Genomic DNA, 144,179 nt, shown 5'->3' on the forward strand with positions numbered 1-144,179 from the left:
ACTGTCAGCAATATCAATTTTTTGAAACCCAAGGCTTCACAATATTTCAATTTGGATATCCCTAAACTGACATGTATTAAAACCAATAGTCAAGTTAGACAATTCCTTTTTGTATAGATTTATAGGTTTAAAACTTCACTGCTCCAACTTACGAAGCTTAAAACCTGTTTTCCCACTTTATCCATTTACTATTTGAATAGATTGATGTCCAGCTCTCAGTACCTCACATCTCAGCCTGCCAAGTTCTCTTAGAGATTTCAGTCTCTGTTAATGTGTATATTTCCATTATGCCTTCACCTTAGAAAAAAAAAACAACCACAAAGACAGTGAAATCCCCAAAAGACAGTTACTTTTCTTTGACTCTACTTAAACATACCTCACTTATTTAATATGATAAACATTTTCTGACACAAGGCATGACAGCTCTTCAATTTTGGCAATTTGCTATTCGACTGCACTTTTAAAATTTTCTTTGTAACGTAACACCATTAATGACAACTTTAGAGATGAAGTTAGATTTTCTCTGGAAGGATCCATACTAGAGATGTCTAGAAACTATTATATTCACCTCAAGCCCCCTAAAATGTAGAAAATTAAAAAGAAAGTTTTGATTTTTTCCTTGAATTACACAAAATATTCCTCATAAAAGGAGAGGAACATGACCAGTATGCTGACAGCAATATTTCTGGCAATAAATTTGTTCTATTAATTATCTGAAGTTTCTGATCAACCTACAAAATTTAATTACATGCTTTATTAATCACTAGTATGTGAAATGTTGTCAAAGCATCAGAACATAAAAACAATTAGTAACTTCTCATGGTGCAATAGTCAATACAACATAGTTTTATTTCTTCTCATTTTAGGAGATATATACCTGAATTTGATGTTTGAAAGCAGATTCCCTTGTTCTTGTTATGTAATTCATAGTTAACCAGAATCTTTGGAAAATACTGCCTAAAGTCTTGAAATACCAGCTACATTGTTCAGTCTGTTGTCCAATTTTCAAATAAAATCCTTCAAATTTTGCAAGCAGTGCAGCATTTTTCACTGTTTCATTATGAAATAATTCAGCAGGCTAATTACTATTCAGAGATTTCACAACTAACATGTGCCTTATTGGCATTCAGTCACAAGCAGTCTGAACAGCTAACATAAGGAGTATCTTCCCTCATACTTTCTGCTTCAATACTCAGCTAAACCTATAACTTTCCACATTTCACTATGAGAATCATTCTGCCCCATTTTTGATTTAGCTTTCTACATATTTTCTGCTCTAAGCTACTAAAGCAAATATGTTAGAACTCATGATTGTTTCCTTTTTCTCTTGACTTCATATACAGTAAGTTTAGTACCTTTGTAAACAAGGATGTTTACATGCTCTCCATGGCAAGGTTCACCACCTCCAAGTTCACTGGTATTCTTACAGGGTCTTGCACAGAGCACAGATTTATGAGTCACTGACAGCAAACAGGCCTGGAATAAGGACTCAGCTTTAAGGACTCCCTTGTACAGGGCACTCTATTATTTTTATCTCATTTATAAAGTTACAGTTGCTAAACAGGTGCATATAATATTTCAAGTGGGCAAGGAAATACACATTGGCTATATGTCCATTGACTATACATTGATTAATTATGATGATATTCAGGTACTCCTATATTAAATAGTGGTCACACAGTATCCATGATACCAAGACATGAACCTGAATTAGCCATTATGTGGATCACTAACTTCTCATAGAATAGCCCTGCCATCTGACCTCTACATAACTTTGGGGTTTTGCTAAAATGAAATTCAGTGAAGATGCCATGCAATAATTTTCTTTTTTCTTTTGTTCACCAGTAGCATTATCTTAGGGATTAGTATTTTCTATTCCTCATGCATAATCTGACAGTCTTGCAATAGCTAAAAGACAGGTTTCATTAATTTTGAAAATTACTCATAATTGTATTTCATTTGTTGATTAAAAAAACCAAAATCAATAAACCTCTGAGCATGGGATAAAGACAATAACTGAAGCTGGTGTCCCTTGGTAATGTAAAGCTCTATGACTCTCAGGGTTTTTTTTCTGTAAATATTCTAAATAATTTTATTTTAAAATATCCTTTTTGTCACAAATAATAAAGTCATTGTTGCATATGAACAGAATGGTTAAATGACTTAAAATAAGAGAACATTTCAATCACATATACTCATTTCTAGTGGGGATTAACTTAAAAAGCAATCTTTCCCTGGTTTTATTAATTGCAAATTAGGCCTTTAACTGAGATAAAAGAGTTGGATGCATGCCATGAAGTCGAAACAGCATAGTTAGAAACAAAAAAGGACTTACAAACTTTTTGTCGCATGAAGACATTGGTGTTGCCATTCATTCTTACTTACAGTTAGTTGCTGGATTCATGTAAAGAAAACGATCCACATTAGGGTCATTGTACTGTGGGAAACACTGTTAAAGTAAGCAGTTTAAACTTGCATCCTGGCTTTTTTGAAATCAAATGGCTTTTCCGACTATAGGTCAGATGCTCTTCAGATCCCATTACGCATACTGAGAACATTAGCAAAGTTCTGACCAAGATTACCCTGTGGGGAACTGGACCTGTGTAAAATAATTCCTTCAGGATAACAAAGGCAGAGCTATCTGCCTGCTCCAACAGTAATTTTTTTCCAATATTCTAGATCAGAAATCCAAGCACAAGAAATGCTAAAACTCACTTGTGCAGTATACAAAAATTCAAAATATTTACATGGTGAGTGGCAGGACAATTTCAAATTTAAGAGAATTCAATATAATTTACAAGCAAAAATTAACCGGCGAATTATTATAACATTTCAAGTCAGTATTTGTCAAGCGTATTTTGACTTAGGTGTTGAACTTCAATGCAGCTATATATTTCAGAAATATTTTTTTTAATAACAGTGGAAAAGTTAACCAACAAAGATTTTTGCCAACAGTAAAAAGTGTCTTCTTGACAAAAACTACTTTGTAGTTAAATTAGCTATTTAACAGTTAGTTTTTTATCAACATAAACAAAAAATCCATGCTACTGCAAACACTCTACACTATTAACCAACAGCTAATCTTTAACACTTCTGAACAACCATGTCTTGTTCCTTCAGAGGTGAACCAATTCACTTACCTGAGTATGAAATGAGTATGAGCAGGTGACATGCTGCAGACTTATTTTTGTAATTGTCTATGAGACAAAACCTTTCAGAAAGGAAAATGTTGAAAACTTTAAACCTTAAGGGTAGATTGGACTGTCATATTATTCAAAGTTGATGTCAAAAGACAGAATTTTTCCCTGTTTCTTGGTATCAAGATAATACAAGGTTTTTTACTGTCTTAAAATCAGGGATTTAGATGCCTTGGCTCTTAAGGTTTGGTATTATATGACTAGGTATCAGCAGTGGGTTGAACTTGGCTGTCTGCCAGCTGCCCACCAAGCAGCTCTAACACTCCATCAGTGGGATAAGAAGAAAAAAATACAATAAAAAGCTCATGGATTGTGATAAGGACAGGGAGATACCGTCATGGACAAAGCAGTCTCGACTTGGGGAAATTAATTTATTGCAATTCAGAGCAGGATAATGAGAAATAAGAGCAAAACTAATGGGTTGAGTTGACCCTGGCTGGGCAACAGGTGCCCATCAAAGATACTTTCTCACTCCCCCTCCTCAGCTGGACAGGGGACAGAAAATATAATGAAATATATATATATATATGTATGTATGTATAAAAATATAATGTAGGTTATGTATAAAAATATAATGTAGGTTGAGATAAGGACAGGGAGAGATCACTCAATAACCATCATGGGCAAAACAGATTCAACTTGGGGAAATTAGTTTAATTTATTATCAATAAAATAAGAGTAGGATAATAAGAAATAAACCCAAATGTTAAAAAGCACCTTCCACCCACCTCTCCTTTCTTCCTGGGTTAACTTTACTCCCAATTTTCTCTACCTTATCCCCCAGAGTGGTACAGGAGACAGGGAATGGGGGTTATGGTCACTTCGTCACATGTTGTTTCTACCACTCCTTCCTCCTCAGGGAGAGGACTCCTCATACTCTTCCCCTGCTCCAGTGTAGGAACCTCCCACAGAAAACAGTCCTTCACAAACTCCTCCAACATGTGTCCTTCCCATGGGGTGCAGTCCTTCAGGAATAGACTGCTTCAGTGTGGGTCCTCTGTGGGGTCACAAGTCCTACCAGCAAGCATACTGCAGCATGGGCTCCTCTCCCTCCACAGATCCACAGGTGCTGCCAGGAGCCTGCTCCAGCATGGGCTTCCGACAAAATCACAGCCTCCTTTGTCCACATCCACCAGCTCCAGCATGGTGCTCTCCATGGGCTGCAGGGCACAACCTGTCTCACCATGGTCTTCACCATGGGCTACAGAGGAATCTCTGCTCTGGTGCCAAGACCACCTCCTCCTCCTCCTCCTTCTTCACTGACCTTGGTGTATGCAGAGTTATTTCTCACTTGTCTCTCCCAGCTGCTGTGCAGCAGTTTTTCCCCATCTTGATGAATGTATTATCACAGAGGTGTTACCAAATGTCACTGACTGGCTCAGCCTTGGCTAGCAGCAGGTCCATTTTGAGGCCAGATGGAACTTGCTCTGTCCGACAAAGGGGTAACTTTTGGTGTTTTATTACAGGAGCCACCCCTGCAGCCTCCCTGTCACCAAAATCTTGCCACGGAAATCCAGTACTGTATCGCATAATTTGGTGTGCCCTGTTGGATACCTTGAGAGTGGCTTCCTGTTAGTGACAGTGGAATAGTGCCTGCGCTGTAATCCATAAAATCAGAGAAAAAAAGAGGTGAAAGTAATGCCTAATGAGGTGTTACAGTGGACTATGAGGTTATTCTGTCTTTACTGCTACTCTTTTCTTATGATTAGCCAAGTATTAGTGGTTAATTACCATCCTTAAAATTAATTTCTTACCTGGTTAAAAAAAACCATTTTAGTAACATCAATCACTGCTTCCTAAAAGTATTAAAAGCTTGCTCAGATTATGATAATAAATAACTATTCACCTCAGAAACAAGCATTTCTTCTAGAATCTTGAAGAAGAAACAGCATTTTTAATATCAGGCAGACAGAACTTAGTCTTAAATAAGAAATCAAATTAAAAATAGATTACAACATTTTCTTTTTTTCTCTGTACTTTGTAGGCTACAACACTTGTTTTTCTATGTCCTTATATTGTGGGATGATTTTCTTAATGCCACAGATGCTAATCATGCATCTCTTTTCTGTTCCCAATGCAGACACTGCAAATTGCAATAAACCATTAACAAAAAGACTGTGTTAAGTGGTTACAATAAATCATCTTAAGACCTGTTTGCCACTTTTGTTCTTCATTTTTCATTAGGTCTTTTGAAGCTTAAAGTACAATCTTCTGCAAGTGAAATTTGCCTTTTGTTGAATTTTCTTTTGTGAAAGTGTACAAGGTCAGATTGTCTGGAAACGTTAAACTGTGCTATAGCTGAATTGACTATTTTTTGAAGATGGATGGAAATCATAGACTTTATGCACTGATTAACTTCTCTTTTGCCTAGATATGGAATATGAGTGGAAATTCTGATTCACTGTATCTGTACTTTATCATTAGATAAGAATGTAAAATAGGATCTTTTGAGTTTTCTCTGTTAAGAGCTGAACGGTGTTATAAAGTGATGAGTGTACTGCATTTTTTTCATGGACAAATTGGTAATGTAATTCCTCTTCTGGAGAAGTTTAAAGCAATCTCTTGCAGTACAAGACATTTAGTGTGCAGTGATTCTCACTGTGTACCAAACACATATGAAGGACATACCGATAGTACAGATATGACAGTACAATACTTTTTCTGAATATAATTGGATTTTCAGTCAGTCCATTGCTTTCAGCTGTGAGAAGAGCTAGAAAGTGCAACAATAGTGACATGTCACTTGTAAGGCTAAGCAAAACAGGAGTATGACAAAAGTGGGAATTGCTGCATGTTTAGTTTTTTTCTTATTTTCAAGAATATTAGAGACAAAAGCAAACAAACTACCTGTTCAGATATTTTATGTAAGATGTTCAAGTTCATTGGAAGAAAATCTCTGGCACATTTACTTCAGAGAGTGGTGATTTTGAACAAACATAATAAATGGTTTTCTTTGTGTACTGGTTTCTCAGGCTTGTTCTAGATGAAGATGAAATCTACATGTAGTCAAAGTATGACTCTATAGAGATTACCATTTTAATGTCTTCAGTTATTTATGTTGTAGAATAAGACTTTTCTCATGAGGAAGGCTTGCTTTGCCTATATATGTTATGTTTCTCTTCTTCACTCCTTGTAGAGACTAGGATCACTAAAAATAAATATCTAAGAAAAAAAATAATTAAAAAAAACCCAAACAAAACATACTGTGTAGATTGGTCAGGGGAAAAAATATAATAACCCCCCCACACACACACAATTAACATTAATCACCTGATGACACTTTGTAAGTTTCAACAATGTACAGGGAACATTTTGGATTATAACCATTTTACTCCATAAAGTAATCTAAGATTTTCGTGATGAAGAAAAACTGCTATTCTGCTGCAAGAAATAGTGAATGGAATGTTTTGCAGTTCAGGAATCCTACCTTATTTTTGAAACTGGAAAAAATTCAGAAGCAAAAAAAATAATTTTTTGCTTTCTTATACTCCGAGAAATTAGGTCATAGTTATATTCACTTTGAAGAAGACAGGTTTTGGTCATCATAAATACTTGAAAACCCCTCCTTTGTAACTCCCTGATTTTTCAAAAGAACTTTAGTTTTCAGTTACTTTGCAAAGATCTGAGAGGTAAAGACAAAACTCTAGGTCATAGATGTTAAAAATTCTAATTAAATATTTTTCTCCGATAAGAATAGTCAGTTAGTTTCCTACAGCTATGGAAAAATGTTGGAGAACTGTAATGAACCAAACATTTAAAATGGGAAATTAACACACCTGCTCTCCATACAGATATATCCTGTTCCATGGTGGTTTTAATGTGTATTTCACTGTTAACAGCTAACACATTTTCTCATATCTGTTAAACAGTCATTACAAATACCTGAAGACACATGAGGAGCTGACTGAGACCTTATTGGGTCAGAATTAAAGGGAAGGCAGGAACAGGTGACATAGTGGGAGTCTGCTACAGGCCACCCAACCATGAAGACTGAGTTGATGAGACCCTCCATAGACAAATAGGAGCAGCCTCCTGTCCACAAGCCTTGGTCCTTATGGGGGACTTCAACCACCTGATATCTGTTGGAGGGACAACATAAAAGGGCATAGGCAATCTGGGAGGGTTCTGGAATGCGTTGATGATGACTTCCTTCTCAAAGTGATAGAGGTGACAATGAGGAGAAATGACTATGCTGGTCCTTGTTCTCACCAACAAGGAGGGGCTGGTGGGGAATGTGGAGTTCAAGGGCAGCCTTGGCTTCAGGGACCATGAAATGGTAGAGTTCAAGATCTTAGAGCAGCAAGGAGGTCCAACAGCCAGATCATTACCCTGGACTTCAGGAGAGCTGACTTTGGCCTTTTCAGTTTCTGCTTGACAGAGTACAAGTGGATAGAGCCCTGGAGGGAAGAGGGGCCCAAGAAAGCTGGTTGACATTCAAATACCACCTTCTCCAAGCTCAGGAGTGATGTATCCCAACAAAATGGCAAAAATGCCAAGAGGCCTGCAAAGATAAGCAAGGACAGGTAGCCTGGGAGGAATACAGAGAAACTGAGCAGCCAGAGATTAGGTTAGAAAAGCTGAAGCCCTGAGAGAATTAAAGTTGGCCAGGGATGTCAGGGGCAACAAGAAAAACTTTTATAGGTACATCGGTGATAAAACAAAGACTAAGGAAAATGTGGGCCCTCTCCAGAAGGAAAAGGAAGACCTGATTACCTGGGACATGTAGAAGACTGAGGTACTCAATGACTTTTTACCTCAGTCTTCAGCAGCAAGTACTTCAGCCACACCACTCAAGTCACAAAGGGCAAAGACAGAGACTGGGAGAATGAAGAACCACCCACTGTAGGAGAAGGTGAAGTTCGAGAGCATTTAAGGAACATGAAGGTGCACAAGTCCATGGGACCTGATGAGATGGTCGTGAGGGAACTGGTGGGTGAAGTAGCTAAGACATTATCTGCTGTACTTGAGAAGAAGGAAGACCCAGGGAACTACAGACCAGTCAGTGTCACCTCTGTGTCTGGCAAGATCATGGAGCAGAACCTCCTGGAAACTATGCTAAGGCACAAGGGAAATGAGGATGTGATTGGTGACAGCTAACATGGCTTCAGTAAGGGCAATTGTGCCTGACAAATCTGGTGGCCTTCTACAATGAATTTACAGTTTTCGTGGATAAGGGAAGAGTAACTGATGTCACCTACCTGGACTTGTGCAGAGCATTTGACACTGTCCTGCACTACATCCTTGTCTTTAAACTGGAGAGACATGGTTTTGATGGATGGACCACTGAGTGGATAAGGAATTGGCTGGATGGTTGCATTCAAATTATTGCCATCAACAGCTCAATGTCCAAGTGGAAACCAGTGATGAGTGGCGTTCCTCAGGGGTTGGTGCTGGGATGGGTGCAGTTTAACATCTTTGTCCATGACTTGGACAGTGGGATTGAGTGCACGCACAGCAAGTTTGCCAATGACACTAAGCTCTGTGGTGCAGACAACAGGCTGGAGGAAAAGGATCCCCCAGAGGGACCTTTACAGGCTTGAGAGGTGGGCCTGTGCAAACCTTTTAAAGTTCAGCAAGGCCAAGTGCAAGGTACTGCATGTGGCTTGGGACAATCCCAAGCACAAATCCAGTCTGGGCAGAGAATGGACTGATAACAGCTCTGAACAGAAAGTCTAGGGGTTGCTGTTGGATGAAAATCTTAACATGGCCCAGCAAGGTGTGTTTGCAGCCCAGAAAGCCAACCGAATCCTGGGCTGCATCAAAAGTAGCATAGTCAGCTGGTTGAGGGAGGTGATTCTCTATCTCTATTCTGCTTTGGTGAAACCCCACCTGGAGTACCGCATTCAGCTCTGGAGCACCCACCATAAAAGGGACATGGACCTGTAGGAGCAAGCCCAGAGGAGGGCCACGAAGATGCTCAGAGGGCTGGAGCACCTCTCCTATGAAAAAAGGTTGAGAGAGTTGAGGTTGTTCAGCCTGGAGAAGAGAGGGTTCCAAGGAGACCTTATAGCAGTCTTCCAGTGTCTAAAGGGGGCTAACAAGAAAGCTGGAGAGGGACTTTTCACAAGAGCATGTAGTGATAGGACAAGGGGTAATGGCTTTAAAGTGAAAGAAGGTAGATTTAGATTACATATTAGGAAGAAATTTGTCATGTTTAGGGTGGCAGGACAGCAGAACCAGTTTCCCAGAGAAGTTATGAATGTCCCATCCCTGGAAGTGTTCAAGGTCAGGTCGGATGTGACTTTGAGCAACCTGGTCTAGTGGGAGGTGTCATTGCCCATGGCAGGGGGGTTGGAACTAGGTGGTCTTTAAGGTCCCTTCCAACCCAAACCATTCTGTGATTTAGTCAGTGAATATATGTCTGTATATCATACATTTTTACATGGGTGCAAATACATTCATAACAACATTCATAAACACATCGTGTAAACTGATGTAAAACTGTTCATAGTTACAGCATTACAGCCACCTAATCAGTAATAACTGAGATAATTGTACTTTTTCTTTATATTTCATCAGTTATCCAAGGAACTGACCAGAAGAGATTTCAAACGGCTGGTCTGAAAAACACTTTGTGTTCCATTCTCAGTGTTTTACAGTCATTAAGTAGCTGCTTTTCCATTAGTGTCCTTTCTAACTTTAATTCTAACACAAACTAGAAAATATGAAAAGATTGAGTTTAAAGAAAGAAAAATGGTCAATTTAGCACCAGGCTTTGGAATTGCAAACACTATTGGAACTAGCTTTTTTGTGACTTAGCAGATCATTTTTATTAAAAAGAAAACAACAGCAGCTCTTTGACCAGCTAGTTCTCCCAGGCCTCTTCCCAACATAAAGGAAGTGATATGGAGAGATCTGCCTGGTTAAAAAAAAAAAAAAAAAAAAAAGGAACAAAAAAACCTCCCAAAATCCCCCACCAAAACCCCCTCAAACATACACCATATTTCTATTGTGTTGCTTTTCTCTGGTTCAGCAGGATCTATACCTCATCTCTGTTAAAGCTATCAAAGCTATTTAGCATTTCGTTTGGGTCATGAGTATATGGCAATGCACTGATTACTTAATCTCTTCAGTCGTTTTCTTTAGATATGTCATGTCATCTGGTCCTTGGATTGCACTGTAGCCAATTCTGTTTGAGATCTGATCAAAAAACGATTATTGAATGTGAAACTAATGTTTGGCAGTTCTCTGTCTTTTTCTGACAAATTGGTTAGACAAATAACTGAAGACCTACTTGGAGACACATCAAGAAGGAACATTTTCTATACCACAGTCTGGAGCTTTTTCACTTTTAAAATTGTACATAATAAGACACTGAGAATGCTTTTCATGTAATGCTGTAATGGGACAGCATCAATCAAATCTTAGTCTCACCCTTCCAATCCCATACACTTGCAATAGACCTGGAACTAAGCATCCGTTAACAAAGTATTGCAACTAAGATTTTTTAAAATTATTTTTTTTGGTGCTTGTCCTGTTCAGATTCCACAGGAGTAGATAAGGAACTTCCCTGGTAAAGATGCCTTACCTACATAAAGATTATATATTCACTTTTAGGACTAGTCCACTCTCTCCATTTAGAAAGCAGGATATCAAAACTGATAATTTTCCTTTGTAAGCGAGATGAACTAACCAGAATCATTATATATTACACATAGATCAGAAACCTCTTACTGTGGTAACGTTCAGCTTATGAAGATTTCAGACTTTATGAAAATCTTCATGAAAGTACTAAGCACATTTTTTAATTAAACTACAGTAGGAGAAAGGAGGAAAAAAATAGATTCCTATATGTCTTTTGTGAGAAACGAAATTTGTCTCATAAATTCCAAACAGTTTCAGGTGTCTGCAAAGGGTGCTAGGTCAGCAAGAAATCCGAGAAAAAGAAAATAATTCCACAGAAAAGCTGATTTATTTATTTATTTATTTATTTATTTATTTATTCATTCATTTTTCCTTCACAGAGGTCTGAACCTTTTAAGTCTCATTGGAGGACTCCAAGACTCAGGTGATCTCAGATGATATGGTGGTCCATAAAATGTTTTTTTTTCCTGAGTTCTGATAATTAGTTCTAAATTCAATGACTGGATTAGGGAAGAGATAGAGAAGAGCTCAGGAATGATTGATGATGATACATACCAGAATTTTAAAAGATAGTAACCTGGGAATCTTTTGGTTTTGTCCTATATTAGAAAGACTTCCTATCTTTTCAATCTCTTTTTCAGACCCATCTGGAAAATTGCACATACTAAATCTATGGACTTGCTGGTTTTGCTGTTTGATTATCCTTTTTAGACTATCATTTAGTTGTTCTTTATTTGGTGTGTCAAATATATTGGTTAGTGTTTGTTTATTTTTCGATTTGGGTTTACTTGGGTTTAATTTGTTAAATTAAATTATTTTGTTGGATTTTTTTAATACTATTTTGGCTTCTTTTTGCTTCCAGTAGCCTTCATTGAAATGCTGTGTCTAGTATTTACATGCTTAAAGGAATTTAATTTTAAAAAAAACAACCCTACATTTATTTAAGATTATAGAAATTTGAAACATTGTATTTGCTTTCACAATTTACCTAAAAAATGTGATTAATCTTATTTGATATCAGTAAAGAAGTCATTATTAGAATATTAATAGGACATTAAGTAAACAGAATATATACATAGTGATGTTTCTTTCTCTCCACTATATTGTTCCTTGTCTTTTTCTCTTTATGCTAGTCAATCTATGATTCTCATTTTCAGCAGTGCAGCCTTTTCAGAAGAAAATCTGAACCCAGAGACCTCTAATACTCCCAGTGTAATCTTAAAAATCCAAGCTTTCAAACATGAATCATTCAAAGCCATTAGCAATTATGACTTCTAGTCTGGAGAAAGCAGGATCAAGTTCAGTAACGTTTAAAAAATACTGGACATCACAAGTCTATGCTTGGCCAACTTGACAGCCTTCTATAATGAAATGACTAGCTCAGTGATGAAGCAGTGAGCGCTAGATGCTGCTGATCTTGACTTTAACACTGCTTTTGAGATTATGTTCAACCATCTAATGTTGGATCCCAAGGTGCGAAAGGAGGAGGTTTTTGCAACGAATCACCTGGCATCTTCGGTGGGACAAGTGCAGTGCACATAGTGAATCATGGCCCTCTCAGCCCAGACTGCACAAGACTGAAGATTTTGGGCATGAAATAAGGTTATGTATTATATAGCTTAGGATACATGGTGAGGAAATGTGTAGCATCTTAGGATGTAAGCTTTGCTAGGATGATACCAAAAAACCATGTAGAGGCGTAGATGGCCAACCAAATTCAGGTGTGATTCACTTACCTGCAATGTTTCTCTTCTTGGAAACTTTACACAGAACCACACTGTTCTTTTTTGTTCTGGAGGAACTTTGTTGTTTCTTCCTATGAGAGTGCCTGGAAACAAACTGATGGTTATGTGATAATGATAATCCTAGCACAGAGCTAAGTTAGGTATCACTAACATATATGAAAGTGAATATATCATACGTTTTTGATTCATCTGACTTTTTCAGAAGTCAAATTCAGCCACTCCTCTCAGTTTAGTGTCATCTGCAAACTTGCGGAGGGTCATCATCTAGATCATTAATAAAGATTATTCAGGTATTTATATACATTAATGAGACCCCCCTCCTCCAAGCCTTCTCTTCTCTAGGTTAAACAGTAACAACACCCTCAGCCTTCCCTTAATCATCTTTGTGACTCCAGGTGTGGCTTCACTAGTGCTAAGCAGAGAGCCTTATAGGCCAAATTAGTGTACTAGCATCTTGGATTTTAAAGTGAGAACAAGGAGCCAAGTCTTGCCTGCTGAAATTGTTGCTACTGAAACCCAAACCCATCTGAATCAAACAGCAATTCAAGCACTGCCTACAGTTAAGTCAATTACATTTGCAAGATACCTCAAATTTGCCCTTGAAGTCTTACATGTACCATACCTTAGGTGTCCAAGCATTCCTAGATCTGCCATTTTCAAGATTAAAATCACTTGTCTTCCTTTGAGAGGCTGACCATGACTCCACTTGGGACACATAGGTTGTTGTGAATACTGGTGGCCTGGGATTCAGCAATATGGGAGTAGCAGCTAATTTTTCTGTAATAGAGTGGTGATTTGAACTGACTCTAGACCTGTGTCTGTTCATCTAAATTTATGAATCTTCCATTTCTGTTTCCACGGTAATCCACTTCCAATAACTGACATAATGGGTGCTACAAGTCAACTCTTTTAAGTCAGGAGTTCAGAATGTTTTAAGGCATTGGTGGTAACGTGTAAAAGAGGAGTAAAAGCCTTCTCAACTGAATGAGGGAATGGTAGAAAGCAACATTGCTTTTGTGCCAAAAATCAAATTTGCATACAGGAAAACAAAAATGAAAAAAACATATATTTATATTTGCTGATACATGATCTAACAATGATTTAAATGGAACTGGAGTAAGAATGTAAAAAATGTTTTGTGAAACCATTGAAAGTTCACATATAATCTTTGATGCCACTTTTCCTGTCATATTAAAGAATGACAAAGTGCTTTAGATATCATCCAAAGAAAACCTAACTACTGTTCCTGTAAAATCACACAGACACAAAACCAAACCTGAAAATTAAATTGAATTGTCTGAGCCAGTTAGAGTCTTTGGATATTAGATAGCTTTTGACCTGTAATTATGCACTATTTCAGTTATTCACTTCTCTGAAGTCTCTGACAGCTACAGAAAATCATGTTATTTCTCTAGACACTTTATCTCTTCTTTGGAATGTAAGGGAGGACAAGTCTCTGTTAGAAAATTCTGTAGGTCCCTAAGTAAATTATGGAAGAGGTGTTATTTATTAAGTTCTAAAATTTTTCATCTCTTTGATTTTATATCTATTCTTAAGTATAATTCTAAGCCCTATAAAACTAACTTGGAATTATATTTTAGTTAGTTTACATTTTGTTGTTTTGAATTGGTATGTATATGTTAGATATTTATATGTATTATATATAAAATATATATTTGTATATATATATATATATATATAAAGTTTGATTACTTAAGAAAACCTGGAATGTGAAAATCTTGAAATACCTAGTGATGTTATTTGGCAACCAAAATCACAGATCTACGTAATCATTACAGTTTTTAATTGTCAGTTGTACTAAAGACATGCAAACTTCTCTGTTCAGTTTAATCTCTTCTAACTGGCTGTGATGGTTTGACCCCAGACAGAAGCCAAGTTTCCACTTAGCAGGATGGTGGAAAAAACAGGAGGAGCAAAAGCTGAAAGCTTATCAGTTGGGATTAAACAAGTAAGGTGAAGCAAAGCTGTATGTGCAAGCAAAGCAAAGCAAAAAGAGGAATTTTCACTACTCCCTGTTGGCAGCCAGACATTTAGCTACTTACTGGAAAGCAGCGTCTCAGCACACATAATGGTTACTTGGGAAGACAAATGCTATAATTATAAATATCCCCCTTCCTCCTTCTTTCTCTGAGTTTTTATTGCTGAGGATGACATCATATGGTGTGAATTATCCCTTTGGTCAGCTTGGGTCAGCTGTCCCAGCTGCGTCTTCCCAGCTTCTTGTGCACCTAGCCTAGTTTCTGGGGAGGGGCATGTGAGAAAAAAGAGAACACCTCCATGCTGTGCCAGCACTGTTTGGCAGTAGCAAAACCACTGGTGTGTTATCAATGCTGTTTTGGTCACAAATCCAACTCTGTATTAGTTTAGTCCAACATTTTTATTAATACACACTGTGTTTGGATAACTTGCACTTCAGGGCAAGTTTATGATTGATTAGGAAAACACATGGTGCCCAAAATATGACGTACAGTTTAAAAAAATGTCAAATACATTCCAGGCATTGAAAGGGATATTCTTATTTGCAAGACAACTTAATTATGAAACTGAAGGATATGTCTCCTTATTTTCTTCAAGAACACATCACTTGCTCTTTTTTTCCACAGATCTCCACCTTTTTAGGAACTTTGCTGGTAACTTACATGCCTTGATAGTCACAGGGACTCTGTGTGATACAGGGACCACAGCAAAAGCTACTAGTTGAGAAACAGCTTTCATAGTTTAGACAATGCTGTTAGTGGTCAAGTTGTTAATCTGTAAAGGAGTAGTCTCTACTGCAGAACTGGTATTGTGCCAACACTAATCAGCTTAAACAAAATGTGTATGTCCAATATGAAATTTGAAAGTACCTAAGGAATAGAAAGTAAACAGTTCAGAGTAGAAAATAAGAGCCAAAATAGCACAGCAGTTCATGTATTGATGACTGGTTATTTGCAAAGCTGAAATGGGATATCACTTGAGTCCTGATAGAGCTACAAACTGTAGTTTTATGTATAATAAACACCTATCATCAAGTTAAGAGAGGGATATGAGCTTTGATGAAAGACATTCAGGACTTAGGAAGCTCCCCAAACATTTTTTCAACCCTAGATTCTAGTGTCTAATACTTAGAACATTACAAAATTGAAAGTAAAAGGTATGGAAATACCAGGAATTATTCCTACAGCTAAGCCCATGTTAAGACTACATTTACAATTTTTTCACTTCTAATCTTGTGTTTCCCACTGTTATCTAATTATTGACCTTCCCTCTGGTTAAATTACCCTTTTTATTTCTCATTAAGACTGTCTGGCTTTGAACAACAAGATGCGTCTAGATGAAAATAACACAGAAAAACACTGACTCACAGCTATGATCAAAATCAAATCCTGTTTTTGAGGAATATTAAAGGATGCATCTCAGGATGAATTTAGAACAACCCAGGTCTGCTATCTGTTTCTTGGCAGGGTGAAAAGATGTTGATCACACATCTCCTTTTTGTAAAGAACTTCCCTAATTTCCTTAATTTGTCTCATAATAAAGGGTAAACTGAGCCAATTTATAAGCCCTTTACAGAGTAGCATAATTTGATTAATGGATTATGGAGCAGCATAATCTGATTACATCTTTTTGAGTAAAAAATGCAGGTTTTAAAATATCTTCCCAGGTAGACAAATAGTTTGGGTGATCAGGGCTCAGGATGTGGTACTCAAAACTATTTGCAACATTAGAACTTCAAATTTTTCATGAAAACCCCTCAAAATAGCTTGCTTAATTTTACACAGGAGGCAAGAATAGAAAAAAAGATATTTAGCCCGGTCTACTCATCCTCAGTACCTAAGCACTGAGTTACCCTTTAGTCTCCCATGAATATATGTATGTAAATGAATGTCAGTTAGTTGCACCATTAGCAGATATCTTGAATTTGGCTCACTTAGTTGGACTACTGAAGCATATGTCTAGAAATATTTTCATCAGCTTTACTCACACATGCCACTGATTTCTTCAGAGTCTACAACCATGTCACATAGCTTCTGGGTATGTTGATTTATTCATTTTTGTTAAAGTTTTATCCATGTGTCTACTGGCATTGCACCCAGAAGTAAAAATGCTTTTCTAGAAATGCCCGTCCTAGCTTACTGTTCTATAAAAACATATTAAATAATCACAACAGCTGCATTTCATGACTGTTATAACAACTAATTAATTATAGTTCATAGACTAATTTCTTCAAAGTGATGATTTCTCTTATGTACTGTTCATTAAGGACTCCCCAAGAAACAGGTAATTATTTCAGTTAAAAAAGGTAAAACCTTACTTGAAATTATAATAAATTATGAGTTTTGTTTAGTAAATACTAATACAATTTGTACAGTATGTAACATTTGGGAAAGCAACTAAACTGCAAACGCAACTCAGAGTTTGGTCTTCACTAATATTCTTTATTAGTATGCTAAGACTTTAAAAACATTATATCCATGTTTTACATTAATAATATGAACTATTTACACAAGGGATTGAATAAGCATTTACTTATCTATGGTTCAGACAAGATAAAGGAGCAGAGCAATTAATAAAGTGCTTTATCCTATTACTTAATAATACACTGCATGTTGCAAAGAGGAATCCCTTTGTCATAATAAAAGTCCTGAAGAATGTCTTAAGGTACAAAGATGCAAACTGGATGAATACATTTAAGGTTGAAACAAGAAAACAGTTTCGAGTAATTTCTGTGGTAAAATTCTAGAATAATCTTAATGTCAGGTAGTAACAAGTATAGGACTTCAGTATACCTATGAAAGGGATTACTAACATGATACAGCAGGGGACTGGGACCCCCTCCAAGTTCTGTACTTATATGGGTGATGCTCCTGTTTCAAATATATCCTCTGCAGTACCTTTGAGAACATGAGCTTGTTAGTTTTAGAGCTAGTACAAAGATGAGAAATGGACAAATCAATGCAATGTTAGAACCTCTCAGTGTTTCAATTACAAAAATAATAATAATAATTAAAACAACCCCAAATGTTGAAAACTTGTTCCGGGAATAGGATTAACTTCTGACTGCCCCCTACAACTCATCTAGCAAACTGAGGAGAAATGAGGGATAGATTCATAAACTGCTCCAAGGGAGAACAACTAATTTTTCAGATTCAGTTCCTTTGACTAGGTATGCATTTTGGGGGTGGGGTGGGGTGGTGCACGAATAAGTAAATAAAAAGGACTTAATGTCATCTTTCTCAATTGCTCTTATCCATTCAATCAAATCCTTTAACAGCTGCTACCCACTCCCATTATGTTCTTTCTAGCTTTGTTTGTTCGAAAGGTAGCAAACCAAGTTTTCTTGTCATTATCTGTGGTTAGTTGATTAAGGTGCTTTTCTAGAATTAGGAGGTATGAGTCAAATTCTGTTAGGCTGGGTAGAGTTCAGAACACTTTGGCTTGAAATCTATGCAAATGCAAATACCTGCTTCCACCTCTGCAGTCCTTTGCATTTGGCTGTCTGTGATAACCTAATTCATATTAAAGCTTTGAGTGAGAGAAAAGCTATCATCTCCATAACAGTTCCTCAGCATGTGTTAAAAAGCAGGTGGCATTTTGCTTCCTGTGTATTCGTTGTAGCAGTAGTAAAACCTTGATTATGTTTTGCTGAGAAAGAAGAAATAATACTGTCCCAGCTATGTTACTGTGGTGTTGCAGCAAGCTGTAGTTGCTTAGGATGCCGGGACCTCTCGTTCCAGCACAAAATGCAATACTCACCTTTAAAAGGGAAGTACTGCTGTTTAAATACTAGATATTAAGGCATTATTTAAAGCATTCCTGATAATATGGTATGGGTTTACACTCAGTTGTGTTTGAAGGTAAGCAACTGACAAAACTTTAACTTGGAATATTAAGTATTTTCTGTACAACTCTTTTACTGCAGTTTTAGATATATGAATATTAATCACTTGATGTCATATTTTTGGTTGCAGTATGTTGCTTTTTCTCTGTCAAAATGAAACATACTTTTAGTGGATTTGTTAATATCTGAAAGCAAAAAATGATAACAGAAAAACGAAAGTAATTTAACTTATTTCTAAGCAGTCATATGGTTTCAGTTTAATTTTTCTTCTGATTTCAACACACAGACAAACTGCTGTCACCAAGTGCCAAACTGCCTGATCATGGGGCTGACTAGCTGTTACATTTTTTGTCTGTCATGGTAGGCATCTTCTTGCATCGACTTCAGATGTCAGCAACAATGAAAGCCCTTGCTTTTTCTGGAACTATAAAGTTGGAAACGACCATCTGCTCAGCCTTCTGTTATCTGAATTCTTCCCTAGAAATAGCTTTCAAGAATATATTAAGAACTGCAAAGAAAGAGATAATGCGTAAGATGTTGGTAATATAATTTTAACTCTTTCCTTTCACTTCATGAGGCATATCTTTGACAGACACTGAAACAACGAAAACTAGAAGGAAATTTGTGTACATCACAATAATTTGGTTGATAGCATTGAGTTATTTAGCACTGCAATTCTTTACCTTATAAAGGTTTTTGGTATAATTTTTAAAGTTATCAGGATGATATTTCCAATATTTAATATTCTTTTGGTTATCTGTTCATATAAAAAAGTTTGGAAAGTGTGTATTCAGCAGTAATTTGTGACAGAATAAGGGATCTAGTACTAGAACACCCCCAACATATCAACAGACCAAACATAGTTGGTGTAGAGTTTAATTTGGAATAAGGAATGAGTACAGTTTTTTTTCATGAAAATTACTGTGCATAAAGGATTTTCTTCCCTTTCCTAGAAGAGGATCCTCTCTAGAGCTGCTTAATGCTGAGCTCATATACAGTTTTTTACTCACACTTGGGCTGTATGCCCAGTTACCTGATTCAGCAATGACAACATAACACTGAAGTTATCTACACATGTATAGAACACTGAGTTCCCAAATGTGGGTGATGCCAAATATGAAGTTAACTTTGAAAGCCAGCAAATCCCTTCCTTTTTTACTATTATTGCAATAAACATAACGGCAACTCTATTTTAATGTTTGTATGTATACAGATAGAAATCTGACAGATAGCTTATTTGAAAGGGTTCTCATCCATGAAAAATTAAGTCAGTCAGAACATCCATATTGTCTTGAGTGAATTTTGAGTCAGGATTTCCCTTCATTAGCCCTTCACTGCTTGAGAAGCATGAAATAACATAGAACTACTGGGTTTCTCAATATGGTCTTAGTGCAATGGTTTCTAACACTGACAAATTTTGGCCCATTTCCTTTCTTATGAAAGCTATTCTTATTTGGAAAAAAGAAAAAAGTGTAATTACATTTTCCATAGAACAGAATGAATTTGAAATGCAGTGTCACAACTTCACAATTAATCTTGTAACATTATGTTCATGTGATGGATGCTTTCAAAACATCATACAGCTCAATGTTATTTGGAGCATCTATTGTTCTCCTTTGTTTTTCAAACCCGAACAAGAAAACTGGAAAGGTTTCCATAGTTTGTTTCAGTAACAAGACAGATGTGACTGTTGGTGTGCCAGCACAGTCTTATTCTCATCTGATGACAGAATATTAAAAGCTATAATTAAGAAAAAAGCACTTGGTATTCAGTGTTTGGTTTTTCTTACATTATTTTAATACAACTTTACAAAGCAAAGCCTGAAAACTTTACTAAAGAAATTACACAATAGGTTGTATTGCTGATATTGTCATTTGTTGAAAGTAATCACTACTTCCTTTCCTGACTAAAGTAATAAATCAGTTCAGTAACTTGAAAAATGAAGACTTCTGATTAATTTTAATTCTAGCATTAACATCTTTCTGAGAAAAAACACCCACAGAAAGATTTCAATTATTTTCAATACCTGAAGCAGTATGAGCCTTGAGGAGTGAAGTTGAGTGCTTTACTTCAGAAAGGAGCAGATCTTCAGTTTAAAAATACACTCTAGTAATAATTATCTAAATATAATATAATTCATATAATTTAATTATTAATAAATTATTATTAATACATCAACGATAATGGTAATGATAATTGTATAAGCTGCCTAGAACACAACAGTCTCCCTTCTTCCTAATTCTCTAGTCTCAGATTCACCAAATGGCACCCAGACAAAACTTTCCCAGAATATTTTGAAACCTAAACACTTGGAATTCCTGCTAGTTTCTCTACAGTACAGCAAAGTAAGTATGGGAATCAGATTCCTAACTAATTGCTTTAACCACTGGGCTACACAGGGTGAAGAATAACCTTTTAACATTTTTAAATCTTTTATAAGAGGTCAAGCCCACTGTGACCTGATGGAAGCAAAACCTCTATGTGGCTCTTGAAGTTTAAATCTATACTCTAGGCACTTTGTTGCATGCTTGGGCATCTGCAGCCTTACTGGCAGTCACTGAAGAAAACATCTGTCTCTGCTGACTTCTGTGGACGATTGCTCCACTGATTCCATACAGATGCAATATAGATTACAGTAAGGTTCTTCCAAAAAGGACTTATTTTCCTTATGCAGCTGCATTACTTTTTCTGCTTCTCTTTGGCTGGAATTCTCAGCTTCCATAGTCAATACCCTCCTCCGAAGTTTAGTTCACCTAATCTTTCCTGTGGTGTCATACTCCTTCTTTTTCCTTCTCGAGTTGGAAAACAAAAAAATAAATATCTTCTCAATGAGAATAGAAGTTGTATTTCCATTGCTGTGTAAATTGTTTTACGTTGTTATGCTGGGAAGCAGCTGTAGTATCTACCTTGTTGTATCAAAACTATGTTTTGCTTCAAGGAACTATGAAATTCTCTTTCCTCTCTATGGTAGTTATTGGGTATTCTTCAGTGAGGAATGCATAATTTACTGAACTTTCCTTTTTACCTCAGGTTGTACATTCAAATATGCAAAAATATTAAACAGATGTTATATGTAGAGGGTTTTTTTCTGGCTGTAGACAGACCAGACATAAAAGAAATCAGACACTCTTGAATGTGATAGATATAAGGTGACGAATTTTCAACCTCTTTCTCTCAGATAAACTCAAGAGATGTTCACAGAATATGTAACATTTCAGATACGGCTATTGCCCACTTTAAGTTATTTAAAGAATAGTTAAATAAAAGTGTCAAGATAAGTGCAATGCATGGTTAATTCTGGTCACCAGGATGCATTTTCTAGGATAAATCTTATTATTTTTTACCGGTTCTTTATATCATAACATTTCAAATAACTAGTTTTTGTCATTAACAACTTCAAATACCTCAAAGATTAAGTAAGTTACAATTGTTATAGCTATGGATCAGCAAACCTAATGGTATAGAAAAGCATGCATGTCTTCCTAAAATTCCCAAAAGAGCAGTGAGATTAAAACAGGTCCATTGTTTGTTCCAGGAGGCATCAAGTATATCTAATGTTAGACATTCAAAAGTCTCAATTTGTTATCAAAGCAGACTGATTTCAGATAGTGTACTTCTCGCTACCATGTTTGTTTTCTCATGGCTGGTTAAATAGCTAGCAACCAAATCAATTCATTCCTCTTTGTCATATCATCATCTTTAGTCATTCGATGAATGTATACCACTCTCAACCTCCCTCGTCTTCTGCTGATCAGTTACATGCTAAGGAAAGATTTCAAAAACTTGACAAAAATGGTGTAGAGAAGTAACACACATTTCAGTATATGAAGGAGTAAATAATCTCTTGTAGGAACTGACTATCTCTACACATTTAGTACACTTTTAATTAAGTAGTAATAATGATTATCTTCTCAAATAAAACAATGACTGCAGCGGGTTGTTACCATCATCTTATCTGCTTTAATTATCTCAGTGCCTCACTCTTATCTTTTCCTGACACTGACATATCATTCTTGAGCTCTGAATATCAACAAAAATGTTATGCTTCTTTATACTGTTCTCTTAGCCACAGCAGCTGTTTCTGTTTCCTCAGCGATACGTATCTTTATATTCCAAAATGAATGAAACATTTATGAAGTTTCTTTCTGGCCTCTGGGATAGTTGAAATTAATAGCTCCTGTTTAATTTTCAGTGAAACACATTATCCTGGTGTCATGAATTGTACTAAAATCATAGAAGTACCAACAAGCAAATAATCTCTGCATTCCTGATAATAGTAGATTAATTTTCCATGCTAATTTCATGCCCTACTTGGAAAAGGAAGTAATAACTTTGTATGCATTTCAGGTTATTGTTGTTCTGCATTGTCCTCTAAATGGTGCGATTGTGATTTTCTGTATCCATTTAAATACTGCTAGATGTCAAAACTACTTCATAATAAAAATAATGTTCATTATTTTTCTTTAAATTCAAACTCCAAACTGTCCCCAAATGCTGTAAAATTTATTAGATTAAGTTGGTCCTAGACTTTGCTTTGACTTAAATGAGATGTCCATTTTATTTTTAGACTGCATAACAATCATTTTACTTTAAAATATACTACAAAATATTTAGCTACAAAGTATTTTATTGCATAATTGCCTTTAAAACTTAAGAGGGGAAATTTTAAATCAGAAAATTAATGACATTACTTGATATTCTTGTGATTTTCCTTTTTAAATTTTATGTTTAAATTTATTATTATTATTATTTAATTCTTATTATTTAAACACAATCGTAAAGAATTTTCTGTTTCACTGAAACAGTTTCAAAGTAAATATTTTGAGTTATGACAACTTCCTGTATACAATTGTGGGCATATAAATTAAGCTAAACTAAACAAAACTCTAGCAATCTGAAGTCTGCCCTGTCTGGCCTCCATCTCCAGAGACCTTTAGTTTTCTTTTTCTCTTTAAGGACATCATGTTTGATTGAATGGGCCCAAAGTTGTTCTGTTCAGAAATAGTTGGGCTGTGTTGGCTGTCAGCCCAGGAGATGATGGCTAATTTACCCAGGAAACACTGGAAGGCCAGCTGGGGAATGTTAATATTAGCAGCCAATGAAAACTGTAGAAAATCAGCTCTTTATAGTGCAGAAGAGAAACTCAATATGAACAGAAGACAGTAAAGAAAGAAACTGTTGTTCTAGGGAGAAACTGCATGCTTCTCCAGTCATCACTCCCATTTCATTGTTTTAAGTTAGTAAATGAAAAAAAAAACCCAACCCACAACCAACCAAACCAACCTAACCCCTATTTTCTTTCTGCAAAAAAAAATATCTTAAATTATAGAAGCCCACCTGTCAAGTAAATCCATGTGATGCAATATTCTGAATGTCAAGTCTCAGATCAAGAAATTTCAGATGAAAGATGGAATAGAAACCCATAACATGTTGAACAGTAAAAATGCCATCAACAATGCCTTCTGCACCCTGACTCCAAACCTGCCGTATGTAAGCTTTGTAATGCAGGATTCGACAATGTCAAATGAGCAAAAGTTCAATTCTGAAGAATACAACTATTTTGTGATGGTTACTGTCATATTTTTTCTTAATAGATAATCCTTTAGGTTTCTTTAATTTAGCAGTGTCAGGACGACAACTTACTTCTGTTTCCACTGCTGATATTATGTCAGATATGTCACTGAGTCAGTACTCTTAGTGATATCACTTGCAGAAACATCAGAATGAATTACATAATCAGTACCACTCCAGGTGAGCATTCACCCATAGACAAGAATATTAGGTATTTACTTTGTGTGCAGGGTTTAGTTGGTTTATTAACTTGCTTTAAGATTTAGTAGGAGATCAGTGACTTAGGGGATAATTCATATAAAAACAGCTTTAAGGGTACAGGTTTCCCTTGCCTGTGGGGAGACTGAGAAAAAAATGATGATTATATGCAAGCTTTTAATTACTTTTAAGAAGGTATATGCCAGCATGATACATGCTGTGAGAAAAGTCATGTGATGATTGTTACATTTATGAAACAAACCCAATTACTACTACATACTAAACCAGAGTTCAGACAATTTCACTGCAATCTGATATTAATAACAACATGGCTTTGAAGAAACACAGAATGGCTGAGATCAGAAAGAGTCTTTAACAAGTCTGAAATCTGAAATCAGCCCAGAATGTTATATGGTATTTATTGTATCTGTTTCATGACTGGGTTAAAAATATGTATTTATTACAGAATAAGAAACTAGACATGGGGAATGGCCAAAAACTTGATGGTTTTAATTTGTATGTCATTTTTTTGAATAAGATGCTATACAGTTTAGGAAACTGTAGTCTTCAACCTTCCTCTCTAGAAAGATTAACATGTAATAAGAATGGTGGCAAAGCATTACCTCAGGTAGGAGGTAAGCACTGTGTTTTTTCATTTTGATATCTTTAGGATAATGTCAGACTATAGTCACAACTCATTACCTCTTTGGTTGTTCCCTGGAAATTTAGGAAAATATAGTAAGAGGTCAGAAGTCTCAGCTACCACTTGAAGTGGCATTCAAATGGATTTATTTTTTTTTTAATCACATTTGTGTCCGTAGACTCTGTTTAGATTCTCTAACCTTTATGAAGTGACAATTTAGGAGCAGTAATTTAATAATTATAGACGTCAGTGTCCCACATAGCTGTGTATTCACATTTTTCTAGTTTAACTTCAGGGGACCATAGAAAATGACATGTTATTTTTCAAGAAAAAAAAAAATTACATACATCGTATGGCATTTTTACAAAACTACATGCATATTTCTACCATATCAGTGTCTTCCTTCTCTTCCTTTAAACTTCACTGAAATAGTCTTACATACCATTTCCCTCTTGAGTATCACCTTATAGTTACAACTTGCACAGCTCATTCTCTTGTTTGGCAGGGACTGATGAGTTTTATGAGTCTGGGAACAATTTGGGATATTCATTGTTCAGTCATCTAGTGAATGTTTTGATTTCCTTTAACATCAATTGTCTAACCATAATTTATGAATCCAGCACATAAAAGTTCTTTCTACAGTAATCATCATTTTCAGAAATGTTCTTCCTGAAGTCCTTCTGTTTGTGAACCCTTAATGTAGGTACTTCCAATAGGTCATAAGGACATCTAGCAAGGCTGGCAAACTGGTTGGAAAATTAAGAAGAGATATACTATGATTGTTCATCAGATTTAGCAGTTTGTAACTAGCCTTTCAAGAAAAAAATTCAGCATCTACTTGGTCTTTTGAAATTTAAGGTACCAACAGGTCTGTTACAGTTTCCTTAGAATTATCCAATTTTATTATGCCTCTCAAATTCCTAAGGAAAACATTTCACTGCTCAACAGTAAGATAATACATGTCTCACAGAGATGTAGTTTGAGACTGAATACTGTTCCGCCTCCTGGAGTAAGAGATTTTTCTGTGGTGCCCTCAATTTACCAATATACTAGGATTTCTTTGTTATAAATTTTTTATAGTCTGAGATATCTCCATATTTTTTTCATAAAAATTGTATTGATAGCTGGAAAATGAATTTTTTGTATACTGTTTTTCACAGTTCACCTCTCCATATCCAAATATCCACAGACTCATGGGATAAGCAGAATTCTCATGTAACACTGTATTTCATTTAATGTCCATAATAATAACAACAATGCTTTCAGCATGTGTACCGACACAAACAAAATAGCAGCCTCCAAGTGTCTCATAATTAAGGCATACTTCAGATTTTAGAATGAGAAAGTATAAACTGCATTAAAATGCCATAAAAATGAATCACAATCACTGATAATACATTTAGGTAAATATTTTGTGTTAGGAACATTAATTAAAAAATCACATTTTGTAAATAAAGGCAGGAGGACAGATGAAGAAAAAACTACTCTCTGGTGTCCAACTTTCATTTCAGTTTTCACCATGGAAAGTTCACCTTGAAAAAGGCTGCTCATGTAAAAGTATTATGATACAACAAAGGACACTGACAAACCCTGTAAACAAATCTACCATTTTTTTTCTGTTGTAAGGTGGTGTCAGTTTTGTGTCATTTAGCTTGCAAATTGGATGGGCAGGATCAGTTCAAAACGATGGAAATGAACCTGCATTTCTCCTTGTTATTCCAATCATAGATATTTAAGATGTGATGTTGTATTTATGTGGGAGTAGAGACAGCATTTAAATACAAGTACTTCCTGTAAGAGCTGGAATAGCGGCACATGTATTTTGACAGAAGGCAAAAGCCATTATTTCCATAATATAAGCAAGAACAGGACATACAACACTTGGCATCCCAGCTGCTCGCATCTTTCTCTTTTTCATTTTCCAGTTGTCAAGTAGGCAGTAAGAGCAAAGTAAGGCCAGTTTTCCCTCAGGGTAAAAATTCTCTGCTCAGTTACCCAAAGTGATACAGCTCTGCATTTCCACTCATCTTTCCACCATTTCTGCTTTATGCTTCAAATCTTTGATGGCTCAGGGTCTCTCTTTTACCTGATTATCTTCTCTCATGTGTGCTTACTTTCTTTTTATTTTTGTACCAAATCATAACCTTATTTTTTTTCTCTCAGAAACAGAATTATGAGGTTCATTTTTGTAGAACTGTCTTCATCTTTTTTCTCTTCTTTTCTAATCCCACTCTTATTACTTTCCCCTGCCCCCCAGCTATTTTACCAGTTTCTCTGCCATTTATTTTAATATTTACATGTAAAACTAACAGCTTAAAATGTTACAGATGCTCCGTGACTGTTTTGTGTTCTGCTTCATCACAGTGTGTCTTTGGCCTTTCCCTTTTGCTGGCTATAGCCTTTTAGATCACAATACAACCGTGAATTTTAAAGTAGTATAAAATAGATGCCATAGTGTGATAGTGGGACTTGGCTTGAAATCTATTCTTCTTCACATGAGTGCCAGTGGGACTCCAGCTGGACAGCAGCAGCAATCACAGTACACGAAATGATTAAATTGCAAATTATTAGCTGTTAAGACTTTTACCTTTTTATGCACTCAGTAAGTCTTGACTAATGAGGACACAGTTGTATAACCAGCTAATATGACCATGCATCTTTTTTAAAAAGATCTGTCCCTTGGAGTGATTGTATATCTTGTGTTTTAAGGGCACAAATCTTATTTAAATAGTTTGTCACTGTAAGGGGAAACTTCAATCAATCAAACCTTCACATAGCAACACTAAGGTTGTAACTGATGATTAAATCTTGCTTTTTTTATAGCATTCAAAGAAAAAGAGGGTATTTAAAAAAAAAGGGTATTCTAATTAAAAAAGCATAGTAAAATTCTTTTGTGTGTGTGTGTGTGTGTGTGTGTGTGTGTGTCTTGCACAAGGTCTGACAGCACATCTTAAAGAAAAAATAATGATACAGGTTTAATATTTTGCCAGTTAAAACACAATGCTAGTCTAAATTTCTGTATTTCACATTTGCAACCTTAAAATAATGAAAGAGCATGAAAGAAATAAAAATTGGAGAAAATTACTATGGAGGTGGGCTTTTATGCTTTACTTGAAATGTTGAGTGAGTAAAGAAGGTAGAATACACCTTCATTGTGCATTACCAAGTAAGTTCTTTTGTCATAGCATAGAATTCTTTTATGAAAACTATTCAGTGGCTTTCAGGAAAGTACATTCCAGTCTCAGTAAGTTATAAATAGAGTGGAACTCTAGTTCTTACAGAGATTAGCTGCTTGTGGAGCATTCCTAGCTACTGAAGAGATTAAAGTGAGCTTCAGAGATATGTGTGGAACAAAAAAAAAGAAGGGGGTTCTTTCGAGTTTAGGCACAGGCCAGCACAACTTTCAGAAGAGCACTGAGAAGGAAGACTTCTACAAAAAAACACAGTGCTGGTATTTCTTTCAGGACATCTACTAAGATGGTGTTTTGATGGATGAAGAACCTGAGCAGAGGTAAAAACCTGGAAATGACTGAGAGAATAATCTGAGCCCTCACTCCTCTGGCACTTCTTCAAAACTTCAAAACTGTATGAGCTGTCATTGCTGAAAGCTGTCTCATTTTCCCACACCACCAGTTCTTTGAGATCAAATACTACACTCTGATCTCAAGCAGTAGTACTATGATTTCTTTAGAACATTTAATAATGGAAGATGTTAAAACTCTTTTAAAATCCTGTAAAAAAAAAGACTTCAGAAAGAAAGAAAGTAGAGAGCAAGAAGGAGAACTGAATTCTAAGAGAACTGCAGGTAAAATCATCCTGAATGTTCATCCTCTTGGTATATAAAGTTGAAATTTAAAATGAAAAAAAAATTGATTCTCCCAATAGCTATCTGTCACAGTGTAGTTTGTACCACATATAGTCTAAGACTGAATTAATGTTAAAGTGCTCGTTATAGCCATAACTATCATTAACATAATAAGTACATGATATCATCAAACTGCATAAAGTTATATGTTATGTTAATCAAGAAGAACAAAATACTTTGGGGGAAAAAAAGTGGAGAGAGCATTCTGTCAATCAGCAAAAATATCAGTAACTACAGTTACACCTACTGTATTTTTCATATAGGAAGTTTTGCCGTTACCGATTCTATATTGTCAGATAAAAGACAGCAAGCAAAAGACTATTGTAAAAGTGTTTATATCAGTATTTCTAAGAATAAAGCAAAATTTGTTATTTTTCACATTAGGAAATGTGAAGATACAAAAAAATGTGGCTTCTATAGAACAAAAAAAGAAGTATATCAGTAAATTCTCTAATCTTGTTAAACAGAAGGTTTGTTTACAGCTAGTAAGTATTTCATTCTAATTTTTGTCTGTAGTACAACAGATACATCCTGGTAGGCTTCACTCCTGTCCCAGTTGCCAGCCATGTTTTTTGGGGGGAGGGAGGGGAAGCAGATTATTTGAAATTTATTTCTGTATGGCCTTTTATGCTTCAGCCTGTGGAAACATAAAAATGTGTCTGATGTTTTTCACCTCTCTAAGAAGTGGAAATAGAGGGTAGCATTTTTTTCCCCCTTTTTTTCTGTTTTATGAGGAAGTTGATGATGTTAGGAGACAAATTTAAATTCAAATGTATTTATAATCATGAAAGGTATATATTTTTTTGTTTTCCTTGCTTTATTGCTCTGCTTGTCATATCTAGAATTTCTAGCTTTAACTCTTCATCTTGACATAAAATGCTGATCTATCTTAACTCAGTGTTGCTTTATACTGCACAAAAAATAATATAGCTTTACTCTGTGTATAATTCGAATCATAACAGTTGCTTATACTCTAGCAATAAGTGATAACTACCAGCAATATACATATGTAACATTTTTTTACATATTTGTATTTCTGTGAGCAGGGAGGATCAATTAAAATATGGAAATAGGAAAAAAAAAGCTGGATCTACCTAAAATTTAATTAATAGCATTGGTTTGGTTCCAATTAGAAGGCTGGGTTCAGCCTGTGTAACTTCATGAATACTCTGAGGGCAGAAATTTTTTATAAAACTCTCAACCACAGATCCAACTTGCATTTGAAAGAAAGAGTATGTATCAGATTGAAAGCCCTCTGCATCTGTTTGCACAGGAAGAAGGAAACAAAATCCAGTCCACGTGAGAAGAGGGAGCTTCGTAACAGTGTTTTTCTTTACCTCAGTCCCACATAAAGTCTTTTGGTTTCTTACATTCCTGGCCTGAAAGCAGGAAATACCATGGTCAAAAATCTCATCAGCCTGACAATGTGAAAGGGTTTCTAAACAAACATAGTAAAAACACAAAAGGAAGGAAGAATCGCAGGGTGGCAGCAGCCTGCCAGAATGACAAGTAACACATTGGCTAAGGAGTTAAGGTAACTTGGAAGTGATACAGGGACAAAAATATTTTTGTAATGGTAACAAAGGGCTGATTTATCCACAAACATGCTTTATTTCTGCATTGCTTTACCCACATTTCCTCTTATACTTACCAAAAGTGTCGTTTTGATGTAACTTTATAAATTAAACCAAATAGAGCTCCCTGTATGATAGTTTCCTTGTGTAGAAATGTGGAAGTAGAGACCATAGATGTCATCAGACTGGTTCTTAGAAAAATATTAGCTTTTCAACTCAAATTATACCTGTCAAATCTCACAAATAAGTAGAATACAAGATAAATGGAAATATGTGGGTTGGACTTATCTGATCAAATGTAGAGGTCGCCCTATTTTTACTTGCAATTAGGCAATAGTACAACACAAGCCATCTCATCCTAAGTTATATTCCTCAAATGAAGCAAATGAATCCCACTGTTCAAGTGCTAACTTCATGGTAATGATTTTAAAGAGACTCTAGACAGCTATAAACCCATATACTGTACAAGTGTTAAGTTACATGACATGGATCCATACTCTGATACAGTATTTTAAAGTATTTTCAAAACAGAAATCAAAATTTGAAGTTATGTATCATCAGCACCTTATCTTGCAACATCAGCTTTCCACAGAATGGCTATTATTGGCTATTATTAAAAAAAATTGGCTTTTATTAAAAAAAAACCCAAACACAACCAAAGTGAATATTGTATGGATTACCTTAAGTGAATGTGTGCAAGGGACTCAGAGTTTAGATGTTTTGTGTAGTCAATAATATGTGTTGTAAACATGTTTTTTCTGACTAATTCCATTCTACCATTTTTATAAGTTCTAGGGAAATAATTTTAAGATAAAATACAATTTTTCTGCCAATTTAGAAGGTTACTTAGCAACATAATTATCTAATTAATTATTGTTTTCTTTGTGAAAGAAGTCACCTTTGAGGACAAATTTGCTCAAAGAGGAAAAGCTGTATATTTGACCTACACTTCTGTTGCCTGCTGGTGGAGTGCCAAGGAATCTATTTTGGTCTTGCTTTACCAGCCTATATTTTAATCACTATAAAAATCACTCAAAGGATCAGCCAATGCCTAACTGATGCTATAGGGCAAGTACTTTGAAGCAGATATAGAAAGTTCCAGCTAAAACACTGCAGATAATTTGGTCTTATCTTTCTTGTGTTGCAGGTAAATGACGATTTATAATTTATGATTATCAGGCTTTCAAGTAAATCAGAAAAAGCTCTTTTTTTTTGTTTTTTTTGGGGGGGATTGACTTGTTTGTCTGTGTTTTTGTTTTTGTTTTTGTTTTTTAATGTCAAGCCACTAAATATAAAATGCTTGATTGCTCTTATAGGAAACAATACCTCTTGAAGTACTTACCACAAATTGTTTTCTTACAGTCACAGGAGGTAGATCTTAATTAACCTTTCCAGTAACCTTGCCTCGTAGTCAATTAAACCTGTACAAATCACACTGGCTTCATTCTGAATTCTGAACTTACAGTGATCAAAATGGTGAAGATAAACCACGACAATCCTTTTTGGAGTTTTCAGCTGACCTTGGAATTAACATTGTATTGTTTTTATTAAGAATACAAACTTTTAAAGAAAAAATGCCTTCTTACTAAGTGCCAGAATACACTTCTTTTTAAGTGTATTCTGGCAGCCATTATTTCTACAGCAATTTGATGGCAGCTACCTCTTCCCTACTGTGATAGCTACCCTAAGAAAAATTAGCTACCGTACGTATATATGTACATTCATGTACTCACACAGACATGCAAATACAGATATATATATATAAGGACATATATACTTCTTTGGCATGCAGATATAGGAATAGTCTTTAGACAGTTTTCTAGATGGAAATAAAAATTCTAATGACCATGTATGCAATTACAATTAGAGATAAAATACAACATTTAAACCTTTATACTGAAAAAACAAAGCATGCCAAACCCCTGTGTTTAAGCCTATTTGAACCTGAGCATGTATTTACCTAAAGCCAATGAAATGTCAGGACCAAGCCAGAAGATCCACCAGAAATTCAGGAACAGAAGGTGCTGATATACAATAAACTGCTGAGCACTTGCATTTTCTTCCCATCGTGGTCTAACTGTGCCACCCCCAGAGAATGTGATACTCAATTAGCCTTCTTATGTCCTTAAATGCTCATGTTCCTCTACTTGCTTTCCCTCTGCTCCATTCTTTGAAAATTAAAAAAATCTAACTTGTTGTAAGAAAATATAGCATTTTTAGCTGCATATTTGTGGATGTGAAGACAATGCTCATTCTTGAATAGCTCTTCCTCTTCATCAGGAAAATGTCAGCAAGCCATATGGAAGGATAGCAACGAGAGCTGTAACTGGAGAACATACTGATTTATTTTATTCAAATTCAACATTTAATTTTTGTATTCAACAAAGAAGATGCAGGTTAACATCTTTATTTTTAATCTTCTCATGGCTATCTTCCTACTCCAAAGCTTAAACCAGAATATCTTACAAGAGATATTAATCTTTTCATTACACAAATCCTCAGCAGTTTCTATATGTTCAGATAAAGTTGATCTAGCTTGGTTCCCTAAATGGAAGCATTTGGACCTCAGTGAGAATTTAAATAAAAACGTAATGAGAATGTCAGTATAAATTCTATATCTTACTCTATAAGGAGACTTTACGAAATGACCAGAATTACATTTACAAAAGACTAATTACAGTCACGCGGAATTAAACATGGATAGTTAGGATATGATTGTGTTAGGTTTTGTTTCCAAGTAAGATGACACACATTATCTCAAGGTCAAAGTGATTTCAATGAAAGTATTAACATGACCAACAAAATTGGTAATACATATAAAGCAACATTTAAAATTTAATTTTTATTTTAATAAGTTCAAAATTAATTTTATATTTTCTTTGTTAATAATAAGCTTATTAGGTGCCCATACTAATTTTTTCCTATTTTGATCAGGGTGTTTTATATCAGTTCATGGTATTAGGTAATCTTATTTAATTTGCTGTTAAGCAAATACACACTTTCCCCCACCCCCCCAAAAAAAGACTTATTCAGTGCTTCATGAGTCTTTGAACAGTAGCCACACAAGGACTCACATATGAATTTATGCATGTGTTCCATACATCTATACTGGTACTGTGAGCTGAAATCAGCACCAGTAGACAAATTGTCTCCCCAACAATATTTTGCTGATTGCTCATAATGTTAATTTTACAAAGGAATAAAACATCTTACACTGATAGTAGCAAAATAAAAACCTCAGGGCATTTTATAAATACGTACTGACAACAATAAAAGTTTGAAGTGTTACAGATCAGTTATTACTAATCTAGTCTAGAGTGGAATGGATTATTTCCAATCTACAATATGAGAGCAAGCTTTTCTGAAATACTTTTTCAATCTTCTTAATGAGAAGGACTCAGTTTCATGAGATCTCAGAGGAAAATTCAGCTCTGTCCCTTGCACAGCTCTGTGAGGAAGGATCTGGAAGTTCTGGTGGACAGCAAGTTCCCCATAAGGCAGCAGTGTGCCCTTGTGGTTAAGAAGGGCAGTGGTGTCCTGGGGTGCATCAGGAGTGTGGCCAGCAGTGCAGGGAGGTTGTCCTCCCCTTCACCTCTGCCCTGGTGAGGCCACATCTGGAGTGCTGTGTCCAGTTCTGGGCTCTGCAGTTCAAGAGAGCAGGGGACAACTGGTGAGTGTCCAGTGGAGGGCTACAAACATGGTGAGGGGACTGGAGCATCTAAAGGCTGAGAGGGCTGGGCCTGTTTAACCTGGAGAAGACTGAGAGGGAATCTTATCAATGTCTATGAATATCTTAAGGGTGAGTGTTAAGAGGATTGGGCCAGGCTCTTTTCAGTAGTACCAAGCAACAGGGCAAGAAGCAACGGGCACAAACTACAAGACAGAAAGTCCCATCTGAATATGAGGAAGAATTTTTCACTTTGAGGGTGACAGAGCACTGGAACAGGCTTCCTGTAGAGAAATGAAGCTGGATTCATTAGCATTGATAATATACAAATGGGGGTTGGCTTCAGGGGTGGCGGGTTGGCTGATTTAGGTAAGGTGCAGCTGTGGCTGGTTAAGCTAAGTGGTTGAGAGCCAATGAAGAGAGAGCAGCTGAAAAAGAAGTGGGGAGAGGAAGAAGCAAGAGGGTAGAGAATATATGCCCTGGATGGGGTGAGGAGAAGACAGCAGAGGGACTGTATGGAGAGTATGATGGTATAAGATGGTAAGAGACCTTATTGATAATTTGGAGAGTGCTGCGGCAGCTTCCCAGAGAGGGTATGGAGTCTCTTTCTCTGGAGACATTCAAAACCTGCTTGGATGTGACTCTGTGCAAACTACTTTAGGTGAACCTGCTTTAGCAAGGGGTGGGGCTAGATGATCTCTGGAAGTCCCTTCTGACCCTGACCGTTCTGTGATTCTATGATCTGCATGGGAGTATATGGTAGGAAAAAACAAAAGTGTATCATCATGTTTTAAACTGTCATATAAACTGGAGTTTGCATGCAGCTGTATTTCACCTTTCTCCTACTGGGACATAAAATTAGTGTGTAGTCTCCCAGGCTGTATTTATGTTTACCTGCTGAACATGTTGCAGCAAACTCTGGAGGATTTGGATCCACAGGTAGCCCACGTTGGTCACCTGGAAATACACTGAGTTTCCAGTCATGAAAGGTAGGACAAAGAATAAGGAAGGGAGAAGGGAGCCTTCATCTTGATAAAAGCACTTAGTTTTATTAAAGGTTCATGCTAAGGTCACATCTTGAAATTGCTATGGCAAGAACTCTCAGTAAATTTGGTATCGGGAAGATTTAGTGTTATGTTGACAAAATAAAGAAAGAGCAACTATAAACAACCTACATCAAGAAAGAAAGGAAAGGGGAGAAAAGGCTTCCATCTGAAAACATCTTCAAATGCAGTGACCACAGGACTTAATCTGAGCTATTTACAAAGATATAGAGCATGAAATTACTCATTCCACTCAGAACTTCTCAATGAGAAAGACAGTATTACCCAAACTTTCTTTCCTGCTTTGAGCAGAAGTGTGTATCTGCAGCTCATAAGAAAAAGGATGGGATAGACAGCTTCTATATTTTGGAACAAGAGTTCAGGTGACATCTCTTCTCCTTTGATTAACTTACCAGCTTGACATTTTTTCTTAGGATATTTTTGTGTGTTATTTCTCATTTGTGACTACAAATAAAATAATCCTTTAAAAATGCTTCTTGAATGACAGCATGGCTACTCAGCACCCATTTCACACACTGGAAATCTCACTAAAAATTCATATTATGTTTAATACATGGAGCTGCAAATAAATCCATTGATAAAAGAACAGAAAAATCAGATCTTTACAGACTTTTTTTTTATTACCATGCTTCCCTTGTGGGTTGGTGAGTGAATTATATTTTGTTAACTTTGTGCTGTTAATATTCTTTCTTTTTCCTAAGGGGCCAAAGAATGTTTGCATGAAGCTTTAGAGTAATCTGAAGAATTTTATGAAGAAAATTATTGGGCTATTTGAGCATGCCTGTAACACATTATTATTTTAAAATGTATGAGCTATCTTAAAATTTTAGTGAAAAGAGAAGCACTCTTATAGCTCCTGTTTTCAAAATATATGTTTAGATGGTTAAAAAAATGGGGCTTTTTTTTAAGCAGCAGAGTGTTTGGTTTTTTGTCAAATGATGATCTTCTAGTCAAGCCACGCTGATGTTAATAAGGACCTGTCCAAACATGTCATTTGGGTTCATGTCATCTCCTTACTATGTTTACAGATAGGAAACATTATATATTTAAATAAGTATTCCATTGTCATTAATTAAATGCTGGTATGGAAACAAAAACCTGTTTGAGTGTTTAGAAAACAAACCAGAAAATCAGGAATGATATCTTGAAAATATAGTAAATGGAAATATTTTCTCATCCTAACATGTGAAAGGTCTATAATGTTGCATTAATATCTGTAATTCCATAGGAATTCCATGTTTTCACAGAATGGTCAGGGTCAGAAGGGACCTCTGGAGATCATCTAGTCCCACCCCTGCTAAAGCAGGTTCATCTGGAGCAGGTTGCAGTCACATCTAAGCATGTTTTGAATGCCTCCAGAGAAAGAGACTCCACAGCCTCTCTGGGCAGCCTGTTCCAGTGCTCTGTCACCTTCAAGGTGAAAAGTTCTTCCTCATATTCAGATGGACTTTCTGTCTTGTAGTTTGTGCCCGTTGCCTCTTGCCTTGTTGCTTGGTACTACTGAAAAGTGCCTGGCCCCATCCTCTTAACACTCACCCTTAAGATATTTGTAGACATTGATAAGATATGCACACACACCCACCCCACCCCACCCCCACAGCTCTCTCTTCTCCAGGTTAAATAGGCCCAGCTCTCTCAGCCTTTCCTCTTAAGGGAGATTCTTCAGTCCCCTCACCATATTTGTAGCCCTCCACTGGACACTCACCAGTTGTCCCCTGCTCTCTTGAACTGCAGAGCCCAGAACTGGACACAGCACTCCAGATGTGGCCTCACCAGGGCAGAGGTGAAGGGGAGGACAACCTCCCTGCACTGCTGGCCACACTCCTGATGCACCCCAGGACACCACTGCCCTTCTTAACCACAAGGGCACACTGCTGCCTTATGGGGAACTTGCTGTCCACCAGAACTTCCAGATCCTTCTTCACAGAGCTGCCTTCCAGCAAGTCAGTCCCAAGCCTGTCCTGGTGTATGGGGATGTTCCTTCCTAGGTGTAGGACCTTACACTTGCCTTTGTTGAACTTCATTATGTTCCTCTCAGCCTGTCCAGGTCTCACTGAATGGCAGTGCAGCCCTCTGGTGTGTCAGCCACTGCTCCCAGCTTTGTATCACCAGCAAACTTGCTGAGGACACGCTCTGTCCCTTCATCCAGGTCATTGATGAATAATTGAACAGGACTGGACCCAGCACTGACCCCTGGGGAACACCCTTGGCTACAGCCTCTGATCACAGCCCTCTGAGCTCTGCCATTCAGCCCATTCCCAACCTACCTCACTGTCTGCTCATGTAACCCACACTGCCTGAGCTTACCTATGAGGGTGTTGTGGGACGCAGTGTCAAAAGCCTTCCTGAGGTCAAGGTAAACAACATTCACCCATCTTACCTCATCTACCCAGCTGCCTGTCAACACTGAAAATCATTACATGTAAGAAAATACCAAAGGTAAGCTATCGACATGTTGTCTATGTGATGATTCTCAAATCTTTATTGTGTGATTGCATGGAAAAATTTGATACAGCATGAAAGATAAAATAGTAGTTGTCAAGAGGTTAAATTGTAGAAATCAGTAACACCTCAAATGTCTTTAATAACTGGTCCATTAGATGTAGTCTTCCTCTGAGGTCTAAACATGTTAGGCTTGCTTTGTGATGTCCAGAAAGGATGTTTTACTGACCAGTTAGAAAAGCCACAAATGAGATCACAGGTGTGAAGCATCACGTGGACAATAGTAAGGACAGTTTTCACTTCTGTGAGCTGCTGAACAGTCATAACAGACAAAACCAAACAAACAATAGAGGGCAAAAATAGATAATAGACAGAGAGAAAAGAAAATTAATCAGGCAAGAGGAAACAGTGCTGCTTCAACAATCACCCATAACAACAGAGCAAGACAGGCCTCTTGGAAACAAATAAAAATTGACATAGAAAAATGAAAAACATGAATACATAGAATAAAACATTCATAAATTTGTTTGGACACACTAGGGAGCCCTGTAAGGTTTATAATTTGCTTCCTTGAGGGTAGAATTAAAACTAGGGACAAGTTTTTAGACATATTAAGACATTTCATTTGATAACTGCCAGAATTTAAGCATCATACTAATGTTCAATGTAACTGCCCTCTTTTCCTGCCTGAGTTGCCTTTAGCAACTTACAGGCAACATCTCCCTTGTTTTAAACATCTGACATCAGTAGATGATGATCACAGCAGTTACCAGAAATGTTGTCTAGGTTTCTTTCACAGTCTTTTCCTAAAAAAGAAAGGCAACATCAAGCATCTGAAGAGTAAGCAAGACCTAGTAGTAGGACATCCTGGACACACAATTAAGTTTGTAATGTCACTTATCTGAAACTGATGCGCTTGACTAAAGGCCACATATAGGGCATCTCTGTCCTTAAGATCTTTTTCAAAAGGTGGCAACACAGTACATCACAGCTAAGGCTTTTCAAAATTATTACATTTTGTCTTTTGGAATAACAGGTACAACAGCTACAAGTTACAGTTCCTCATAGTTCCCATGTTTCAGCATGTATCCTGGCTATGGGGAAAAGAAACAGCCCACTCACAGTTGTGGCACCACTATGCCAGATGGCATAAAAAAAGATGAACACAACTCAATAGCTTGGTGATTAGGATTTATATTAAGCATATACTTCTGCAACTCCTGCAGCGGAGTTACTTTTACTGGGTGCAGGTGCTCAGGAGCTGGCAGGGGGGGCTGATGGCGGTCTCTGGTAGGAGGCAGCCAGATGTGGTGGGTTTCAGTGGACCCACCACATTGCACAGCTGAGCCCAGCAGCCCAAGTGGTGGTAGTTCAGAGAAAACATATTTAAGAAAGGGCAGAACACATTGGAGAAAGAAATAGGAGGCAAGAGAAAAAGTGAGGAAATGCAGAGGGAACACCAAGGTGAGAGAAGGAAGAGGAGGAGATCCTCCATGCTGCCAGAGCAGATATCCCCTGCAGCCCATGGAGGACCACACACACTGGAGCAGTGGAAAGGTACAAGAGGGAAGGGGGGGAAGAGACAAACCACTATGTACTGACCGAAGCGCACCCTGCCACCCCCTCTTCTGTGCCACTTACTGCCTCAGTAAAGAGGCTGTGTGACCTGCGGTGACAGCAAGGGTTGGAGCAGAGGAGCTGGGAGTGAAGCCAAGTCTGGGAAAGGAAAGAGGTTGGTTTAGTGCCTGTCTGCTAGTTGAATCAATGATTAATTAATTAACAGGCAACAAATTGTTAGTTTTGCCCAAGCTGAGTTTGTTTTGCCTGAGATGATAATTAGTAAGGGATCTTCTTTTCTTTATCTCCATGCATGTACTTTGTCATTCCTGTTCCTCCCATTTTCTTACCCCCATCCTGCTGAGGGGCAGAGTGAGCACGTGGCTGGGCTGGATAGGAGCTCAACTTTTCATCAAAGCTAACCCACCGCAGGCCAATAAACACAAAACATCTTTATTAACTTTTCATGGTGTTTTGCAGCAGATTTATGCATCTAGTCTACTACTGAGTGCTGTGAGTGCTACTTTTTTTTTTTTTTCTTTTCTCTTTTTTCCCCAAAGGTAGTAATAACTGAAAGGTTTCCTTGGGGGGACAATAACACAGCTGACATGGTATTTAAACATTGTGGTTCCAGTTGCAAAGTACCATATTCCTTTACCCATTGACTTTGGCTAATATTTGGAAAAAACTGAAAAATAAGAAAGAGAATTTTCTTATGGTATGTGTTGAAACTGAAGCCAATAAATAACTTTTTAATATAGACTACAATTCTTACATATACTGTAACTCTCCCAGAGCCCTGTGTTGAAAGACAGTGACTTGGGGGATGATAAACTCCCAGCCGACCCTGAACTTGTTTGAGACTTGCTGCTCCAGCTGGATGCACATAAACCTATGGGGCCTGATGGGATTTATTCCAGAGTACTGAAGGAGCCGGCCAATGTCATCATGACACCTCTCCCCATTATTTTTCAAAGGTCTTGATAGTCTGGAGAGGTCCCAGCTGACTGGAAGCTGGCAACTGTTGTCCCAGTTTTCAAGAAGGGTGAGAAGGAAGACCCTGGCAATTACAGACCTGTCAGTTTCATTTCAGTGCCTGGTAAAACCATGGAGAAGGCAGTTCTGGGAGTTATTGGAAAATACTTGAGAGGCAATGCAGTCATTGGTCATAGCCAGCATGGGTTCATGAGGGGAAAGTCCTGCTTAGCTGGCTTAATTTCCTTTTATGACAAGGGCACCCATCTAGCTGACCAAAGGAAGCCATTAGATGTGGTGCTTTTGGATTTTCACAAAGATCTTGATACTGTGTCTTACAGTATCCTTCTGGATAAAATGTCCTGCACACAGCTAGGCAAGTCCATGATACGCTGGGTGAGCAATTGGCTCATGGGTTGGGCTCAAAGGGTTACAGTAAATGGGGTACATCAGGCCGGTGGCCAGTCACCACTGGGGTTCCCCAGGGCTCGATTTATAGGAACACTGCTCTTCAAAGTTTTTATAAATGATCTGGATGAAGGAATCAAATGTAGATTAAATAAGTTTGCCTATGATATTCAACTAGGAGGAGCTGTGGACTCCCTTCATGGTAGAGAGGCTTTACAGAGAATCTGGATAGGCTAGAGAGCTGAGCAATCACCTACCATATGAAATGTAACAAGACCAGGTGCCAGATTCTCAACCTGATATGGGGTAATCCTGGTTATATGTACAAACTGGGGGATGAGAGGCTGGAGAGCATCCCCACGGAAAGAGAGCTGGGGGCTTGGGTTGATGGCAAGTTGGATATGAGCCAACAGTGCGCCCTGGCAGCCAAAAGCAACAACTGTGTCCTGGGCTGTGTGCATCAAGCACAGCTTTGCTAGCTGGTCGGGGGAGGTGATTGTCCCACTCTGCACTGCACTGGGGCAGCCCCCACCTCCAGTACTGTGTGTAGTTTGGAGCGCCTCAATATAAGAAGGACATCAAACTACTAGGGTGTGTCCAGAGGAGGGCAAACAAGATGGTGAAAGGCCTTGAGGGCAAGACTTACGGGGAGCAGCTGAGATCACTTGGTTTGTTCAGCCTCGAGAAGAGAAGGGGTGACCTCATTGCTGTCTACAGCTTCCTCAAGGGGGGCAGCGAAGGGGGAGGTGCTGATCTCCTCTCTCTGGTGACCAGCGATAGGGCACAAGGAAATGGAATGGATCTGTGACAAGGGAAGTTCAGACTGGACATTAGGAAAAGGTTCTTCACTGAGAAGGTGGTCGCACAGTGGAACAGGCTCCCCAGGGAAGTGATCAGAGCACCAAGCCTGTGAGAGTTCAAGAGCATCTGAACAACACTCCTAGTCATATGGTTTAGTTTTAGATAGTAGGTTTAGTTATATAGCCATATGGTCTAGTTATGGAGTAGGACTTGATGATCTTTATGGGTCCTTTAAAACTTAAGATATTCTAAGACTTTATGATTCTATAACTGTTTTAATGTGTAATTCCTAAGATTCCAAGGCCTGCAGGCATTTCACAGGTCCTGTTCAATTATGATTCCTATTCATTTAGGAAGGAACTTGGCCTATGTCTTGGTGAGGACATGGAGAAGTTCACTAACAGTGTCTGATATGTATGTTTATTTTGCAAGGCAGAAGAACATAAATATGTGCTTGAATATAAGTATTATCCTCTGCCTTACTCTCAGATATTGTCTGTGAATTTATCCAGTTCATTAACAGACTGTGGCAAGGAGATGTCAGATTTGCCTTTGTTACTTTTCCTTACTCTCATATTACTCTCTTCGATTTAACACTTAGTATTTTTAATATATTTAGATGAAAACAAATATTTTCAAAACAAATTAGGTGTTTTCAGACATGGACAAACAATTTATTTCTTTATGGAGATACTGCAGGTGTGCAATGACAGCAAATACATTATTCTTTCCCCTATCCAAAGAAACTAGTAAACATTTCACTTTTATTTGCCATCTATAAGCCTGTCATTTAGTTAATATTTTTTTCTAAAATATTTAAGAATTTATGAAAACAGACTTGTTTGACATTTGGAATTTAGTAACTAATAGGAACGTCATGTATTGATTAATATACTATACAGAAAATTAAAGTAGTTATTCTTTTGAGCAACGTGATCCTTTATAGTGGAGTGCTGTCAGAAAAAAACCCCCAACAGTTACTTGTTTAAGGAACACATTGTTATAAATTAATATAATTTCAGCTCTTTTATTTCACACTTGAATTTGAAGTAGGAAAAGCTAGTGACTACAATAAGTAGTTGTGGCATGCGTTAATAGATGAGTCTCTCAGTAAGTACAAAATGTAAATTTGAGAGGAATTACTATAAACATGCTAGAGGTTTCTAAACTAAATACTATCTCCAGGGCAGAAATATAAAAAATGTCCTTGCATTTATCATATTCTAATGAATATTCAGTATATCTCAGTGGCCTAAAGAGTGAACAAAATGTCTCCGTTATGTTGTAAAGAGAAAACGGAATAATCCAGGCAGATTTACTTCCTAAGACTTGATTTTATGTTGTCTTTTCATTTAGTCACCACAGCTAAATCTTAAAAGGGATATCCTATGTTAAAGGAGATATATATATATCCTATATATAAACCCATGTATCTTTACATATTATGGTTTTCTAAAAGCTGCCTAATTGTTTTTAAAAAAGTAACATATATTTATACATTTTTTTGTTTTAGAGCAGGGGTCCTCAAACTATGGCCTGTAGGCCAGATACAGCCCCCCAGGGTCCTCAATCTGGCCCCTGGTATTTACAGAACATCATCCCCCCCCCCCCGCCTTCCCCCCTGCCAGGGGTTGGGAGGCGGAACCAAGCAGCCGCGGATGACTTCCTACCACTTAATCTGCATGCCGGCCCCCTGTTTAAGAAGTTTGAGGACCCCTGTTTTAGAGGAACCCAAGTGTTTAATATATGGGAAACTGAAAAAACTCCTTAAAATATCCTGGATTTTCAATGGAATCATCTAGAACTGCAGAAAAGATATTAAGTTATATGTCAGTCACACTTGTGACTAGTCAATCATAGGATTCACTTAAGTCCCCACAGGGGCAGGCACCGCATCTTGCTTATGAATTATGCATTTTTACCTATTCACTTTTATTTGAAAAATTAAAATGTATTCTGACAATGTCATCTATGTCAAATCTGTATGCAAAAACATATTTATACTTTCTAATTATAATGCAAAAAATAAATGTTTTGGTACTTAAGGGAATAAAAACTAATCTTTTTTTTTCCCACTAAGACTGTTCTCCCAAGCTGATGGTTTAATTCCCACTGGATGTGCTCTGATTCTTCAGATAAGTAGTGAAATACTCTCACTCTCCTTATCTTCCTACTATGATGTTATCCCACTGAAATTCTTTGCAAAGCTGAATTGAACTTAGACACTTCACTTAGGTCCTGATCCAAAATCCATCAAAGTCAATGACTTTCTTTGGGAATCAAGTCCCAAAGGTAGTTCTTAAATACTTTTGAGGTAATGATAACCTGAACATGTATCTCAAAGGATTTCTATATTCTGGGACTCTTTGTGAATTCAGGCTTAATGCAATATGAAGGCTGAGAAATCTCCAGGCTTCAGTAAGTTTCACAGGCTGTGGTTACTTAGATGTTGGGAACCACAGTCTGTGAGAAGCTTTGGCAGTAAAATAGCTAGGGGTTCTTACAGTGATTCATAGAATCATTTTGGTTGGGGTTTTGGTTGGAAGGGACCTCAAAAGATCGTTGAGTTCCAACTCCCCTGTCATGGGCAGGTACACCTTCCACTAGACCAGGTTGCTCAAAGCCCATCAAACATGTTCTTTTGCTTAAAGTTTTTATGATTATTCTTTACAATGACTTATGCATGTAATGGTAATGAGAGAGAGACACTGCACAACACGAGACAAGACCCTGGGAGACTGTTAAAACACCTTAACAGTTAGGAAGGAATACCTACATTTCCCTGTGAATCTCATGTCTAACATCTTTCTTAGACCAATTGTATAAGGACTGAGTCCCATTTAATCCTTACATGGGACTGTTTATTTCCAAGGAGTGCAAGAAGCAATTTACTGACTCTGGACTTCAAGCAAGCAGACTGGGATCTCAGGAAAGGAAGCTCTGAAGGTCTTACTGGTCTGTCCTGGGAACTGCTCTTTTCAACATCCTTATCCATGAGCCAGAGGAGCGAATAAAGGGTTTGCACATAAAGTTTGCACATGACACTTAACAGGGGGAACAATTGGTATGTTGGAGCAGCCCCTTGTGCCTACAGGGAGGTCAACAAGAAGACAGAACCATGTTCTTCACAGTGGTGCACAGTGGCAGGACCAGTGACAATAATAAATTGAAACAAGAGAAGTTCAGACTAGTTATGAGATGTCAGGCAGGGAAGCATGTTGCCCTGAAAGGTTAGTTATTTCCTGGCTCTTTTAAGTTACCAGAATCAAACCTTGTTTTTGAAAATATGAACTTTCTGAAATTACTCAGGGGTGGTTTTCTTTGGGAATACTTGGGAGCTTAGATCTCAATTCAGTAGTCTATGTCAGGAACTGAGACTGTAGTATGGTTCAATGCTCCTTTCAACGAGGGAGTATGTAAGAAAAACAAAAGGTGCAGGCAGGTGTTTTAAAATTAAAACATATGGTGGGTTTGCTTTCTACTTTCATTTCAGCTTTCATGTTTTATGATGGAAAAAAAAGAGGAAGTAGGTTCTTTTACATAAAGAAATTGCATCTCTGAATAATTTATTTCAGAAATTCAAGACAAGACCTGAGGCTTAGCTTACAGGTTTGATCCTTTACTTCTCACAACATAGAGAAGTGCTTTAACTAGAAGGGTAGAGACAAAATGATGATTCTAATGTTTTCCATTCCTTCAATTTCCTAGTGTCTGGGGAAGGTATGCATTTTCTCTGCAGGGATCGCTAACATCTGCAAATGAGTGAAGAACATTGGAGTGAGAAATCAAGAGTCAGAATTCCCTTTACATGATTTCCTCTCATCAGACTGTAGTTAGATACCCTGCTGAGTGTCTTTTTTGTCTCTTTATGGCCTAATAGCGAAGTGTTACATGGATTATTGGAGGTGTAGCTGAAATCCCATTCATGATGAGGTGGTTTCTACTTCCTAGGCTTGTGTTCCAAACTGTCATATTTTAAGATTAATTTGACACTGGGGAGACAATATGAACTTGGATATCAAAATATTTCAATCACAGATGTACACAAAATTTTGTGAATTACCCAACTTCCTTCTAACATGGGAGAGAGAGTGCAGTCCAGTAGAGAAGCTGAGCATCTCATGCTAGTGGTTTCTCATACAACCTCCCTGTCCTGCAGGAGACATGTAATGGGGTCAGTGTAGCAGTCCTACCTGTGGGGTGCATGGTCCTGGGGCTAGGCAAGGCTCCCCCAGGCATCTCTCCTATCACCAATGTTTCTCCTGTGTGACCCCAGACACCATCAGTGCTAGAATGTGGCAGGCAATATTTGATTCTTGACTAACCTCTTCAGTGTCACTTCAGACCTAACTACTGGCCATGACTATTGCTGGTACAATCTGCCTGTCTAAGAGATTCTTGGTAATTCATGATTTTTGCAGTGACAGACACAGTTGTAGCTATCACAGTGATTGGCAGGTTATTTATGCTAACTTACTTCTCTATTCTTATAATCAAGCTGCTTCCTTGACAGGTTTACACTGACTTCCATCTGTGGGTTTTTTCCATCATTCTAACCATCCCCATACAGCATTGGCCACCATCAGTGTAGACATACGCTATGGGCTGCTTTTCCTGTTCATCCACTTCTAGGGCTAATTGCATAGCTATGGTGTTTGAGCCTAGAGGACAATGTCCTCAATGTTTTGCATGTGTTCTGTGGTAACACCCACCTCTAGGGTCTCATAAACTAGCCCATGGTAAATGGTGGGATGATGTTTCTACCCATGAGGTAATTGCTTCCAGTGCACTGGATTCCTTACCAGGTGAAAGCAAGCTGTGCTTACATTCCTTCACTGTGGGAATGGAGGTGTTTGCTTTGTCCATAGTGGCATGCTGTCTAGTTTGCTTTGCTTCCAGTTCATACTGCATATGAAGTACATCCAGGACAACAGCAGGCAAAGCTAGGGTCACTTCACTCAGGGCTTGCTAACCCATGAGCCATCACCCCTCACTTGGCTTTTTCACAGGCCATACCACACTACTGTATGGGGAACTGGTTTGTATTACAACTGTCTACTCCTTGAGACAATGCCTTAGTGCTAACTCTACCCCTGCAGCTCCGCCCTCCCAGGATTTTGCCAACATGATCACTCCTTCCCATCTTTGCAGTTTATGCTCCCTCCCAGGTTATGCAATGCCAGCAGGCTGCAGGAGCAGGGGCTGAGGTATCATCGCAGCCACCCAGGCTCCACAGCAGCAGCTGGACTCACCCAGTCACATGCCTTAACCAGCACCTGGGGTAAACCCATCTGTCTTCTTCTCCCCTTGTTCCTCTTTAATAACTGTGATATGATTGCTTGTCTCTGGGGAAGGAACAAGTCCCTCTCATCACTACTGGAGGAAAAGAGGGACTCTAAATCACCACCCTAGACCTCTGTTCCCAGCTGGGAGCACTTAACTGTTTTCCAGATCACCCTTACCTTCCTCCAGTTTCTGTACTTTTTCCCATGAAAAAATAGTATACAAAGGAACAAGCCCGCAACAAAGCCTCTCATCGGGGAGCCAGGGGGTTCTTATTTCTTATCCCATTCTTACTTTATTGCCTAAACATTTCACCAAGTCTCATCCCTACACACTCACTCCTTGGATTTGGACTTTACCAATGAACTTGAGCAATGCTTGCCACAAGGGCATACCTTGTTGCACCAATCCCTTCTTGAGAGCAAGGTCTTGCTGCAATCTCTGTCCCAGACCCTAATACCCATAAGAATCTGTATTACAGATATCTGTGTGAACACTTTTCATCACAGGAGAGATGGCACAGCCTGGGAGTGAGGCTGCGTGAGTCAGCATGGTAGTCCCAGCTATACAGTGCTGGTTGCTGGGATCTGGGGTCTTCTGCACGTTTCTTTCAGGATCGCCTGCTCTGCATAGTTGTTGATCACCCTTTGGGTCCACTTTATTACTATTCTTTTTTTTATTAGGAAAAAGTGACAATGATTTCCTACACTTTAGTGTTGTAGCTTAGTGGGGTAACAGATTCACTAGGGTTGTCAATCGTAAGCAGTCTTTAAAAGATTTCAGCTTGCTTACCAAATGAGCCACTTCTAACTAAAAAGCTACAATACGTTACCTTCCCTTGAATATAGTTTGGATTCTTATTTGCTGAATTTCAAAAGTCCTTCCCCTATAACCTCTGGCTGACTGCAGCTTTTGAGGCAAACTGGGGTGGGTGGGGAAGTGGGGAAAGCCTTTTTAATTGCACTAAACTTTCACTAGAACTGTGAGGGTTATTATGTGCTTAAAGATATTAAATGAACTACATTGTTAAATATCATGCTGAAAATTGTATTCTTCAACTTTGCACATTCTTACTGTTACAAAATTTATTCAACTGCTCAGATGCCAGATCTTGTACTTTTTATCAGTTAGCATAAACTGTTAACATATACCAGTTAATATAGATAAAGATAGAAACAGAAATGGGAAATAAACCAAGAAACTCAATGCCAGAAATAAAAGAACAGGAAAACAAAATCATAAATATGTAAAAAAAAAACCTCCTCTGAATATGATTTGATTTGATAAACTCTCAGACTATTACTGTAAATACATGTCAATAATAAATATTGAAGTAATATTGGTTATATTATATAAAGTAATATATTTATATTTCTGCTTACAAAAATAGTGAAGTTTATTTCCTTTAAAATAGAAAATCTAATTTTCAGTTATTAAAAAAATAAAGGACTATTTCCTCAGTTACTGAGCTGCAATCATCTTAAGGGAGAAATCAATTAAAAATGTCTATTACAATTGTAAAGTCAATGTTAACATTAATCATCAACTAAGTATGGTTGTAACATATTTCTAAGAGTACTAACAACTGTCCAGAAAAGGTCATGTTAAAAGTTATTTATCCTGATCAAGTAAGGAGCTCATTTAAATTTCATATCATGTCATAAATATTTAGAAAATGCTATTAATCAGTTATATCCTGGCAATATAAAGGTTTAAAAATCCTTTACACCTAATAGTCACAAAGGTAATTTTTAATTTCGCTTCTGGAAACATATTTTTTACTTACTTTTTAGTAGCTTATTTTTGGAATAATGTTTAACCTACTTAATAAAAGCCATATAATGACATGGGTAACACATTCCTTCAAAATAATCCACTTGAAGTTGATTAGATTAGTAATGAAGTGCAGTAAACCTGGATTAGATGCCTGACTGCTGAAGACCTTAAAGAATTAATTTTATTTTTCTAAACCTCACTTTCCTCATTTCAAAGATGTTATTAATGATTTTAGTCACATTTTTAAACTAAACTGAATGCTATCAATAAATAAAAATATGCATAATTTAGAATATATAGGAACGAGATATTACTATCATCATCCAGAATAAAAGTAACAAATCAGAGAACTTCCTTCCTTAGTCAGAAACCAGGCTAATTGCTTCATTGGTGAAAAATTATATTGTATGTATTAGCATCTTAAATGGCATTCCTTATTGTACAGTTGTTCTGAAGTTAAATCATGATAATAATTCAACTGCCAGTAAACTTTTGGGTGACAGCAGGTGACCTAGAAAGAACTGGAAATTTCCAGTTAAGCAATTACATGGTTAAATCAATATTAAAAGAGAAACCAAGAAAGACTGCTGGAATAAGTAAACTGAAGATTAAAAACATTTACAATTACAAAATAAATATATTTGCTTCCTGGAATAAATTAGCATATTCTTACACATATAATACTTTGGCTCAGCCAATATATTTTAATTTTATTCTATAGGATTAATATCTATCTTACATTTACCATGGATACTGTTTCACACAATGCTATCTTGAAACCTGTAAAAACTGCCTACAGTGCATTGAACAAATTAGAGAACTACCCCAGCTGGTCAGGAGAATTTCACTGTGTTTCACAGCTGAGATTTAATCTAGGATGCTAATGGTTAAGTGCAAATCTTTCTCATTCTAACTTACATAAATCATGTACAGAATAAATAAAATAATAATTATATAAAAATACATGTTTATATGTTCAATATAGATTTAGATTCTCAAATGTGAATTGAAAGTAAGTGAAATATGTGACTTGTAGAAAAATGAAGCTTCCAAAGGACCGGTAAAACAGCCACCTTTCCTTTTACTTTATAACCCCATTCAAGCTACACCATTCTTGCAATGCATTCAGAAGACTAATAAATTGTAAACCAGGAAATATATGCAAAAGCAAGGTAAACATCCTTTGAAATCTCAACCATTATACTAAAAATGAATGGTTTATTGTTGTATTTGTACATAATAGTTTTAAGGAAAGAAAGAACTTACTTGAGCTGAATTTTCTGTGGTCCTGAAAATACTTGGTGAATATACAGGTGGAGAGACATATATTCACACATCAATAATTTCACATGACATTCAGTTTCTAGGTATGAAATTCTGAAGCACACATGCACTGTCGGGCTCATCCATTCTACTATAATATTAAAGATTTTAACAAAACAAAAAAGCAAAGTAGAATTTACCAATAGTGCAAATATCTTAAAATAAGGGTTCCAATTAAAAGTCAAAAAGCTTTCCACTAGAGAAAACTTTCACAAATTTGGGAGCTCTGCACATCCTGAACAACGGCAGCTTTTGCTCTGGACTACACAACTGTGTTGGCTATTTGTAGTGCAAACTGTTACTGAAGTTTAGGACAAAGACAGGTGATTTCCCTTAAATTCAGGCCCTTTGTACATATAGATAAAAGGAAAGTATTCAGTGATGAATTGCACATTAGACTTTAGTGTCTGCCCCTTTAATACCATCTCTTCCTTGTTACTTCAGCTCAGACTGTAAATCTGGCATCTGGAAAACAGGCTAATCTAATGATTTATGTCAATCCTTGTCCTGCAAGAATGGAAAGGCTGCTGATAAAATGAGATAGTAGACAAGTATCATGATGCATTGTCACCTTTTTCCCCATAGGTTCCGATTTTTTTTTCTTCTTTTCCTTCAAATTAAAAAAAGTTTTCTTTGTAATGAAATATTTCTTTGCTACCTAATTATCAGTACAGATTTAGTTGGTCTTTTTTTGGTTTGTTTGGGGTTTTTTTAACTTTAATTTTATATGACTTCACGTAAGATATGGGTTTATTCCAATGAATAAATCATGAAAGCACAAATAAAGATCAATTTCAACCTAGTTAAAACAGAACTATATACTTGATCAAAAATTAAGTCAGTTAGATGAGACTGAATGAGATACAACATGCATTTAACAAAAATAGATCATGTCCAAATTACTTGATAAATTCTTGGACAGTATAATTGATTTTTTTATAGTAGGAAAATACACTTGATCTAATCTTCCTAGACATCAACATAGACCTTGGTACTGTGCCACATTACTAGGAAATCTAGAGTAGGTGGAAATTTGTTAAGCAAAAAAAGAAATTGTTCAGAAGGACAGATAGAGTTGATAATGATGAAAACGGACCACCAGTTTATTTCTGCAGGAAGTTCCTCAGCAGTGTTATTTAATATTTAATACTTTTCACCAACAATTTCAACTGAAATACAAGTGGGAAAGTCAATAAAATACGCTGACAGAAAATAAGGAACCACTAACACTTTGGATGAATGGAATACTATGTAGATGGTGTTGCGAGCCTAGTTAATAAAGTGAGATTGCATTTCTTATCCAAAAATGTAGAACAAACTGGCATCATAAGAAATCTTTCTGGTACAATATGGGGCCTCTTCAGTTTGGAAAGACATAAAGAAAATAGCCATGTGTATAAATCATTCAGAGGATGTCTATAGTTAACAGTATGACAAAGTTGGGAAAATGGTAAAGGTAACTTTAAAATGTATTGGGTAAGAAATCTACAGTGAACATCGATTTGGCTATCTATCTAGTAAACCCTATTGGTCTACTCACGAACAGAAAATCACTGTGTTCTTGGAAATCACTGAGTACTCTTGTTCCAAGAAAATCTGTAAAAATTAAGTTCCCTCCAAGAAGCGCTGAGTTCCTACCAAGATCCATGTATGTGCATAATGTGCAATAACTTGTATCATCTGTATCACCTAAACAGATAAAATTTGCATCGCTGAACATTGTTGATTAAGAAGCATTTATGAAAAATTAGTATATTCCAAAGCTTTATGAAAGTCACAATAGCTATACCATAGAATTATTTAGGGTGGAAAAGATCATCAAGTCCAACTGTTACTGGACTGCAGGGCTGCAAGTCCACCACTAAACCATGTCCCTAAGCACTGCATCTACGCATTTTTTAAACACTTCCAGGGACGGTGATTCTACCGCCTCTCCGGGCAGCCTGTTTCAATGCTTGCTATATCTAACTCCTCACTGAGATTTGCAATTAAGTAGTATTAACAGCACTTGATTTTTTTTAATTTAATAATTGAATTTAACACAATTGCTTTTCAATGGATTGCTGTATTTTCCGTATTTTTTTTTTTGTTACCATAATCACAATACTTTTTCAGAGGAACTTTAAGGAATCCGTTTCCCTTTAGAGATTTTTTTTACCTCCTACAATTGAGAAGTCCCCCATTTAGCATAACTACAATTTCATACAAATTAATTTCTCCTCTGATTAAATGAATAATAATGATATAGTGGGACACAAAATACTTCATTATCATTATGAATTGGAATGTTATAGAAAGTAAACTGTTCAGAATCACCACCTACTTTTGTTCTTCGGTCTTGCAACTCTGATTTCTTTTTCTCTATAGCTCCTCCTATTCTTGATAACATTATATCAAGCACTTGATTTCCTCCATTAGCGACCATATTATTATTTCATCGAATATTGTTAGATTATAGACTATATTTTTATATTCTAAATATAAATACATTTTGAATACATTTTAATATTTACATTATAAATATATCTTCATGCTTCTAAATATCTTTTTCCCTCGTAACAGAGGAAGGTTCTTCTTTTCCCAAGGCATTATCTAAGTTTGTGACTTCTCCCATCTTCTTCATAGTTTGAAAATCTTCAGAAGTCACTTGATATGTCTGTTTTGACCCATTAAAATTCATCATGCAGAGTAATTACTTCTGTAACTCAATTCCAAGCTCTCTTCCTCAGGCATTCCTTTCAATTTTCTCTTCAGCCTGAGTCTTCCTAGATTATTTTACCCTGTAATCCTACTAGCATTACCTGGAGCTAAAAAATCGAGATATTCAATCTGTACTGAAATGTGAACTTCTGGTATTATTTAATATAAACTTGATTTTTCAATTTCTATATTCATATATGAATAAGTGAGATGTGATTGTAGGTAATATTCATTCATGAGACACAGGACAAGAGTAAAATCTGTCCTGTATTCTTTGTACATAGAATTATATCAGGTCTCATTTCAGACTGCTTATTTGTTTCTTTTGTCACAACTTGGACCTGAAAGGCAGTTTAATGTAGAGCCAAGACCCTATCTGTGTGGAGCTGCCAGTAATGTTGCTGAGCTGAGACTTACTGTAAACCTGGTTTGCCTAGATTCTTTGATTTTTAATGGTTTCTTAGGTTTTTAATGACAGTTTCAATAGAAAATCGAACCATGGTTTTTCTAAGTTGAAGAATAAATGTTGGTTTAGTGTCAGATCTGAAGCATGCTCTCTACCTCCTTGGAGGTGACCTGCGTTCACTCAGGGCCAGTGGTGGGAAGCAGAGCAGTGATGCAATCTTGGCTCAGACCGCTGTGCAAGAAGCACCATTTGTGGTGGCCCTTCTTAGCTGCAGTTCATCTATGGCTCTCTCCTTTGTCCTGGAGCTATGTTGCAGACCTGCCCCTGCCCAGCCACACCCCTGTTGATTCCATCCCTGATTCCCTCTTGCCGACTTGACTTTTGATGTGAGTGGCAATAAAGGTGGTCTTATCAGAAGGGGAAAATTACTGACCAGAAGGAAAATACTGCTGAAAAATACTGACAGACTATTGTTCAGCTTGGTGGGTCATTGTCAGGGATTGCCCTGCCCTGCCATCCTGGCTGGAACCCCCTGTTCCTAGTGCCCCTTTTCTTACAGGACATCCTGGTCTCACTGCTCCTAGATGATCTAGTTTGGTTGTATTTGGTTAGGAATTATTCTCATGTTAAATTGAGTGAGAAGGATGAAACAATGCAGTTTAAGAATTTATCATTGCCTTCAAGGTAGATGGATGCAAATGAATCCACTATTCGGGGGGTGGGGGTGAGAAAAAAACAGTAAAGACTTTCCTGTAGGAATATTTTTTATTATTATTATTTTGTATGTAGTTTGATGATAACTACAATTAAATACAAAAATCCACAGTGTGTTACTTAAAAGTAGTTAACAGTTAAAAAATAATTTCATTAAATTACTTTTCAAGATCAACAACTGTTAAATGAAGAGCTTGGAGTCAACTGCAGCTAATTGTAGTTAACTTCCATCAGAGGCAAACGACTCTTCTTCCAATGTATCAGCTAAAGCCACTATTTTTTGTCTTAAATTTTGTTTCATTAGTTTTTAAATTTATGTTTCATTGACCATTTCTTATTAAATTAAGAATTTTTATTATACTGAAGTTGAAATGGTAGATAATAACCTCTCTTCTATCAGTTAAGTACAGACAATCCTGTCTATGCTTGTCATACCACAACTTAATTGCTAGGCCAAAGGTTTGCACTAGCTGGCAGGTTAAACAGTGCATGTCCTGCCAGCTCTCATTTGTCAGCACACTGTGCCTGTATTTTTCAGATCTTCAAAGTGATTTTTTTCAGAAAATTAGATTATACTGCCCAAAATAATGTTACATCTTCCTAATGTCTGTCATTGACTTCCTGATTCTCCAAAACAAAATAACTTCCTTGTAAAATCTGATGCAGCAAACTGTTTTTGAATAATTAGAAAATGCACCGCAGGTGTTAAACACCAGAAGAGCAAAACACTGAATGGGATAAATAAAAAGAACCTTCACTTTCTTCTTTATACTCAGTTATCTTCTCAGCACTGATAGTTACAGATGTAGTGAAAAATTTTTGTGAAATGTGACCACCCTTCCAACATCAAAATTCCATCTTAAGGCCACCAGGGACAGTGCCTGCCTCAGATAAGGCCAGGGTTCAAGTGCTGTGTATTACAAGTGATCTGCTCTATGGAGGGAGCCCTTTATGCTTTAGATACAAGTTTCTCCATATAGTTACTTTAAAGACTGGTTAACAAAACTGAGAATCAATTAAGACAGAGATTTAAAATTTATCTTTATTTAGATATAATAGTATTTAATTTTTCATAAGTTTTCTGGTGTCGTGATGAGTCTCTTTGATGTTGTCTGTCTGGTTCAGATTACTCTTCCTTTGTATCATGGGCTGATGTTACAAATCACCTGGGGCTGCCGAGTTTCTCAGCAATGGAAGTTACTGCCAGCAGAGATCAAAGTTATATTTGCCATGTATTCTTTATTCTTTCATGTCAAAATGAGAATCTTTTCCCTATGACAACTTTCATATCAGTTTTCATGAAGAGAATAGTTATATTTAGTCTAATGTTCCTTAAAAGTAAGTGCACTGGAATTGCAGCTTATGAACCAATCTTCCAATTCCAGTAAGTGTATGAGATGAATAAGTCTTTTTGAAGTCAAAGCCATTTATCACATCACTGGTTTAATACAAAAGTCTTCAGTCAGCTGGCTGATCACTTAGTCTGCAAGAGGAAGTGCTGATAGAAGCAGCCTCTGGTATCAGAAAAAGAAGCTTAAACATGGTCATGAAGCCAAGACATTTATATCACTATGCATGTCAGATACCGAGGGAGGGAACGAGGTGCCATAATGTGTTTCTATAAATAGTCTGGAGACTGGAATTATAGACACTACACTCCAATGCCCTGCTGACGAAAATTATATGGGAAGCTGGGACAGAGGGTAACTTTTATATAAGATAGATTAACCAAGGGAGGTAAGAATGAATTTTCATAAACTTAATGTTTCTCCCAACACACGAAGGAGAGCTGGAAAATAACTAGTCTGCAGAAAGGAGAAATAGAAGTCAGGGAGAGCTAATGAATGAAAGAGAAAGTTACTTGTATCTTGAAAAGCAGAAATAAATGTAATATTGAAATATTCAAGGTATAGAAAGGGTAAAATATATGTTCTCTGATGAGTCAAACTCAAATAGCTCTCGCTCAGATGGCATACGTAATACTATATGATGCCAATTTTTCAGTTTTTACGTTGCCAGGTTTTTGGACAACAATGTCAAAAGGTGTTTGCTAGATTTCAGTAATATTTTACTGTTACTCAAAATATATTAATTTTCCTACAATATGTAGGCTGTTAGATTTCCTCTTCTAATTTTTGGAGATAAATAAAGTATTCTATGATGGCCAATGGTAGCTTACAAAAATTTACAATATGATGTTTTAAGTAAAATGCATCCCTTCAGAGTATGACACTATTCTACTGTGTCCTTTATACAGTTCTTGCTGCATACAGAAGTAATTTTGGCTTTGTTCTCTTTCTATATGAAAAGTGACAAGTACTTTTAAGAACAAAAAAAAAAAAAGAAAAAAAAAAGGAAAGGACTGGTTGTTTCAGGGATAATAGGGAAGGATCTCAAATTCCATTGCTCTTTCAACCAAAACACTCTACATGTTTTCTACGCGTTGTACTGATGCATAATCAGAAATCAGTATTTAATCTTTTGTTAAGGTAAAAATGATTTAAAATACTTCTTTTGTCAGCTGACGTGTGGGGTTTTTTTTAATTAAGATAAAGAGGAGAGTCTGTTTGAAAAGCTTGTTGCTCTAGTCAGAAAAAAACCAAAGAATTCTGCATAGATTTGAGTAGAAAAATGAAATCAAAAGAAAGAATAAAAATTAAAGGAGGACAGCTTGATATTAAAAAAATCTTTTAAAATACTAGAGGGTGTCTACCTAAAAGGACTAGGAGTGAGGAAACAGTTTAAAAAACATCATCAAGTATAAAATCACAACAACGACACAGTGCCAGCAGGTTGGAAGTAAATATGGGTGACATGATGCAAAGCTATAGTTAATATATGCATTTAAGATGGCAAACAAAATTGGCCTCACCTCTGTGCCTGGTAAGATCATGGAACAGATCCTCCTGAAAAACATGTCAAAACGTATCGAAGACAGAGAGGTCATTAGAGATAGCTAACATTACTTTTACCAACGGTAAATTGTGCCTGACTAATCTAGTGGCCTTCTGCTATGGAGTGACTATCAGTGGACAAGCTACAGATGTTATCTAGCTGGACTTCTGTAAGGCATTTGATATCGTCCCTCTCAACATTTTCGTTGCTCAGTTGGAGAAATACAGGTTTGATGGATGATCTGTTAGATGGATAAGAAATTGACTGGATGGAAGCATCCAAAGAATTGCAGCCAACAGCTCAATGTCCAAGTAGAAACCAGTGATGAGCAGTGTCCCTTGAGGGGCCATACTGAGACCAATACTATTAATATGCTCATCAATGATGTAGTGTGGCTGGGTACACTCACAGCATGTTTGGGGATGACATCAAGCTGAGCAGTACAATTCATGCATGAGAAGGAAGGGATTTTACCCACAAGGACCTTGACTGGCTTGAGCACTGGGCCCATGTGAACCTCATGAAGTGCAAGGTCCCACACCTGGGTCAGGGCAGCCCCCAGTATCAATACAGGCTGGGGGATGGAGGGTTTAAGAGCAGCCTTGAAGAGGAGGACTGGTAGACAAAAAATTGGATGTGAGCCAGCAATATACACTTGCAGCCCAGAAAGCCAATTGTACCCTGGACTGCATCCAAAGAAGTATGTCCAGCAGATTGAGGGTGGTGATTCCCAGCCTCTACTCTGCTCCCATGAAACTGCACCTGCAGTACTGCATCCAGCTCTGGGTCCCCCAGTGTAAGACAGACATGGACCTGTTGGAGTAGGTCCAGAGGAGGGCCACAAAAATGACGAAAGGGCTGGAACACCTCTCATATGAGGAAAGGCTGAGAGTTGAGGTAGTTCAGCCTGGAGAAGCCAAGGCTCCAAAGAAACCTCATTGAGGCCTTTCGATACTTAAAAGAAGCTTATAAGACAGGGAAAGACTTTGCCAAGGTGCATAGTGGCAGTGCAGGGGGCAACATTTTTAACCTAAAAGACAGTAAACTTAGCTTGGACATAAGGAAGAAACTTTTTATAATGAGAGTGGTGAGACAGGGAAACAATTTGCCCAAAGAAGTTATGGATGCCCCATCATTGCAAGTGTTCATGGTCTGGTTGGATAGGGCTTTGAGCAACACGATCTAGTGAAAGATGTCTTTGCTTATGGTAAAGGATATTGGACTAAATGATCTTTAAAAGTCTTTTCCAAACCAAATCACCCTAGGATTTCATAATTTTGTATATTAAATAGAGTATCTATAGATATTTTCTTGTTACCTTTTATACACTTTTATACCCTTCGTTAATTGAAGCTTAGTTTTCATTTGGAATATTTCTGTTTCTGTGCAAACTTCCCTTAGCTGTTCGCAGTCATCTTTAATTCTGTGTCTTTATTTCTGCACTGTTCCTTTTTTTGTTTTCAAATCAGAAAAGGGCACCTGATTTTTCCACAATGACCTCATAGTATACCTTGTTTTTCACTTGTTGATACTACCACTGAAATTCAATCTGTTCTCTTTCAGCAACTGCCAGATTTTCTACATTTTTTTTAATCTTCCCAAGAGATCCCCAGACTCTGAATATGCTATTCATGTGTTTGGTTGATTGGTTTTAAACCTTTATGTTTATTCTACTGTCTATGCTTATTACACTTCTAATAATGACCATTTTCATGTAAATTTCTGTCTAGTTTTACATTCTTTAAGCAATTAGAACCAATCTAAAATATATGATCACTTCTTAGCTTCCTCATTTCTCTAAAGCACCATGTTGTCCCCAGCACATACTGCAACATGATCACCTGTTGATGTGAGCAGTGATAAAGGCAAATGATTATAAGGGGAAAATTACTGAACAGAAGAAAATGTCTGCTACTGACAGAGAAAATTCCTGCCAGCCTGGGAACTATGAGCCTGGGAACTAGGGCTGTGATCTAGAAGCATCCTTGAGAAGTGCAACTGACATCTCTGAAGTACAGCTGAGTACCTAGAAACTGGAGACAGCCTGCAATACCATCAATAAGTGCAAAACCAAGGAACTGCAATGGCAATTTATTATCCAAAAAGGTGGAAAATAGTCTTTAAAAAGGTTGAAACATCCTGAGAAAGTAAAAATCAGTAACTGTTGTTGGTTGTTCCAACTGTAAGAACAGGAAAACAGTCTGAAAAAGTAAAAATTCATCTGAGAGTGTAGGAAATATCATTGTCTATTGGATGTTCCAGGTCAAAACCAGATATTAAAAACACCTATTGGCTGCTATAGGTGATAGTGTGTTATATCCTTTCATGTCTCTATAATAAAACAGACATTTTTATCTATTGTTGTTTCACTAACATTGTTTGTACTGACCTGCAATAGTAGATAAATAATTGATTGCTGCTGTTTTGTTGCTATAATTAATCTCTGCCATACTATTTATTGCTATTAATTTGTAATAGTTTGTTATATATTTTTTCTTTATTAATCAGAAGTATACTTGTTAGCAGTGATTATTCTGGTATTTGTGGTAATCTATAATAAATTAGAGACATTTACAGGATAACACCTCCATGTCCTTTTGTATCCATGGTCGTGACCCTTATACACCTAAAGGACAGGTAAGCCTTTCTTTAGATTGTGACACCTGTCAATGCACTGTTGTGGGTTTTTTTTCATAGATATAGGAATAAAAATCCCTCACTATCACCAGGTTCTGTCCTTTGCAAGGTTCCTTTGGAAGTGGCTCAGAAAAAGGTATATCTGTACTGACATACTAATCAAACAGTCTCTAGTGGACCTCTACAATAATATCATACCAGCTTTTCTGTTCTTTTTTTTCACCCTGAAGCATTCTCTACAGCAATTTCATATTTTTCTTTAGCAACGTTCCAGTCCTATGACTTGTCCCCAAAGTACTCTGTGACACTAAGTCACAGCTTTGATCACACACTGGGTCCTGAATCATCCTGTTTATTTCTTTGAAGTCAATTTGTGGACATCTTAAATAAATGGAAAACTTTCCACTGAACCCATTTAGGTATTTCATATAGTCTAATTATATTTTCTGACATTATTTTCAAATTCTAGTCTGGAGGTTGGAGAGTTTATTACTGTTGGGTGTGTTTACCTTGAAATATAATTATTATTTTTTTCACTTAAACAAATTATTCCAAATTCTTATGCCTTTTATATTCCTAGGTGTACAAAATTGCCTTTGGAACCAATTATTTTAAATCCATTGAGAACAGTATTTAATACTGATGGGTTTGTATTTCAATAAGGTGGTTATATAAACAGTCTTCTGATTAGAAAACATGGTATTTAACAAATACTTCTGCTTCCACCGAAAATACCAGCCTATTTTTGAGATGTAGTTCTACCTAAACCCCCTTCTTCTTCCTTTTCTTCTTCCTCTTCTGCCTGCTTTTCTTCTTCTTGTCATTTATACCAGTTGAATTAATAAAGCTACTTCCGAAACTAGTAGTTTTTCCTAGAGTAATCTCAACACACTACTCCCAGTACTCTAAAGATACTCAAAGTAATGAGTGGAATATATTTTCTAACTGTAGAAGCAAAGACTTTCAGAATTTTGAGACTAGAGTACAGTCAGGTTTGGATTTTCTTAGTGGTGAGGTTTTTTTGGAGTATGCAGGAATGAAGCCTAAATGAAGAAAAACGTACTGCTAGTCTTCATCTGCAGGATCTGCTGGAGAACTAATTTCCTTCCCTGTTCTGGATCAGTAATGAGAGCAGAGAAAGAAAAATAATCTCTACTGAAAAGTAGCTTCTTTCCCAATGCAGTCTCTAAACCAGGGGTTTCGATTTGTTTTTGTGGTTTGGGGCTTTTGTTGTGTGTGTGTGTTTTGTTTGGTGTTTTTTTGGGGGGGGTTTTTTGTTTCTTTTTAACTTTCAGGGAGAGTGTCATTATGCCATACTTCTCACAGGACTCTGTCCACAGAGTATCACTGACACATTTTCATATATAGCTATTTGCAAGCACAAACAGCAAGTGTCAGCTCAACATGCAACACTTTCTAACATTCCTAGCAGCTGAATAAAACTTTTACAAGCAGAAAAAATAGTCAGTGAAAGCAGTTCCATCACCATCCTGTATAGATCCTAGAAAATTACTATTTTTTCATTCCATCAGAAATAGTTGAATAAAAAAGCTATCATTCAATCCCCTGCTGGAAGTACCTAAAATTTGACATAACCCTAATGCTCTCCATATGGGTGCTAAGCAGACTAGACTAGACTAGACTAAAGTAACTTTCTACTGCATTTATTGATGACAGAGTATTTTTTCTTTAATTTCTAGGATGTTTCATACCTATTACATACTTCAGACAGGACCTGGAAGAGTTTTTCAATACTGTACTTGTATAATCAATAGATTCTCCTAGGACTTGGCTTGTACAGTAAGTTCTAATTTTAAATAAATAAAGCCACCATAATTAGGACTTTATAAAACACATCCCAAAAGCTATTTCTTCAGCCAACATCTATGCCATTTTAATGTATTTTAACAACACATGAAACTATTGTTTTGCAATATTTTCTCAATCCAAGGGAGAGAGAACTAAAATCTGATGAAAACCTCAAATTTTTAATTTCCACTGATCTGTTTGGCATTTTTATCTTTACAGCTTTTCCATATGAATAAAAAAGATTTTTGCTGTAGCATAGTCAGAATTCAGTACTGAAAACAAGAGGCATGTCTTCAAATACAATACTGAAATGTCCAAGGCATGTTGCTCTCAGCACCCCCACAGAAAACACTCTTGAGTGAGATAACTCTGAGTTCAAGCACTTTGGAGGAAAGGTGGTGGCCCTCATACTGAATAGACTGCTCTTGCTCTGTGGGTATGAAAAGACTGAAGCAGAGCTGTACACCAAAGCTGATTTAGCTGAGATGTATATCTTTCTTACCATGTCTCATCTGTTATTCAATGATCAGTAACTGAGATTTGGAACTGATATTGTAAGCATTTTTTCAGGTGAAACACACTAGTAAACTAGAAGAAAACAAGTTATTCTCTGAGCCTTTAGTTATAAATTGGATACTAACATCTGAGGGTCAAAAAAGGATTATATTCCTAAACATTTTGTAACTGTAACTGTCCATAAATGTTTCTAGGCTGTGTTAAAACTAAACATATGACATTGAATAGTTTTTTAAACTTATCTTTTGATTCAAATTATAGGATATACCTATATGCTGCTGTTATGCTTAGACTTAAGCTTTCTAAAAAAAGTTCCTAATCTAAACTAATCCTGAAGGCTTCCTGTGTGGTCAAAAGAAAGATACATACCCATCCACAGGATGAGTTTAAGGCCATATCCTAGCTTTGCTAAGCCTACTGTATGGTTGGGCTGCCACGTATCCAAAAAGCTCTCAAAGACTATAGAGGAAACAAACAAAAGGAAATTTGACCCTTTATTATTTATGTTTTTATTATCATTTATTAATAACTTTCATAAATATCAAAGGGAACAGGAACTGACATCCTATTGTTCAGTGGCATATAAATACAATTACTACTTTTACATTCAGCAGTCTTGTATTGCTGGTTGTGAAGCATCTCATCTCAAGCAATAATACTGAGAGGTCTCCTAAAGGGATACATGGTAGCAACATTAAATAGAGAGATATGTCTCTTTGTGCTTGCATCGCCATACATTCCAAGCCTCTGAAAAATTCACTCTGAAGTGTGACAAAAAATATGTTTTATTACCAACCATGCCCAACGCAGTCTTTTAAGTCTAATCATGAAATTGACAGAACAGTCATGAGATTTAAAACAATAATTAATATTATGTTCTCATATCTGTCTTTTTTTTAATCAGAAGTCATGGTTTTATACCCGTATTCTCGTATAAAGTTAGTAATTTTCTTAAAAAGGAAATACAGCCTAGTGCAATCACAATGTTTTAGGATTTGAACCACTTAAAGAAGTAGTGAATTAAAAAAACCTTGTGATTCATGTAAACATGAATATAAATACATTACAACTGTGAAAGTCCTTTGCTAGTTTAATTGTGAATGTGGAAATAATAGTCTACCTTGTGTTACCAAAGAGGCATTAATGGATCCTACTAATTAGCTCTGAAATATAGCCAATTAATGGTAAACCTGTAGTTCTTATTGTGCTCTGCCTAGTGGTTTTTCTTCTTAAGTCTTTGCCTACACTGAAAGAATTGGAACAGCCAAGTTGTTTTAGAGTAAAGGCGTTCCAGTTCTCATTGCATACACCAAAAAAGTACAAAACCTCTCAAATCGTAATGACAGTGTATCTCTATTTCAAACAATGCTGAGCAAACTTTGGTATTTCTGTAGATTTTCAGTCTTGGCTATCTAGTCCTGATCTGCAGGCATAAAAAGAAACATTCTGTAAAATATAATAAATGGACTTTTAACTAATCATGTATGTGTTTGTTTTAAAAGCCATTTTATTTAAGAAAAAAAAAAGAAAGTAATTGAAGGTAGCACAAAAGCTCAGGTGTCAGAATTAAAAATTAAACCTGTACTAGAATGTCAACATATGAGACTTCTGGTTTCTTTATAAATTCCGTACTGAATTTCCCTCAGAGAGAGGTACTGACATATTGGAATCATAGCAGTACATAAGTTTAAATTTTGTGTGAAATGCTGCTTTTTTAAATTAAATGTGATTTTTTTTATAAAATATCATAACACACATATCTTTGGTGATGACAAATAGAACAGCTGTTTTTTAAGTTCTATTAAAAAGTGAGAACAACAACTCTCATAACATTAAAAAGCTATACATTTACTGAGGAATCACAAGCACGTTCAACAAGTAACATTATTGCTTATTCAAAACTGTGCTATTTATTTTGGTTTACTCCTTTCATAAATCATACTTTATTGTATCCACAAGAGCTATGCTGACCAGAAAATTCTCTTATTGGCTGCTTTATATTGAAATTAATTTTCTATCCACAAACAATAACTGACTCAATCACCTATCTTTTTAAAATGCCAAGAGAAATTTATGACATAAAGTTTAGCTTTGGGGAAACTCTAATCACAGACCAGTGAGGTATACCATCAAGACCTTACAGGGAAAAAATTAGCATATATTTTACGCAATGAAGCTATGGTAACAGAACAGGTGAAGATGCAAGGTAATTCATTGCTGCATAACCTTCGATTGTTTTTTCATAATAATAGGAGCAGCAAAATACCTGATTAAAAGTAAAGCCATTTGACAATGTAATTCTAGCAGATATGGAAAAATAAATAAGCATCACTATCTAGAAAACAGTAGTAAGTGAGAAGTACTACAAAATTCAAAACTGCTATTTGAATGGCTTTTATCTTCTGTGGTGGCTTGGAAAACACTTCTAGGTATCTCAACATTGGTCTATTTATGATATAACTGATAAATGATCAGGAGGCATATACATATTTGAAATCAAAAGTCCTTTGTGGTTAATTATTTCACAGGAAAGATGTGACATGTGAAGAGAAAGCAAAAGCAGGCAGCTTGTTCTGTCTTGAAAGGATTTTTATGGTTTACTTTATCAAAAAGCAATTGAAAAATGAAAATGTGTATATTAATAGCTAATAACTACAGATAAGCAACTGTGCCATGAACTGGCAGTAGAGGGTCAGGATCCTTGGAATCATCTGTACACTGGTGAAAACAATCATGCATCACCACAGAATGACAAAGTGAAACCGGTCCTGGAAGTAGCAGCAAGCTGAAGAAAAGTGTGATATGTTAACAACAGCAACAAAACACACTAGTGCAACTAGAAGTCTCCATGTTGTCTTCTGTCAGTCCTAATGTTTTTGTATTAATTCATTATGTTAGAAGTGAAAGAGGGCTGAATTAGATGTGCCTTTTTGCCTTACAGTCATCCTCTTAAGAAGATACCACCTTTCAGATTGTTCTCCCCCTTTCAGTTACTGCTTATTTGATTGAAGCTAATTTAATTTAAATTGTCTTGAGTGACAATGAAGCAAATGAGGAGCTCTAACCTGATCACTGAGTACAACTCTGTTGGACAGTCATTAAGTACTAACTGAAGATACATCCATTAGCCAAACAAACATAATTTTAAAACAATTTGGCTTAAAGACTTGTGAATGTGTATTTACTTAGAGACCTACTTGGTCCTCCGTCTTTGTAGTGTGACTGTATTTTCATTGCTTCCTGTCACTCCATTTTGTAAAGGCAATTTAATTCTCTCTACAGTACAGTATTGCCTTTTCCAAAACTGGGAATTTGCTAACTAGCATTACACTCAAGATCTTATCACATTTGAAAAGAATCGAATCATATACATGGCCTCAAGAATTTACAGTCCACGAATTAATATTTTAAAAATGTAAGAATTCATATAATGTAATTACATGGGAAAAAAAAAAGTTATTGAGAAGCATCCTTTCTCATATCCCCTCCTTTTCTCTGGTTCTCTGGCTCACCCTTAAGAAGTCCCTTTGGGTCCTATGGCCAATGTTCCACTCTTTCTCAAGCATCATGGGAGGAAACCTCATTACAGTCAGTTTGGGCATCTTAGCCAAGCACAAATTGGTACAAGGAAGTACATGTTTCTGGGTCGGGGCTGTTGCTGATTGCTCCCCTCTCAGCTGACCTGCACTGAGGACGAGACAGCAGAGGCAGAAACGTGACTCTCTGGTGCCCGGTTACACACTGAAGAGGCACAAACCTTCTAACTGCATCCAGTCTCTCTCTGGCATAAAGGAAATACTCATAAAGTAGCGAGCCTCACCATATATAGAGCATCCTAAACAACGGACAAAAATATGTTGAGGCAATCTGCCTTTTGGAACTTTTCTGCTGTCATGGTACCAATTGAAGACCAGCTGGTTTTGCCTTAGACTCCTTTGTGGTGCTGTCATCTGTGAGGAAAGTATGTGTTCGAGTCTACTTCGGCTAAGAAAAAGTCAAATTGCCTGTAAAATTGCATGGAACAAATAGACAAAAAAGGAGAACCTCTCCCTACTTAGTTTTGTCAGGTAGTTATTTTTGGGTTTTCATATTGTATGTTCCTGAATCACAATATTTTTTCCTTAAATCAAATCAAATCAAATATCTGATACCACACTAATATTTTGGGATGTCTGGTCTGGGCAAACTGAAAGGTTTTTCCAGCTTCTTTGTATTACATAAAAATAAAATCTTTACTAGTAATCAGTATAATAGCATTATTAATGATTTTTAAATACAAATAGGTTTTTGCCATATCAGTATCTCATATCGGATGTTACAAACCCAGTCATTTTCACAGTGCTATACTTGTTATAATTCTTGAGCATTTATGCCTGTCAGGAACTTGCTGTTCACAGCTTCTGTAAGAGGACACAGCAGGAGATTTTCACATGCTGAAAGATGTAAATTTCCCCAGAATTTCAATGTTCATATGCTTTCTAGAAGACTTTAGGTATATTTCCAAAGCAGTAGCCTATAAGTACAGAATAGGAAACAAAAATTAAAGAGCTGTAGAATAAATCCACTCTTCTGATAAGCTATAGATGGATGAAGAAAGTATTTCAGTAACAGTGTTGCAAAAAGAAAATACATCTCTTCATATATCAGCTTCCCTCTGTCACTCCCCCCAGAATAATCTTATATATCCCTTGAATATTAGTTCCATAAAAACTTAAAATACTGGGAAAACTGGTGTATTAGCTGTATGCTAGATACATGATATAAATGTTTCAGAATATCTAAAAATGATCCACAACGAACAAAGTTAGTAAGATCAACACATAGGAATGTCTCAAACTCAACAACACCCTGTTGAGTTTATATATGTTTTTGTAGTTTATCTAAAAGCGGCACTACATGCCTCAGGAATATGTTACCACTGTGAAAATCAGGATTGTTTCACCTATTTGCTTCTTGGTTTACAGAACCTAGTGTATTTCTGTACATATTGAAATCCATATCACGTCAGAAATCAATGGCAAACATGTAATGAACTCAACTGACATTAGGATTCCACTCTCAAATGTCACAGTAATTTACAGAGAATTATATATTTTAGTTTCAGAGGTTCCTTTTTCAATCCTAACATGACCTTAATGACATAACCGATGGACAACCTTCAAAATGGTAAAAATTTTATTTATTCCGACTATTCTTCATTCTCTTCAATCTGTAGAAGATCAAGTCAATATTATATAGCATATAAAGCTCTGACACATATATATCTCAGCTAGCTTTAGATGACTACAATGCAGACATCTATATCTGAAGTAGTCACACTTAAATGTTTTCATACTGTTTCAAAGAAACAGACATTTTTAGAACATGGATTTTCTAATTTATTTAAACGTTTACCCTGGAAGGCAAAAGGGTTAATTGTGGTCTAAAAGAGACTCTGTCTCTCCATTACCTATAAAGTAATCTGAAAGACTTGTTCTCTCTCTACAAAGTGAGACCAATGAGTCATTTTTTTGCATGATACCCATCAAAAATCCTGGCAAGACAACAATGTTATTACTTGGCTTCATTCAAACAAATTAGGTAAGGGACACAGTAATTAATAGTCCTATCATGGCTTACATCTTCCTTTAAAAGAGGAAAGCCTTTCAAATGACTTGGCATGAACAGGAGTTGTCACACTGCCTTCCTTTTTCTGGCTCACTCATTTGTTACTGTATGCTTAGAAGGATTCACTAAAGGGAGCAAACAAATTGGTCTCACTTGTGAGTTATAGGCAATAATCAGCAGAAGTGAACAGGAAGCTGTTGAAAAAAGGGGGAAAGAAACTCAGTTGCCTGGATCTATTGCAAAGGATAAGTGCCTTGTAAGATTAGCGGTGCAGCAGCTGTAGGTTGGTGAGATGACATCAAGGCTCTCAGTGTTGCAAGTCACTGACTTATCATGATGGCTTGCTTGCTAAGCTGGTGTCAAGAATCAGACTGTGGGAAGTTAGTAGTAGAACATTTATAACTCATTTGGAAAGATCCAGTCCCATACCTTTCATTATACTACTGGATAAAATATCTCTTGTTTCCTGGGTGTCGTAAGTATAGTGAGACTTCTAGAAACTAGAGTCTCAGACTTCTAGTTTTCTGGGCTGATGTAGAACAACGGCTACCTAATTACTGAGCACTTCTTTGGTTTGTTTGTTGTTTTTCTTTTTCTCTGTATATTATCATCAGAGTAAAGACATTAGTAATAGCATAAGAGGTGTGGATCGAATGGGATTGATGTGATCTCACAGCTATGCTGTTGAAACAGTCCAAGAAATATTTGTCTATTCCAAATTGAGACAGCTGGTAAGGAAAGATAACTGGTGTTGGCAGAAAAAAAAAAAAAAAGGATATTTTTGAACGAAAATTAGGTATCCAAGTATATTAGTTTCTCCTTATCTTGAGAAATGAAAGTAGATTAACTCCTATCATCTGCACCCACCACTGTGTCCTTCCAGTATGCAGTTTGCTTTATTGACATTGGGAGTGCACTTTCAGCTCATATTCAGCCTGCTATCTGGTGTAACCCCCGTCGGTCCTCTTCAGCAAGGCTGCTGCTCAGCCAGTGAGTTTTTTCTCTCCCTGTACCATACATGTAGCCCTTGTTTTCTTGATGTTTATGATTCATTACAGCTTCCAAAATACATTTCTTCTCCATAATCTGTCATCTGTCTTTGTCCTTAGCTATGTCTTTGTACTCCTTCCTCCCTAATCTCATATTTCATCTTTCTGAAATAAAAAATATGGACAGAACGACCTTAGTTGTAATTACTTTGATCAGTTCTCTGTTGACACTTTGCCACTGGTATCATACTGGATTCTTCTCCTATTCAAATTAAATACTATTATTTTTACCTCAGTGAACCAAGTTACTTAAATCCCAAAGTTAATGTCAATTTGATCTGAATTTCCCACCATTAAAGTTGCTTCATCAAAGGACAAGAAAACTGGCTGTAGGTAAAATGTTTTGTTCTCATCCTCTTCTTGTCTTGCACTGCCTTTTGAACTGAATATCTCCATTCAACTAAGAGAAAAGATTTTCTTAATATCCCCACATCTTTTTATAAACATTTTCCTTGGGTTAAAAAACAGATTCCCCTAGACTTAATCAACAAGTTTCTGACTCTTCTATTTTTTCATTTATAAGACTTCAGAATTGCTTCAGTTTTTAGTAGTGTGAAGAATTATCAGAAGTACTCTTCAGCTGTTTTCTCTAAAGTTAATATAAATGAGGTCACGCCTAATTAGCAGAAGTATCTCAGGCTGGTAGTTTACTTTTTTCAGTCAAATAGGAGCTGCACCTTATAAAAACATCTGAACATTATTATAATAAATTAACTTTACACTAGCCATAAACTCTATGGATGTAAGGCTCTGGGGGCCAGCACTGTTTTCTCTGTTTTCCACTATACACACAGGTACTGAAACCAGCCTCTCTGTTACAGACAAATGCAAAAAGGTCATATATCTGCATGAGTCTACAGAACAGCTGTTGCTCATGATCCTGCTTAACACTAGTTGTAGAACACTTCCAACAGCCTGTAACAATCAGAAGCTGAAGCATAAAACAGTAACACCATAAGCTAGTATTCTTCACAGAACAGATGAGATGAAAATGAGGTCTGAAGTTTGCCAAAGCAGAAAGTTTGTGATCTGACATGATGATCCTTGGGAGAGAACTATGCCTTGCAGAAGAGAAGATTGCAAAAATGTCCAGGAGTCTTTGCAAATATGAAAATTTCCTCTTGATCCCAAATTCGATATTACAGCTGAGCTGGCCCTCAGGACAAATTGACTAGGCACCTGAAAGATTTTTATGCTTCTAGAAACATGAGGGCACATTTTTGCCTTCATGTCTATCTTTTTTCTAGCTACAAACAATCTCCAGTATTTCAAATAATGATGAAAAAAAAAAGATAAACATTCCTACATCTTTCAGTGCTTGACTCTTTTATTCTATCTGAAAGCTAAATTGTAATTACAACTGTCTTATTATATTCATATTGCGTTTCGGAGGCAAAATATGATAAATGTGGTCTCCTTCCACAAAATTTTATTTTATGGTAAAAAATTAATAAACAGAACATAGGTATCTTTATTTTTTCTTAAGAATATGTGGACAGCTTAACAACCACACTTGATACCTGCAATGTGTCTCTGGGAGACATAAGAATGTTGTGTGGAATTCTAAAAGTTTCAATTATTTTTCACACTATGAGGTGTGTGCCACATTATTGCACTGAAAAGGATTATTAAACACTGCAGAAAAAAACTCAGTTTATTTCTAATTTTGGGAGGGGAGACATTCTTTAGAAGAGGGTTAAAGAAAGCAAATCTGATACAAGTAATTCTTAACTCTAAGCAAACATATCCACCAACATAAATAGGACAATAATGGACAGCATGAAAAATAGCTTTTGAATCTTACACTTTCAATATATGATTCCATATGGGATCTGAGGTTGGGTTTTCATATTCCTTTCATCACATCCCACATTTCTTATCCACCTCCTTCCATTAAGTGATTATTTTTAGTTTATCCTACACTCCACTTGGTTTACTGTAGGCTGCAAACCTCAAAAAACAGTTAAAAAGACCTAATTTTTAGTTTTATTTATTAAAAATGCTTCACTTGTGATGGCATTGATTTTTGCATAATGAAAACACTGAAGCAAATAAAATCACGAGTGGTTTTATAATTTTATTGTTCATCATATAGATATCTTTTAAAAAGGAAAAAGAAGGCTCTGGTATATTATTAGCTATGGTTTGTAAAACAAATAAATTAATATATTTTAAAAAATTATTTGCTGAATTTTGAATACCCTCTGATTCTAATGAAATAAGAATTCTCAGAAAAAAAACCAAACCCAAACTTTGGAATTGTATGTCAGACATCATCATCAGAGAATTCTTCTTTTCTGTTCTCGAGTGTAATTTATTCATTTTATTAATTGTTGAGGTGATATGCAAAACTTCAAAAAATGGTTTATTGTATTTTTACTACTTCCAAAAATGTTAATGTCCCTGCTAAAGTGACAAACGATATCATATGGCCATTTTTGCAGCTTGTATTTGGTGCAGATGTGCAGGTGTTGACAGCAGGGGGACTTCAGGGTGGCCTCTGTGGGAAGTACTTGGGGCTGCCCCATGCTAGACATGGACAGTTTCCATCAGCACCAGCAGACCCACAAGAGGACACAGCTAAGCCCATCAGCCAAGATTGGTGGCCCACCTGAGATTTTTAAGAAAGGGCAAAATATTGTCTGAGGGGAAGAGGAGTGAGGAAAAAATGTGGAACAAATGGGTAGATACCAAGGACAGAGAAGAAGGTTCTTCAGGTGCCAGAGCAGAGTTCCCTGAAGTCTGTGGAGAAGACCATAGTGAAGCAGGCTGTCCCCTGCAGCCCATGGAGGACTGTGATAAATCAGATACCCACACTGCAGTTCCTGAAGGACCTCAAAATGCAGGAGGTGGAGATGAACTAAAGGAGGCTGCAGCCTGTGGAGAGCCCATGCTGGAACAGCTTGTGAAGGACTGCAGACTATGGGAAGCACCCGATGCTGGAGCAGGGGAAAGGTGTGAGAAGGAAAGAGCAGCAGAGACAAAGTGTTATGGACTGACCATGACCCCCATTCCCCTTTCCCTCAGTAGTACAGGAAGCAGAGGAACTGAGAATGAAGAAGTGAAGCTGAGCCTGGGGAAAAAGAAGTGTGAGCAGGGGTAAGAAATTTATAGTGTTAATTTAATTAATTAACTTGTATGTGAACTAATTAATGCAAACTTGATTCCTCAAGTCAAGACTTCTTTGCCTATAGCAAGCTATGGTAGCGGAGCTACAAGAAATGAGTTTTCCAGCCTTATTGTTGCAGTATCAGTGCTGTGTTGGTAATGCTTAATTAATGTAAAAGGGGGGAGGAATGTCAACTTCTCCAGCTCATGTTCACCACCTTTGAATGTTTGAGGCTGAGACATAGAGCGGCATGTTTTTTCATTTATCAGAATTTCATGATTCCTTATAAGATGAGCTATAATGCTTGATTGTGCAGGTAATGGAAAACTTTGAATGGTATATAGTTTCTGAATTATGCACACATCTGATATAGGCAGTACTGTGGTCCACAAAGGGTAAAATGGCATCAAACAAAAAAAAGTCTCCAACTTCACTGTTGCTGACAGTTGCCACTAGTTAACACAGCTATTTCTTTCAAGGTTCTCTCTTTAAAGATAGGACAATATCCAAAGAACTTCCTCAATTTGTACTCCAGGTTACAATTCTAGTACCCGTGCACTAATAGAAGAAGATAGTCCTCAAAACACACAGGAATTTTCTAGAAGTAAAAATAAAAAATAATATCATCAATAGAATTGATCTTAAACATCCTTTGCAACATATCGCACTTCAGAACTATTACTGTCAATGACCACTGCTGTTTGTAAAAGATGCATGTTAGCAATTACTTTAACCCATAGTATATTTCTTCCTTATCCTATTACCAGAAAAATGGTATTTCTTTGCTTTAATGTCATGTTTCATATTTTCTCATGAATATGCATTTTTATTCAGGGTCTCACCAATATTTCCTATTGTAAATTGCAGCAGTTAAGCTGCTCCCTGAGAGAACAGAATAGTTTTAGCCCACTGTTAAAAGAATTTTTCTGTTTGTCAATGTTTAACATTGCAGTTACCATCATAAGTCAAAGATGTCTCTTCTAATGTTTTTATGTTTTTATGAACAATTGTTGGGCAATAACTTGGGGTTTTTTCCCAGCTAAACCTGGACAAATAATTTCAGAACCTGAAACGGAGTAGTTTACTCTAAAAAGTCAGCATCTTAGAACAAGACGTTATTTGACTTATAATACAATTCATAAGGAAAAAATCATTGTGAGCACCTATGTTTAAACTTACCATTCCTTCACAGAGCTATTTGATCACAGTGGTGACTGGGCATTATGCGGGAGGGTTTTAACACTATGAGGAAATTGGCCAAGAGGAAAAAAGTAGGGAACTAGTCAAGTGTATTCCTCAGAAAAAAGCTAAACCCTCAAATGAAGGATAAAGGCATAAATGTTGCCTTCACAGGCGTGCGGTGACCTGGTTCAGGAACGGCACGGCGGCCAACCCCTGGCCACGCGGTCCATCAGCTCGCAGACACCAATGTGGTGGATGGCAAATGGCGTTTATTGCTGAGCGACGCGACACTATATAGCCTAGGTTTACAATGTCACTTCCATCTGCTTACACCATAAGCTAAAAGCTGTTGGCTACCTGGAGGGGGGCCCTCTGTTTCCGTACAGCGCGAGATCTTCCGGCCGCCAGGCCCTACCTAGCAACACATAAAAAGGAAGATAAGTATGTTAGAAACAGCAGGAGAGGACACAGGATGTTATGGAAGACAACTTTTTTCAAAGAAACACGATTAACTTTTTTATACACTGAGTGGGAATGATCTATGGGCATCTCACTGTGTATACACACATTTCTATAGTAGCCCACAGATGGCTATAGTTGATGAAAAAGAATCAGGCATTCCTTGCATACAATTTGTTTCATAGTGAGTAGAAATAAAAACAGCTCAGATAACTCATACCATGAGTGTGGAATACTACCTATACTGTTGTTGCAGACAGATGAGCGGACATTTGCCTTAAACGTTTCTTGGTGCAGAAAAGTGCGAGCTTTGCTGACTCAGGTGCATAGCAGGTGTTATAACCACACGAAAGAAAGAGATACCTGTTTCCAGCCCCGCAGAGGCAGGACTGAGATGATTTTTTTTTCCGACCCTCACATCCTGTGGTTTTGGTGCCTGTAAACAGCTAACTGTGCATGTGCAAGGGTACTAGGTTGTCAACCTTGGAGAGGGTCTCATCTGATGCCACCCCAAAATAGTCCCCCTGTGACCATCTGGGATACACCGACCCTGTGCAGAACGAGACCGCACCTACCCTCACCTAGCTTCACACCCACCATGCATATGCATGATGTTTCTTGGAACCAGGTGGAGATTTTGGGACTTGGACCATATAAAAATGGTACCACCAGAAGCTCAGGTGGGACCCCCACCACCAAGATATCCAGAGTGAAGAGGACCAATGGGATGCTGCTGGATCCATGAGTGGTGATATCTCTTTCCTTTATCTCTCTCTCTCTTTTTGTATCTTTCTCCCTCTCCTCCTCTCTTTCTCCTTAGAAATGTGTGGCATGGGACTTGCTTATCCAAATAAGTTATTCAGTTAAGTAATTGCCATTGGATTATTGTATCTACCCACGTGCCTTGTATTGTGTATTAATAAATTATAAAGTTGGTTGGCTGGTTTCATTTCACCTTAATTCAATCCAAGGGGATGAGGAACTTGGTCGCCAGTCCCAAGGGGAAGGAGGTCGCCCTGAACGGCTCCCTTTAGGTCTTGACAACTGTAGACACTCCAAAAGCTTCAACTTTGAGTGTTAAATTAACTGAACAAAAAATAATTTGACTATGAAAACCTCTTATACAAAAAGACTTATTTATTTTTTAATGTGAAACATTTAAAAAAAAATCTGTTGATTTGAAACAAATGTTTTCTGTGTTTTGCTCCATAACGTTGAGCTTTCATTGCTTGTTTTTGCTTTTCAGCAAAAAACCAACTTGTAACTAGCAGCAGATTTAGAACAGGTTTTTAAAGCTGAAGAACTGATTTTCCATCAAGAGTTTTATTAATTTATTTTTTAATATGTGTTGTGAGTTAACCCTGGTAGTCAGCTAAGTCCCCACTCAGATGCTCACTCACCCCACAGTGGGATGGGGGAGAGAACTGGAAGGACAAAAGCAAAAAAACCTCTTGGGTTGAGATAAAGAGAGTTTAATAGGTAAAGCAAAGCTGTGTGTGCACAAGCAAAGTAAAATGAGAAACTCCATCACTCTACCCTATCAGCAGCCAGATGTTTAGCCATTTCTCAGGAAGCAGGGCAGCAGTATGTGTAATGGCTACTTGGGAAGACAAATGCCATGGCCACAAGTGTCCCCTGCTTCATTCTTCCTATCCCCAGCTTTTATTGCTAAGTATCCTGCCATATGGTATGGGATATCCCATTGGCCTGTTGAGATTAGCTGTCCCCTGCCAATGTCTTGAACTGTCAGCCTAGTTGCTGGTGGCACAGCATGGTAAAAAGATGCTGTGCAGGTACTGTTCAGTAACAGCTAAGACACTGGCCTGTTTTCGATGCAGTCTTGCACAAACACAGCACCATACAGCCTACTAGGAAGAAAATTCACTGCATCCCAGCCAGACCCATTACACTATATGTTGGACTAGAATTGTGCCTTGAAAATATAGAGCAAGGGAAATATATGATTAATTTCTGTAATAATAATGTACAATATTTTAGCATGCATCTGTCTGTACACATGTTTTTCTCCAGATCCTAATGTATGACTATTTCATGGGAGAAGCTGTAAAATAAAACTGATTGAAGCATGAATCACTTGAACCAATCCCACCCTATTATTGTTTGAGTTTGGGTTTGTTTGGGTTTTTTTAATCTGACTTAAGTTGTATTGAGACTACAGTTGTTCACCAAAGACCCTGGGTCAGGGAATGAAAATAAGTGATTGCTACCTTGGAGAAATGGAAGTGAAAGTAAGAACAAAATTACTAGTTGAGGTAATTGAAAAACATTTTTAGCAGTGAATGGTGAAACTGGTAAAGGAGTTGTACCAATAAGCAGGGGATTAAAATCTCAAGGGGCACATGATAGACTTTTCATGTATCGTGTACAGTTAGATGAACTATGAAATTAAAAATGAAGGAAAGTCACAGAATGCAAGATTATGACACTTCAGCAACATAACAACACTAAGAAAAAGTTTAATTCATTAGGAAAGCAACTCCATTGATATGCTGGTGATTTTTTTTTTTTTTTCCATGAGAGAAGCTTTCACAAAGATGTTTGCAGGGATAAATCGGTTTGAATTCATGTTTTTGAGGAAATACCTATTCTTAAGAGTATTTAGTATGTAATCCAAATTACAGCCCAAAAACTTATGGGTATCGTGCTGTTTCTGATACATTTTAGATAGCTGAGATACATTTTAAGTCTTTAGATACATTAGGAGAGGAATAAAGTAAGAGAATTTGTAGTGTATGTGTAGTGACTGTGCTGTGGTGTAAGCCAGTTTTCATGCTGGTGGGAAACATTATGACTGAAGCGCTTCCATAAATGGAAATCTGGAAGCTGGTGAAATTTGTTATTGCAAATGAGGTATATGCATAGTTTATAGGCCTTTAAGTTTAGACCTGCCAACGAGCAAGGAATTTCAGGGTAGAAGTTGTGAGTTAAGGAACCCAAAACCTTTCAAATTTAGGCACCTAAATTATATGGTGAGATGTTATACTATGTCTCATATAGTAGAAGTATCACATCAACAAATGAAGCCATATTAACTTAGTCCAAACTATATAACAAATCATTAATTAGTGAATCAACAGTTGTGAAGTGTTCTTATGTTTTTCAAAAAAAAAAATACTGTGGGGAGAAGAAAAAGAGGAAGATATTTCAGTTTTGACAAGGCAGCATGCAATTGTTGTCAAGGAAACAACACCATCTTGTTGCTATAGCAATATTATACAGGACACATTAATATGAATAAAAAAATAAAATTTCTTTACAGACAGAATTCTTATGGTAGTATAAAATACAGAGTCCAACACTAAACAGAACATTTGGATTAAAAACTCCAGAGACCTTCACATTTCAACTGTTTCTATGATAGAAGTACTTTGTGCCTGCTTTCCTCTCCAAGTTCTAGGAAAAGAAAACTGCAGAAACATTAAAAACTAAAATTATGTTTTTCTTCTCATTTTTTTTAACCTAAAAATAATGTCGTAGGTTTAAAATTAATTTACCACCACCGACACCATTCCATCCTAAAAAAAATCAGTTTTCCCCCTCTCTCCCAGCAATATAAACCTTTACAGTCATCTTCATTGACTTGCTTCCATGCTCATAATCTTTGTTTGCCAGTAAAAAAAAAGACAACTGCCTTTTTCTGAAAGACTCACACTGTGAGCAGGTGTTGATCCTGCTGGGGAAAGAATTAAATATCATTGATGACAGTCAGGCACATGAGCTGTTATTACCTTATTTTGTTTTAAAAAAGGCAATAGTGACTTGTCTGACAGAGAAGCCAGACAACTGGTTTGATAGCTAGGGTGAGAGCTGCTAAATTATTGTACGTAAAGAATCTCTTGGCAACACCTCATATCAAACAGTAGATGTAGTCTGGGTATGGAAGGAGAAATAAAGATATATGAATCTAGTTATGCATTACTGCATAGCAGTCAGTTTTAGGCGTCTTTAGGTTAAGATGGCTGTAACAGCATTTACCTTCTAATTCACTTTTTTTGAAGGACCCAGATTTACTCAGCATTCAGCCTTTGTAGACAGACTGATTCTTAGCAGAGAGGTCGCAGGTTTGCCTGATGACAATTTATGTAGACTAGTTTTTACATTCCACTTCATTTAATTACTGTTTATATACTTTGTTAAAAATTGAAACTGTGATCTTCCTTTGTTAAGTACATTTTTTCACATTTCACACTGTTATAAAAAAATAGGTTTTTGACAGAAGCTCTTGATATTAATGAACAAATGAAAGTAAGAATGGAGGAATATATAGGTCAGATGTATTTTTTCTGTATTTTGTTAGGTTTTGCTTAATAATGAGGTAAGAGTAGACCCCATACCTTACGATTAGATCATATCCTACCTGGGAAAAATGTGGATGATTTTTTTCTTTGTAATTTGACCTTCTGTTAATCCCTTGTAAGGAAAAGATTGCAAAAGTAGAAAGTGAATTTGTTTCTAATTGCAAACCTGATGTTACCTGTAGAGCTCTACAATCTCATATACTTTGAGCATTTCGTAACTCCAGCAACGGCTTTTGTACAGTTTCTGAGGGTGACAGCAAATAATATATATATATATACATGTATATATACTCCCTTTGGTAATATTCTTGAGGTGAATACATGATAAGATACTGAGCCCTTAAATAAAACATGTGCTAAATTAATACATTAAAGCAGTTACAATGAGAAGACAATTTACATGTTTCTTGGCCACAGTGGTTTAAAAATCTCAGTTTTATTTTGTGTAAAGTAGACTTCTGATGTGTCCTTGAAATACAGATTTCCTACTAAAATCAAGAAAAAGGATATTTCAGTATACTAATATTTTTCCTGCTGAGAAAAATCATCTTTACCTCAGCTAACCAAGACTGATTTGGAATTTTTCATGTAAAAATGCTCCTTGTAATGTGTTAATGTTGATAATAAATCTTTTAACATAATTATAAATTGTCTTATAATTTTCTTAATTTAACCAATAAATGCAAGTCCGTTTCCCATAAAAACTGCTCTAATTGCTTGTTTTTAAATGTAGAAACTACCAAATGGAACACAAAATATAAAGCAAAATGTATCAATGACACATTGAATAAAATATGACTATGTGACTGATGTGTAAAGATGTGTATATTATAGATCTGAAAGTAAATGTTGTATCTGCTGTACATAATTGTCATAGGAAAATCTAATTATTTTCTCATATCTAATTTTATCTGAATATAAGACACAGAGTTTTAAGGCACTTAATTCCAAACTTATGTCAATATATAAATACATCAATGACTTTGTACACATAAAATGAACTAAAATATTCTCATTTCTATTTGCCTTTATCTGCAGGAAAAACAAATGAGCAAGCAATCCCTTTTTTTGCTAGTTCTGAAAGTTATACAGGTGTTATCAAAGTAAGTTCATAAGAAAGTTCCTCGCTAGCAAGACATTCCCTTGTTATAATCAATGTTTAGGCTACCACTTCTCTCACAGTATTTCCCCTGTTCTTCCTCTCTTTTAGCCTTATGACTCCCAACCTGCACTTATAGCGCAAGCACTGTTACTTTTGAAGCAACCTACGTGGAGTGAAGGCTCATTGTACAAAAATGCTGGAATTTTCAGTTTAAAAAGCTATTTGACCAAATAAGATACCGTTTCAGTCTCCAGTACACCAGTTAAATAGTCAGTGTTTATGTTTGTGTGTGTGTGTGTCTGTGAGTGCATATTCACATATACGTACTTACATAGAGAATCAGAAAACGGAACCTAAATATTACTCGTTTGCAACTGGGGAAACTCTAGAAAGCCTTATTTCTCGCTGCTCTCCAGGGAATCTTGGAAAATTTCTCATTAGTGTAAAGAATTTAAGAACATGAAAATATGCCTTTATTACTACTTCCGTGTTTGATTACAATGTATTGTCTGTTTAGGAAGTTCACCAGCACATAAATTCTATAATGCACTAAAGAGTATTGAACAGGCATCGATTTCCATGCCCTGACAAACATATAAACAGTGGGTTATCAAAGACTGTCTTTAAAAACATACATCAAGGAAAGGGCATTTTGGTCCATGCTTCGCAAGAATTTGGTAGTTGCCATAGATTCTGTATGAGTTCCCACCATCTTAGAAGGCCAAACATAGAACTGCTAATGGCACAGCTCTAATGGAATTTACTATGGCTTCTCTAGCTAGTGCCTTTTCCTGTCTTTGAAAGTTGTATGTGGAAATTTAAAAGCTCTGAAAATATATTTTTCCCTCAATTAACTTATGCTAATGCCTTGATTTCTAATAATAGATTTTTCCTCAATATCTTTGATTGATTTAGTATCTTTGTGATTGATTAAAACCAAGAGAGTAAATCTAATATGTCCAAACTTTGTAAAAGACATTTTGAATATCACTCTTACATCGGATTTTAGTGTTGCTTCATTTTCACAAATCACAGGCTAGGATATTGCAGCCAGGTATGAAAATGAACATTTTAATAATATTCTGTAAGTACAAAAAACACTTGCACCAATGCACAAGGTTCACAATTAAAATTGATAAACTTAAGGAATTTATGTTTTAGGTACATAACAAATGTTTGGTTTTTTCTGCAAGTGAATTAAAGAGAGAAAATTATAACATACATCTATCTATCTATCTATCTATCTATCTATCTATCTATCTATCTATCTCTTTGTAGTCTGGCCACAGAAAGATGCTTGGGGGATTTTCAACAGGATCATTTTGAAAGTTGAAACACCACTACTGCTGTGAACACATGAATGTTGTGAACAGTAATATATGAAATACAGCCCTCTCAGTGGTAACAGGGTCCTGTAGATGGGTCTCTTGAGACTTTTTCCTATATGATTTCAGAATCATAATGAATTTTTGAGGTCATTAATAACAAGAATACCCACCTCAGATTTTTTATCAAATAGACCCTTTTTATGCTTTTGTCTATTTGAATTCACATTGGGTTTTGTTGGTTCTCTTTTAATCTAAAACAAGAAGTCAGCCACTCTAAGAAAATAATTAAAATCCTCTTTTCAAGTATAGTTTTCTGTTTACTAACACTGTTTAATTAAAATCCTCTTTTCAAGTGTAGTTTTCTGTGTTTACTAACACTGTTGTGATAAAAAAATTGTACTGAAGGAGCTCAGAATGAACATAGTTTCTCTCAGAATTCAGCTAGTTCATTATTAGGGTGCAGAGTATAGGGCTATATACTAATGGCTTTAAATCCTGCATTCACTACTACAGATGAATACTATTTAGGATCTTTACCAGCAGGAGATTTTAGGAAATAACAGAGTAACTGAGAGAGGTTTACAGTTGGGAGGCTTGCTGAAAATAATGCCTCCTTTCGAAAAAACATTCCCATGGGAACTAACTTTACTGCTCTTTAACCATAAAATTAATATCTCATCATATCATTTGGCAGTGTTATAAGGTTGTAGCAGTACTGCTGCCTCCCATTTCCAGGTAGAGTATGGCTGTGAACAGTTAATACTGCTTGTCCTGAAACACCTGCAATGGAACTTTGAGTAGATGGCTGAAACTGTGATTGACTATACGGTGCTAAATGTGGAATATGTACTATGTTAAATGTGATGTATATTAAGCTTTAATATATTCAATTCTATTTTATCTATATTCTTCTAATTCCCGTGGAAATACAAGAGAAAATGCGCAGTGCTTAAACACTCTATAATGCATGACAACAATTACACTTCTCTTTTACCAACAGGCATTATACAGTTTCAGTAATTTGTAAGGATTTTGTAATCATTTCTAGAAGAAATGCACAAGATACTATCCAGAATGGAGAATATAGTACCTGTGATATGCTTCTTCTTAAAAAGCATGTATTTCAGAAGTGTAGCAGATCATCCAGTGTCCTTGTTTTAGCTGGGACAGAGTTATTTTTCTTCTTAGTACCTGGTACAGTGCTGTGTTTTGGATTTAGTATGAGACTAGTGTTGATAACACACTGATGTTTCAGTTGTTCCTCAAGGCTTACCCAGAGTCAAGGACTTTTCAGTTTCCCATGCTCTGCCAGTGAGGTGAGGCACAAGAAGCCGTGAGGGAGCCGAGCTGGGACAGCTGAGCTGAACTGGCCAAAGGGATATGCCATACCATAGAATGGCATGCTCAGCATATACACGGGGAGGGGGAGTTGGTCGGCAGCTGTTGATTTCTACTCGGGGACAGGCTGGGCCTTAGTCGGTGAGATGTGAACAACTGCATTGTATACTCTTTTTTTTCTCTGAGTTTTATTCCTCTCTCTCCCTGTCTCTCCCTCCTTTACATTAATGCTGCTGCTGCTGCTGTTACTACTACTATTATATTTCCATTATTAAACTGTTCTCACCTCAACCCATGAGTTTTGCCTTTCCCCGCCCCCTCCCGATTCATTTCCCCATCTCACCGGAGCAGGGGAGAGTGAGCAAGCTGCTGTGTGGTGCTTAGTTGCTAGGTTAAACCACACCACCTAAAGCAGCAACTACAAACAAACAAACAAAAGCAACAACTGATATCTTGAAGTCAAAAGAATGCAAGCAGAAGTCCCCCTAGTATAGACAGGAGTGGGGAAAGTCCAACTCGCTGCACAGAGTATTGTGAGAATTGTTACCTGATCCTTTAGTAGTGGCACGTGTGTGCATGCTATGTAAAGTGAACATGGCTTTCAGAGACAAAAGGCTGCATTTCAAGATCATGAGGCCAGTTCTGGGGGAACACAGGAAGACAGAAAAGTTGATGAACAACATCTTTGAGGATTTCTTTCAACGAATAAGAAAGCTGCCTCAGTGCTGCTGAGAAATAAAAAGAAAAGCAAACAAGTTTGTTAAGGATGTTGCATAGTGTTTCAATTTACAAACCAGCGCTTCCAGCCCATGCCAGCAAGAAACTGAGCTGATGAATATGGAAATGGCCTCTAGATTAAGCACTGATAGCAGGCTGTAAAATATTTGCACTGGAGGATGATGGACGAGAAAACTCTCTCATTGTCTCTTCAGTACTAGAACAAGGGGCATTGAATAGAACTGAAGATGGCAAGCTAAAAAAACCCCAAAACAAAACACAACAACACCCAACTTTTACTCCATTTTTTCTTATGCTGTCATTTCTGTCTTATAAAATTAGACTGTAGTGCATCTACTCTGTTTTTCTCCCTCGGTACACTAAATGTACAGAGAATTCCTCCCTGATCTCAGGAAAATAGTCTGAAATAATTATACTTGTATCAGATACAATGCATTCACATAGCTAATTTTTTCTAAGAATATCAATGCCACCACCAGATAAACAGAAATGGTTATGTTAATTAAAGCCATGGGAAAAATGATTCACAGAGGGGCTCTGGATCAAAGAAATTTTATAAGCAGCTGGGCATAATTTTCCTTGTCATCCGTTGTACCTTTAAGCATTGAAACAGAAAATGTCTTTAACAAATGCACGCAAATTAACAACAGAATTAAATTACAGATATAAACCCCCAGATTTCCTTCACATAAATTCCGGAATTTTAACAGGATATCAATTAGATAATGATTGCTCAGGGTTTCTCTCCTTTGACTTTAATGATAGCTGAAGGAAGGCTACAAAATACAGTTAAGTTTAAAAATTCATTGGAATGAACCCAGACTTTAGTCTTGATTTACAAAAACTGGTTCATTTGCTTTCCGTAAGTATGATTACTGACACATTTTCCAGTTGAATGCTATAAAGCAAAATATAGTATCCCTTTTTTTCACTATTTTCATCCTTAAGGCAAAATGTTACACCAGACTTCTAAATTTCCCAGACACCCATATACCAAACTGCACAGATAAGGGTAACAGCATTCCAATATATAATTTACTTCCTAATGAGCAGAATTTTCACCATCAGCACAGGCAATTATGTAAAAATGTTTCTGTTAAGCATTTTGAATCTTATAAGAGTATGAAAATTGAGCTGTTACAAGGTATGCATAAATCTGATAATAAAATAAAATGTAAAATCTAGTTTACTTTTTCAACTACTTTGGCACATTACCTGCTACTTTGGGGGTTTTAAAATTTCTTTTTAAATTAAGATTGTATGAAAAAAGTGTGATTTAGAGCTGAGAAAAACATCATATGAGCTATGTGTGCCTATAAGTAATACTAAGGAAAATGTGCTCTTGCATCTCAAGCTCTTACAGAAGCAAAGTTGAATAGGCTAAACAGACCCTAAGAAGAGTCCAGCTTTTTTTCTGTAATTCAGAGAGTACAGTCTTAATTAAAAGTTTTGACAAATTTGTAATCACTTAACACTCTGAATCAAAAATACAGAGCAAGTACAATAAGTATTTATACTCACTATGTGATGAGCAGTAGGAATATATATTTGTTTGTATTTTCTCACCTGCTGCTATTTGATTTGTAAATTAGTCCTTTGTTTAAAAAAATGAAGATCAAGGACAAAAGTTGTTTAAATATGTTATAGTCTTTTTTCTACTAGTAGGATTTTTTCCTTAGATTTGCTGAAAATAATGGTTTCATTGCCATTGCCAAGGGAGAATGTTATCAACAGGGCAAAATAACACACATACACAAAAGTTATGTACCAATGAGAGGGGCTTTTTTTTTTTTTTTTTTTTTTTTCCCTACTGGTTTTGTATCAATGCAGAATCTTGGTGGGAGCATGTGCTGTCTGTCTTCTTTTTCACCTTGCTTTGGTCAGAAAGATATTTGGGTTTATTTCAGCTATACTTCACATGTCTTTTTAGAAGAAGTATACTATATTATAATAGGAAGTGGAAATTTTTATAAAAGAAGGGTCTTTCTGAATGTCATTTCTAACATGCCTCCATCTAAGTCTCTGACAGACGTCACTTTTCAATAGAAGTGAAGTATGTCAGCTTTTAAAAAAATGTTCAAAGGAAGTAATACTTCACAAAATAGCTCTCAGAGTGGGTCATGTTCAGTTCTTGGAAGATTTTGATGTAAATGCAAGTAGTTCCAAAAGTGATTTGCACGGTGCTGCAAGTTTCAAATGGCACAGTCATTTCCTTGGGAAGAATTATTTTTAACAGGTAAATCGGTTTTCACTGTTTACACATTATTAATTTTCTTGCCTTATGAATAACTTCATTAATTCATTAGAAATATCATCTTCGGGCTGTTCTCTCATATTTTTACATTGGGTCAAAGTTTTCATAGATTCAAACTATCCTCTCTTCATGTAAAAGGAACACAAGAAACTTAGTTTGAGTACAATAAAAATTGCCCAACAATGAAAGAAATTAATGCATGGTAAATAAAAAAACTAAATAAAAAAACCCCAACAAACCCAGACAAAACCCAGAACCTAAGTAATCACCTAAATTAGTATACTCTAAAGCTTTTTTCTAGGGAAAAGATCTAATAATAAGCATCCTACATCAAGTTTACCTGTAACATCTTGCCTACATTTTACCTAATGAATTTTACACTAACCAAAATTAATCACTCACAGATTTAAGTGAAGAATGGCCAAAGAACATCATATTTGTTACTGTTGCTACATTGCATTAGTTTCTCTGTTCTTTTCAAGAGACAACATGCCCATTTTTTATGTTCAGAAAGGATCATTAGTAGGAATACAGGAGGAAGGAAAAGGAAATATGGGAATAGTATTGATGTGGGCAAATTCACAGTATGAGAATGTGAAGCTGCTTTAGTTTGCAGTGAAAGCACCATAAGAAGCAATTAATTAGTCATAGTAGTAGCAACAGTAGTAGAAGTAACAGCAGCAGTAGTAAAGATCAATGGGCTACTTATTTCTAAAATAAATTAAGCAATTCCGTCCACCAGAGTTCTGCAGAAGCTGGCTGGCTCTAGTCTGGTTAAAAGGTTTTGAGATAACCTCACACTTTGTATATCTCCTGTCAGCTATATTTTAGCATCTTCAAGAGCACAAAACTTTATGTGCAATACTTCAGCTTTGAAGATCTTTTTCGTTAGAAAAATGGGAACATGCACACAGCTGGACTTCATTAATCTTACTGAATTAAATCCTGAAGTGTTTTGTACTGAGTGAATATATTGTGTGGTTAAATATTGAAATACTAATTACTTTTCTGTTTTTTATTGTTGTAGAGAAGAGATTTATCTCTTAGACTCTGCATTATCTATTTTGATGATCATTGTCTATTTTTTATAGGAAATAAGGGGGAAAAAGAAGGACATAAGCATGCTAATTGTAAATGAGTTTCTTATGACTGTATTGACACTAAATTATATCTTACTACTTAAGTTAAATTCTTTTGTTCTGCTCGGTAATATTTTATACAGGAAGATGCAAGCTCATTACATTAAACAGTCTGAATGGAAGCTGTTCAAGAATAGTTAAACTTATTTCTTTACTTTTCTGAAAATCCCATAAAGATTAGACTTTATTGCAAAGTATATACAAAGTGTAGCTATTACTGATTAATATATACACCCAAACTTTTGAATTACAATTTAAGCCTACTGATATTTTTGTCATTTTAAGGACTGACAATTTTCACTGCCTCTTTGCAGCAAACAGTTGCATATTTGAAGTTTATTATTCCTTTCCTTCTCTAAACAAATCTATCTCTACCCATCTTCCATAACCAGTCATGTTTTCTCCTGATCTTTCTGCACTTTTCCCAATTAATCCGTTATAGCTAAACATGAAACATTTCAGCAGGCCAGTTCTGCTGTCCAGTTTAAGCTTCCATGGCACCTCAGTCAGAAGCCCATCAAAGGAGAGCACAGTTTAGGAACCTTAAGCTCCCTCTGCATAGGGAGGTTTCAGAAGTCAATTCAAAATACCAAAGTTACTTCTTTGAAGTTTGAAAGTCTGAATATCCCTTCAAATGAAATAACATGACACCATTCACCAAATACTAGCACAGTGCAGATATGTAATGCCACAGGGATTCTTCTATAGTTTTTGGGTTAGGTAGAAGGATTTTTTTTCCTTTTTTCCTAGTCCTTAGATGAACCTACATTTCACCTGTGTACTAACTGTAGCATTCAACCCTTTAAAATTCTTCTGAGGAACGATTTAGTGTTCTAAACTGCATATGCCTTTACCTTTTCCAGTATATGACCTATGTGGATGAAAAGAGCTTATATCAAAGGGAAATAAATCAAAGATATATGCAATTATAATAATTCAAGAATATGATTTTGTTACATGTAGAAGGAGGGGAAAAGGTGAGAGAAAAATTAAATACATAATAAAAGCATTGTCTCTAAAGTTACAATTTCAATTTGTTTTCAGAACGAAATAAGTTAAGTTGAATGTATAAAATGAAATCTTTGTATCTGCCTCAGTCAAGCTGTCCTTAGACACAATGAATTGAAAAATAATTTTTCCCAGGTGATTCATGTTGTTTACTTAATAACAAACTTGAAGATCCTCATTAGAATCCTTCTATGTTTGAAACAGAAGCATGCTTTTATGTACAATTTCAATATATTTTGAATGTGTTTCCATGTGGACATCAGAATAATTTTTTTTTAAACGTTAAAGTATCTAATGATACTTGTATTTTAATATCTTTTCTTGTATTTCAAATGTTTACCTAATACATAATCATCTCAAAGAGACAGAATTAGTTCACAGAAGTTCCCACCAGAATCTTTTCTGATTATTTTTCTGAAAAAAGAAACTTTTTCAGATCACTCTTATTCTAACAAAATTTGGAATCCCTTTCTGACCATTTCATAAGTGGCTAATTTTTCTTTTTTTAAAGGCACAGTATAATATAATGGTCTAGTTATTTTTACACCACAAGACCATTTCTTGCCTACACATAGAGGCCTGGTGACATCTGAGATACCCTGTAGAGTTCAAGATATTCACTGAAGGTCTAGGAGATATGGTACAAAGCCTACAGGAGACTGGTATTGCCTTGGGAAGGCAGCTGAAGAACAGATGGGAGACTTAGATATCTAATGGCATTGAATCAAGTCTATTCAGTTATCCTATAAATTGACACTTAGAACACATAGAAAATATGTCAGTAGCTCACCATAGTAGCCCAGAAAATTGCAAGGACTGATTATTCCAGTTATGAGTTTTTCTATGTACAAAATATCTTCAGTGCCCTCTCAGTATAGCTGAAGTAACTTAAGACCTCATTAATGTATGCATTTTTTTCAAACATAAATGGGATTTCAGTGCATGCAGTATATCTGTCAAATATGTGATCCTTGTCCCTATATGATTACATGAGTAGGAGCTGCTCTATTTCCAGGATAAACAAGATATATTAATATGCCGAATGACTACCTAACATTTAAGTAGACCCAGAACAGTTCTAAGCTGATTCTTGCTTTAATTCTGAGAATCAGCTAGTTTTTGATGGAGTATCAACAGGGTGATTGTTATATTCTGGAAAACAAAAAATATCCTAGCAAGTCAAATTGTAAACAGAACAAATTGCCTGTAGTTCCTTTAAAGTGTTTAAAAAGAGTACTGCCTCAAAGATGCCAGTGTAATTGTGAAGACCTTTAACATTGTGCATCAATCTGTACTGTGACAGACAAGACAATTCCTACTACAAGGGTAGTTCTGATGGTAGATCGGGGGAATGGACATACTACTGAAGCAGTAAATCATCAGGACCAGGTAGCAGACACATACTGAAAGTATGAAGGAAATATAATACAAAGTAAACCATATTTTGATGAAACGCTAATTGCTTATGCAAGATATAGGACCTTGCATAGTGCTTTATTACTCAAATGATTTTTTTTAAGGTCAGTTCCCATTTTGTTTGTAGTTGTTGTAAAACTTCATAGGGCATCAGATAAAATTCTTATATATATAATAGGAGCTGCCTGTACATACATGAGATACATTCAATAACCCTTCATTTTATCTCAGATGTTTTAAACAAAATAAAAAGCATAAATCCTAGTCTAATTTTCATACCAGCTATGTCAGTTCTTAGAACTTCTCAAACAAATACTCTCTGTCTCTGTCCCTAAATTGCTATTCTCTTTAATTTGACAAGAACAGATTAACATAAACCATATTGTTGACCTTAAAATCTTACATGAGTAGGTTAACATTAGAAAGTTATATCGCTTACTTTTTCCTTTTGTCAGGAGTTTTATGGGACTGTAATATAACATTCTTCCCTTTCAAGGCAACTAAGAATGAAGACAGATTCTGAAACATAGCTGTATGGTATATATGCAAGGAATGGATACACCGTTCAGGATTTCAAAACCAAAGGACAACAAAAAATGCTTTAACTATCATATAACATTTCATCAGTTACATTATGCTCATTAATCAGGATTTACTGCCTGAGTCAGAAAATGAAATAATGCATATACTACCGTTACAAGATATCTGCAGGTTACCTTGAATAGCCTGTTCCTGAAATCATGACAGGCAACTTCTTTCTGCATTATCATGTCTTTTATTCTGTTAAACAGATAACATATTATATGTTAAAGAGCATGACAAAGCAATTATTGACTTTTTACACAGAAAGAGCAGGTATTAACACAGGAATGTATGACCAAAGCTCTGATAAACCAACTGCTGTTTCAATATCCATTTTTTTTTTTTCAGTCAGTGTGCTTACAGGAATTTGATTCAGGCTACAACATGATCTTAGGAAGACACATTTTTCTTCCTGGAAATTTCTTAAGCTAGTTCTATTTTAAGCCTGTAAGAAATATGCTGATTTTTAATACTTTTACTGCTTAGTACTAAGTGGGTTTGATTTTTAAGAGGAATTTGGCAACCGAGTCACACATATGTCCTGACTGCTTGTAAATTGAGTTTAAAAAAAAAAGCTGTTATGCCTTCAGAGAACATAAAAAATTTCTGAGTATGTTTTGAGGATTTTTTTCAGAAAGATCTGTGAATATTATCTAATTTTTTTGTTAGGAAAAATAGTTATTGTTGTCCCTCTGCACACCATCTGATCATTCCAACAACGTAATGAAGACATCCTGACACCATATAACTGTTTATTCTTCCAGCAATATCTGTGCTGCCATTGTCGGTGTTAACTTATAGATAGACACAGATGTACATATAGAAATAGAGAATTATTTCTAAATACTGTGCAGCTGAAATGGTACACTCCTTGATTTTCTGACAGATGTATTATTATGTGCCAGAACAGTATATTTGTAAAGTCTGCTTGTATTCAAAATATGTAATATATACTCAAATGGTTTTGCATCCCCATTTTTATAGAAACCTGGTTCCCATTTTCATTTTACATTAAAGTCTGTACATAGTGCCAAGGGAAATATTTTGAAAGGGAAATATTTTTTACCCATAGAGAGCACAGAACATTTTGTGCAACAAAGAATATTGAAGGTTAGCCTGGCAACCACAAAAACAAGGGTCATTCTCATGACAAAAATATGGAGTGGTGCCTGCTGAAAACTTGATTCTATCCCTTCCTCTGCAGGGGTCCTATGTAACATTGAATAAGTCAGTGGAGCTGAACCTTTCCACTAGTCACCCATGAGAAGGCTCACCTGAGCCTAGTCTAATTTGCAGTTAAGAACTGTAACAGAACTCTAGATCTTAATTTTGAACAATAAATAGAGCAGCAATTAAGCTGAAAAATCAGATCTACATCTTGAAAACCCACTTAATTTAAGTGGAAATTAAACCTATTTGTTGGATAGGCTGTTTATTAAAATTTAAATGGAATATCTTCAAGGAGGCAACCCAGTTTAATAGGATTCCTCTGACAATTAGTGCGAGTCCAGCATAACCCTTCCTGCTTAGTAACAACAGATTTCTCCTTGGCAAGACTTCTCCTAGAATCACAGGAGCCCTGGCTGCAATGTTCATAGATTCTCACATGTTCTAAAGAGTTGTAGGAACACTGTTTTTAGGGTGGAACTGAGGAGATGTATACACACTTTTCCGAAGAGCATTCAGCTATTTATTGTTTTGATTTAGAAGAGGAATGAAATTGAAGGGAGGCAAGTTTATGGAGAAGTCAGATGTCAAGATCCTTCATGAAACAAAATTACTATGACTGTCATTAAGTTCCGGTGGAAACAATTAATTTCACTTTCTCAGTATCTCTAAAATGCTACTCATAATGTGTCTTCTCCTTATAGGAACTTTTATGCATTCATCAATATCTTTAAATCATTCAAATAGCATAGATACAGTGATGAGCCCGCAGATAAGTCCTGTGAGACCATGATTAATTGGCTGTTCAAATCAGAGCTCAAGTAATATGGGCTAAGTAAAGAAGACAAAACATAAATATTGAATAGCTGCTTATGAAGGAAAAGACAACATCTTTTGTATCGACTAAGGCAAAGGTTCACTAGGGAACAATACCGATAACTTAATTAAAAGACTAGTTTGCAATGTGCCTATGCAGGTGGTCACATGAACACCTGCAATGAGATTGTGTGATCCCAGGTGTGCTGCTGCAACAGGACAAAAAAGCACTAGCTTTTCCAAGTGGTTTTAACTGAAACTGAAACCTTGAGAATAGACAGAATCTCAAACTGCTCTCTAGATTCTCTGAGGCTAAGAACTACACATACTTTGGAACTAATTCATAGGAACAATGAAAGTTATGCCTCCAATTATAAAAAGGCACCTCAATAACACATCTCAGGAATCTACTGGAAAATACTAAGAGAATGAAACATTATTTTTCATAGAAGTGTTTATTCAAGAACAGTATTTCCACTCACAGTGTACCTAATTAAAGGTAAGCAGTTAAAAATCCATCAAGACTACTTTACTAATCTACTGATTAGCAGAGACTAATCAGAGTCTGGCTAACAAGACCAGTTGGTCTGTTGGTTAAGAATCAACAAAAATCCAACGCCAAAACCTTAAAACCTGACTACCTAGGAGATAAAATCTCTCATTCAGATCATTAAATTTCCTGATATATTTTTCCTACCAGCACCACTAAAAGGCACCCTTCTCTTTCTTTTCCAGATGAGAAAGGGAAGCACCACAAACAAAGGTTCTTCAGTCACCAAAAGAATTTTTGCATGTCTTATCCTTGTTGACTATGGTCAACTTTAGTCTGACTAGAATTCACCATACCAGCCCAGTTACATTAATTCCCTGCACAATTCAGGAGGAGCATTTAGTTCCTCTCAAACAACATTCATAAACCCAGCATGAAGGTAACCCAAACCAGCAAATAATGTAAAAGCTATGGACTGGAAGAATGCAAAATTGGTCATTTAAATAAGCAGAAAAAATTAAATCATTGGTTCCATGGTTTGACCATGTTCCTTTTAGGTTAAAAGTAGAGAGGTCCTGAGCTCTAGTCTTTGTTCCCAGAATTAGTCATGGAAATTATACTGAGGAGTGAGTTTACACAAAGTAAAATAGTTTAGAAAGAAACGGGGTCAAGAGTCTCTGGAAGGCCTGATTAAGCTAGAGTTTTTCAATTAACTTCAGTTTTGTAGGGAATATTCCAACAAACTGGTTATATAGCTCCAGCATATGCTATCTCCCCCTTTTCTCAGACTTATCCATTTATAAATTGTTATTAAATGCTTTTGATGATAGACATAATTAACTGCCACAAATTCCAGAGAACATGCAGAAATGTTGCATTAGTATCCTCTTCATTTGGTATTGCATTCTTTGCCTCCATTTAGGATGATTGTTACAGTGGCTGAGACAAAAAAATCTACTTTTCTTTGTAAGATGGTTTTGAAGAAATTTAACTCAAGACATAGATGTTCAACATATAGACTTCTAAAGTTAGAAATGACAGAGTAGGATGTATAATTTTTATTCTTTATAGAATAAGCAGCCTTGCTGAAGCAAAAATGTTGAACACTCCCAAGACCCAGTTTTATAAACCATTCCCTCTCATGTTAATTGACAATAATATAAAACCCGCCTAAGAAGTAAGTAGATACTAAAAAGTGCCACTAAAAAATAGTGTCACTGTTGCTACATAAGTAGTTTTTAAAAGATGAGCAAACTGCCTCTATGCAAATGCCTCTAGACAAATAATGATTAACTGAGTAAATGCAAAGCATTAACACTGCTGTTTGTAATGCATCTCTTTTAGTACTCAAAACATAACAATCTCAACCTCATGGCTTTCTACCTATTTTCTTTAAAAAAAAACACACACAAAAAATGTATAAATCAATCATTAAAAAGTAAAGCCCTGCAAATCTGCAGCCCCTCCTGCTTTTCCTGCTGTAGGGACTGCTTCATAGACACAGAGACTGAATAGCATCTTGTCAAGACAGGACTGTGTAACATGAATATTTTAAGGAACACATATCAGTTCCATAAAATTATTCCCATGCTGTGTTCAAATGGCCACTTGTACCACTTGTCACTAAAAAAGATGTGAAAAGTGACACTATGAACATACTTCATGGATTAATCTATTCTTATGTGCTGTGATATAGCTGTTGTAATTTCCCCACGGAAATAGCATAACTGCAAACAAAATAAAGTGCATGTAGATGATTTTGTTTCCTGCAAGCAGACAATTTCTTATTAATTGCCACTCAGGATGTTATTTTGCATAATTTATTGTCTGAATACTTCAGGAACAGAAGCAGAAATGAATGAAGAGGGGAACTTCTGGTTTCATGCTGACTGGCAATGCCAAGACAGATTCCAGACACAACATAAAATACCATTCGAGGGGGGGTTGTATCTTTCCTTAGAGGCATCCAGGAGAGAGTGTGCTATCATGCTTATACTCCCTTAAAGCAAGCAGGTAAATATGTATCCTATAGTCACATTGCATGAATGGACACTTTTCCCAATTACCATGAAAAAAGATGATTGTTTTAATATTCTTTTTGTAGTTCATATAATTAGAAGGAGTCGCAAAATCTTAATACTTGATATATAGTGAAAAGGGATATTTTTATAAGGGCAGAGGAAGAAAGAAAACCAACACCAAAATCAAATAACTCACTCATGTGAGTTATATATACTCATATATATATATATATATAAAGAATATTTTAAAAGACAGAAACAGATACTGAGACTTCTGCTTAATAATCTGTTTTAATTATTTTTATGTTGTTCTGTTGCCCTTCTTATGGTAGTAACCAAAAGTCTTACATTAATCAATCTTTTCCCAGGACCTCTGAGATGAAGGTCCAAAGCAAAAAATGTATCAAATTAGGATATTCATTTGTTTCTTTGGTGTGTTTTTTACTATAGATAGCTTAAAAAAATAGAAGAACTTCATGTAGACAGAGGAGCCAGAGATATACATAAGGCGGGTAGAGAAGAAGGCACTTTTATTTATTGCATAGCTTCAGAAGGAAAAGGCAATAGAAAAATACTCTCATGAGATGCAGAGCTATTCAGGGAAGATCCCCAAAGTAAGCTATTGACAACACAAATCAAGCAGCCTTGGTGACATTTTAGGAAAACATTATGTAATGATAGATTTTATACTGCTGGAGGAGTTTAGATTTTGTAAATTACCCATGCATTTTATAATGAAACATCTCACTTACAAATATCCAACAATTAGAAGCATTGGTACTTGGTACGACTGCATAGTGGAAATATCCTGTCATTCCATCAGCATAATTCAGGTGTATTCAGAACTGTAGAAATGTTGCTGATTTTTTAGTGCAAAATATCCAGATTAAATCCAAATGTTTAGGCTTACCTAGCATACTTCTGATATCTAAGAAGATGCCTCAGCATGTTTTCTACTAAATGTCTCCAGGTCTATAAACAAGATATAGCTACATATTTATCAAACAGAATAGTAGTACAGCTGGAAAAGTAAGCACTTTAAAGTTTATGCAGATTATACTCCTTTTCTGCTCTTGTGTTTCATTCATTTAAGGCACAGTCACATATCAAAGCCAGCTTGGTCAACCTAATTTGATCTTTGACTGGGGAATAAACTGCCATTTGCGAACAAGTTCTTAAGAGCTAAAGATAGGCTATGGTGCTATGCCAAAGCACTGTCTGTTGTCTTACATTTAGAAGAGCCAGATATGAGTCCCACTTCTCCTCTGGATCATGGGAATTATTAATGTTCTTCACCTGTTATAATGTGATCTGACACATTCCTCCATCACAAGAGAATAGAATGTTCCAAACGCAGTACCCATCCCTCACATGAACATACACAGGACTGCTGCATGCTTCAAGAAGAGGTACTTCCCCGGTGTGGAAATGAAAGGGCTTATTTCTTTCCATCCCATTAGTGTGTTTATGAAGTAAAGAGAAGCAAATGTTAAACCAACCATTTTAACACAGATAATTTAAAAACACTGTTCAGTAGTCCCTTCACTAAAGTAAGTTAAAAAACTGCATTTGTTTATAGTGCCATATGTTGAAAGACCAGTAGAAATGCCTATAAAATACTAAGTACTTACCTTCTCTTTGTTAACATTTTAAAAACATCTCCGTTGTGAAGAATTACCCTGTGGGATGTGTTGACCTCAATGTTAGAAACCCCTATACTGCTTTAAGACATCAAAACTAGAACTCAAGCAAAAACCACCTAAACGTTCTGCAAATTTTTGCTTTCTTCCACATGTAAATTGAAGGGAAACATGTTGAACAGCCATCTGGTATGGTGTCAATAAGGATATGTAAATTTAATTGGAAAAAATACCTACTGTTATGCTACATGTAGTTGCCAGTATCCTGTGTTATTAACACACTGGCAGGATTTTTTTAAATTTTTTTTTTTAAAGAAGAGAAAAAAACCCTTGTCTATTTTTATCCAATATTTTTTTCCTTTTTCTTATAGTATTTCCTACATGCACATTGCACATGAAACTATCAATAACAGTTTTTGCCACATGTTCTGGGGAAAATTGATTTATCTGTCTTGGCTTGCAAATTTATTGTTTTATAGAAGTTAAAGTCTATCAGATCTGTAAACTGGAAGATACAGGTAACTCTTAAAATGAAATCTTTATTATACATGCTGCCATATATAACATTTCAAATCTTAAACAAAGGTAGGCAAACAGGAAAAATTCAAATCTCAGCGAATTTCAGCTGAATTTTCTCAAGATGGAGGCTCAGATAGATCCTGTTTTAATTTGCTATGTTTCTTTAGGAAAGAATCTGCAATCTGACTCAAGAGCATGAAGATATGACTTATATAAGTATAGCTGGCATATATGAACAAACTTACAGGGCCAGCATCAGAATCAACTAGAATATAGACCAGATCCTGAAATCAAAGCCACCTAGAGTTCCTATTCATGTGTTTGGTTTTTTTGTTCATTTGGTTTTTCTTTTAAACATGGACTATTAAAAAATCAAAACAGGATCAATTAGAGTGCATGGAAATGTGCATCTAACTTGAATTTTAAACAGTATTCTACGAACAGGAAGGCATTCTATAAAGGTTGAAAAAACCTATTTTTATCCCATTTTCCTAAAGAGATGAAGCTGGTAGCATCATCCTGCAAACTATCTGCCTGCCATTAACTGTAGTATCCATTAGAAAGTTTGACTAAAGGAAGGCTTTTCAGTTACATTCTTTGTAAAAATGAGAAAGGAGCTAAAAATAAGAGGAAAAACCTATGAGTGCACATAAACCTGCTAATGAATTGAAAAGCTTCACAATGAGGTCACGTGTGTAGAAATCAGAGATTCCAAAGAGGAAAAAGTCTTGCAAAGGTAGTACAAGTTCATCAGACCTGCGTACAGTCTTACAGAACAAACTCAGCCAATGACGGAACCAGAAATTGGCCTCAATGTGTTGAAAGCTTAGGGAGCTTCTTCATTGTCTATCAATACAAAATTTGAATGTCAATGTTAACTTTGTATTGACTAGAGTGGTGAAGATCTAAGCCCATGATGCCCTTAGAAAAGATTTTGTCATTGATAAAAATAATTACTTCTTTTCTCAACAAATGGTTAAAGTATTTCTATGTTTAGCCCTCTTTTACAGAAAATGAGTTGTGGTTTAAAAAATACAGAATTAACAAAAATAGAGTGAGGAATTTTATGGGTTCCCCCTGCCCCAGAGGAAGACTTTGATCAGCGATGGAGTTATTCTGAAATTACTCTTGAAATTTTATTTGAATTACCTTTTTTTCTTCCTTCTATACTCTTTATACTCAACAGAAAAAATAATATGAGTCAGTATTTTCCTCATTCACCCTCACACTGGCAAGGTAATCACCACACGTACAGTACAGGTTTTGCTGACTTTAAAAGCACACCAGTTTTGAAAAGCCTGCAAGCTGAAGTAGGACTAAAAACTTTGTTACGGGTTATTGAACAGACAATTATGGTTAAGAAATTTAGGCATCCAAATTAGCCAGACATGCTATTCCTCCTGAGGTCTTCAAAGACAGTTACTTATTTTTACTGATTCTACACAAAAATTAAACATTTCCTGTTCTAGTTTGTGTTGGAGCTGGGCTTGGTGATAGTATGCATGCTGTTCATGTTTAGTGCAAGAGGAAAACAAGTCGCAGAAAGATGCTGGAGGTCATATTGCTTTAATCAGAGGATATTAAATTCTACTGGGAACAGATCTCACTATTTTCAAGGTAAGAGCTGCCCCTGGATATAATTAATTCATAGGGCTAGTTTTATTATGTTGGAGAAGGGAAACTGACTTTACTGTTTCTGATTTAAACAGCTAGATCTTCCTTTTAAATGAGCTCTGACCCAAACAATTCCCCTCTTGTGAACAAATAAGTAATAGGAAATGTACAAACTAATCTCTGTAGTGATACTTAGTTGCTAAAATAAGGTTATGCCTGTCATTCTTCTCTCGAGGCAATCAAGGTTTAGCTTTTTATGATTTATGTTTTCTTCTGCCTCATTTTGTCCCAATTAAAAAGTAACAAGACTGTGAAATCTTATCAGTTCTTGCAAAGAATAGTTTTCTATATCTTTTCCATTTTTCTTAAATATTCTTCATTAATGGTTTATGCTCACCCTATGTGATCTTTTTGGATATGCAAAACACCTTGACTTTATAGAAGGAACTATTCATAAGTTCATCACTGAACTAAAACCAATACTAAAAGCTAATAAATTTTTGTTGTATTTCTTTTAGTGTAAAACTCATGACTTATTTTTATCATGTTGTTTTCTGGCACAAAACAAAAATAATGGCATGGTGCTTTTCATGGGTCTGCAAAAAAAGGATAAATTCCTCAGTTGACTCATGCCTGAACACAATCATATCTATTCAATAGCTAAGGAATGGGAAAAAAAAACTTAAGAAAAAACTATGCTGTCGGCTTATCTATGATTTACCTGCTTAGACTCACAATGGTATACTACTGCACCCCAAAAGGGTTTTGTGCATGGTATGGTCTGTGCTTACTTTTCCTTGAAAGTGTCTGATGAGATTTCAGAAATCTGGAGATTATGGCTTCTAACAACAAAAAAGGCTAAATATGGCAACTTTACTGCTTCCCAACTATATACAAATCATAAGAAAAATGCAAGATCAGGCAAAGCTCTGAACACAAGTATAGAAACTTGGTTTGGGATTTGAGAACAAGTATTTTACTTAACAGTCTTCTATCTTTCAGAAAAACTACTGACAGTTTACTGTTAGTAGGCAAAGTTAATCAATCCTAACTTAAGATATTTAGAAATAAAATTATTACTTCAAAGTTTGTGTTCTAGACACATAATAGTCACTTGAAAGATGTAATCATGGGATAATTTTTGTTCACTCTAAAATAAGCAACTAATGTTAGGTAAACCTCCTCTGGAAATGCTCTTGTGTTAAGACCATCTGAGGTGATTATTTCAGATTGAAACACACAACCTTTGGACACCTAATGTTAAACTAGATTATTCATTTCATTAGACCACTAGTGCTACAGCTATGTCGCACTACAAGGACAGAAGAAAAAATGCCAGAAAATGAATGTAGTATAGCATTTAATAGTTCGGTGGTAAGTAAACCTAGTATACACTAATTTATGCTATTTAACTTCAGCAAAATATATAACAAGCACTATGTTTATAAGTTGTTCAGTATACTCATAATTACTGTGATCTCCTGTTACAATGGAGATAGAAGAATTGAACTATTTATATGTAGTGTGATTCCAGTAACTCAGGACTTATCTTTTCACCAGTTGGTAGACAAAAACTATAAGTAGTAGAATGTTGTTCACTTCAGATGTCCACAGAGTATTTCTGCAAACATGATTGTGTTTCATTGCTTGTGAAATGATAAATATTGTTGTCTCTCATAGACAAGTTAAATCATAAAACCATGAAAAACAGCTAACTGGAATCTAGATTTTGATATTATGTGGTTGTATTCTATGTCTCCTTTCTATTTTAAATTTTCAGGTATTTCATTAGTTGCAAATGAAGATAAATGTTATATAATTCTCGATTTTCAGGTATTTCTGGTTTTTTCTAGAAAATTCAGTACTGCAGTGCTCTAAAATTTCCTTCACATGAGTTATTCACTTCAGTGTCTTGAGACATATCTTAGAAGAATCCAAATTGAACTGTGAAAATCCTTATTCCCACTGGGAATTATATTCTTAGAATTTTTGCTCTCCCTCCATCTGCCTTTGAGCAATGTTCTGTATTTCAAGCATTAACAAGCAATATTAATCCAATTTTTAGTTTCTGTGAGGCACATTAAGTTAGATCAAGTGCACCTCAACTCACCTCTTTAAGCACTATGCATTTATGTAACTTTTTCATTGTCTCGTTCCTACCAAAACTGTGCAAAAAACAGAGCTACATAATGTGAAAAATATGAATTTTTCTGAAGCAGATAGAGACAAAAAGGAAAAGCAAACAAGTAGGTACCATATCACTTTTTGCCAAAGGAAAGATTCTACTCTGATTCCCAGATTGGCAATCAGTCAAAACCATTGCATTTAGAACTATAATTCAGGAAACAATTTACTTACAAGATAAGGTACAACAGCAGTACGGCCAGTACCTGTTGTTAAACACTTCGAACAACACAAAGCAAAAAGGGCAAACAATCAGTTTCTTCTTTCCCTCTTTCTAGCTTTCAGTCAGTTACAGCAGAAAGAGTGAGTTTTGGGCTCTTCCTTCTCCTCATTTATTAAATTTGTGTGTGTATATATATATAAATAAAATTTATTATTTAAATACACCTTTTTTAATTTTAAAGTTCTTAATTCAAACCAGGAGGGACTAATGTGTAGGGCACTATAACAGAGCATTACGGTTGTTGATACTGTTGCTTGACACATTTGTCACATTTTTGCTATTATATTGGAGCACCTTTCTTATTGATTTCCTTCTTTAATTCACAAGTGTATTATTAGGTTTCACACATACTTGGAAAAAAACCCCCACCCTAATATTTAATTAGGGAAATTCCAAAATCCAGTATTGAGTTGGGTTATCTGGAAGTAGCCTTCAGTGTGGGAAGTTTTTTTCCCATGCGAAGTTTTTTCCCTTCTCTCCAAGTCCTGGGAACCTAACATGCAGAAGACCACCTGTATAAAATGGATTGTTGTGTTGGGGTTTTTTTGTTTAATTTTTTCCTTACTATTTCCTCTAAGGAAACCTCTATTACAATTTCATGCCTTTACATCCCCATCCTATGACTCTTTCTGCAGAAAATTCCAACAGTGCATAATAGATGGGAGTCCTTGTCTGTAGATCAGATAGCTTTACTGGTGACATTCCTTCACCGAGACATCAAGTCTTTTTACTGGTGAATTATCAAATTTTAATAAAACTATGGAATACAGTTCTTAGTCATCAGATGTAACTGATGTTATGATACTACTTTCATAGACATACTCAACTACATCTTTTACTAGACTTGCCACGCAGACCAAACTACCTGAAATGGTTGTAAATCACTCAGCTATCGTGATGTATCTAATTCCATGTTCCAATGCTGGTGTTCAAGATTTTCTTAATATATGACTGCATTGTTAGAACTGCAAAGTAGATACAGCTTGAAGCTTAGTGATGAGCATATAGGTGGCTGCGTATTTATCTTCTGGTTTTGGTTCTAAGAGTAAAATCAGTATTAGCCCCAAATGCAGTACAAGATATATATTTTTATGAACATGGTTTCCAATTGAGTAACTGCTGTTATTTAAAATGAAAGTGCTTATTGTGCATAGGGTATAAAAGGGAGAAAGCAGTTTATTAACTTGAATTATTGAAGTCTTAGGATAATAAGCCTTAGAAATTCTTAAACAGCTATCTTTTGTCTGATCAAAGAAAGTAGACTTCCAGGGTATTGTTTCCTGCATTCAGAAACTGTGAATCTTATAAAAATCCAGGTAATCAAGTTTTTCTAAAACTACAACACATTATGCTTATGGTTCTGGAGGCCTTGATTTAGCTTTGAAAAAGAGAGACACTTTCTTCTTTAAGAAGAAGATATTAGTGTAGACCTTAACTTCATCCAATATCCATGCCTAGACTGAAACACGAGCTTCAGCCTGGGTTTTTCCAGGTCCTGGACTTACCACCTAATTCAGCTTGAAGTTCACTAATGATTACATGCACACATGAAATACAGTGGACTGCTGTAGCTTATCCCAGTCACTAATTTTTTTCAGTAGCTGACACTCAAGCATATCTAGACACTCACTCTCCTCCAGTAGCTGGCACCCAAGGTTTCAAGCTCTTCAGTCCCACTCAGGCCTCTTGTCCTAGTTGTTAGCTAGTCTGACTGTGAGCTCACTAGCAGCTCTATGAAACTGTAAAAAATGGCACAAACAGATAAAGTACAGTCTTACTACCAGAATGTGATAGAATTTAGGCAATGAAGCTACTATGCAACAGTTTATATATATCATACATCAATCTGGTCATTAAGAAGTTTATCTTATGTACATACCTATTTAATGTACTACAAAAAATACCGAGGTTAGAAACTGCAACATAAAACATACTTTAAAAAAATAAAGGCTTACTAAAATCGTTAACTAACAATAGCATTCTCAGGTTTGTCAGCATACTAAATAACTGTTGACAATTATGCCAAAGTCAAGGAAGTGGCAAGAATATAAAACCTATTACAGGCAAAAGAGAATCACAGAATAGTCAGTGTTGGAAGGTGGAAGGCACCTTCGGAGATCATCTAGTCCCACCCCTTGCTAAAGCAGGTTCACCAGGAGCAGGTTGCATGCAGTCATGTCCAAGCGAGTTTTGACTGTCTCCAGAAAAGGAGACACCACAACTTCTCTGGGCAGCCTGTTCCAGTGCTCTGTCACCCTCAAAGTGAAAAGTTCTTCCTCATACTCAGATGGGACTTTCTGTCTTGTAGTTTATGCCCGTTGCCTCTTGCCCTGCTGCTTGGTACTGAAAAGAGCCTGGCCCCATCCTCTTGACACTCATCCTTAAGATATTCATAGACATTGGTAAGATCCTCTCTCAGTCTTCTCTTCTCCAGACTAAACAGGCCCAGTGCTCTCAGCCTTTCTTCATAAGGGAGATGCTCCAGTCCCCTCACCATTTTCGTAGCCCTCCGCTGGACACTCACCAGTTATCCCCTGCTCTCTTGAACTGCAGAGCCCAGAACTGGACACAGCAAGATGTGGCCTTACCAGGGCAGACGTGAGAGTGCGGATCACCTCCCTGCACCTGCTGGCCACACTACTGATGCACCCCAGGATCCCAGTGGCCTTCTTGGCCACCAGGGCACACTGCTGGCTCATGGGCAACTTGCTGTCCACCAGAACTTCCAGATCTTTTTCCGCAGAGCTGCCTTCCAGCAGGTCCACCCCAAGCCTGTCCTGGTGCATGGGGATGTTCTTCTCAAGGTGTAGGACCTTACACTTGCCTTTGTGGAACTTCATTATGTTCCTCTCAGCCTGCCCAGCTCTCTGGCCTGTCCAGGTCTCGCTGAATGGCAGCGCAGCCTTCTGGTGTGTCAGCCACTGCTCCCAGCTTTGTATCACCAGCAAACTTGCTGAGGGTATGCTCTGTCGCTTCATCCAGGTCATTGATGAATAAATTGAACAGGACTGGGCCCAGTACTGACCCCTGGGAAAAACCTACTAGCTACAGGCCTCCAGCCAGACTTTGTGCCATTGATCACAGCTGTCTGAGCTCTGCCATTCAGCCAGTTCTCAACCCACACCTCACTGTGCACTGCTCTAGTCCACACTTCCTGAATTTACATACGAGGATGTTATGTGAGACAATGTCAAAAAGACTATATACCTAGAAACAAGCACTTACTGTTAGCCTAGTTAAAATCTAAGTAATCCAGTGCCATCAAAATTCTACAGTTGTCATTTTCCTGCTACAGTAGTACTGACACTCACCATACAGATAAATGTAGAATATTCTGATTAGTATCACAGTCAAAATTGTTGTACAAGAAGTCTTACGGCATCTACCCCATTTCTTTCATGTTATGCTTTCCCTTCCAAGGTCCTTCTGAGTGTTACATTTAGTAAAAGTCTTTGTCAAGCTGGGAGCTGGTGGGTGTCACAGTGAGACCTCAGCATTTTGGATTGCTCAATGGGGCAAGTATAGTGCCAGTGAAGGTCTTTGTGCCTTACTCTCAGGTACACATGAGTTTGTTTTTATACACTCAGTTATCACAGTCTGCTCATCTCTCTGTGGTTACCAGCTAAAATGTGAAAGCCCAGGCATATCCTGGGACCTTGTAGTGCTGTGCTGGTTTTTAATGGCATAGGGTTAATTATCTTCATAGTAGCTTGTATGGGGCTATGTTTTGGATCCGTGCTGAAAACAGTGCTGATAACACAGAGATCTTTTCTTTACTGCTGAACAATGCTAACACAGGGTTGTTAGCCTTTTCTTCTTCTGACCCCACCCCACCAGCGAGCAGGCTGGGGGGCACAAGAAGTTGGGAGGGGGCACAGCTGGAACAGCTGACCCCAACTGACCAAAGGGATATTCCATACCATATGACACCATGCTCAGCATATAAAGCTGGGGGCAAGAAGAATGAAGGGGGGGGGCGCATTTAGAGTGATGGCATTTGTCTTCTCAAGTAACTGTTACACATGATGGATCCTGGCTTTCCTGGGGATGGCTAAACACCTCCTGCTGATGGGAAGTGGTCATTGAATTCCTTGCTTTGCTTTGCTTGCGCATGCTGCTTTTGCTTTACTTCTTAAACTTCTTTATCTCAACTATGGATTCTCACTTTTACCATTCTGATCCTCTCCCCCATCCCACTGCTGGGGGGTCAGTGAGCAGCTCTGTGGGGCTTAGTTGTCAGCTGGGGTTAAACCATGACAAGTGCAAAGCCTGTAGCCTTTACTAATAAATGGGGGTAAAAAAAATCTGATTTAGTAGGTGGCAGTGTTTGGCCTTCTTTTACCAAGCCTACCAATAGAATATTAACTTTACATAACTTGTTCTGAAAGACAGAAAGGTTTAGGTGAGAAATATATAGACTTAATTTTTAAAAAAAATCTTTTCACAAAAGATGCTCTTTTCCTTTTTAAAAGTAAAATATGTTCTGCTTTAAGAAAAGTATTTGGGCATATTCATCACTGTCCATAGTTCCCAGAAGTCAAGTCCCTCAGGTAATAAAACCCTCAGGATGTAGCATGCAGCTGATACACAGGTCACTGTTGTAAGAGTTCAGTTTAACAGTGGAAGAATTATATGATTCAACCTGAGAAGAGATAAAGGCAAAAAGACTGACATTTGAGGAGTATAATCAGAGGGACTGTGAAGTGGTGAGAATTGCAGCCAGACTGTAACTGTGATCTAGCTCTTTAAAAAGTTTAATAATCCTTTGTCTATAGAAAATGACTCAGTTAGTCAAGTCTGCAGGGATTAGAGTAATGTACCAAATTAAATTTGCTTTTTTTTTCCAAAAAGGTTTCAACCCTTCCTTCATGTCTGGACATTTAAATCTCAGCATGTCACTAAATGTTCTTTTTGTAATACAAAGTGAATTGGATCTCTTTAAAGAAGCTGCTAGACTTTTATTTTGGTTTGATAGAATAGTTATATCATTAAATGAACCAAGAGGATTTTATAGCTACTAAATTTGATTCTGAGTTTTCACTTGTTACTTTGCAGTCTCCAGCTAACTTTGACACATTTTTGTGTTTTAACAATTCAGTCATTAATATCAGAACATTTTCCACATCATCTTTCAAAGAAGTCCTAATTCTCATCTATACAAGATCACAAAATACAGGTTACTTAGATTTGCAAGCAATGAAGCAAGAAGACCCTGTGGCAATCATCTAGTTGGACCCATAATGCAGCCCACCTCAGTGTATTCGATTAATTGGAACCTGTTTGTATTTTAGAAAAAAAATACTTAAGATTTGTTTTTTGATGACCATAATGTCAGATGCATTGTAGACCTTGGTGGATTCTTTATATGGCAAATCATTCTTATACGAAAAAAAAAAAAAAAGATACTTCCCTCATTTTCGTTTTCATTTTATTTTCTTCTTCAGTGTCTAAACTCTGACAAGAACTCTCAACCAGTTTGCTTCTTGCAGTAGGTACACATTGTTCAGTGATCATTCTTGCTTAGAGACAATCTTTGCTTTGCTTCCAGTTCTAACTGATTGTGTATGACATAAACAAGAGCTTCACAGATTTTTTCCTTAAATTCTAACTGGGAAAGCTCAGTTGTTTTCCAGCCCTACTTTTCTCCTCTTCCTCCTTCCATCTACACACTATCCACCCTATGCTAAAACACAGCAATACTACCCACCTATGTGTTTGTATTTATATAGAAATATAGTGCACAGTTAAAACAGCATTTAAGTTTTCTGCTTTATTTAGTTAACGTGTGAGACACCCTAACGCCTGTGTGATTATAGGCTTATCAGCAAAAATATAATTTCTGCTTTGAAGAAACAGCAAATTCTGTTTGTCTATTTATTGTATCTCCAAATCAGGTTCTCTGCTCTTCTTTCCTCTCTCCTAATCCTTAGAGAAGACATGACTTATCCTGCCACAGAGTCTTTCATTATGACAAGAGTGTCTTGTACTTACACAATTGTACTTCCATAATAATACATGGCTTCAGCTATCACGTGATCTCCTTTGTACCTTGCTATGTTACATTTTCTTTGAATTGTATACCTTTACTCAGAAATTTAGATACTTATGTTTTCATTCTGCTTTAGCAACTCTGGTTCTTTCTAAAACTACTTAAAGAGGCTGCAATGCTCCTCTACTGGTTTTCCCAGTCCAAGCATCCTCTTAATATCATGTGCACCGAAGATAAGTGATTAGTTTGGGATTTTTTTTACGTTTTTGGTTTTTTTTTCTTTTTAAATTGAGGTGCTGGACAAAAGCAGTACCAGTGGATATTACATTGACATAAGTATATGCTCTATGCTCTAAGATTTTGCTGATACAATAGTAATAGAAAAATATATACCATTCCTATTTCTCAAGTGTTTTAGTATTTTCTTGAAGTCCTAAATATCATTTATATTCTGCCATGTAGCTATTTGTTGATACTGTAATTCTAAAATAGATGTCCATAATCTGCTGAATATGTATGGTCCACATTCAGATTTTTACAAGGTGATGGAGTCCATTTGAGTTTGTTTCCTTTTTCTTATGTGTCCTGGATTCATCTGGGTTAGAGTTAATTTTTTTCTCAGTAGCTGGTGCAGTGCTGTGCCTTGGATTTGGTGTGAGAGCAATGTTGATAGCACACTGACGTTTTTAGTTGTTGCTGGGTGATGTTTATACTAAATCAAGGACTTTTGAGTTTCTCAGGCCCTGCCAGCGAGAGGGCTGGAGGGGCATGGGAAATTGGGAGGGGACACAGCCAGGACAGCTGACCCAAACTGGCCAAAGGGATATTCCGTCATGCTCAGTATACAAATCTGTGGGATGTGGGAAGAAGAAAGGGGGGTGGGGGGTGGGGCTCGAAAGGACACACATGACAACACACACACAGAAAACAACAACAACATTCAAAGTGATGGTCTTTGCCTTCCCAAGTAACCTTTACACATGATGGCACACTGCTTTCCTGGGGATGGCTGAACACCTGCCCGCAGATGGGAAGTGGTGAATGAATTCCTTGTTTTGCTTTGCCTGTGTTCACAGCTTTTGCTTTCCCTGTTAAACTGTCTTTATCTCAGCCCACGAGTTTTCTCACTTTCACTTTCCTGATCCTTTTCCCCATCCCACTGAGCCGAGCAGCGAGCGAGCAGCTGTCGGGGGGAGCGGCTGTGTAGGGCTCAGCTGCTGGCCAGGGTGAACCCGGGTGCTATGTGCCCAGCACTGTATCAGCTCATCTCAGCCACCAGTTATGGAACTCCATGCATTGTTTCTGTTGATTATTTAGTTTCTCAGTCATCTTTTTATAGTACTATGATATTCTAATCAATATGGCCCACTAGAATGTTTGACTCATTTTGCTTTCTTTTTAAATCAAACAGACATATTCTCTTCTCTAGAATATTTAATTGCATTCCATGCTAACATAACATAGGGAGAAAAGCTGAACTTTAGTGTCCAAATTAGAAATACATTCGTTCAATGAAGGTTTTGTTTGGTTGGGGTTTTGTTTGTTTGTGGGTTGGTTTGGTTGGGTTTTATTTTTCTTCTATTAACAATACTTTCTGTCTTTTGTTCAGTTTTTACTTCACAATTACATCATTCCAGTTTCTTTATCAAAATGTCATGCAGTGCTTAATTAAATGCTTTATAAAAGTTTGATAGATTATTATAAAACTGAGGTGAAACAAGGAATTTTGTTACCTTCTGGTTTTCCCACATACCTTGCAAGGGGAAAAAAAACATACCACCTTTCTTCTAATTTTCTTTGCTTCATTTAAGATTAGAATCTTTTTATAACAAAAAATGGAAAAAGTTATATTCTTTCATTTTAAATCACCTATTTCACAAATAACTTGATATCTGTTGTTTCATCTGAAATTTTAATACAAAGATGAACTAATCCTTGCTGAAGACAACTTAGGACCCTCTGTTTATATATGTATATAGATATGCACATACATATAAATATATGTATCTATGTGGTTAGACACAGACTTTCAGAATGCGGGTTGTCTATATTCACCTCTAATGCCACAGTATAGCAGTAGTTCAAAAGGCAGTCAGCCAAACATAATGGTTTATTGATTTCTGAATCTTCAAATGCTTAGCACTTGTACTTCTACCAAAGTAAATTGTAAAGCCCAAATCTCATTCATTTGAATAGGAGCTGTTAAACCAGCAGCATGTTATGCATAACATTTTTAGAATATTATAGCTGGATAGTTTTCTGAACAATTATGCATTAAGCTCAAGAATGTTTAAATGCATAAAAAATAAGACATGTAAAGAAGTATATTGCATTTGCTTATTTTTGGCTTCAAAAATCTCATCAAAATTATTTGCTACTGAGGAATGCAAGACTGGTACAGAATCAATAAGTATGCAAACAAAGTAAAGACCTCAACAGTACTGAATTCTAAAAAAAACCCCAAACACAACATTTGGGCTGTTTTGAATACCCATTGAAGACAAGGAATTAGAATGTTAAATATAGTTTTCAGAATTCATATTTTTTTCTAGGGTTCTAGTATTTGACTTGTCAGAGAGTGGGTACTCGGGTCATTGCTACATAAGATTTCAGGAAAGAACAGGGATTTCTTTGGTTGTAAGATCCCTAATTGTGAGAGATGCCACAAACCAGAAGCATGGCATTTTCAGCTTCTTATGCAGAATCCAGATCTCCAGGCACAGCTGATTAGCAGCAACATAGTTCATCCCAGACTGCTATATCTAATACAGAGGACCAAAATGCAAGAGGACATGGTGCGGTGTATTGTAATTGTACAAGATGCAGGTGTAGACAGGGAAAGGAAAAGGAAGGGAACAGTCAAATACATCAGTCATGTCTGACATATTCCAAGTGCCACATTGGTTTTGGGGTGTTGCTTGAGGCTGTGTTATGTTTAGTCTGAGCCAGGGATTTGGATCAGTAAATCTGATTTTATGTAAGGTTAAATGAAGGATACCTCACCCAATATCCATTTATAGCAATTTAGAGGCTCTTAGGGTGAGAATTCTTCTCACATAATTCTAATATAAACAGCTTTTTTTTTTTTCTGTTTCAACTGGTCACCTCCATCTCACTTCATATTTCATGCAAATAACAGAGCCTTACAATGTACAGTTCAACTCTTCCTGAAGATGTTAGATGAATTTTTCAAGTACCTATTTTGCTTCTACAGTTTAAAGATGACCATACATCATTTAGCTTTATGCAGGTAACCAGTTAGTCAAGATAATTTTTTTCTCTAATGGCTTAATTATGCAGAAAAATGGTACTCCATTATGTCCACATAAATAATCTGTATAAGGATCGCTCACTCAAGGTATGTAAAAGTTGTAAAGAACTGAGGACTTAATTTGAAGCAGCATAACACTATCATATCCTTGACTTCACTGCAGCATAGGTTACCTCTTGAGAGCTGGGGTACAGTGCTTCTCTTACATGAGGGCAGACCTGAAGCTGAAAAACAACCCTTAAGCTCCTCTGCTGCCTAACTTACCAGTTGAGAATATTGTTTCCCTAAAACTACGTTTAAATTCTTCTTAAAAATCAGACCATCCTTGTTGATGGACTGATGCTTTTCACTCGTAAGAGAGAAGCAGCAGTATGTTTATTGAAACTTGGTCTAGTGGAAGGTGTCCCTGCCCATGGGCAGAGGGGTTGGAACTAGATGATCTCTTTCAACCCAAGCCATTGTATGATTCTATGATATAATTATGTGATGAAAAATGGTGATTTAACAAAGTTTGACAGTAAATGCGATAGTTTAACAAAATTAGATGGCAAGGTACACTTGATTATTTACTGCATAAAGTACAGGGTCAGGCAAAGTTGTCAGGAGGACCCTCTTGTTCAGTCATGAGGTTCAGAAAGGGTATCCTTGCATTCTAAACTCCTCCTCAGAGAGGAGTTTAGGCACAGCTAGATCCAGGCTTGGTCAGTGGTTTATATCTAAAGGATCATATGTGCACAATCAATCCTTTATATCACTTAGCTAAGACTTCAAAGTTTAGCATGCTATTTATCACTTACTGAAAATCTGTTGAGGCAGGGAATCTCTCAGCCTTGAGAGGAATCCCTGCTCGAGGGGAGATCCTGACACACAGCCTGCTGCCTTGCAGGAGAGTTCAGAGGGCCCTGGGCTGTCCAATGTTTACAGAATAAGGTAATTGACTTCTAGCCATAGTTACATATGGACTACAGAAGTTAGTTTCATTTAAATTTGGCTTGCGTCAGACCTTGACCAGCACTGTTGTTAGATACACACACACACGCACGCATGCACACACACACCCCCCCTCCTTGTCGATCCCCTTTGTGTAGGATACAGCCATCACGACCAGACACATCCATTATGACAGGGGTCCTCAAACTTTTTAACCAGGGGGCCGGCGCGCAAATGAAGTGGCAGGCAGTCATCTGCGGCTGCTTGGTTTCCCCCCCAACCCCTGGCGGGGGGACAGGCGAGGGGTGTCTGTAAATACCGGGGGCCGGATTGAGGACCCTGGGGGGCCGTATCCAGCCTGCAGGCCACAGTTTGAGGACCCCTGCATTACAATCTCCACTGGTAGTTATCACTTGAGCATTGTTATGGAAATAAAGGTCAGGATGGGGGGGGGGGGGGGGTCGGGGGGGGGGGGAGTGGGGGGCTGTGTGTGGGGGGGAGTGGGTGGGTGTTGGATGGGTGGGGCAGAGCACACCACTGTAATTCTCTATAAATATATAAATACATATATGATACTGGACCTTAATCACAAAAAAAATCTCCTACACTCACATGGCAAAACACTTCTGAATCACTCTAATGTTATAACTTGACATTGCAAAACCACTTGCTTTTAGAAAAACAGTAATAACAGAAATATCACAGAATTAAAGGCAGCTAACATTTCTGCTGAAGAAAATCCTTGCTTAAAAACCGAAAGTATTAGATGTCTAAGAAAAGGTTTGAATCCCATTCATGTACAACATCACCAAATAAAAGAAGAGGGAAAAAAATTTACATTTAATCATTTTATTTGAAACTTTATTTTCTAAAATACTAGATTTTAGGCTATTTCTCCTACTTCATACACAGCTAAACACCAGTTAATAACTTAGCACAATGCAAAAATAGATTTGATAAAAAGAAATTATCTTAGTATTCTCCTAAGTTGTTGTCATTGCCATTCCTTTGTAATTAGATTAAATCAGTTCTTAAATAGATGTCCAAACAAAAAGGGCAACTGAATTTTTATACAGTTATTTGGCACACTTACATATGCCCTTATTGAATTTATTTTCTTTTTCTCCTTTGGTAACACTTCATATAATATGGATACAGAATCTATAACCTGTGCAACCTTAATAATGCGAAAATGTAACGAGTCACAGGATTCTATTCCCATTTTCAGTGGCATTTCTTCAAAATTGTCTGCTAGAGGATCTCTGAGACAGACTTTACCGTCCCCCATGATTTCCTTCTGCTTCTATAGTGGTACTCTAGTGTAAATGATAATTCATCCTATAACAAACCTGTAGACAACATGCAGTGCTCCAAAATGTCTTTCTTTTTGCACGTGTAAGGCTTGCCTGCTCAAATGGAGCTTAAAACACTTAATAGATTTGTCATGGCCAAACCTTAACATATTCTGAATATTACCAAACAAGAAACAAAAATGACCTACCACAGGGAAGAACTCATGGCCGCATCAGCAGAATGAACAAGGTGGACAGGAATTGTTTGTTCACAGGAATTGTTCATTGTGTTTAAACAAATAGCCAGGGAACATCAGAAGGTGACAAAGATGCAAAAGAGTATTTTTTTATTATATATTTCCTACACTTACACAACGTGTAGTTAGGCCAGGGAACTCTTTTCAAAAGTTTACACATAATTCAAAGGAAAGCTGTATTAGGCTCATGGAGAAGAAAACTATTATGGGTTACATAGGCACTTAATTAACTGAGTTATTAGTGTTTGGAAGCGGAAGATTATTAGGGGGAAGCATCACATATTGTGCTTTCCCTTTTCCTTATGCTCTTTCCCATAGGTTGACATTTAGCTACTTTGAGCGATAAAATGTTGATCTAACCTGTACTTCTGACCTTATGTTTTTATGCTCAGGAAAAATTGTACAGGTCAGGAACTGGAAATATCCTAGACATTAATATGATTTGAAGACTTCTGCAGTGTGTCAGAGAAGAATACTTGCTGAACAGGCTAGGATTCTGACTGAGGTGATGAAAGCAAAAGCTATGGAATTTTAGGTTTTACACCAAGAGAGTTTCAGAAGACTTCACTAAACAGTAATAGCTTAAAGTTTACTTTCTTCATACAAGGCAAAAATAGATAAAATATTATTATACTCAAGATTTTTGTTCAGCAATGTTCTAATTCTGACTGAAAGATTTGACAGATTGAGTGACAGGATCTCTAGAAAAAGCATAGACACGTTCAAAAGATTTTTAGGTTTGGTTTTTTTTTTTTTTTCAGTCTCATTCTCAAAACAATTTCTAGCAGCAAAACCCTTTGGCTATCTGCTCAACAATAATAAGTGAAATTTGTCCAAATTTCTGAGAAACACACTTCATCTTTGCAAAGTACTATCAAAATTAATCTGTGTGTACATGAGACAAAACCACACATTGTCTAAATATAATTTCAGTTTTTATGTTTATGTCTTCTAGAGTTTAAGCATTTTTTAACCTACAAAGCTCCGTTCAGCATTTTCTGAAAACTTGCATTAAAAAGTGCGGGTTTCATTCCCTGAAAATGCCTTATACATGCAAAAAATTTGCTATAATTGGAATGTATTGCACATCTTCAAGGTTTTCAAATTCTTCTTGTTCTACATCATTGTTCCATTTCTATACTGGGAAAATTGGGTTTGATGTAATGTCTTATACAAAACCTTACGGGAGCTGGTTCTCCTTTCTGAAGTTCCTGAGATGAGTTTCAATGCTCCAAGGATGAAAAAAAGAAATTATTTGCTTTCTACAAAATACGGTTTAAAAGATCTAAGGATCTACACTTAACCTAAATTACATTTGAACTGGACCTTTCTATTATGTCTGCCTTTTAAGTAAGTACTAACTTTTTATCTCGCAGACTGTCTGAATAACATTTTGTCCGTCCCTACTTCTGTCCTTCCCTCCCTCTGGCTATACATCCCTCCACCCCACCCTTCCTTTCTGGAGATCCTAAACAGCTAGTATTAATAAAAAAAAAAATCATAATTTTGTGTAAAAAGAACAAACAAATTAACAAAAATTTGTAGAAAAGTCTAATCACCATTCTCCCTCTCCTTTTTCAGTTCAGCCAAAGCAGAATGTTAGAAGTGTTAGGGACGTTTATCAAGACAATCTGCAGTTGGTGCATTTTTATATCCTTTTTCTGTTTGAGCTCAGCCAAGGAATAGAATTTGCTCAGAAAATAGTAAAGCCCAATAAATCAAGCTAGACTCTTTTGCAATGTATTTCAGTATTTAATCCACCATCAGCAAGCTTATACACCATGCAATTTTCTCCCCCTTGACTGCTCCAACAGCAGAATTTACACAAAGCGCAGAGCATAAATTTTACTCTATTGACATTCTTAGTAGATTTTGTGTCCAGGGTTTTGCAGCCTGCTAAAACAATGGTGTTTACAGAGAAAACAACACTTCCTGTAGTGAATACAGAAACTGCCAACATAATAATTTTATTTTATCACCAAAGTATTTTATTTTATTAGTTGTATTACTTAATAAGTCACCATTACAAAATCTGAGTGCATGTTCATGTACTTGTGAACAGAACTTCTAGCTCTGTTTTCAGCAACATAGCAGAAAAAAAAATAATAGTCATGAACATATAAAATAAGACAGGTACAAGGACTTTAACCATTGCCTTTGGCATCTATGCCAGGCCATACATGCAGTCAAGCCGATCTTTAGAGCCAATTCCAAGAGAGCATTTACAAAACATGTCTAATATACTCAGATAGAACCGATCATAAAATCTGTGAAAAGATCTCTTAAATCACCATTAGTGATTTAAATCACCAGTCCCAGGTAATGGTGCCATGCCCAGTACAGCTTGAAAAGATGTAAAAGATACTAAGAAAAAGCTATAAATGAGATTGACTATAAGTTGGCAACCATGAAAGCAGCCAAGCTTATGTCTCAGCCAGTAACTCTACTGAACTATACACACAGAGCTGTGAAATCACAGCTGAGTAACTAAAAACTTTTCTGTTGTCTTTGTTATATAGGATATATCTCTTATAGGATGCAACCACTGTCTCATGTCCTTAAGGCAGAAAGCAATTGTATTATATTACATTTTTTTTGAGGTATTTGTGTCACTCATGTCAGAATCAGCATTCTGATTTTTTTTTTTTCCAAGCAGCTATTTCTTTGCATTCTATAAGGAAAGCAGCTGTAACAAAGAAGCAATCAGATTCTAGTATAGTTCACACTTTTTTTGCTTCTTTCATAATCCTGAAGTAAGAAGACCAAAATCCTATAGACATTGGCTTCTGCTGTTCTGATAAAGCATAGGGCAAAAAGCAGTGATGTTCATTTTGGTGTCTCAATAAAAAAACCCTTAGGTTTTCATTCTGGTGATTTTTGAGGTAGCTACACAATGCAGCTGATAAGAGAGCTCTAGCATGCCTCTTCCTGTGAGAATTAGTTTCCACCAGGGATACATCTAGATGCCTGTCTTGTTGGTACTATTCTATGCAATGGTGCATTTTGCAACATTTAAATACATAGCTGGATTGGCTCCTGAAAAAGCTTTTAAAATTTGCCTTCTGGTTTTGCACTGTTATGGTATAAGTGCATTACTGTCTTTCACAGTTCAAATATAAGATTGAAAATGTCCTCAAGGTGAATGTTTTGATCTTTCAAAAGACAAATAAATCCCATATAATATTGTTCTCTCTAAGTTTTACAATTCTGTATAGGCACTACATAAGTTTTCTCAGTAGCTGAAATGGTCAGTGCAGTTATAGTTATATTGGTATTTAAGTAAAGTATCCTGTGTTTTCACCAGAAATGATTAGCATGTCAATGTGATAACGCATAATTAACAATTCAAATTATCATATTTAATGCCTTTCATCTATTTGTAATTGTCATTGACTGTTTCAGTACTTTAGTTTTAATTAAAAATAAACAATGAAATTTCATAGTGTTTTCAGATAAAATATTAATTAGTTTGTTATGAAATACAATATCCAGTGGGACATAAAGAATTTACTGAGCTGCCCTAATTGCCCTACAGAGTCTCTGTAAAAAAAAAATAAATTTCATAAGTCATTCCAGTTATTTTCTTTTTAAAAAGGCATCTTTTGGATTAGTTTATTCAGTCTAGCAATTTTTAGCAGTCTAGCAGAAAGTAATGGGATCATTAAAACTAAATTCTCCTCTCCTGTCTGCACAATGAGGCACTTATCTATTCTGCTTTTTTTCTTTGCAAAGAACTCTCATTTCTGGCAGTGGTGTTTCTGCATATGCAGGAGGATCAGAATTGCCCTACGACTCTGTTCTGTTCACAGGAAAATTTAGTCAGAAGACACGAACAGAACCCTGGGACTGCGTTTTTCTTTTAGCCACTGAATGGAGTGCCAGCTCATACCTTTGGGAGATTCACACACAGATTGAGAATAAACGGTGAAGACTATTTCCATGACAAAAAAAAATAAATTAATTTTTGTCTGCCTCAAAGGTTTTTACTGTGGCCCATTGTAATAACTTAAGGTTTGCCTGATTCTTTTTTACTTAGATACTTGGTGATGCTATACCCTTGGCTCAGCTTATTACCATGAAATACTAAGGCAGGGTGGACCCCAGGACAGGAAATACAGTCCTAACTTCTCAGATGGTGCAAGTATGTCTAAAATGGGGGACTCCAGGATATTTCCCTGTTCCTTGATACACCACTGAAAAGCTCCAGCACATGAAAGAGGTGGAAGCACATATTTCTGCCTTCTTGCTCACATTTTACTGAGAAGAACACAGTGTATGTGCAGGCAAAAAACTGCGGTGCTTTCCAGTAGGTTGCCACGGGCTTCTCCATCCTGAGATCACAATACTTGGCCATATTGCAGGGCAGTTTAGACACAGACCATGTCTCCTGATTTCTTAAAGGTTGTGCACAGATGTCTGAGGCTTCTGTAATGTTTCTGAAGTATTTTGCAATGCCTAATAACACCTAAATTTTCCAGACAAGGTCTCTGTAAATAATGGTGCACTGTGTGTTCAGCACTATATGTTTTTTACAAAGTACAGAAATTAGTTTGTAAGAGAGGAAGAGAGATTTTCAGTTTACAAAAGTTCTTTCAGCCTTTTATTTTCTTTTGTTAAAGTATCAACTGCAATACATTAGAAGATTTTTTTATACACTTCCTTGAGGAAAAAGCACATACATTTTTTGTATTAAGACTTCTGTTTCAAACTTTAAATTTCAGCATCTACTTTGGGATCACTGTGTGTTCATTTCAGCAAAGATTAGCTCATAGCAACCAAAGGCTGCTTCAGTGATAATCATGGATGCTGTGGTTTACTTAGCACTTCAACATTAATTTGCTTATTAAACATTACAGTCTCAGAGATATTGTTCTATGCATGTGTGCTAAATGTCAATTTCCCTGAAAATTGTTTATGTTTGTCTTAACTTATTCCTGTACCTTTTCTTATATGACTTTTATTCTTAAAGTAAAATTAAAAAAATTAAAATTAAATAGAATAACCCCCTCCATATTTCTCTTTATTGTGTGCATACGTGTATATTTGCGCACTTATAACTTCACACTAATGACAGGAAAAAAATATTTGTTGTAAACAATCTTACTCTGTCCCAATCAGATAAATATGCAGTCTTATCTTTATATTTGTTTATTGGATGTATTGTATGTTTCTACTTTATATACAAGAAGCATATTGAGAGATGTTACCTACAGTGACTAAACATGTCATAGAAAATGTAAGTAGTAAGCATAAAACATTAAATAGCCTTTTAACACTTTCCTATCGAGAGACATGAAGCAGTAGCAAAGAGCTATAATGCTAATGTCAGCTATCTGAACAGAAAATATTTAGTCTCCTTAATAGACATTAACTTTTATTCAGGAAAAGGTTACTAGATTATTCATATTTTAACTGCATATTAAACATTTTATTCTTCAAAATGATTGTGACAACATCCCTGCTAATATAAAGCTGCTCATCCAAACACAATGCAATTTACTATCATTACCAAAAGTGTCCACGAGGCCTTCTGAATGGCATAGAGACTTTAGCTGCAAGTACAGTTTCAAACATAAAATGCAGTAATATTTTATCAAAAAGACAGCTATATGATGTTTCTATCATAAGGAGAAGGAAAAGTGTTTTCCTATAACTGCAAGTTTTTGCAGTATGATAATACACATGCAAGGTGAAGCTTTCAGATAACAACATTTGTTTATGTTTTATTTTCATGCTACTGTAAATGTAATCAGCAAGTTCTACATTGGATTTTTTTCTGAATTTTTTGTGGTCATTTTGGTTTATTTCTCCTATCCATATTATGTTTTGGTTATAAATTTCTCATGGTAAGGATTTTCTCCAGACGTTTTCCTTATTTTATTATGTTAATAACACAGCAGACAAAAATGCTTTTAAAGCTATCATGCTATAGCTTTTAGGAGTAATCCAAAATTACACTATATTAATCTTACAATATTACAACATAATTGTTACGAGCTTTGTATACAACTGTAGACTACATCTGTTTAAATACTATTACCAAGCTTGTATGTTATTTCTTAAATAGAATACTTCAGCTTTCAAAAGCTATTTAACACTATTAGGAAACAAAAATCAAAGTATTTGCTTTATTTTGCAATTGAATAAATTAAGGAATAATTAGGTAACAGGGTCTTTTTATTTAACTTACATACAAATTGTTCACTCCAGCTTTCAGTCTCACTGGTTTTATCTGTCCAGTGTGGCTGCATGGACAGTTACAGAGGAACACATAAAATGGTACTGCATAGCATGCTGCTGGGGTATTTACCTAGAATGCATCAGTTCTAGCTGAACTCAGTTCCCTTCTGCTGAGCCAGACAAGAAAGTGAGGTTTTCTTCCTTTTTACAAAAAAACAGTACAAGTAACTTTTTTTTTCTCCCCCATCCGTGTGTGTGTCCTGTTTATGCAAACTATGCCAACTTTCAGACTGCAAACAGACAGTGAAAAAACTGGAAGAATGCTTATATAGTGACTGAATTTCAGGGATCTATGTGTTTACAAGGAAATGTAATTATACACAAGGCACAAGCCCTTTCTTCCTGAGGTATGCTCAGGAACTGGTCAGACTGGCTGCACACAAAAAGCACTTCTTTCACCAAGAAATAAAAAGTGCATTGTAATGTAAACTAATTCAAGTGCACGTATCTTCTGTCAGCCTCTAAAATGAGGCGAGATGAATCCTACCCACCTTATGTTTGGCAGGATTTTGGCTTGTACACAGAAATACAAGTTCTTCTCTTGTTGCCCATTAGAAATAGCACATATTGTAAGTTAGCTGGGTTCCTTCTACAGTCAATAGAGAGAAAGACATCTCAGAAAACTTCACTTATGCTGGACTACGATTAAATCACTTCCCAAAGCAGTCTCCCTTTATCTACAATAGGGGGGCCATACATAGCTGTGTTTGAGGGTAATGATTAACCATAAAACTTTCAGATATTTGAAGTTAAGATGAATCCCACCTTAGGAGTGTAAGGACTAGTTTGATTCTTACACTTAAATGCTGAGTAGCGATCGGCATGATAGGAAGCACCAAGACAAGCATGCACAAAAATCTTACAAATCTACCTTCTCACCACACAAATATACCCACGTGCTCCCATATATCTTCTCTTCCTGGTTATTTAATATTTTGTTAGTCTTAAGAAGTCACTTCTGTTACTGATTTGTAGTCTAAGAAATTAATCAGGTTTTTACATGTTGTGGAATGTTCTGGTCTGGTTCTTATATGATCCAGTCTCACAAATCTATACAGCTAGGCAGTTCCACTAAGAATGCTTTTTATTGTCTGAACTTTTTAATTTGGGATTATTATTTTTCTAAAATTCTAAGTAGCACATATGAGACAAATATATGCAGCAGATCTTATACAGTGGAGAAAGCAGTCCTGTTTTATTTTAGAAGCTGACCTAGAGATGCTGAGCTTGACCTGATTGAAATCATTACAGCAATTTCCCACAGGCAGTAAAAAGGAACAAAATGGTATAGTCATTCCCATTTACGGTTCACTGCCTGTAATAGTATGTGTGTTCTGTCATGATGGCAATGAGTTTGAAAAAAAAAACACAAACAAAAAATAACACAGAGCCCAAGGGAGTTAAGGTATTCATGTATGTTGTGTGTAAAGGATAGAGTGTTATTTTACCCAATAACTTACTATAAGCTGAAAACTTCAGATATACAATGTACAAAGTTATTTGTTGCAGAAGACAGACATATAATTTGGTAGGAGAGTCTGTACTGGCAAAGAAGCCGTGAAGAGGAAAAGCTGTCATTACTATAGCCATTACCATTGTCAAACATAATAAGCAAGGATTTTAGAAGACAAGTGAAGGGAAAACATCCCATAACTTGAAACAGAGACTGAATTTGTGGCACTTCATTTTTTTAATTGCAAACAATAAGGATGCTGGGAGTTACTCATCCAAGATAACTGGGTGTCTAATTGAAGTGTTCAGAATTGTTTTCAGAGACTCAACTCCAGTTTGGTGTAAGCACTTAGTATGAGATCTGCCATAAGTTTAGGGTTTAAAATGTCTTGCTTCCAAGTAATTCAGAACATATTTTTTTTCTTACTCTAAATACTCATATTCACTTCATGTGGCAGATTTAGAATTAGGTCCTCTCTTTGATGTCCATCTAACCTGAAACAATTGCAAGTATTTCTACCATTTCCAGTTTTCACTTTTGATATCACAAGTAGATTGGCCATGTCAATGAATTGCCTTGCCCATCTCTCTCATTCTCTCTTAAAAAACCCCAAAACAACAAAAAACCCACAAAAAAACCAAAATCAAAATAACAAACTCACAAGGAGATAAACCTCTGAAAAAACATAAACATACTTGAAGACTGTATTCTCACAGAAATTAATAAAAGGAACTCACATTCAAAGAAAGCGCATGAAAAAACAAACAGAACCATGCACAGGATAATCTCTCTAGTATTCTATGTGGAGAATATGGAAAGAAACAATTCATATACTGACAATATATTTTCTGTGTGTTCACTCAAAAAAGTTAGTTTGTACAAACCAGTATCTTAAAGGAAAATTGAAATTACAAGCTTCTCACAAATTGATTACAAATCAAGAATCACAAGGAGTGGACGTGTACTGCCTTTCAGCCTCCACAGGCTTGATGTATTCCTGGTGTTCTGTTGCAAAATAGCCCACAACTCCACAGATAAAAAAACGAAGGGCTCACCATGGTTTGCAAGTCTAACTGTGTGTGCAGAAGAATTCTTTAACAGAGTCCTGATTCATTTCAAAGTACTGTGATTGGAAAGTATTTCTTAATTCTGTCAACGTAGTGTCAAGTGAAACTCAGTCTCTTGACCAAACTACCTAGGATTTAACCCTTCTTCTGGTGATGTACTTTTTGTGCTTTTCTGCTCACCAAACTAAGTTCTGTCCACAAATTTAATTAGTCTGCTTTCTAGGCTTTGTTGATTTTCTTGATCATAATCTCAAAATAATTTAGAGAATAAGAGAACGGAAGCAGAAAAAAAGTCTAATAAAAATTCAAGTATTTGAACACAAGTGTTCTAGACTAAGAAGAAGAATATGAAAAGAACAATGACTGGGTTTGGGGATACATTTCTTATTATATAAGTTAACAGAAATTAATGCAAAAAACAAATACAGATTTTTCAGAGTATAATAAAACTACAGCACTTAAGTAACTTGTATATAAAAATTTATTTTAATATGATAGACAAATCCTAGGATATTGGCCAAAGACAGCACAGGAAAATTCTAGAAAATGAAAGTAGCACCATTTATCAGTTATTCTTCTCTACTACTTATTGACTAAACATAAACAAAATGATGCCAGTGAGAGATTAAAAAAACAAACAGTAATAAGCCCTGAATTCATTCACCTTGCAATACGTCACTGCACCTTGTACCTTCAAATACAGTATTTTCATGAATAGGTATATAGATGAATACACAAAACCTCCTTCAAACTTGTACTTATTCAATTGAGCTGGAACATCAGTTTATGGATTAGCAGTTTAAAATATACATAAAGACAAAGCTTTTAGGTACATAATTTTAGATGTACAGATGGCCAACATTTAGGCAATTAGATCCCATTTCCTAATTCATATACAGATATGCATGCACCTTAATCTGGTGTCTGAATGTAGATACAAGTCCTGCTACAGCACAAACCAGTAAGCTGCAACAAGGCCTTACCATCAGATTCTGCTGCCTGTGCTGTTTCCCCCCCCCCCCCCCCCCCCCCCCCAGGTCAGACCACACAACCCCTCCTCCATCCATCCACCTCTCCCACCATCCTCAGGGCTATTTAACCACTTAGCAGGAAGGAGCTACAGCTGCACATCGTCCATGTCAATCAACCCACTGCCGCTGAGGCAAGGCCACAGCTGCATGTTAGCAATGCTGATCAACCCACTGCCTTCCTTCCTCTACGCAAGTCTCATCCATAAAGTTTAACACCGCTATCCCTGTGTTACTTAATGGATATTTAAAAGGTTGACTGAAAATTCTGAACTAATGGACTCAAGCAGCAAGTTACATTATACAAGGTGAATTAAATGTGACTTTTTTCTTTCCTCCTCTCTTTTTTTATGGCAATTCTGAAGTAGAGAATGTGATCATATAACTAAGGACTGTATTGTAAAGCATGTGTACAAGAGTCCCAAATTAACATTACGTCTGGTCTTAATGTTAGCGTTTCCAGCTTTCACATGCTTAACTACCTACCTGCCTCACAGAATCTGAGTAACCATACTAAGATACATGGGACGTTTCTGTGGATTATGACAAAGCCATCTGGGTCTTCCCTGACAGCACCCAGTTTACAACAAAGTCCCAAAGGCAGGCTGCCAGACTAAAGACCCCAAACAAGTTTTCTGAGCTAAAGTAACACAGTAAAAACATACACACAATGATTTGTTGAAAGTGTAATTAGAACATTAGCAGTCTAACCATATCAGTACTATGAATCCAGTTACCATAATAACGCAAACCCTCCCAAGTATTCTATCAGTGCTGCTTCCCAATAATAATAGTAAAAACTGATATACACAAACTTTCCAGTTTCTGTCCTGGTTTCTGCTTTGCTAACCACTGCTGTGCTGCTCTGGGTCTTTAAGACAATGATGTTAGCCTTCCTTAAGAAGGCAGGTGTTAGAAGGGTCACAGCAAATTGTCAGAATGACAAATTCTTCACCAAGAGAAGCATAACATTGATGGTGGGGGTTTCTTCCTCCTTCTCCTACAGTCCACTTAGGATTACTCTAAAATATTTTCTAATACACAGTACACCATGTTTTTTCTTCACTGGCCAGTGATTCCATATTATATCCCAAATTTACTATTCTAGTATATTTTATACTGTGTATACATGATATTTCTTTTTCTTCATTATCCCGATATCCTTTGCACCCAGCAATCAAGGTTGCTTTCCTTTGATGATCAATAATTGGTGATCCATGACCTGCATGTAGTCCTGGCCATTCTGGTTTCATCCTGTGCCCACAGTTTAAAGACTGCTCTTATGCACTGTGTTCTGTGGTCATAGATCATTCTATACTGAATGACAACTGGTTAATACTATTAGTTAAAGAAATTTATACCAAAACAATTACAGCCATAGTTATTTTACCACAAAATCACATAAAGCTAAACAACAACAAAAAATAATAATATAACAGCCATCTGTCTGTGAGACTGTTGCTGTTAACTGAGCTAAACCAAAAATTCCTGGCAGACCAGCACAAGTCCAGACAAAGCAAGACATGCAAATCCTAGTCCTGAGTCCATGCAGAGTTAATACAGAGCCTGAAGTCTGTTACTAGCAATGGAAGTACTGTAATTATAGGGCTGCAGAGTTATAGTCTACATTGGCATCACATTTCCATGTACAGATTAAAACATGTTTTCCAGAAAGGGTCTTTGTTGTCCTCTTACAGCTTGGACTTTTAGTTAATGGAGAGAAAATTATTCAAGCCACAAAACTACTTTATTTGGTAATTTTCTTTTGTAAAATCTTTAAAGATTAAAAAATTTCCAATAAATAGGGATTTAGCTATTAAAATATATTAACTACTCCAGAAACTTCATGGTTTATCCCAAACAATGCTGCACAGTGTTCTGATGATTTGCCCTATTTCATTTTGTTACAATTGTCAGTAAAATTGTATTCAATGAGCTGGCTTGGGGAAGGAGAGATGAAGTGGTAATCAGAATTAAGAGTCATGTTTGCAAGGTTTATGAATTGTGTCAGAGATGTGGAACTTAATGTGACTTTGAATAATTCTACAAATTCCATGACTTTTCAGGTCATCAAGAAAAAGCACTTCTCTTAATTCTGGTGCAGATTGTTTTACTTCTGCACAGTGTAAAGCAGTTATCACTATGTATGCAACTGCAAGGGGTTTTATTATCTGGGTATCTGATTTGACTAATGTTTTGGAGAGACAGGTCAGCTACAATGGATTAAGGCACAATAGAAAAAATTGTTTAATGATGTGTTACTAGGTCTTCTTTTGAAAAAAATTGTAGCAATATTGCTCTAGCAGAAGAAATAAATTAGTTAAATTACATAACTTGTCTCAAATTCCTTGATGCTCTAATGCTTTCCAAAAGTTGCCCATGCTTTATAAAAAAAAAAAAAAAAAAAAAAAAAATCAGCAAAAATATCTGCTCTGAGAATATTTTAGTGCTTGAAAAAATATACTGAGTTTACTTTTTACTCATTTTGTCTTTCATTGGGATGGGTCAATTGCACAATTCTTCCAGGAAAGCACATAAAATTCCTTTTCTTCAGGAATGATTCAGACACCCCAGCTTAGTGTCTATTGCTGCTTTAACACCATGCCTATCTGAAACATCCATAGGAAGTTGGCAGGTATGACACAGAAGTTACAAGAAACCTGTTTTTATGAGGCAGCAGCTGCAGACCTGGACCTGGTAAGATACCAAAGGATTCCTCATATGGCAGGAGTTACCCGGGCTTAGGCAGCTGAACCATCTTCTGGATTCTGCATTAATGAGCAAGTCTTCAGAGCACATAGAGCACATTCAGAGACATTTCAAGATAGCCAGTATGTCTACCTTGGACTGGTACATATGGCACACAGCTGGCTTATGCCCTTCAGAAATCCATCAGGAAGCCAAGAAAATATTAACAAATTCCAATAAACATTTGGCAAATGTAATCTGATCCTGTAAGTGCTAGTACACCAAGCTGTCTTGCTCACATGGAAAACCATACAAACGGACTTCAAAAATTGGTTATCTTAATGTGGAGTTTACTTGTATCTCAGAGGTGTAGTTATTTTTTCCTGTTCACAATTGCTGAGCAATTTTTCCTTTAGAATGTTTGTGAGCTGAGGAAAGCTTATCTCTTTGGTAGAAGTACAGTGTAAGAAACTGTGATCTGTACATTCTAGGTAATGGTAAGGCATTCCAAGCAACTGTTCTAGTATGGTGAGACAATTTTCAAGAACATTAGACTAAAGTTGTTGTGTATGTCCAGAAATACCTCTAAGATAAATATCCATATTCTGGTGAATTGAAAATATTTGGTGGTCTTTGTTCAGGTCAAAAACTCTTGGGAGCAGAAATTGTCTTCCTTTGGTATTTTTTATGTTTACCACATGTAGCTTTGTAACATATACCACAGCTTCACAGTTGGGACCTTTGGGAGTTACCACAGTATAAATAATAAAAGAGCCTATACCACAAAGCAGGAGGGAGGGCAGAGGTGTTACATTTTTTTTCCACTTTCTGTTGTTGGTTTTTTTTTCTATGATCTTAGATACTTAAACACTTTTCCAGTAGCCTGTTAATTAAGGGATATAATTTGAATCTAAGCCATAAAAAGATTTCCTAACCTCAAAGAGAGTACAAGTCTTTTATCTTAGATTAACAATGAAGAGTGCAAAAGGGAAAGCGTAGCAACTAAATGGCAAATATGAACTACAAGGGAAAATAACCATACAGAAAGATTAATTAATGATGTTAACAGGAAAAATACAAGCCTTTGCTGACTAGTAAAATAAGATTTTAAATGGCAATACCAAATATCATTGACTAGATACTTCTGTTAAAATAATTATAAAATCTGTCCATTTTGCATCTTACTAATTTACCTCCTTTAATATTTAACTTTTTCTTCAACCTGTTTTCATATCTAAATAAAGCCTTTCAGTCTTTACAGGTATGACAATGTTGCATCATTTCTTTCATTCAGTCCACAGTGCAGATGTTATCATTCTAATATAAATGTATTTTGCATCAACAAAACTTCATTGTTCTGTATTTCAATTATACTGCTATTCAAGATTATTTAACTTCCCTACAGAGATGAGTAAACTGTATTTTTCATACTACAAGCTAGGCAATCTCCTAAGCTTCCTAAGCAATCTACAAGCTAGGTTCTGCAACTCTCCCTGCTAGGACTCCCAAGCCTAAGTTTAATATTTTTCTCTTTGCAGATGGATGAGTTTAAGCACAATCAAAAGTTTGGCATAGTCAGGAAAATATTTTATGCTTATTAGACCCAAGCCTTACTAATGTTATCAAAAGCACAGATTTCTTGAAGACATTACCTAAGTCAAGAAACTGCAGCATTATTTCATGTTCCAGAAATACTTCTGTTCTGTCAATTTATTGATCAGTGTGATGTGAAGGGAAAAGTAGGGGGGAAAAAAATTAGTCTTTTATAACTATAGGTATTCTGTATATGGAAATTCATCAGCTTCATTTGTCCTGAACGAGGAAATATTCCATTTCCCTTTTCAGCATACATTTCTGTTATTGTAACGTTTATCAAGAGATTCTCCTATAATGGAAGTGTAAGTGAAGATTTTTCTTCATCGGAGTGTCTGTAATCTTTTCTGTAATGAGCTTTACTGATGGAATAGTATTTTTCTTGTTTAGAAACTTATGTATTCTTCAGAAGTTATCTGATACTTATTTACCTTCATAGATGTGCACAGTATGGAAATGAATAAATTTTGTGGACAACCGTTAAATTGATTTTTTTGAAGATATAATGATAAGGTAATCATGCCAGGTAGAAAGCTACTGAAAATAACTTGGTAGCTACAAAAATGGCAATCATATTGTATGTCCACTTGCATTTTAAACTTTCCTATGAGATAAAACAGAACTGGCAGACAGACACTGACATTTTGAAAAGTATTGGTGTGGCTAGCTATTGCACAGCAAAGCATTATGCTGTCATCTAAAAAAAGCCACAGACCTTGTGTTACTTGTTTTACAAGGTAAATAGACTGATTAAAACAGGCTGATTAAATATTTTTGTGGTAGGTGAACAGAGCTTGGGAAAAAGCAGGGGGTGGGGAACAGATTAAAAAATCAAGACTGAGACTTAGAAATAAAAATAGCTGAAAGAAATAAAGTTTAGGGTTTAAAGCCAGAAATGTAAGTTCATACCTATTAAAATGCATCTTTTATGAAGAGGGCTGGGTTTCAGGTTTTATCGGTAGTGCACGTTTTCTCTCAAGTTTTATTAAGTAAACAGAAAAGCGTGCAATGAGATCTAAAAAAACACTTTTCCAGAACTGTAATTTAGATGTTGCAAGATTCAGCACTGCAGCATTTTGAACACAGGTGCCCATCTCTGGCAGTGGCATTCTGGGTGTGGGTTCCTCTACCACCAGATTAGTGAGGTAAGGACTGAATAAGTGGACTACAGGGTGAGTGTTCTTTTTCAAAGATTATGATCAGATGGTCAGGAGTGGCATCCCTCAGAGGTCTAGGCTAGTGCCAATACTGTTTAACTTCCTAATGGCCTGAACAAATCAGGAGGAGCATTTAATTTGAGTTGCTGCTCAGGGAAACCTTTGACTACAAACATGGGCTAAGAGAAACCGTATGAAATTTTACAAAGGCAAAAGCAAAGTTCTCCACCTGTGACAGGTTAATCTGATGCAACAGTACAGACTGGAGCTCACTGTCTAGAAAACAGCAGAAAAGGATGTGAGTATCCCACTAGAAAACAATATGTTCTTACAGCAAAGACGAACTCCCTGCTGGGATGCATATGCAAAAGTGAAGACAGCAGGTGGGTAGAAGCGATTACTTCCCTCTCTTCAGAACTTGTGAGGTCATATCTGGAGTACTGTCACCAGTTTTGGGCTCTGCAGTACATGAAAGGTACTGACTTAACTTACTAATGTTAGAGCAAGTCAAGCAGAGAGCCACCAAGATCATCAGGGTGCACATGAGGAACAAGAAGAGGCTGAGAACAGGACTTGTTCACCCTTGAGAAGAACAGGCTCAGGGAAGACCATATGGCTGTCTACAAACAATATTGAACCTTGTTCTCAGAGGCGTACAGTGATAGGACAAGAGGCAGCAGACACAAGGTGGAACATTGCAAATTCTGATTAGACAAAAAGGGGAGAAAAAAATCACTTTCACTGTGATCAAGCACTGGAACAGATTGCCTAGATAGACTGAGATGTCTTCATCCTTGGAGATGTTCTGAACTCAACTGAAGAAGGCTCTGAGCAAACTGAGTTCTTTCCAAAACAAATATTTTAAGATAGACACAGTCTTCTAGTGCGATATGAGAACTTCCAAATTATCCAAGGCAACCACACATAGCCAGTAGACATGGTCAATGACTTTTAGGAGACCCAAGTCCTTCTGCAGTGTAAGCTGGATGCCAACTAGGATACCAAGAACAAGCAACTGAACAAGCTTCCAGGATGAGATTTAAACTTCAGAAGCTAGGGTGTAGATTAAGTGAGTTGTTCACTGTTATTCGGTAATAAATGCTGAAGAGTGATGTTGGATTTTCTTTTAACAATCAATAACTATTCCCTGAACACAAGTACTTTTCAAAATCATTTATGGAGACTGGAAGTATATAAATAATTTTGATGTATCTATTTAAAAATAAGGGATTTAAAAAATGGGGCTAGGAATTTAGTATTTTCTGATCTTTAGGTTTCAGTAAAAATTTCTGAGGTTGGGCATCTGTATGTGGATAAACCATAAAACTGCAGTGAGAGTTATCATTTATTAGTGACCAGATTATAATTATGCCATAGGTGATAACATAATTCATTATCCAAATGTTATGCTTTCTGCTTTAGGTTTCAGCATGTATACTTTAAAGAACAGATACCATTGATTCATTCTTTTCAGTATCTCACAGAGAAAAATTGAAATGCTTTTTTTAAAAACTCAAAGTAATCACTAGAATTATGTGGAACATTTTGTTAATGTGTTCTAGGTATGCTGAAAAACTCTCACACGCTCACACAACTATAATACATTTCTATACCATGTAAGATATTCTCAGCAGGTTGAGTATTTCAATATCACCATCCATCAGATTAGTCTATCTTTGCCAAAAGCAGCAGAAAGTAAAATGTTAAACGCACATGATCAAGCCTCTGTTTTGGAGAAAAGACAAGTGCTAAATGACCCAGAACTGTACTTAAGAGAAGTCAGAAAAACAAGGCAATAAAAAGTAAATCAGAATTTTATAAGGATGAATAAAGAAATGCACCTACTGTGCTGCTTCTTTTTTGTTAAGGGATATGTTTATTGTGCAATAATCTGCTTAATAGCTCATTAAAGAATCATTTCCTGGGTTTACTTCTATTCTTCATGTGGGATTCTGCACCTGCTACACATTTCTACTTACCAGCCTCAGTATATCTAAAATGTTTAAATGCCATCATGCCACCTCTGTTAAGAACAAGAGGTAGCACTTCCACTTCAGGCATGGCTTCTCTAGAAATCTGCATGTTATCCCTTATCTCTCAGAGAAATATAATGACTCTGAGGAACCACTAAGCTGTGGCAATAAAACTTAACCAAAGGGGATATTAAGCAGAACACTAGAAATTAGTTTACTGCCTATTAGTAGATAAAAATCCACTAATAATCTGAACATAAATCAATGCCATGGACCAGGGACATCTAATTACAGTATATACATCTAGCTGGAGAGATCTGCCCCTTGTACTCAGTGTATTCCTTTCTCTTACAGGTACGTCTTTACCAGAAAGATAATCAATACTTGGAAAGACATCAGAATAAAGTTCCTGAAGAACTGACACATGAGCAAGTCTTAAATAAATTAAGTATATAATGCTTGGCTGGAATATTAAAAAGAAAAATGGCAGTATTGGTACTAAAAAGTGAAAAGGTATCTTAAGCAAGTGAAGAGAAAATAAAAAGAAATAAACTGATAAATTTTCTAACAAGCTGTTATATAAGAGTTCCCCTAGTAAGATATAAAATGGCTTTGTGAGGAAATTAGTGGAAATTTCAGTGTTTGAACACTGTAAATAAACAAAAGACAAGAAAAAATATTGTAGAGAATACTGCTTTGGCAGGGAGAAAGACCAATAAGCTGAGTATTTCAGTTGCTTTTACTGTGTTTACAAATATGGAGAGGTCACAAAATATTACAGTTACAGCTGTAACAGTTCACTGGCATGGTTTCTAATGTCAAAAGAACAGTAATTCAGGGCACCAGCTACTAGGGTTAGCATGCCCTAGGCTATTATCCGTTGCAGGTACAATAGTAGATTGTAACCACTGAGGACTAAGTAAAAATTTACACTATTACTTTAAAACATTCTTTTTATGAAAAAATACTTGTTCCAGCCTCTTCAGTGAAAAGGGTAGATAAAAAATGCTAAACAAACTTTGAAACTTTGAACTTTATGATGTTTTTTCCATCTGAAAAATGTAGTGTCTATCTGTAAGAGCTTTTTTCCACTTGTAGTCCCACTTCCGTTCCCATTTCAAATAGCCCTAGCACTAGATTCAGCTGTACTTCTACTTTTCAAAATATTTTATTATATTAAATGCGTATTTCATGGCTCTGCTTATCACTTGCAGCAGCCTGGGAAGATTTTTTTCTCTGCCCTTCATATACCTTGTTCAAGGACTTTTTTTCTTTCCTATCAAACATTAGATACTGATCACAGGAAAAGATAGTGTGTATAGCAGAATGTGTAAGTTTTTTCACTGCCATTAAAATCTTGAATTTTCCTTATTGATGTCTTGATCAAGTATTCAGTGTTTAGCTGATCACCAGATTTTGGCAGAGGAAGAAATTCTCAACACATTAATTTTTGAGAAACTGTTTGGGATTATTCTCCTTTTCCCTTTGGCATGGAGATCATAAAATTTCATACTGCTGCAAGTAGAGTACTTACAGCAACTTTGATGTTTCTTGCTCCCTTTTCACAGAACTTCACAGCTGTGACTTTTAGTCTTTCTTTCAATATATATATAGATCTCCTTAGTTTGTAGAACTGGAAAGTGCTTTGTGAGCTGTGGTAGAGTTTACAGTGAATACAGACACTTCAGATAAAATTTTGAGGACTTGAGTGTATGTAGTTGCAAAGCACTAAATTCAATGATAAACTGACACCTTATTCTGTATATTTCAAAGCATTTCCTACTGACATCATTCTTCTCCATTTTGAGTGTAATAGTTTCTGTATTTTTTTCCAAAAAAACCTATTTGGCTAAAGCTCTTTAAGATTCTTTCTGGTTTTGGGGTTTTTTGGGTTTTTTTTTTAATTATTATTATTATTTATTATTATTGTCCCAGATTCTTCCTTTAGTATTCCCTCCACTCCAACTTCCACCATCTACTTATACCTATCTATCCACAGTTCTCTGACTCCATTTATTTAATGTGTGTTTCCAATGAAAAAAAAAAAATGCTTATAAACCTGTCATTGCCTCATTGTTTCTTTTCTTACATAGGCATTTGAGAATCTGGCTTTGTCTGATCTCTATAAATATTCTTCCTTTTCCAACTTTGATGATTTTGAACCTGGTTTTCAATCTACTTGTGAACACTTCTCACTTCCTTCATATAATATATTTTTCATTTTTGTTTCCTTTCTTTTTGTTAATTTTCTTTGATTTTGTAATTAGAGACTGTATTTGGTCTGGCTGAGCCACATAGAAGCCCTCATAGTGCTGTGCTTTGTACTGGTAGCTAGAAAGGCAGTGATAACACACGTGTTTTGGTTATTGCAGAACACTGCTCGCACAGCATCAAGGCTGTCTCTCCAACGTTCCCGAGTAGGCTGGGGATGAGCACTATCTTGGAAGAGGACACAGCCAGGACAGCTGACCCAAACTGACCAAAGGAATATTCCATACCATATGATATCTTCTCAGATATAAAAGCTAAGAGAAAGGACGAGAAAGTGGGGGCATTCCTTATTTACAGCATTTGTCTTCCTGAGCAACACGCTACATGTACTGGAACCCTGCTTCCTGGGAAGTGGCCAAACAGTGCCTGCAGGTGGGAACACATCTTTTGTTTTCCTTTACTTACACACACGTGACCTTTGCTATTGCTTCGGTAAACTGCCTTTATCTTGACCCACAAGATTATTATTTTGTTAACCTTCCACCCACCATCCACCCCCCTCCCTGCCCCTGCTGAGGTGGTGTGTGGAGAGCAGCTTGGTAGGCACCTGGCATCCCACCAAGGTCACCCACCACAAAGATAATTTTATTCCTGAGACAATTCTAAAATATACATATGTCACTAGTTTTCTTCCCTGTTTCTGCTTCAGTTTATTAAGCTATCTCTGTGTGCAGGTGGCTGTGTCATTGCCTATGTTTCCATTATTCTTTAAGACCAAGTTCCTTGGGCAAGGCAGTACAACATCCACAAGTTTCTCTGAGCCTTGTCATTCAAACCAGCTGAGCTGAAACCATACTTCCAACAGAGGCCAGAGATGGGCCAGAGGGTAAACAACTTTACCAAGTGTCTCAGGAAACTGGGCTGTTTAGAGAACTATGCCTAACTATCCAAGCAAAACAAGGAAAAAGACAGATTTTACCTTGGAGTATCTGTTAGAGGAGAACCAAATACAGCTGCCCAACAGAGGCAAGGCTGACACTGCTCCATGTCCCCAGGACTAGCCAGTAGTAAACCTGAGCACGTATTCCCAGTAGGCACACAAATTCACATATACAGTGCACATGTACATATAAACATATCCAGCCACACAGATCACCGACACACAGAGCATTCACATGGACACAGTACCAATGGCCTCATCCAGCACCTCTCTCATCTCAGGCTGGTACATCAAGGCAAAATTTACCTGTTTGTTTAATATGGATTGCCCCAGCAGCTGAGCTTAGACACACAGTCTCTCTAGCTGCCCCTGGATCCCTGTCCCCACAGTTGCTGTCACCTGGACATATGAGCCCCTGAGACCACAGCCCCACTCCAGGCCTCCTTGCTAAGGTGTGCATGCACACATGCACACACACACACAAGCACTGACATACCACAGATTCCCCAGGAGCTGGTGTCGGACACATGGTCCATCCAGCAGGTGGTCCCCAGGTGCCTCACCCCTAGACACAAACACACAGTGACCACATTGTCCCTCTAGCAGCTGGCCTAGGGTCCCTCTGATAGCCAGCTCCTCCTGTGCTCCTGCTCTTAGGGACACTCTTAGGGCCAGCTCCCAGGCCACTTCACCTTCTTGCCATGTAGTCTAGCTTTGTCTTTGCTAGTGATCACACTATTGGCAAAGCTTTAACCTTCTATTTCTTTCAATTTTCTTAAGGCTCTAAGAGACTCCATCATATAGGTATGATGACTGATAATTTTTAACATTACAGCTCTCTGCCCTTTAAACCTACAGATGAGTTCCTGACATTGTCCACATCAGACAGTTTCCATCTCTTTTTCTCTTTTTTTTTTTTTTTTTCTTTCTTGAAAGTGCTTCAGGAAGAGGTAGAACATAAAAAGCCAGTCTAAGGAAAAACCTGAGACTAATGATTTAGATATGAACATAAAAACCGAATCTTACATTCATCAAATAAAAACCAGTATACGAAAGCAAAAACCCACACCCTCATATTTATTACTTCTCCTGTCCCTACTTCTTTTGTTTGCTTCTTTTACAAACATGAAAACCAATAAATTTATAGGTCTTCTATCTCCACCAAAATCATGTCCAGAATAAAGTACTTTAGATATTATGAACAATATCTAAGCATCCTTTTATGTTGGGAGCTTCAAACTGCGTAGTTTCATCAGACCACATTAGTGAATTAATTCTATATAAACTAAGGAAAGTCAGATCATAAGAACAGTATTTTAACACCTACCTTTTGGATGTATTAAGGCTTAATAAGGAAATATCATAAAGAAGGACTTCCGGAAATTAAGAGGTGCTCTTCAGCCCTTGTACAACAGCTTCATGGCTAGAGCAATGTAAACCATAGAAAATAGTATGTCAGTTTCCCTGCAAGTCTGGAGTTAGACATAACCACAGCTCCTACTTTTCAGGAATTTTCCCTGACATCACAGGGAAATGAGGAGGGGACTGTACTTAATACTCTAAAGAGAAGGCCAAAGAAAATGCTGTGCAAGAGAGAATATATTCATTCTCTAAGACATCCAGAAGGACGTAACTTATGTGGTTCTTAGTCCTATCCTCTCCACGGGCTTATTAATCTTGTATTACATATGCATTGACTAAAATGCAGGAATATACACTAGCCCCAGCTTCAGAATTTGCCAAATATTCTTATCTTTACATTGTGTTAGGCTCATGCTTCCTTAGCTACTTGAACCAAAATTCTTGACTTAAAACCAACGTACTCATGAAAACTATTCTATGTTTCAGTCTTTTGTTTTTTTCCAAGAACATGTTGACAGTTATACTATAACAAAAGCCTGCATGGTTATTTAATCAACGAAGATGCAGATTATTTTTATAAATTGCATCCTTTTTTTCATTGCCAGGTAAGACTATTAACTTTATGCAATTTATGCGACTGTAGCAATAAATTAATAGATGACAAATGTGTTTCATGATTTTAACCAGCTTCTGAAGCTTTTATGTTCATCTCCTAGTTGCTGAGTGCAACAGATGAAGTAGATGAAATATTGAAGTACAGAGATAATATGATATTCACCCTACTGGAATGCAAACCCTTGAGAAAAAAGAAAGGGAAAAAAGAGGTCCAATAAAGTAATTTAATAATATTCTTCTAAAAAGATAAAACTATTATTTGTAAAGGAAATAAAGTATCGTGTGTCACCTTTAAATCTTTTGATAACATTTTAATAAGTATTAACATAGAAAATGATAATATTTCCAAATTTCTAAAAGCAACTTCTATGGCTCTTCATTATTTTAGAGCCTAAAAATTAAAACATGTATTTTACAGATATTGTCTACGTTTAAGAATAAGGCAAAAACAGAACACCTCAATTTCTTATTAGGCCTACTTATTTAAAGTTAATCTGTTCTTCTCTTGATCTATATAGGAAGACATTCAGATAGAAGTATTTTCTACAAGTAAAAATGGGTCTTTCTAGGCAAATAGAAATGCATAACCGAAATTCTTTGACCTGAACAGCTGAAAATCTCATAAAAATTAGTACAGTCAAAAAGTTTTTTGAAACTGCTGGGGTTTTTTTTAGATTCCAGAGAACTGCCATATGGAACTTCCATTTAGCATTTTAAAACTAAAAATATGAATAATATATGCAAAAAAAGGAATTATCGTGTTTCAACATAATACTAAAACAAGCAGAGGCTGCAATGTAGCAGGGGCTTTAAAAATGAAGAGGTGTTTTCTGTGGAAGAAGGAACATCTAAAAAAATTAAGAGGCAAAATAATGAGAAGTTTGAATGCCCACCTTCAGACAGTTTGCTTTACAAAGAAAAAGCAAGATGAGAGCTAGGAAGGATGTTTCACTAATACTACAAAAATTGAAGCGTAATATATAACTTTTCAGGAGATTAAAAGCAGTACAATTGGCAAACTGTCCCATAAATCTAACTTGAGTTGCTGGGCTGAAGAATATTTTTACAAAGATTACAGCTTTTTCTTACAAGTCAGCATGCATTTATGTGTGTTAAAATATGGATAAAAGGTACAGAAATATGCTCCAGCAGCATAAATTCTTTTATCCTACTAGAATATGGAAAAAAAACCCAGAATATCTTTCATTCATTGTGGATATTACACTAATTATAGAAAACTGAGAGTTGTATTTTTCATCTTTTTAGTTAAAAATAGAATTGAATTCATACAGGCTTTTATATTTGTAAGCATCAGTTTCAATGTTACTTCTGTTTTTCATGTTTCTTTTTACCACTGAATTTGATGAGCTAGATTTAACTGAATAATAATGTGATTTAATATGGAATTGCATATAAATGACCAGGCTTGTCATCTTGGTTTTCCTTATATGAACATCCAAAAAAACCCAAGAAAAAATGGCAAATGGATACTTTTGAAGATAACTGGTTTATCAGTTTATTACTCAATGCTGACACTATTTAATCATATGGTATAGTGAACAATGGTGGAAAATAAATAGTATGGAACACTTACAGGAGAAGACTGTACAAACAATGTACAGGTGTAAATAGCTCATTGTGTCATCAATGCACAGTCTGATTTGTACATTTTCTAGAACCTGTAAAAGTTGTGTTGCTCATTGCCAATAATCTCTCTTTTTATTTAGCTGCTTGCATCGTTCTCTAGCAAACTTAGTAGCCTCTTTTTTTTCTTCTCTTTTTTTAAAAAAAAGGTTATTAATGCATTCAAAATTAAGACACCTAAATGTAAGGCTTTACAAGAAGGTGTCTAGATGCAAGTTAGGTGTGAAAGTCCCAGTATTTGTATCATTTTGCATACCTTGGCACCCAGGTTTCTTTTTCAGATTCATACAGGGTCTTAAACTCATAAAAGCAGTCTTGGCCTACATCAGTAAAAATAATTCTAGTAAAAGAAGAGATGTATTTACAGCATACAAGGCACTTCAAAGACCTCATCCATGCTTATGAAAGATGAACTGAAACTGGGCTGAGGAGGCCTACTGTAAAAATTGCGGAAATTGACAGTTTTATGGAAGAATTTAAAAGTTTTGCTTTCTTACCCTATCCAAAGGAAAACCAGGAGGGATGTACTTTGGAAATATGAATGCATTCTTTGGATGAGCATGATGAAAAGAGGAAAACTTATTATCTGGCCTTGAAGACACAGAAATGTATTTGGTCTCCCTTTGGAGGACTTCTAATACACCATGATGAACAACATAGCCATCTGGGAGACACAGAAAAACTGGTATTGTTATCTCCTAATAGACACAAGTTCCTTTGTAAGTATAGAAGTCATACTGCTTGCACAACATGTGCTGGGCAGACTTGACTTGCTGTGCCCAAGCTCTGCACATACCAAAAACTCAGTGACAGTGTTAATGATATGCAGAGTTCAGTTTTATAAGCCTTACTATGGAAAACAGCTCAATAACTCAAGGGGTTTTGCCTTATTTTGTTTTATTTTTTTCTGTTTGTTTTGGTTTTTTTCTGTGTTGACAGTCCCATGGTCTTTGGTCATCTCAGAACATAAGCAAAGCAAAATCACATGAACTGGGAGATAAGGCAAAGCAAAGTTATTTTAGAATATATCAGGAAATAGAATATATTCAGAATATATTAGATATATTCACAATATATGAGGAAAATATAATTTATAGGGCTTTGTCATGGTTTAATCCCAGCTGGCAACTAAGTACACAGCTGCTCGCTCACTCCCAACCAGCGGGATGAGGGAGAGAATCAGAAGGGTAAAAGTGAGAAAATTTCTGGGTTGAAATAAAGACACTGTAACAGGTAAAGTAAAAGCTGTGAGCACAAGCAAAGAAAACCAAGGAATTAATTCACCACTTCCCATCAGCAGGCAGATGTTCAGCCACCCCCAGGAAAACAGGGTTCCACCACACGTAACAGTTACTTGGGAAGGCAAATGCCATAACTCTGAATGTCCCACTTTCTTTCTTCCCCCAGCTTTATATGTTGAGCATGACATCATATGGTACGGAACATCCCTTTTGGACAGTTGGTCTCAGCTGTCCCAGCTGTGTCACCTCCCGACTTCTTGTGCCCCCCCAGCCTACTCACTGGTGAGGCAGTGCGAGAAGCAGAAAAGGCTCTGTGTAACCATTGCTCAACAAGAGCTAAAACACCTCTGTGTTATCAGCACTGCTTTCAGCACAAATCCAAGACACAGCCTCATACTAGCTACTATGAAGAAAATTAACTCTATCCCAGCCAAAACTGGTACAGGCTTGAGTGAAGAACATCGAGTTTAGCTCATCATAGGTAGGCAGACACAACTCTAACACAAAAGAACTTTTATGTTAAAACTGAAATTTTGAAAGAATACCAGCATGGTTTACAAGAAAATGATATTTTGATACAGAAATATTTTAATATACAGACGGATAGATAAGTTGTCCCTGGGTTTCTGAGTGGGTTATGTCAAATTTAAATTAGAAAACATTGGCAAATCTTTAACAAAGATGACTTTTGATACTGGAAAAAAAAATTAAAGTTGTAGTAGATTATTACTTCTGAACCTTACTAAAAAGGAAAGTTGCTATATGTGTTGAGTTTGCTTGTTTTCCTGAAAGATATGTTCTAGTCCAAAAAAAGATCAATACAGGGAAGTACTAATCCTGTGTTATATGGAGGATCAGGCTAAGATGACATAATCATTCTACCTGGCCTTGCAAATCTATAAATCTATACAGGTCATCTTGAGTGCATTGAGTATTTTGAGCTAGCAAATGCCACCTAGCATACTGCAATATGGACTGATACTAAATGTCTTAATCTGGGAGGTCTTAGAAAAACATTATTGGCAGAAGATTGCCATAACGTTAGAAATTTGTAAACATAATCACAGCGTAAGATATTCAGGTATTGATGGAAGACCCTGACATAGTAGTAGTAAATCTGTAACGTAATGAGATAAGATTTTATATTGCATTTAATACTGTCACATACAGTACAATGAAGGTAGTAATGCTGTGTTGATTTCCTCCACTTTTATATAGCTTTTCCAAAAATTACTTGTACTCTTACCTTTAATAAGATGAATCTAAATTCCTATCAGATGCTTTTATTAATTCATTTTGGGGAATTTTTCCCTGGCATTAAGAATAATTCTTCAAGCTTAGTAAATAAAAGTATCCAAAAGCTGACATAAAACCTACTGATGCTTTAGGGAAAAAAAGAAAAAGTATTTTGATGATTGGCTATGGACTGAATAGTTGAAAAATATTTCCTTCTCATAGAATTCTTTCATTACAATTCTGAAACAATATGTATTTTCAGAAGCTACCTTTTTGTACATTCTTTTTTGATGCATAAATGCATAAAACCTCTACAAATAAATGTTCTCATTCTGATGCAATCTCATCTGAAATTCTTTGAGATGACATAACAGCACTAGCCTGAACCCATAGAAATAGCAAACAGCTTCCAGCAAGTGCAAAGCAGTAAGCTGATTATTATAATCATATCTTAGGGTTTCAGGAGAAACTGTGCAGTCTACATGTTCTGATATGATGTCCTTTAAAACTCTAGCTATTTAGACTGTCCCGTCAAAATAACATGTGAACAACTATGACTGTCCATCACATCATATTATTAACTGTTGTGTTCTATAAGTATTGTTCAATCACATCAGATTATTGCTGCATCATACCATGATGATACTAAGGTTTTCAACACCCTGCTAATAAAGGAAAATGTTTAAATAGTAAAATATTGCAAAGAAATGTTTTTTGAACTTGTCATAAGAATCGGTACTGGAAAAATATCTACCTTTTTTTTCGGTTTTTTTTTTTTAGACTACACATGTAAAAGGGTTGGAATTCTTGAATTCTTCTGGGGTTTGAATGCTTTTTAAAAGAAATGACAAGAAGTAAATAAAAAACTCCTGTATCCTCACAGATAGTAGAAAATTTATTGAGGTACATTGCAGCAGAACCGGTCCCCTCCATCTGAAAAAGGGGACAGTGGCAGTGAAAGATGCTATTCCTGTATGAATCATTGAGATGTAGTTTGAGAAAATTCCACTGCAAAGATAAATACTAAAGCACCAGGACAAAAAAAAAAAAAAAAAAAAAAAAAAGCAACAGAAAAATAACACAGCAGATGTAACAGCCAAGGAATTATGTTTCCATGGAAATACACAGATATTGAGAGAAAAAATATGTGTCCCCTCCAAAAAAAAGAAGGAAAAAAAAAAAAAAAAGAGAGAAACAATGCTAAGAACTATTACAGGAAACTGAAACAGAAGCAACATTCATACAGAAACAACATTCATTAAGAACTGAGTTATCTATTGCTTTTAAGAAATAATTTGAGAAAAAGCTATAGAACATAGAAAATACATGTTTATATATTTGATCATCCTATGACTATAAGAGAGCATTGTATTTCCTAACATGGGGTTTTGAGGGATGAAATATAAAGCCTATAGAAAAAAAATATTGCACTCTATAAAATTTGACAGTTTTTCTAGAGTCATTTCTTCAGAACTGTCATAAACTTCAATAAATCATCTTGACTTTTATGGACATCTGCACTGTTTTTCATTTAAGCTTTGTATATGGATACATTAAAGAATTTTCAGTATCATTGAAATACTGTGTGTTTTGAAAATGTTGATTCATGGATTAAACTCAGCATCAGAATTCACACAAAATACATAGAGGACTTAGAAGGAAAAGTTAAATTTTATGCAGCTCAATGGAAAATTGACCCAGACCTGATTTTCTACATACATTTTGTCTTTCTGGTTCCTACAAGTGCCACTTGCAGACAGATGACAGAAGCGTAGCGTACTTGTCATACAGGTAATTTGTTCACTACTTTGATGCTCACAAATGTGAAGAATTTCATTCAAAGCACTCCCTCCTTCACAGAAGCAGAAAAGAAACATAGTTTCCCATACTTCCCCTTACTTACACCTTGCTCACACTCTTTCTTGCTGTTTTTATAAAGGTTATGATGACCCTTTAGTTCATGTGAAAAAAAACCCCACAAGTCAAAACAAAAATCAACAATAAATATGCTTCCCTTCAGTTAAACTGAAAGTTTTGGATTAATTTCAGATTCACTTGAAAAGCAGTTTATGAATGTGTTTAATGATCACTTTCAGTCTTTGAAAGAAAACGAGCTTCTGTATAAGACTGAAAATTGTATGATATAATGGGCTGAGGGAAAAAAATGTAATTATAGGTTTCTTATCTTTTAGCAGAGTCACTCTCAATACTACTCTCAAGGAGCAGGGAAGACAACACCAGTGAATTTGAACATCTCTTAGCTGCTTTTTGCATCCCAATAACAAACCCAGCTTTTAGAAAATAGCCACTAATTGCATATTGCTGATTAATATTCTTGGACAGTTTTTTTCCTTCTTTCCTTTAATCAGTTTGCTTGCATAGCACTGCCCCGATTCGTATTCTATCTAGATAAAGCCAAAAGCACATAGAGTAAAAATACTGTTTAGAGAAATTTTTATTTTTATTTTTTTAAAAAAAGGATTTATCTCACCTAACTTCAGATCTCCAGAAATACCTCTTCTAGTTATTCAGGTTTTTTCTACAGTTAATAGAGAAACATAATAACCCTTCAGTGAATGACTTCTTCCACTTACATGTGTTACAAGGATGAACAACTTGATGGAGATGCCTCTTTCGCTCCTCTATCAGTGGAAGCAGCTTCCATCAACATCTAAAACTACACACTTGACTTTGAGATTAGATGAGAAGAATTCTGTCATAGGAATCAGTAAGCATGTGTTTGGAATCTTATTATTCTTCAGAGCTGTTGTGCCTGAATTTTGACTGCACGTGGTGCCTCTGTGTACTTAGAACCTAAAATCTGGAACCACTTCTTAAAGATACATACAAGAAAGATCAGCCATCATAGACTTGGTTTCAGCTGGGATAGAGTTAATTTTCTTCCTAGTAGGTGGTAAAGTGCTGTGTTTTGGGTGTAGTATGGGAATAATGTTAATAAGACACTGATGTTTTTCATTGTTTCCAAGTAGTGTTTATACTAAGTCAAGGACTTTTCAGCTTCTCATGCCCTGCCAGACAGAAAGCTGGAGGGGCAGTAGAAGTTGGGAGGGGACAGAATGAGGACAGTTGACCGAAACTGGCCAAAGGGATATTTCATACCATCTGATGTCATAAACTGGAGAGAGTTGGCCCAGGGAGCTGGGGGAATGGGAGCGCTACTCAGGGACTGGTTGGGCATTGGTCAGCAGGTGGTGAGCAATCCTATTGTGCACCATTTCTCTTGTTATTTTGATTTTTTTCCCTTGAATTTTATTTCTCTTTCTTTTTTTGTTATCTTCATTTTCATCATCATTATTGTTATTATTACTACTAGTAGTAGTAGCATATTTTACTTTATTTCTATTATAAAACTGTTCTTATCTCAACCCACGGGTTTTACTTTGTTCTGATTCTCCTCCCCATCCCACCAGAGATGGGAGGGCGGTGAGTGAGTGGCTGCGTGGTACTTTGTTGCTGGCTGGGATTAAACCGTAACACTTGTAACAGTCAAAAGGCAAAAAATACCCACAAATATTTCCTTGGTATTTCAAAGGTGGTGGTATAATTAAACATATACATCAATCACTGGGTATTGTGCTTTGCAAACTTAAGAGATGGTAGCGTGGTGCACTGAACAACCCTTTCTGTTAAAATTCAAAAGGATTAGCTAACCTGTGATGATTTTGATTTTCAGTATCTCCATCTGACTAATACTGCTAAGGCATTTAACTAGTTTGAAGTCTCTCTCAGCCCTTTGAAATCTCATAATAGAACAAAATGGCTTTCCTGGACAAAATAAAATATTTCCTTTTCCGCACCAGTAAATGACCAAAAGGAAAAGAAAATCAAAATCACCTGATGCATATTACTAAAATCGAAAAGATTCTGATTTTCTAAATAAATCATCAAGAAAAAAGAAATCTAAGAGAAAGACATTTGGCACCTTCCCCGAAGGTACTGCTGATATTATATCTCATTTGGGAGCCTTTCTAAGATTTCAATAACCTTTTATTAGAAAAGAAATATCTATCAGAACACTTACAAAACTGTGTGAAAGGGAAAAGACAGTGTATTTTGTAGCTCAGAGGCTCCAAAGTAGCCTTCAAACATAGATGCCACCTGGTATATTGCTTATATCCTAAACACAACATCTCATGGAATGAAGAGAAGAAAAATTGTTGTATCATTGTCTTTTAATATACATTGTACACAGTCTATGAAATTTTCATGTGTGGGTCAAGTCCATACAGCCCAAAGTATTTACTGTCAGAAGACAAGCACATATTTGACAATGCAATTTATATAGTACAGATGCAGCAAAAAAGAAGGGAAGTGTGAAACTACAGAGGTCACTGTACTGGGTGTAGGTGTCAAGGTTTTGGCAGTGGGGGTTTCAGAGGTGGCCTCTGTGACAACACAAGCTGTCCCATGCTGGACACAGATGGTTCCAGCCGGCTCCAATGGACCCATCACAGGACACAGCTGAGCCTCTCAACGAAGATGGTAGTGCCTCTGGGAAAATGTACTCAAGAAAAAGCGAAATACTGCCCAGGAGTGAAGAATGAGGACTGAGGATTGTGGGGAAAATAATAATAATTAAAAAAAAAATAATGGAAAAAACAAAGTAAGAATCAGCTTTGCAGTACCCAAGGTGAGATATGAAGGAGAGAGAGGAGGTGCTCCTGCAGCCTGCAGCCTGTGGAGACGACCACAGCATTGATGTCCACATTGCAGCCCATGTAGGTTCCCACACCAGAGCAGGTGGATACTTACTAAATTAACTGTGACTCATGGAGAGGACTCATGCTGGAGCAGGGGAAAAGTGTTAGGAGAAAGGAGTGGCAACTGACCACAAAACTTGACTCCTCATAAAGCCTGTTATTGCTCAAGGCTAAAGGTAAGTAGAGGAGTCAGGAGTGAAGGAGTAAAATTGAGTCTGGGAAAAAGAGATGGGTCAGAGGACAGTAGTTTGATTTTTTGTCTTTTTTTTTCTTACCGTCCACTCTATTTTATTTGGCAATAGATCAAATTTATTTTCCCCAAGTCAACTGTTTTGCCTGTGACAGTAATTGGTAAGTGATCTCCCTGTCTGTATCTTGACCCTTGAGCTTTTCCATTTTATTTTCTCCCTTTGTCCTGTTGAGAGGGGGTGAGAAAGTGGCTGGGTGAGTGTCTGACAGCTAGCCAAGGTCAACCCACCGCAGTCATTCAAAGAATTCATTGAGTATAGTTTTTCTTTAGAAAAGCTCTAAATAATCTTATCCTACAAAGAGATGGTTTTAGATAGGAGTTTCACATGTTAGTTGAGGAATAATAAATGAATCTCTCTTAAACATCTTTGATTTAAGGGTTGACAACACAATAAACCAATTTTCTCCTTATTTATCTTTTTATTGATGATCTCGTTGCCTGATTATTTCCCAATTCTACCTGGTCTCTGTGTTCTGTATATCATTCCTGGGTCTTCTGGGTTTTGGTTTTTTTTTGGTTTTGTTTCTTTGCGTTTTTTTTTTCCCTATTGCCCAAATGATTGTCTTCTTCAAATGGAGACTTCTGTAACCATATTTTCAAAATTGTCTTCCTGACATTGTATGCATTCATCATCAAACCATTTTTCTGCAATAAGTAATTACTAAAGTTGCTTTAAAGTTTTGGGGTTTTTTTTGTTTGTTTGTTTTATTTTTATGATGGCATTATTGATCTGTTCTGTTAAAAATAACTTTTACTCACTGACTTCAAAACCAGAATAATCCTAGAATCATTGAATGGTTTGGGTAGGAAGGGACATTAAAGATCATATAGTTCCAACCCCGCTGCCATGGGCAGTGACATCTTTGACTAGACCAGATTGCTCAAAGCCCCATCCAACCTGGCTTTGAACACTTTCAGGGACAGGGCATCCACAGCTTCTCTGGGCAACCTCTTCCAGTGTCACACCACACTCACAGTGAAAAATTTCTTCCTAATGTCTAATCTAAATATACTCTGTTTTAGTTATAATGACAATAATAACTATTATGATTTTTAAAAATAATTCTAGAGATCTTGTCAAGTGTATGTTATCAGACCAAAAAGGTAAATATTTAATGAAACTGGTAAGAAAACAAATGGTCTATTGAAAATTCTAAACAAAAGACTAAGAAGAGTCTAATAAACATATTAAATGAAATGTTGGAGGTGTTCATTGCACTTCTGTAGATACCATAATAGCATGGCATGAGGTTCCTCATGAGCTTCACCCAAGAAAAGTTGCAACCTTAGGAGATCTTGTTTTTAAAAATGAATTTTATGTAGAATTCCAAATGACATCTACAAGAGTAGGTGAGTGATATGGACAGGACTCAGCATCTTCAGTAATACTTCCAGCACACCATTCTAAATTGTCCTAGGCTACCTGAAACTTCCACACATGGCTGGTGCAGCAGAGAGGAACTAAGAAGACAGAGCATAAGACAGAATGTGAGGCAAAACCTAAAGAAGACCCAAGCCCTGTGGAGCAGCAGCTGGGGGACTCACAGTACATCTTGACTCTAATTTCATCACAGTGAATGCAACTTCTAAAAATTAGCAGCAAACTGTAGCTGATTTTCACTATGAGAGAAGAATAGTCTGTCTTAAGTTGATATCAGCTTTGAGCTTTGAAGTTCTAGACACAATGCAGCACAACACCATGGAAAGAGTTGAAAGCAATGGTGATCACGTTATTATTAAAGGGATAGCCTTTATAAATGATCTGGTTATTTTACAATGAAGACTTATTTCTTAAATGAAATTTACTGTGGGCTTTCTGTTGGATTTTGTTATTACTGTCTTTAGTTAGTACAGCATGTTGACCTTGGTAGAAATGAAGAACTGGGATATGAACAAAAGAATCATAAATGAATCCTGGCATTGTGCAACACTGATGTGGACAGTGGAAAAATTCAAACAAGTCTTAATTCTTACCTCTTCAGTTTCTGCTAGAGCTGCTTGATATGTTATAAAGTTTTGAGACTTACATAGAATTTCATTTTGATCAAAGCCATAGATCAGTATTCTATGGCAGAAGTCCAAGAGGCAAGATGTACTCAGTTTTGGTTTGGCTGAATAAAGGTCCATGGTTTATTGGAACTTAGATCTTTTCCCACTAGAAAAACCCTGAGAAGACTATTTATTTTCATTTCACTTTATTAAAATAATAATAGTAACAATAAAAAAACAAGTATTTCTGCTCTGGTCAAATTCACTGCTAGAAATTCTGCAATAATGGCCTTTCTATCAGTATTTTATCATTTTGGGGATCTTGTTTTCAGATACAATCCTTAACAGGAAATTAAAAGCAAAGGCAAAGAATTAAGAATCTCTAGGCTGCCCAATGATTCAGAATTAACATAAAGCTTGGTTCAGTCTTTGTTTAGCCTGATGCATGGTATTATATCCAGCATTTAAAAGAAACTTTGGCGCATACTTGTAAATCTTAAATGTAGTCACCATATGGTCACTTAGGAAAGGATTAC

The 144,179-nt window shown here is 36.3% G+C and overlaps 1 long non-coding RNA gene across 1 annotated transcript; it reads left to right on the forward strand.

Annotated features, from left to right (window-relative positions):
* Positions 1-42,741: 42,741 nt before the first annotated feature.
* On the forward strand, positions 42,742-60,972 carry LOC119142671. The gene is made up of 3 exons (XR_005102384.1): positions 42,742-42,851; positions 43,961-43,966; positions 60,960-60,972. It is a non-coding gene; the product is annotated as an uncharacterized LOC119142671 (long non-coding RNA).
* The last annotated feature ends 83,207 nt before the right edge of the window (positions 60,973-144,179 follow it).

The sequence above is a fragment of the Falco rusticolus genome, chromosome 2 (assembly GCF_015220075.1).
Source record: "Falco rusticolus isolate bFalRus1 chromosome 2, bFalRus1.pri, whole genome shotgun sequence".
NCBI classification, from domain to species: Eukaryota; Metazoa; Chordata; class Aves; order Falconiformes; family Falconidae; genus Falco; species Falco rusticolus.